This window comes from Bombus pascuorum, chromosome 7 (genome assembly GCF_905332965.1).
Source record: "Bombus pascuorum chromosome 7, iyBomPasc1.1, whole genome shotgun sequence".
NCBI classification, from domain to species: Eukaryota; Metazoa; Arthropoda; class Insecta; order Hymenoptera; family Apidae; genus Bombus; species Bombus pascuorum.
Window position 1 is genome coordinate 532,754 of NC_083494.1, and position 115,234 is coordinate 647,987.

The 115,234-nt window shown below is 30.7% G+C and overlaps 9 protein-coding genes and 2 long non-coding RNA genes across 18 annotated transcripts; 3 read left to right on the forward strand and 8 right to left on the reverse strand.

Moving 5' to 3' along the window:
- Positions 1-13,024: 13,024 nt before the first annotated feature.
- Positions 13,025-14,322, reverse strand: LOC132909058 (uncharacterized). The gene is made up of 2 exons (XR_009658489.1): positions 13,953-14,322; positions 13,025-13,241 (listed from the first exon to the last, which is right to left on the reverse strand). It is a non-coding gene; the product is annotated as an uncharacterized LOC132909058 (long non-coding RNA).
- A 10,338-nt stretch (positions 14,323-24,660) lies between these two features.
- LOC132909033 (mitochondrial import inner membrane translocase subunit Tim29) lies at positions 24,661-26,235 on the forward strand. The gene is made up of 3 exons (XM_060963628.1): positions 24,661-24,817; positions 25,591-25,692; positions 25,825-26,235. Exons 1-3 carry the CDS (start codon positions 24,778-24,780, stop codon positions 26,214-26,216), a joined length of 534 nt encoding a protein of 177 aa, XP_060819611.1. The 5' UTR covers positions 24,661-24,777; the 3' UTR covers positions 26,217-26,235.
- A 517-nt stretch (positions 26,236-26,752) lies between these two features.
- On the reverse strand, positions 26,753-30,805 carry LOC132908986 (1,4-alpha-glucan-branching enzyme). The gene is made up of 10 exons (XM_060963520.1): positions 30,480-30,805; positions 30,170-30,339; positions 29,044-29,285; positions 28,718-28,927; positions 28,311-28,618; positions 28,023-28,223; positions 27,564-27,916; positions 27,299-27,483; positions 26,944-27,232; positions 26,753-26,880 (listed from the first exon to the last, which is right to left on the reverse strand). Exons 1-10 carry the CDS (start codon positions 30,590-30,592, stop codon positions 26,873-26,875), a joined length of 2,079 nt encoding a protein of 692 aa, XP_060819503.1. The 5' UTR covers positions 30,593-30,805; the 3' UTR covers positions 26,753-26,872.
- A 1,256-nt stretch (positions 30,806-32,061) lies between these two features.
- Positions 32,062-35,698, reverse strand: LOC132909006 (ceramide synthase 6). 2 transcript variants are annotated; one of them, XM_060963577.1, is made up of 8 exons: positions 35,422-35,698; positions 35,151-35,340; positions 34,733-34,850; positions 33,412-33,524; positions 32,919-33,249; positions 32,701-32,819; positions 32,470-32,614; positions 32,062-32,383 (listed from the first exon to the last, which is right to left on the reverse strand). In XM_060963577.1, the coding sequence occupies exons 2-8, from the start codon at positions 35,327-35,329 to the stop codon at positions 32,261-32,263; spliced, it is 1,128 nt and encodes a 375-aa protein (XP_060819560.1). In that variant the 5' UTR covers positions 35,330-35,340; positions 35,422-35,698; the 3' UTR covers positions 32,062-32,260. The 2 variants fall into 2 exon arrangements, with proteins under 2 accessions (XP_060819560.1, XP_060819559.1); XM_060963576.1 differs by having other exon boundaries at positions 35,151-35,354.
- An 860-nt stretch (positions 35,699-36,558) lies between these two features.
- LOC132908997 (beta-1,4-glucuronyltransferase 1-like) lies at positions 36,559-48,938 on the reverse strand. Its single transcript, XM_060963548.1, has 5 exons — positions 48,817-48,938; positions 38,996-39,704; positions 37,842-38,230; positions 37,272-37,473; positions 36,559-37,017 (listed from the first exon to the last, which is right to left on the reverse strand). The coding sequence occupies exons 2-5, from the start codon at positions 39,539-39,541 to the stop codon at positions 36,805-36,807; spliced, it is 1,350 nt and encodes a 449-aa protein (XP_060819531.1). The 5' UTR covers positions 39,542-39,704; positions 48,817-48,938; the 3' UTR covers positions 36,559-36,804.
- Positions 44,062-52,256, forward strand: LOC132908996 (uncharacterized). The gene is made up of 5 exons (XM_060963547.1): positions 44,062-44,389; positions 46,897-47,136; positions 48,798-49,130; positions 49,655-49,885; positions 50,935-52,256. Exons 1-5 carry the CDS (start codon positions 44,077-44,079, stop codon positions 51,189-51,191), a joined length of 1,374 nt encoding a protein of 457 aa, XP_060819530.1. The 5' UTR covers positions 44,062-44,076; the 3' UTR covers positions 51,192-52,256.
- A 148-nt stretch (positions 52,257-52,404) lies between these two features.
- LOC132908994 (protein tumorous imaginal discs, mitochondrial) lies at positions 52,405-57,258 on the reverse strand. Of its 2 annotated transcripts, XM_060963544.1 has the most exons (6): positions 57,031-57,258; positions 55,423-55,895; positions 54,138-54,401; positions 53,593-54,037; positions 53,043-53,150; positions 52,814-52,921 (listed from the first exon to the last, which is right to left on the reverse strand). In XM_060963544.1, the coding sequence occupies exons 1-5, from the start codon at positions 57,224-57,226 to the stop codon at positions 53,050-53,052; spliced, it is 1,479 nt and encodes a 492-aa protein (XP_060819527.1). In that variant the 5' UTR covers positions 57,227-57,258; the 3' UTR covers positions 52,814-52,921; positions 53,043-53,049. The 2 variants fall into 2 exon arrangements, with proteins under 2 accessions (XP_060819526.1, XP_060819527.1); XM_060963543.1 differs by lacking the exon at positions 53,043-53,150 and having other exon boundaries at positions 52,405-52,921.
- A 6,336-nt stretch (positions 57,259-63,594) lies between these two features.
- Positions 63,595-72,359, reverse strand: LOC132908973 (uncharacterized). Its single transcript, XM_060963474.1, has 5 exons — positions 71,921-72,359; positions 71,439-71,506; positions 70,332-71,339; positions 69,749-70,078; positions 63,595-68,641 (listed from the first exon to the last, which is right to left on the reverse strand). Exons 1-5 carry the CDS (start codon positions 72,330-72,332, stop codon positions 66,188-66,190), a joined length of 4,272 nt encoding a protein of 1,423 aa, XP_060819457.1. The 5' UTR covers positions 72,333-72,359; the 3' UTR covers positions 63,595-66,187.
- A 2,099-nt stretch (positions 72,360-74,458) lies between these two features.
- LOC132909155 (transcription initiation factor TFIID subunit 3) lies at positions 74,459-90,038 on the reverse strand. 5 transcript variants are annotated; one of them, XM_060963763.1, is made up of 11 exons: positions 89,906-90,038; positions 89,048-89,219; positions 88,667-88,909; positions 86,552-87,726; positions 85,840-86,412; positions 84,313-84,492; positions 84,107-84,207; positions 83,551-83,896; positions 80,010-80,104; positions 77,099-77,199; positions 74,459-76,474 (listed from the first exon to the last, which is right to left on the reverse strand). In XM_060963763.1, the coding sequence occupies exons 2-11, from the start codon at positions 89,211-89,213 to the stop codon at positions 76,410-76,412; spliced, it is 3,045 nt and encodes a 1,014-aa protein (XP_060819746.1). In that variant the 5' UTR covers positions 89,214-89,219; positions 89,906-90,038; the 3' UTR covers positions 74,459-76,409. The 5 variants fall into 5 exon arrangements, with proteins under 5 accessions (XP_060819746.1, XP_060819745.1, XP_060819747.1 ...); XM_060963762.1 differs by lacking the exon at positions 89,906-90,038 and adding an exon at positions 89,407-89,859; XM_060963764.1 differs by lacking the exon at positions 89,906-90,038 and adding an exon at positions 89,407-89,857 and having other exon boundaries at positions 83,551-83,881.
- Positions 90,039-91,418: 1,380 nt separating this feature from the next.
- Positions 91,419-105,844, reverse strand: LOC132909395 (uncharacterized). Its single transcript, XR_009658535.1, has 2 exons — positions 105,734-105,844; positions 91,419-91,640 (listed from the first exon to the last, which is right to left on the reverse strand). It is a non-coding gene; the product is annotated as an uncharacterized LOC132909395 (long non-coding RNA).
- On the forward strand, positions 91,806-114,485 carry LOC132909394 (polyglutamine-repeat protein pqn-41-like). Of its 2 annotated transcripts, none has more exons than XM_060964194.1 (5): positions 91,806-92,330; positions 92,406-92,534; positions 96,140-96,324; positions 109,403-109,605; positions 111,676-114,485. In XM_060964194.1, the coding sequence occupies exons 3-5, from the start codon at positions 96,303-96,305 to the stop codon at positions 113,617-113,619; spliced, it is 2,169 nt and encodes a 722-aa protein (XP_060820177.1). In that variant the 5' UTR covers positions 91,806-92,330; positions 92,406-92,534; positions 96,140-96,302; the 3' UTR covers positions 113,620-114,485. The 2 variants fall into 2 exon arrangements, with proteins under 2 accessions (XP_060820177.1, XP_060820178.1); XM_060964195.1 differs by having other exon boundaries at positions 91,806-92,314.
- The last annotated feature ends 749 nt before the right edge of the window (positions 114,486-115,234 follow it).

Consider the following 115,234-nt stretch of genomic DNA (forward strand, 5'->3'; position numbering starts at 1 on the left):
CAAAGTTTGTAATTTCTTCCCTGCTGAAAATATGACTGTATGCTTCGCTGATCGCGTTTAGAGCTCCTTGTTTACGATAGATTTCAATTCTGACTATACTATGATATAATTGACAATGCAAGTCTATTGTTCCATCGCGTTTCACCGGTCAAAGACAAAGATCTAATTGCAACGCGCAGCTTTCGGAAGATTTATCTCTTCCATGTCAAGAGTGGCACTTGCCAGGCATCGACGATGTCTTGAGATTGTTTGTCCGCGTTGTCGATATCTCCGATTATTATCGATTTGAAAGAAAACTGAAGGGTATCGACACGATAACGATATTTCACGACAGCCGTCACGTATGTTATATTACCGAATAAAATTGCACCCATGCTCCTGTTAAAAGAGGTTCGTGTTAATTTTTACATGCTCAGTGCGATTCCGATTTGCACGTCAAAGGACTAAAAACGATCTTGTGTAATAACTGAAAAGTTTAATCGAACGTTGTCATTTGATATAATACGAGCCTCTCGGAAGCCAACTCTACTTAGCATTCGACAGTCTCGAGAAAGAAATCCTACTTTCATAAATTTATTTCTTACAAGGAGATAGCAGCACAAATAATTGTAAATTGAAAGCAATGTTTCTAATTGTCATCCCTCTATGCATTTTAATTTAGGGAGTTGATCGGTATGGCTTCTGAGCGACTCAACGTATGCGAACTCAAAGTCATTTTAGAAGATTAGACATTTTGTAATTCATATTGCGTCAACGAGAAATCGATAGAAACTTGTAAAGCGTTCGATATAGTTTCCGTTCAACGATCTAACATCGATGATAGTATTCGGACGAAATTTATTTGAGATCGATCAACGCGTTTAACAGCAACGAAAGACAACAGTTTTCTCAAACAATTTTCAACCTTTTACCGAATCCAACAATAAATCTTACTACTTTGTTAATTTTCCTCTCGAGCCAGTTGAATCGTTATTAACGCGATTATTCACAAAATTCTCTTTCGTAAATTATTCTAACAAATAAACGCAAACGATATTTCCACTCGATAATTTCAGTATCGATGTTTATAATTATATACGCGAGATAGCTGATATTGTCATTAAATGATGTTGTAGGAGAAATTGATGCAGCTTTCGCGTCGTAAATATCAATTCTTTTATATACCATAAACTAACACAAAATAATACCAAAATGTTTAGATACGTTTAACGTTCATTTATCCCAGACGACATTATTGAAAATAAAATTGCTCTCATTTTAGTAAGCTAGAGGAATCTTTAACGTTTCAAGAAGATTTGACGAAAACTTAAACGAACGCTCATGCACACCAATAAGAGCTTTTTCGTATCTTCTTCCAATCTGAGATATTCTTTAACAGTAGAAACATGCAAATACACGAGTCTATATCGATGTTGAAAATGCAGCAAGATTGGCACTTTATTATTTATATATGGTTTTTCTAAACGGTTAATTAAAAGCATTGGTGCATTTCAAACGAAATGGCAACGAAATTGAAAAATTCATACTACGAAGAACCTCTTTTAATCGTGAGTCGTGTTTATTAAGCGATCTTAATGAGCAAATCAAATAAACTGTAATAACCAGTTAGAAGTCCGAAAACTAATTAGATATTAGGTGGCTTCGTTCTTAGAACGACCACAGTCACGTGTGTAGATTAGCAATAGTGAATCGTAGAATTAGACTCTTGTATCGCAAGTAACCTTCCCTTTGAGTTTAAAACGAATTCGTCGATTCCATTCATACATATTTCAAACGAATTCGGATATGTTCACAAAAAATTCGATTTGTGGACGAGAAGGATTGAAAAAGATCGGTGTATAAACTTCAAATACTATTTTGGATGCATTTAAACGTATAATATCGTCGATACTAGTAAACGTATTTTCGAAAATTTAACGCGTCGATTTCGTTGTTGAATATGTCGGTTGCCGTATTGTCGCCACTTACACAAATGAGGGAACGTAATTCCAGTAATTCGATGAAAGCTATACGAGAAAATAAGCAAAGATGCGAAGAAAATGTCAGTAGACAGAATGATAATATTAGCGCAGTTGATGACTAGTGCGTTAATCAGTTTTAAACAGATATTCATTTAGAAGACTGTCATAACAGAAGCCCATTATTCGCATCTCCAGTAGTGGATAATAGTTTAACGTTTCGCTGTCTGGTCACGTGTCTTAGAATCGCATGGGGTTTGTCAAATCCTATACGGAAAACGCCTATAATCTACATTGTTAATGCTGATTCTCTAAATTAAAAATCAGTTCTCACGAGAATTTGGTGCACAACTCTGGCAGCCCGCACACGATAGAGAAACATTTTTGCGCAACAACTCGCTGGAAGGAAACTGGGATTCGGCTACAAACAGCTAGAGTACACTGCATATATAAACTCATTGTCAGCTACAGGAAAGTACAAAATTCGCACGATTGAAGTAGGAACATTTAAAGCTGTGTCCGGTTGAAGTTTAAGACGATTACCTTTTTGATAAATTGTCGCACTATATTCCACTTACCAAATAACCAACAGTTCCCAATAGCTGGCTATTGAGTTTCACCCTATCACATCCTATTTAATTTCATCGGAAAGTAACACCTTCTGTCAATCTTGTACCGTACGGTGCTTACACGCTTCTGTGAAAACAATCAAACGGCTTCTGATTTTTACGACTGAGTATAAATTGGATTCTTCCGAGGCCAAAATCACGAAGACGTCGTACAACGGTCCTTGCGTTAACAGCGCTCAAGTCATTTGTAGCGCAGGTTTCATTTTGAATATCAATTTCAGTAGTCCAACAACGATTCTTTTCGAATAAACAGTGGATGGTATATCTCTGCTAAAATTTCTCGAGGTCACTTTTTCGTTTGTAATAATAGCATCGGCATTTTCTAAATTTAAGCTGTGCGTGCTCACAAACTGTCTCACATTTTCCGATAATATTTGCTACTTTGACAAATATTTCCTCTCCTTGCATAGTGATACGATAATTTTTCTATCTTCTGGACGTACGTTGCTGGCTTCATTCGTTTAAATTTAGCGATTCTTGTTACAAATTTAATATGTTATGTTGCATAGTCTTATCATCAAGTGTAGTTCAATTAATTTAAAGTCGCAAACTGATACAACTGATACAGCATCGAAGGTTTCATGCTCATCGTTCCAAGTATCGTTCGTGCTTTGTGTAATTGTGAGGACAAGTATAAAAACTGTTAGTTATTTGGTATCAGTGATATAGTACGATATACTGTCAACAACATAATCGTCTTACACTTTTGTCCGCTACTGTAATTACTAGACGTGGATTTTTATGCTATTTCATATACGACGAGAACTAAAGAAAACGAAACTTACATAGTAATTTGTTTCGCCTGCTAAACATTACGACGAGTACTTCTTATATATTCGTATATTCAATCATATCTCATACATTTTTGTATATTATATGCAATCTGTGGCTCTCTGCGCCTTTAAATTTGCCATAGATGCATAAAAATACCCGCTCTAGCAATTACACATATCTAATACGTACACATACGTATACTTATCGTAGTTGTACTAGAAGAATTTCTGTACTTCTGCGCTTCTTTGCATCTCAGACTAATCAGATATTTCATTTGAAGGGAATTTATAAAATCAAAATAATATTTCGATAGAAAAATGACGCGACTCAAACGTACAATATCTGTACCGAGCACAAACATGTGAAAGCTGCATTTCCGTCTTCCTTTTCGAATTTAAAAGTCCTTTTTTTCGACACACGCACACATATACGTATTAACACAGTGAATGCACATTGATAAACGATACGGTAGAACTCCATTTATCCAAACTGACGTCATGGCAATGCCCAATTCGTGGAATATGTTCCTGGACTCTTTTATCAGACTCCAGACAACGTGACGTACAGATTATACGAATAAAGGTTTTTGCCTTGGCAGTTATGAATTCCAGCTTAGTAAAATCTAGTTACGTGAAAAGTCGTAAGCATTCCCTTACGCAAACAAATATTTTCCACTCTGCGTTACCGTATATCGATCGGAGGAAGTACATGTAATTCATAGTCGCAATCGTGCGTTGCAAATCATAAATTTTTCAAAATTTCAATGTTCGTATCTACACAGGCTCTTTCAAGGATACGTGGCCAAACTTTAAGAGAAAGTTATATGAACGTGGATCCGAAAAACGCTTTCGATTATTTCAAACGAAAACATCTGCGCGATTTGTAGTACGTACGAAATTCGTTCGATCTGATCATTCTCGAAGTACAAGTTTATCGAACTTTTCTACAATGTTTTATTAACATCCGATTCACGTAACATTTTTAATTCTCATTTGAAACAATGAATTAACTACAGTTTTGGTCTCGTTATCGGTTTTCGGATACAATTTATTTGTAGACTGCGGATTTTCCTCAACAGAATTGAAGGAATTGGACTTGTGCAGGGATTTGTTTCACCCGCTGAATATTACAACGAGTATTATACTTTAGATACATTCTATACATCTTTGCGCTTTTAAGTTTTACCGATTTGACAAATCAGAGAAACCACGCGGAACCATAAATACATCGTTTCATAGTAGAAGAAGTACAGCTACCTATCCTAACGGCATTCTGCCACTAACGGCTGATAGAATTCTCGCAAGTTTCAAATAGACTCGATCGACTGCTCTATAGCGAATATCTACAGTGACAGTTTGACGAAATGAAATTTTCGTCACCAAACGATATGGAAATCTTTGCGTAAAGATCAGACAACGGTAGTGTTAGGAGCTACATCCAAATGTCCACGTTCCTCTACATTGGAACAGTGTGAATTCGGCTTAAATCTCATTGACATTGTACACCAAGTGAACGGATAACTACCACCGTTACGCTAGTTTTGAAAAATACTACGACAAATTCGATATCGATTTATCCCTAAAAAATGTCGCCAAATTTTATCTGCTGCCTAATAGAGCAAATTTAACATCATATCAATGCTACATATTTGTTTCAATTGTGTGTAATATTTTTGTTTCGGATATTCAGATATCATGTACGTTGTTTTTGACTATTCTGAAGTAGAAAGAGGCATCTATCTGATTCATAAACGAAGTTGGATCTTCCTTCGTTTCCGCGATAATAATTTACACGTGCAGAAAGATAAAGATACATAACTAAGGTTTATGGACTAATTCTAAGAAAACTATCTTGGTCTAAAACGCGTCTCGCTGTGATTTTCTTTAAACTCATCCTCGGGGAAATTTCTCGTATTAATCCTCGCGTTGACGGAGTTTGCAACAAGTCAACGCAATCTTTCGTTACCCTTATTTTCTTGCAGCTTTAAAAAAAAAAAGCTTTTGTTAAACGATTATGGTGAAGCGATCGCTTTCATATCGCGAAAACCTTGCAAACGTAAATCTATTTAATCGAAAATACGAAAGTAATTTGTCCAATATTGACGTCAGGATCGCCGATTATTGTAATCAAAAATTTCGTTCATTAGTGATTGAAGTATTCCATAAATAATTATATTTGTGTACTACTTTTTTATAGTATTTAATTTTTTTAAACAACTGCAAACTTGCGCACAAGAAAAACAAATAACTCGTCCCATCTCTCGTATGAATTTTAGTAGATCGAAAAAATCTAATCAAATTGTATACGAAAACGTTGTTAACATTGAAGAAATAATAACACTCGTGTTTGAAAAATATATATTTTTTAACAAGTATTCTCTATTGAAAATCAACGCATTGTTTATACTTTATTCACGCTTTATTGATACTACATAAAACATAAGTACGACCAAGCTTACGCAAAGTATACAAAAAACGAAGATATTTGATCAAGAAATTCATTTGCGAGAAAAGATTGCGTATTTCTATTTGATATGCAAAAGAAAATCGAAGCTATCGTTGTTCCGAATAACAAATTTAAATATTCACATTCGAAGACTTTGTTGAAAATTAGCCGGAAATAGTACGTAACGCGTAATAAGGGAAAAGACGAGGATATGGAAAACGACGCTTAGAATGATCACAGAAATTTGAGCAATTCGAACGACTCTAAAATGAAACACTTCATTCCGAGACATCCACGAGCCAAAACGGTTAACTTCATTTTTTGAAATTTTTGAAGCTTTTGAAATTTTAGTGCCAAAGTAGTCGATCGATGCTTACCCTGCATAATTTTACCAATTGTCTCTACTTTTTGTTTCGCGGTGTTAACCGACTTGGCAAATGAGCAAAGTGAATTTTAAATTAAAACTAATCGATATACTATCCAAGTCTTAGGTCCGCTGTTCACGAAGCGTAAAGGTGCCCTCGGATATTCAATAATATTGTCAATATTTGAAGCTTTTCGACGAAAATGCAGTTTGTCGATAAATATTGACAATATTGTATTGACAGTATATATTGATCCTTTTAGTTGAGAATCTTGAAATATTGACAATATAGATTGATAATCCGAGGGCACACCAGCCCAGTCTACGAAGCTCAATAAGATACATTTTGTCTTATCGTTGAAGCGTCGAGCGACGAGCAAGACGCTTCCACTCTATACCGCTATATTCGTTTATAACTGCAACGTATATCTTGCTACTGACAATGTCAACGCCAGTCGTCGTGACGAAAACGCGTGGCGACAAAAGCGGTTCGCTGCCGTTTCGTGGACATATGCACTCTACAATGGCCACTGCACGGAAGTGTATTGTTATCGTCATTGCGCCTAAGGCCGAATTTGCACTGCTACTGCAAAGTGAAACTGTATAAATTCGGCATGAGACCCATGCGCGCACTAACGACAACTTGTCGTCCACGAAAAGGACATCCGCCTGTATGGACATGTTCACACTTGACGACGCGACTGCAGCACGACTTTTTTCTTATTAGAAGAAAGAGAGATCGAGCTTCGATCGATGCGAGCGAGGGCGACAAACCTGTCCGGCGACAAATTGTCACTAGCGCGCGTATAACCGAAAGTTTAGTTTACGTTGGTTCAGTCGCTGAATCGATTACATTCCAGCGATTTGACTGGGAATCGCCGAATGTCTACATTATCCCAGTCTTTTCAAACCGTTCAGAGTGGCAGACTATAACGATCGATGCTTGAGTCAGCGCTAGATATTGAGTCGCTTAACTCTGGAATGTTGCGTTCTCGATGGTGGTGGTGATCACCGGATTGAAAAAGTATACCTTCGATGCAGTCATTCGACTGGGTTACTTGCTCGAATGACACCATCGAACTGGACCGAGAACACCGTTTACGTTATTTCAATTGCAATCCGGTGCTGCAGTTTGCATCGCAATGGACTGCTCTTTGACCCAGCTTAACGCCCCCTGCAGACGAGCTACCCCGCTAATTTCCCGCCACGTTTACGCGTTCAACTTTTAGCCCGGTGCAGTCGAGCGATTTGCGTTAATTCGCCGCCGCGTTTTGCGTTAATTTACCGCCGTGTTTTGCACTCTCGTGTAAACTGCTTCGTATAAATCTATGCTATCCTGCATCGCGGCGGTTGTCGGTGACACTGCCCCGAACCGCTCGTCCGCACCAGGCCTAATACGCGCCTATGAACAGCGTACGAGAGTACGCTTCGCGCACAGTGGACCTGACTCGCGACCGAAACCATACTTCTCCCTCTCCCATGTATCATCCACTGTTTTAGCAGCAGTAAAATGGAAAAAGAAAGAAAGTCGTGTCAGATTGGATCGGTGGACGTATTTTAGAATTAGGGAATGGCAAGGTCTGTTGTTTGTAACGGCGATACACGGAGGGGAAGGAAACCATCAGGAAATAATTCATCGACAGCACTGATCTAAAATACAATGATATACGAGCAGATCATATACAGTGGCTTACGGAGTATTCGAACGCTGCTAGAAACTTTTTATGCGTGTGTTACACAAAACGTTTTGAAGTTTCTTTAGCGCTGCAACGAGACGCGATTATCGTGACTATCAGACTGCGGATTTTTATGCAAATTCATATTTTTGAAAAGACAATGTAACAGGTATGATAGACAGCGCTATACTTTGGATATTTTATATATTTTTTTTATACTTTTTGGGTGTACTTGCATTTTCTAATTTTCTATAAACGCATAGAATCCGTAGTCTGGAGATCATATCGATAAAATTTGAAACGTACCCGAAAATGTACATGAAAGTTACGAGACATTTATTGGAAACATAACGTGATTCCAAAGATCAGCAAAATACTCGAACAGTCAATTATTCGCGATATTAATGTATCGTAATATTTAGTGAGACCAAATTCAGCGATAATTCTACGTTTAAGACTGCTATTCATGCTGTGTACTAATTTTTCACTGAGCGTATGCTTGCAATAAATGTCTTCCATCTATGTATGCATTTTCGGATTGATTACAAATTTTATTATCGTAATGACGACAGAACGATATTTAAAATAGTTTCGCATAATGCACATGATATGTTCATAAAAATTTTCCGTAACTGTTGGAATAATTCCGTGAACCATTGTGAATAAAGGAGAAACGGATAACTTTTAGTTACAACAAATTTTGTATCCGTGTATATAGTACAAATATGTTCAATGAATACAGTATAAACAAGAAACCATTGACACAGTACAAAAGCCGGCGTTCACTGTTGAAACAAAATCGATTTAACGTATTAACACTTTTCGTAAGTGTATATTAACACAATGAACAGCATCGCTTATTATATATTTTTATTATGCACGTGTCGCGTGAGAGCTTCGATAATTTTCGTTGTTATATTGCAATATCATCTTCCCTGTTTGTTGCTAAAATGGGAATGAGCAATATTGATATACGTATGAACAATCATGTTGAAATAATATTTGTCGCCTCGTAAAAGTAACTGTTAATATTCATATCTGTTACTCTAGTAGTTAAAAAAGAATCGCGCATTCGTAACGTGGTAAGGATATTATAGCCTGTTAAGCAGTTGAATTTCACAGCAAATTGAAGATTAATCTCCGTCGTTAAATTCGTGAAAATATAGAAAGTCGAGCGTATACTAAGTTTGAAATATTTGTTTGACATTGACAATGAGAATGACGTCGAAAAAGATTGGATAATTATACAGAAAAGGGCACGCCTCACCAATTTCCATCACCTTCGAATATGTTATAGAGAACGACATTCTGAGTAACTTTTATTATATTCCTTGTTATTATTACGTATCATAGTTTGTTATATTATATTCGTAAGAAATAACATATTGGTAAAATACCGACGAAATAAAAATTCAGCAACGTACCCGGCATAATGACGCTTTTTGTTCGTTCTGGAGTCGGTGCTCGCATTTTTATATAGTCCAATCTAAACTCGATCCGTTGACGAGACAGAAGACCAGCATTTCCAATATTGTGTAAATAAAAAAGAAAGATTTGAGTTTTCCAATTATACGTCAAAGTATATTAGGTACCGTATGTGTTCTTTCCTTCCATATTTTATACGAAATTGTCCAAATTGTCTAGATCGGACTACGTAGCGTAAAAATGTGACCACCTATATGTCAAAATGAAGCGTGGTGGAAACTAAATTTGATCGAAGTGTTTTAATTAGGGCCGAGCGGTGGTAACACGTACAAGAAAAAATTGCTCAGAATGTTGATCTTGGCAATATATTTCAAGATCGTTGAAACCAACGAGATACGTGTCCTTTTTCGTATACTTACCAAAAGTTAGGAAAAACAGAGTGTATTCGTGCTTCGATTACTGTCAGTTACAAACCAATCGATTTTCCAAATCACACTGTTAATTTTACACGCGATGTAACGTCGTAGATTTTTTTTTTTATCCTCTGACACAATTAGAAAAGTTAGCGTTCAAGCTGATTAGATTAGAAAATGTCCATCGTAGACCTAATAAGGTGAGAGAAGACACAAAGGAACTTGTCAAATGTTTAAGTAATATTAAAGTCAGTGAATTTGAAATCATTCTACTTTCGACACGTATGTAAAATTTCCTTTCAAGACGAATAACGATTTGATTTTATCATCGATCGTTCGCATCAAGATTGAATGCTTGATCTTGCAAAATATGACGTGACACACGCGTAAAGGTTCTTGCGCCATCCTGACGAAACAAAAGAAGGACATGCGGTGTAATAATTCCAGTTGCAACTTCCACCATACAATGTACAATTATGGTAGAACAAAATTTTGGTTTTAAGATAAAGCATAAGTAATATTACTGTTTCACTGGAAGAAAAGTTCAAATTTCACTAGATACATGCTGTCGAAGCAACCGATGTCGACCGGAACAATGTTGGAACAACACGATGAGAAGGTAACAAAGAAATTTTACCAACGCGTACCCTTTTAACTCTTCCGTACGTTAATTTCGATAGGCAAGTGAAATACAGTTCTGAAATGGATCAGAGGGCACATACATATATTTTTACAACATTTTAATACATACTATTCCCTTCGGTGTGCAACTACACGTGAAAAACGATTTTTAATCGAGACGCGAAACTAAGAATCTTGAAATTCCATTGATCAATAAAATGAATAGCGACAAGTGAGATACCTTTCTATTCATATTTTATCGTGGGCAACAAGAAGAAGATAAAGCTGTAGTGTGAGAAATAAGGGAAGAAAGAGAGAAAGAGAGAAAGAGAGAAAGAGAGAGAGAGAGAAAGGGAGAAAATGTGAAAACTGTGTTAGCGTGAGAGTTGGGAGACGCGTGAATGCCATAGATGTTACCATTTACGCATACTTATCAAATAGTTATGTAATTTTTTTAAAGCAAGACTTTGATGCTCCAGCGAATATGGGGGGAGGGAAGCAAATATTAACATTTAATCGATAACAAAAAAAAGAAAAAAAAAAAGAAAAGAGAAAAAAAAGCCAATTGATTCTAACTCTATTCTATCTCTATATTCTTCTACCAATTATATTTTTCTAATTATATTTGTACGTTGAATTGTAAACTGCAATCGACCAAGCGCTCTTTCGTGCTTGTGAAAGACTAGAAAGAGACAAAGAAATAAAAAGACGAGGAAGGGCTTGCCGACAAGAAGACAGGCGAGGATGAGTGTATGGATTTTAAGATAAACGTGTATGCTTGAGACAAAAAAAAAAAAAAGAAGAATTACGTAACGCTGTAGGGAAAAACACGACAGAAAGCGACTCGTGTTATTTTTTTAACGTTGAAATTACGTTGCTCGTTTCTCCATGTGTATCTAGTCTATTTTTCTTATCGATCCTAATTTGTCGAGCGTTCGACGCGAACGCGTGTATCATTAAGAAGAAAGACGAAAAAGGAAAAAAAAATGTAAAAAATAAAAAAAAAAAAGGAGATTGTGAAAAGTAAGCGAGTGGTAAAAATTAAAGATATCACGTTCGAATAAAATTAACTGTAACGTACGCGTATGATTAGAGCATAGGGTATTTAATGCCGAGTTATTAATTGATATCTCCGTACACGGCACGTATTAAATATCTTGTACTATGTTTGCACAAACTTCGATTAAAATCGAATTTATTCGGCTCGTATTAAAGTTTTTGAGCGTTGAGCTTTGTTTACGATGTCCGACGCGATTCACTTTATCCGATTTGTTTCTACATATCGTAACCAATCTTATTATAGTACTATGGTTCTCAGTGAATACATCGACGTCTTTTACGGTTTGGTGAAATCCTGTATGATTCTTTTTCCATCCGTAAGAGTGATACACGAAATTTAATTCAAAAGTAACTACTAAACTAAAACGCTAACGCTAACTTTTTAACAAATTCATAATGACAGTCTATGAAAAGATATTTACACGAGTCAATGATACTTTTGAACGAATAAAGTGAGATTTAAAGATGGTTGAAGACGCGAGTCACAACTATCTTGTTTCGTGCTTTTCAGTTAGAAGAATAAACTGTAAAACGCCTTTACGGAGCATTGATAATAAAACATCGTAAGAAGGTAAATGTAAAAAATCTTGCACACTTGACCTAGGCCTACTAACACGATTCGTAAAACCCGTGAGCGTGCGTAATATCCTTACGATAAACTTTTTACGTTTATACCCATACACCGACAAAAGACCGTCTTATTTGTTGATATTAAATTTCGAGGTTTTTATTTTATCGACCCTAAAAACATATACATATTTAGAAACTTATCGAACAATATGTAGCAATAATAACATAAAACGAATAATAATATTGAAAAAAAACTGAAAGGAATAATCAAACGTAATTATTTTGATGCCATTTGTTTTGTAAAAAGATTTTCTATTTTTCTATATGGATTCACTGTTCTCGCAAAAACGTTGTGCTTCGTAATCTGAAAAAAAAATTACTGTTGATCGTTATCGAGAAGCTTATTGTTTTCTACTCGAAAAAGATGTTAAAAAGTAACTCTGAGAACCATCCTCTACGGGGTACCATTTTTTAATGGCACGTTAAAGCGAAAAGAAGAAGAAAAATGGAGAAACAGGTTCTACGTCCATCCTCAAAATCTCAATCTCGCAGCTTTAGGCGAACCGCAGAATTGTTTTGAATAGTTTTCGAGAACTGCGATGCACTTGTTACGATTGACGTTGCACGAAGAAAGCCATTGCAAGTGAAAGTTTGCCGATTAACGAACAGAAAGATGCACAGCCGATGCTGGGCGCACCGAAACCAATTCATTATCAATCGAAAATATTATACAACCGTATTAATTGGGACGAAGATATCCCGCGACATGGTAATCAACAGCACAGACAATTCTTTTTGTATCGTGTATATCTGACGTTGTTAAGTCTTAGTGTAAAATATCGGCCAAAAGATGCACACACATCGCTACACGATCGCCATCGAGCGAATAAACCTATTTTGTATACACAGGAACAAGTAACCTAATCACGAGCACACACGTACACACCAGGTACACGATACTTACACATACGTTATAAACATTTCTCGTGATCTCGTCGTTTCTTTGAGACTACCTAGTTTGTTAATCGATTATGAGCATTCCATGTATCGATCGAGTAACGGGAAATAATCAAAAACAAGTGAAACTTACAGTAGCGGACAGAAGAAAGTTGAAATATATTGCCGTATGCACGTATTAGGAACCTTTGTGTTAGATATTTTCCATTACGTTTGCTGACAGTCGCGTCTCATATATTTATTCGTTTCTTTCGTCGAGTACAGTTCTGCTTCGTAAAATTATGATATTTTTCGTACCACTTGTATTTAAACTTGCTTTTGTCCGCTGTCGTACGCGGGAGCAGGTTACACTGAGAAATCATATATACAACATTAATACATACATGAAACTATATAAAGTATTTACACGATACTTATATACTTATATACATATGAAGAACACGCGCGTACACGCATACGTTTTCGTGCGTGCACACATATGCATGTGTGTGCGCGTGCAGGTGTGCGTAGGTGTTTTTATATATATATTACATTGTGCGCATACACACGCGTGCGCGTTCACATATATACACGTATACACGTACATGTAATACATATATGAAAATATATGTAACGTATATTCAATAGTATCAAAAACAAATACAAGAGTAGAGTATAAGTTGATCGTGACTACTTCAAGGAATCAAATTTGAATTATGACTATAAACGGGAATAGGGGATTGAGACGGGCAAAGGGGATGAAGATAGAACACAAAGAGAAAGGCGAAAACCGAGGCCCACTGTCCACGAAGCGTCGCTTCGTAGAAGCCTAACCGTAATTTATTAGACGCGACGATACGTCTACGCCTTGTCTAGTCTACGAAGCGTACAACAAACAGGCTTGCGGGAGAGATTACCCCTACTCCCATTGCCACTCTCGATACAATCGTAAAGGTAAGGTCGCGTATTGACCGAAAAATCACGTAAGCAGTGACAGGTGGCAATGGCAGGTACGATTAAAAAAACCGTCTGGTAGCTCTGTCGACAAGATACATTTTGCGTACATATGAAAGCGTACTTACTGTTAAAGCGCCTGTATACGTTGAAACATGGTGCGGTGCACGCATCCAGCGTTACCAGATCGAGAGAATTAAGGGAAAAGTTGCCTCTGTTAAGTGAACTTGTGACGTTACGAGTCATTCTGTATACAACGTTCCAGACGAAACTCATGTCACGTGGCACAAACGACGTACTGTAGAGTGGCAGTGGGAAGTAACGTGACGTCGTGTATTCCCTCGATCGAGGGAATCGTCTGGCATCGACGCTTAGGTTTCACGATATTATGTTACGATGTATGTAGTTCGGTATCCCGTCTTATTTGGCGAGCAAGGCCTGATTGGGACGCAGGTTCCAACGCGTAGAGGATGGCACCGATACCGAACGTAGTTTACAGTAGAGTCTCCAATAGACGTTGAAAAGCAGAGCTGTCCGTACGCAAATAATCTCTATAGTCGCTCGGTTCGTACGTTTCTAATGCTTTTAATAACGTGGAATCGGAATCTGTTTCTCTCAAAACTGATGAAACAATGATTAATCGAACTTGTACATCTGTAACCTTCGATCACTTTATTTCTGTTGCGTTTCTTACAATAATACTTTATTGGTTGACCGCTTAAAACTGACTGTCTAACGAGTTTACTAGCGCGTAAGTGTACTGTTTATTGCTGGATGGCGTTATTGTCTCTGTCTCAACGTTTTTTGTAATTGACATACCTCCTATTATCGATAATAATACAGGACGTTGAAAAACGATCAGGCATTTTGACTCGCGTGTTTCAACGTTACCATCGTACCATAAATTGTGGAAAATCGGTAACGCGATGACAAACTGAAACTGGTGCAAATTTACCTAGATGTCCTAGATGTCGCCAGTGTCGGTGCATGCATCGCAACATGTTTCAACGTGTATAGAGGCCTTTAGCCTATGCAGCGACGCTTTGTGGACTGGAGGCCTAAGAAATCAGAGGAGGGAAAGAAATAGATAGTGTAAGGTTGCGGAAACGCAAAGAGATCAGCAAGTTACGAGTAATATAATAATAACGACGATATTGTAAACGATTAAGAGAGAGTCAAAGAGGTATGGACGGATGCGCGATTTCAGCCGTTAAAACGAATCGACTTTTACAAACTTCTCAGAACAAACGAATAAGATTTGGGTAAATATGGGTAAGTGAAAAATACAAAACTTTTCTTCTACGTCGTAGACGAGTGAAAATTTCCCAGTGATCTATGCACTTTACATTCGCGCATCCACGAAACGTTTACCCCTTTGAACGCAAATTCACGTTTGTTTGGTTTTTATTGTCAGAAGTTTCTATTTTTTCATACTATGGTAAGGAACGATAATATTTACTATTAAATATGTATGTACGTGTGAATGTGTGAGTAATATGCAGGAGCTGCACAAGAATGAGAAATGGCGAGAAAGAGTCCGAAAGGGGCAAGGATAAGAAAAGAAGGGAGATGGGAAGAGTGAATTAAGACGAAGAGGAGGAGGAACAGTATTGGAGTTAACGATGAAGTTTAACGACTATTGAATGAATTGTTTGCTATCTTGTCCGCATGTTAAATGCTGTTGGTAATATCGATAGATATTAATTAATATTATCAATTGGTAGATTGCGGATTTTTTATGCATTTGAAGATACAAAAGTACACAGAATTCATATAAAATACAAATATTCAAAATATAGTACTCGTTATGATATTCAGTAGGCGAAATAGATCTTTGCTTAGATTCCATTTCTTTTGTTTGTGTCTATAAAAATATGAATTTGCATAAAAATTCGCAGTCTGTTAATTAATAACACTAGATGGAACGAGGAGAAAACTCGGAGAAAGGGAGAACAGAATATGCACCAAATTGACATTAAATTGCAAGTCTATAGAATGGGTTGCATATGTACGAAGGACAAACGAAATGTAAGAGGAAAGAATAGGAATGAACGAAAGAGTGAAAGAGAGAGAGAGAGAGAGAGAGAGAGAGAAGGAAAGGATGCAAGTGTGAAAAGAAAGAGGGAGAGAAAGAGAGAGAGAGAGAGAGAGAGCGAACGAAAGGGAAACAATTTTTTTCTTGTTATAAACTAAGTGTGCCTAGTCAATAGAATATATCCAGTCAATTTTAATATTATATATATTATATATATTATATATTATTACGATTATATTATTTAAACTTGATACCGTAATATAATGTGAAACCTATCGGACATGAAAAAATAATGATACGACAATGATTGTGCTGTGTTGTACTACGAAATGTTGGCCTGTGACTATATTTGTAGCTATTATACGTATGTACACGCATAAAAAAATAGATATCACGCGTACGTGCATATATATACATATATAATATGTATATGTTTATATACATGTACGTAAGTTGTGCAACCTTTTTGTGCCGTCGCGAAATATTCCAATGAAAGACTGTCAAAAATCATGAAAACGCTAAACGTTTGTTTGAACTACAATTGACTTTGATATTGGGAAATTGATAAAATCAAAAGTTAAAATTACTATTCAGTAATTTTTTAATTAAGAAACATATTTTCTTATTTCAGATTCCAGCTTACAAGTTATATTCTGTTTAACGATAATAAAATAACATGGCATAACTGTAAAAGTAAACGTTACAATTGAAATCTACTGGTTCGAATGAAACAGATCAACGATTTGGCGATTTAATGATTTTCTGATTCCTGACCGGCAACTTCAGCTGCAACTATTTATATTTCACTGTGAATTCGCTTGTGAATAGAAATTTGGATACGAACGAGGGAGCCAATTGTAAAGACTTCTTTTCGTTTCTACTGATATTTTTAAGGGTAATCGTTTAAAATCGGATGAAAAGTGGATTTTTACACTTTTTGTTTCGATTATGACAAATTCTAGTCTGTAATTTTGCCAATTTGTTTATTTCGATAAGACTCGCATATTCTTTATAATAATCTTACTATCGGTAATAGTTTCTTTATGAGGAATAAAAAGGTTAAAAATAGATCACGTTGATAGGTTCATTTTTTATACTTACCATGATTCCAACGTTCTTATTCCATGTAAACGAGAAATGTACATTAACTTTCAATTCGTGGAATTGTTTTCGTTTCTTGTGGCAGAATCGTTAATAAAAATTGAAAAATAGCAAAATGTAAAAGCAAAACGTAAATGAAATGTTTCAACTTTCATTTTTGTTTTAAAGGGAAACTGGATATTTATGTAGAAAAGGGGATCTCAACTCCAATAACTTTGATCCTGAGATATACATATATTATGAAAGGGAAGATCCTGAATGACATGTATTTACTTCGTCCGAAGCGTGGGACGATCGTGGTTTAAAAGTTGTTTTCTAGTGTTTTTAATTCCACCATAAAATTTCACACGCATTTACATATATTTTGAGTATACTAGATTTTTAAGAAAATGTGAAAACGTTCTTTGGACCCAGATTAAAATGAATACCCGTTTAATCTCCGCAGGAATCATACTGCAGCTTTGCGGACGACAGCAAGACGACACAATATCGAATAGAAGAGGCAATAAAAATTCGAAACGGTGCGTCACAAGAGAACGAATGGAAACGTGAATTTCGGGGAATAACCCTTGAAGACGAATCGTTTCATCCGACGTGTTCTCTTGAAAAATCTATTCGGTAATGCTTTCGTCCTACTTGCGAGAATAGCGACGGAACGAAAAACGCTACTGCGAATATTAAATAACAATATGAAAAAGGAATGTTGATAAAGGAAGTGATGGAAAGAGAAAAGATAGCGAGCAAATAGAGAGCAAAGGAGAAGGAGAAAGAGAGAAAGAGAGAGAGAGAGAGAGAGAAGTTTTAAAAAAATAAAAACGGGAAGAAAAAAAGAGTACACGCTGAGCGAAAATTATTTTTTCTAATAAAAAGTCGTCTCACTCTCCCTCTACCCTGTTGCACGTGAAATTGATATTGTTAACAATTGGCTTTTAAAGAATGTTACAGAAAGAAGAAAGATGGCAGATCAACAGAATGAAATGGGGATAAAAGCAGAAAGAACGAATGAAAGAATGATGAATATGTATGCGTATGTGTGCAAGCATGTATAAGAATAGAAGAATGAAAGAATGCGAACGAAAGAAAGAAAGACTAATTGGGTCATATCAAGGTTGGTTATGGAGTAAGGAGGCTATTTATTTAAAATGTAACTAAATGGTCTGTTTTAATGTGTCACGGGCTACACGTACTGTACTATAATATCTAACAATAAAGTATTTTGTTTGCTTCAAAAACACCAACGTGTTCTTTTTCATTGAATCATTTCAAGCTTAGAATATCGTATCGTTTCATGCCTTGTTCCAGCGCCTCTTAAACATTTTCCATTCGCGAAAACATTATGCGGACTCAGTTATAATGTTATATATTAAAAGGTACATTAAATAAATATACAAACAAAACATTAATTGGTAATGAATCGAGGAATTTTAATTTTAAACAATTTTTTATTATATTTATAATTTCGTTACTTATTACCATTTATTAGGAGAAACTCAAAACGTATTGACAAGGTAAATGTGCTTGTTTATTTTTCCATAGAGAATTAAATCTTGACTAAATATTTAGTTATATATAATATATAATAAGCGAAAGAATTATTGATAAAAAGTAAAGAAGGTGAGAGCATTTTAAAGATTTGATGCTCGTTAGTATCTTTTTTTTTTAACAACACTGCATTTATTTTGTTACATCTTTATTTTTTTAAACATAATTTTATATTTTTTTTACACGATTTCTCTATTACAGGTATTGTGACTATTGCAAGATATTGATTGTAAGTATGGTTCTAATAGTAAGATACGTAACTCGTACGATGTATTAGGAGTACATACATTTTCAATTTAAGGGATTAAAACATAAAAAAGTCTAAGCAAATACATTGCGAGTATCAGGAAGACAAAATTATCCATAAAATTAATTTTTTAATTAGATACTGAAACGAAAAATTAAAAAATATTAGATATTAAAAGAAGAAAGAGACGAGAATAGAAGAGAAGGGATTAAATTAAAACGTAAGTATAGAATGAATTAATACAATGAATATGTTATAATATTATGTACATTTTTAATGGGGTATTATAACATATACGTATCTATACGTGTGCGTATTTGTGTTTTTGTTCTTTCATTTACGAATAATTTAACTCCATGTATAATTTATCAATTTTTCATATAAAATTTTCCCAACATGCGGAATATTGATGATTGAAGACTATTGCAGATTCATAAAATTGAAGATTGCTGCGGATTGAGCGACCAAAATTCTCTTCACATCTTCTTGGGAATGATATTTGTTAATCGATATATAAAATTCATCTAATTAAGTACATTTTCACAACCATAAAATAAGATTTAATAGATAAACAAACTTCGTATCATTATACACAAAATATTAACGTGTATAACAGTAGCTTTGTACTAAAGTAATAGGGAAATAATATGTAAGTATAGAAAGGATAAAATATAATGGTAATGGGCGCAAGCAAAAAGTTCGTATAGTGGAACATTTGGATAATAGATTTTGGAACTGTATCTTGAAAGAAATGATAATAATATTGTACGCGAAGTATACAATGACAAGTTAATCTCAATTAAATCGTACGTCAAGAAGTTAAGCTCGTATGAAAAGAGCGCTCGAGTTTGATTTTGATTTATGATTCGCTCTGAGAGATAATTGATAAAGCACCGATTTAATCTACTGTTATACACGTTCGGTTAGCTAGGCTTAAAACTTTTAATTAATGTATGATAATGCCTTAGGATCGGCATATTGAACCACTAAATTGTGAAAGATTTTGCGCGATTGTTTAATCAACCCTTTCATACCTCTGCAATTCAATGAACTCGTCATCTTCTCGCTTATACCACTACTAGTTTTATAATATCGATTATTATATAAATTAAATTTTTATTCAAAAAAATTTGGTTAACGCGCAGATTATTTTCCTATTTCCAATTTTTATTCCAGATTCCTGCGAACTTAATTATATGTAGATACGGACTTAGACTGCGTTACCTTCTACGTCGATATTGTTCAAAATATTTCATACTTCTTATATCACGTGCGAAATTCTTCATTTTCGACCTGTGCAAAAATAATCTTGTATTATAATTTTCCGTGTTTTTACTGGTATTCCGCTATTGTTTACTTTACTCGTGTTTCTCATATAATATGCGAAATTTTGTAAAATATACGAAACTACGATAAAAGTAAAACTGCAATAAAAGTATTTCAAACTCTACAATGTTTCCACAAAATTATCGTTTAAAGTTTATCCACGAACAACTTTCTGTAGAAATATCTTTCAGTAGGAAAATGATTTCTCCTTTCTTTACGATTCAATTGTTATTGCTAGTTTATAAACTTGATAACAACTACTCGTAACTTTCTTTCTTTAAAAAAGAAAAATGGAAACTTTCTAAAGAGATGATTTTTATTAATTTATACTTATACATACAGCGAATAAAATGCCGCTGTACGTGTTTACTTTTATATAAAATTACGCGTCTGTGTATGTTATATATCCAGCAAAACATATTCCCTACTAAAAGTTTCTATTAAAAATTTAAACAATCGATAACTCCTTTGTTGCTAGCCAGAATCTATATCTGCGATCATATACAGGGTGTTTCATTTTTAACGACTCACACAAATATCTCGAAATCTACACATTATTCGAAAAAGTGTTTCAAATAAAACTTACTTTTGTAATGTCACGAATCTTATCTTTGTGGACGTGCCTTTGAGATTTCAAGGTGAACTTCGTTTTCTTTTTTTAAATAGAGCTATATATCGTTCGATGCAATTTGATAATTCTCTGCGAAAAAGGATTAACGTACTTGGGTCAAAAAATGATTAGTTAGAAAAAGATATATTAGCTTTGATTTCGTAAAACTCGATATGAGAGAGGAAAGTATAAAAGACGAGTAATCAGACACATTCAAGCTACTTAATTTCCTCGTGCAAACGAAACAAGATGATTTTGAACAATTTGTGTAAACCAGTATGAATCAGTGTAGAAGATAATTTGAAATAAATGATTATCATCGAATAGCTTGAATGGATCTGATTACTTGCGTTTCGTACTACTTTCCCCTTTATATCTCGAAAAAGAAGACGAATCGACCCATGAAATATATAAGATCTTTTACTCAAAATGTCTCTCAAATCTCTTCCAAACATGTTGACTAGGTTTACCGGTTGAGATCTGGAACAGCCTGTACATGGTACATCTGAACTCGAAAAATATTGGTTCAGCTAACTAAATTGCATGCTTACATATAACATGTAAAATAAAGAGTTTGAAATTAATAAAAAATACATAACAAATAAATAAATATTTATATTCTTATTCTTATATTTCTTATATGTATTTCCGATAGATATAATTGTCCAATTAATTACATACCATCCACCGATGAAATACATATAAAATAATTTTTTAAATTCTCTCGTTTGATATTACAATTTCCTTCCTCCCACCATCTTACGCTTCTTTCCTTTTTCAATCCTCTCATGGATATCTTATATCCTCGACCAGCGCTCATCCTCCTCTCTCATAGCTTTTATAATCTCTGGTTTCTCTCCCACCACATCGCTCTCTGTTACCCCCTATCTATTTTTTTCTATCTTGTCTCTCCCCTTTCCTTCGCCTCTCCTTTCCGTTCTTTATGTCTACAACGCTCCGTTCCTTTTTACGTATAACCTGTCTTCGTCGCTCCTCATTTCCCCTATTTCACCATAAAATACACCCTCGAAGAGCCGACATTGCAGAGTTGAACGTCGACATAGGGGAGTCCCGGCTTCCCTACTGTTCCTCGTCTCTCGTCGTCTCTCCTCGTTGCCCCTTCCGCTCGCCCTTTCTCCCTCTCTCCTGGCTGGCCTCTTCTCTCCTACTCTGATATTAATTTCTCTCTCGCTTCGGCAATGTCTCTGGCCACGATTCCACCCCTCGCAAAGCGACGCGATCGATGGAGCGTCGCCCGCGGTGAGTAACCCGTCGACGGGTTCTCCTGCTTGCCGAGTAACACGCGCATGTATTCAGTCCAGGCAGACGTATACGTATACTATAATACAAGCAAAGGTATCAGGCTTCAAAGGGCGAGAAACGAGCGAAAGTAAAAAGAAAAAGAAGAAGGCGTTACCAATGGAATCACTTACCAATTTTATCACTCAAATTGTGGAATATCGTAGTCGCGCGTTCGACAATGTACAATTAGTCGCAGTAATATTTGGGCACAATACCGTCGCTGTACTTATTGTTTTGCGTAAGAGAAAATAATTTATATCGTGTTGTTTATTCTACGAGAATATGAACCGTTTATCGTAGCTTGAAAATATCCTACATATGAAAATGTCTTCCTAAGGATGCCTTCGGACAATCAATAATATCGCCAATATATCAAAGTTCTCAGTGAAAATAAGGTTTGTCGATAAATATTAACAATCCATATTGATCCTTTTAATTGAGAATCTTGAAATATTGACAATATACTTGGTGGTCTGGCGCTCTAAGGAGGGCACTCCAAGATCCACTGTCCACGAAGCTTCGTTCCATAAAAGCCTAAGCATGGTCTATTAGACACGACGATATGTCTACGCCGATGTTCAGTCTACGAAACGTACACTAAGGTACGTTTTACCTCGTTATTAGACCAGGGATTTTTTATGCAATTGTGAGAAATTTGAAGATACAAAAATGCATGAGATGCACATAATACGTAAAAATATATAAGATATTCAAAGTACAGTACTTCTTGTAGTACTTAATGGATAAAACAGATCTCTATCTGGATCCTGTGTTTTATCGTATTCGTGAAAATGTGAATTTGCATCAGAAATCCGCGGTCTATTCGTTATTCGTTATTAAAACGTCGAGCGACGAGTAAAACCTTTTTCACCCTGTATCGCTGCATTCGTTTATAGCTACAACATACGCCTCGCTACTGACAATGTTAGCGACAGCCGTCGTGATGAAAACGCGTAGCGACGAACACCGTTTGCTGCTGTTTCATGGACAGGTGCACATTACTTCACGATAAACACTGCATGGAAGCGTACTTAGTACTTGCTCTTAGCATCAACGCGTCTAATACGTCTATGAAGCGACTCTTCGTGAACAGTGGACCTAAAAATAACGTTTAAGTCGATTAAGGAATCTTTAAACATCGTGTTATTTATTCTGCGAGAATATGTACCATCTATCGTAGCTCGAAAATACACAATTAGTTTCTTTTCTAAACGATAATAATTAATTATACAATAAATTCTTTAAAAAAAGAAAAATTGTTACCTTTGTTTCTTAAATTCGATGCAGTCTATTCCTTTATGCCTTCTAATAATATCTGCTGCATTTAATTGCAAGTTGTCTTTTATCGACTAGATTCATTCCTTTCCGTGATATGTTAAATCTCTTGATGTGTTAAAAAATATTGGTGTTAGTTTCTTCTGGCGTCGATTATACAAAAGAATTGCAGAAAATAAATCTGTTTCACTCTCTGTTTCATTCTGTGGTCAGAATATTAACGTGACGTAAAAGTGAGATAAGTTTTTCGTTAAAAATCTACTGTACCGCTAAATGTCACTGTTACGAAGAAATTGTTTACGTATTTTCAAGATACAACAAATGGTCCATATCCTCGTAAAATAAGCTATACGATATTTAAATCATCTTTTCTTATACAATGCAACAAATACAGAGATAACACCTTACATATGTATATCGCAAGAAAATGATTCTCAAAATTTTGACGAGAAGAATTTATCTAACATTACTTGTCTCGTGTTTCATATTTGGCAGTTGTCTCATGTTCGTTTTAAAAAAACTTTTATCACGTTATATGTATATGTAATCGTTAGAGTTGAACCTTGTAACAGCTACATCAATCGTCGTAATTAACTAATGCACGTAATTAGCGTTAGGTTTAATTATATTTCTGAATTTAATGACATTAGGTGGTAATGACAAAATCCGCAATCGCTTAATTGCCAGGCCAATAATACATTGAAATTTAGAAATATAAATGATTTGATAAATTTAAAACAATATCATCGATTATAAGGTAATGACAAAGATCAATAAAGTTTCCTTAGTTATTTCAAACCAATAGTTTCAATTTTATCCATCACTACCTCTATATTTACATAATGTTTAAAATTTACTTCATTTTATTTGAATGCACGAGAATGTTACTATTATTTTGAATGTAAATAATCGTATATAATGAATTCTTTTTATAAACACGGAATTCTCAAAAAATTGAAAGATAAAGATTATAGTTGCCTACATTTGTCAATTTCTATTTTAACCATATGGATAACCCCAATTTTAATACATCCATAGAACATAAACATCGTACCTGGTTATATGAATGATTCTATATTCGTTTCAACATTGATATCACAAGTTTAATAAATACGAATCATAATTATTTCATTCACTTAGGTATAAATTTCCTTTTTGGCGTAATCTTTGTACTCATTATTAATTCCGATTGGTTCAAACAAAATTTAATTTGTCACTTGATTTTGAAATAAACAAAATTTAATAATTTAATAAAGTCGTTCCAAAATGTTAAATACAACTTTTTAAATCTTCTTCTTCGTAATAAATTTTAATTATCAATTCTTTTTAATTTATAAAAGGAGTTACATTTCCTACTACAAAATCTAGAGAGATAATAAAGAGATAACTTCAGGCTTAAAGTGACGTAAGTAACTAGAATAACTAGAATAGCATGTTACAAGCGCGCTACAAGTTTAGGATGAACAATTTATATTACCTGATATTACTGATGTTTTGAGGAAGAAAAGTTTCGAAATGTCAACAATGACGAGAGTAGCGTTTCTCCAACGATGGGGTGAGTAGCTCTCTTATGCTACAATTACTCACATTAATATTCGGATATTATCTCTTTATTTGTTACTTCGTATAAGAGAGGATGATCTTGTTGTTTATTTTACAAGAATATATACCATTTATTGTAGCTTGAAAATACGTAAACAATTTCTTCCTAAAAATAATATTTCATAGTACAATAGGTCTTTAACGAAAAATTGTCTTACTTTCACATCATACTAACATTCTAACATTTGTTTACATTCTGTAATCTGGCAATTCTTGGGAACAATTTGAATGCAAAATAGATTTATTTTGTATAATTGTTTTGTATAATGAACGCCAGGAAAAATTAATATCGATATTTTTTAATACATCGGAAGACTTAACATGTTATGAAAAGGAAAGAATAATAGGTGATAAAAGATAACTTGTAACTTATAGATAAATGAATAAAAGCTATGCAGAAGTTGCACAATTATTAGTATTAATTGCAACAGATATTAGGAGACACAAAGAACAAGACTGCGTTGAGTTTAAGGAACAAAGAAGACAACCTCTTTTTTGTCAAAAGTCTATTGTATAATTAAATGTTATTGTTTAGAAAGAAATTGTGAATATATTTTCAAGGTATAGTAATTGGTACATATTTTCATAGAATAAACAACATGATTTTTAAAAGAAACAAATACTGAAATCAGTGCTGTGTCTGAATATTACCGCGAGTAATTGTTTATGAGAAAGAAATTTTAGGAAAACAAGATTGCTTTAATTAAAATAAACTTTCATTTGCAGGAAAGTATTGGAAGAATCTTTATATAGATTATAAAGAATCAGCATTAGGTGCTGCTAAAGATTGTAAAGAACATCCTGTTAGAACATCTATTTATTTTTCTCGTGCGTACATTTATGTTTCATTAACGAACGATAATAATTTTAACAATATTGGTTAAGCACAAAAAATTATTAGTGTATATATTAAAAATTGTTCTTATTATTTTTGACATACTAAAAACTTTATTTAATTAGTTTTAGGATCGTGTGTATATCTGCACAGGCATAATCCAGATGAGTGTTCCTTCAAAGAACATTTATTACAAAATACCATGAAAATAATGCAAGTGGGAGAAGCTATACGTAATCCAATCTCTGAACAATATGTACAATGGTTAGGTCAATGTTACAATGAAGGAATTGTGCGGCGGATGAATTTAGGTATAGTTAGTTTAATCTGGTTAGATGACTATGACAAAATGTGTTCCTTGTACAAAGCTGCTTGTCCTTACTTAAAAACACGATATCTAACCTTTTATCAAAGAGTGGTAGATATTGGATTTTTAGATAAATGGTGGATCTTAGAGAATAAAATGGAAGATTACGATGTAAATGAAGCACAATTTAGTGATGTAAAATATAAATAAACATAAAAATGAAAAAAAAGTTATTTATTTTACAAAAAATAAAAATACGAATTTACAATAACAAATATAATCCAACAGCACAACGATATACCATCTCACTATTATTTGTTTCTGCATTTAATAACATAAATTTAAGTAATTTATTTTTATCTTACTCTCTTGAAACCAGAAAATAATTTTATATATTAATGATTAAAACACAAATTGAAAAACACAATCCTTTATTAAAAATATTTATAAATACTAAAATTTGGTATCAAAATATAAAACATCTTTTATCACATTGTACATAATTATTAATGCGAAGTTTAATTTGTTTAATTTGCATCTTTTGAGTACATTATTTTCAAGTATAAATATGCTTACTTCAATGTGTATGTATATGCATACGTGTCAAATATATATGTAAACCTTTATTTAATAAAATTACTCCTTTAAAAAATTGCATGAGTATTTTGGTTTGTACTTTTCTTTTTTTAACCGTTTTGTATTAATTGCACCTCCTGAACTCTTTGCAAAGCTTTAAATATATGTTATTTTGTTTTCTTTTACTTAACACTATATATTGATCTAAACTTTGGTAGGAAAAATAGTAACTTTTATTTATATATAACACTAAAGTCAATTCTTCCTCTGGCTATGCCTCTGTAAAGCTCTTAAGTTTCTGAAATTAAGAAATTGATATATGTAAATTATCATTACTATAACCAATATTATAATGACTTACCTCGAACATAAATAATAGCTGTACGACAAGGAATGTAAATCATCATATTATTTGAATAATTAGAAAATGGCTCTGGTTTGGTAAAATGTTGTACATTAGTATCAACACGATTTTCCCCACCAAAATCTTTATCATCACTACATAATAGAACCTTATAAGTTCCTGCATTTTTTACTCCAATAGTATAATCAGGAAATGATTTGATTGGATGAAAATTAAACACAAATATAAGTTCTGCTCGATCAAAAACAATTACTTTGTCCTCTTCGTGTTTCCAACTTACATATGCCTATAAAAAGCACAGGAGTTTTATCACTAGAGTTAATATACATAAATATTTTTATTTAAACCTTACAGGGCCTGCATGCAACCATCCATATTTTTCTTCAAGAGTATTTATAGTACGATCCCAATTATTCATAAATTTGTATTTTAGTAACTCATCATCTACTAAATTCCACTGTCTCCTAGCATAATGGTAACTATCTGCATTGCCAGCTCGTGGAAAATCCAACCATTCCGGATGTCCAAACTCATTACCTAGCAGTTTATATATTTAGAAATATATAACTCTAAATTATTAAAAGTTACAATTACAAAAATATGTTTTTAAAACTAACCCATAAAATTTAAGTAACCTTCACCTCCCAATCCGTGTGTAATTAATGTGATAAGATTATGAAGAGCAATTCCACGACTTATGATTGGGTTAGGTGGACTCGTTATACTCATATGCGTGTACATTTCTTTGTCCATAAGCCAAAATGCAATTGTTTTATCACCTACAAGAGCTTGATCATGAGATTCTGAATAAGCCACTGTTTTTTCCATCCATCTTCGATTACTTAATGCCCAACAAATATCTCCAATACTCCAATCTTCATCTTTCACCTCTTTTAAAAGTTTAATCCATTTATCAGGAATAGCCATAGCTAATCTATAATCAAATCCTATGCCGCCTTCAGTAATTGGCCTTTAATATTTAGAGAAAAAAAAAGAAAACATTAGTAATTAATTTATGAAAAATTTATGCTGAAAGAAAAACTTATTTAACATTGCAATCTTAAAACATTTTATACCTGCAAACCCCAGGCATTCCACTAACATCTTCAGCTATTGTAACAATTTCTGGATACAAACAATGCAGCATATGATTTGCAAGCATTAAATATACTACACCTTCAACATCAACATTAAGACCATAATATTCGTCATAGTGGCCACTAAAACCTTGCCCAAATCCTCTTGAATGATATAACATTGATGTAACTCCATCGAATCTACAAAATTTAATATTATGAGTACTTACAATGTAAATACTATATGATAAAATGACATTTTAGTGAATTTAAAGTGTAAGCAAATACCTAAATCCATCAAAATTATATTCCTCAATGTACCAACGTAAGTTGGAAAGTAAAAATCGCAACACTTCGTATTCTCCATAATTAAAAAGTCGACTGTCCCAAAGCGGATGTTGACCACGATTACCAGTATGGAAGAAACAAGCGTCGGTACCATCGAACATATTTAATCCATCTAATGTATTCTTTGATGCATGTGACTGCACCATGTCCAATAAAACATATAAACCATGTTGATGTGCTGTATCTATTAACTGCTTTAATTCTTCTGGTGTACCATAACGAGATGAAGCAGCATAAAATGAAGTCACCTTATTAAATTTAATTAAATATATTGTTATGAAATTTAACATTCACATATATTAGTTTTATAAACAAACCTTTTAAGATTATCCACGATAGGTACACACCTGATATCCAAAACTTGCATAATAGGCATGCTCCATAATAGCCATCAATTGAATAGTATTATAGCCTTGTCTTACAATGCGAGGAATTATTTTTTCAGCAAATTCTAAATATGTGCCAACTTTCAATTCTTGAGTGGCAATACCAACATGACATTCATATATTCTGAGACTTACTGGCTTTTTTGGTTTGGAATATTTAAATTTATAAACCTGAATAAAAATATGTCACTTTGAGGTCTTAATATATACTATGAAATTAATTGAAAATAATGTAAACTTCTAGTTGTATAAAGTAATTATATACATATTTATGTACATATATATACATTTTCAGATGATGGATGCCATATACGTTGTTTATATGTAACACTTTCTGCTCGATTTTGTGTAACATATGTAGCCCAAGGGCTTAATCGTTCCAATAATTCATTGTTATGATCTTTTACAATTATTTTGACTTCTGAAAGATGTTTTATAGGGCAACTACCATCAGCATTAGGAGGTAAATGTAATTCCCATTTACCATAATCCAATTTTTTGTATGAATTAGCTGTCTTATTCCAACCATCTGCAAACAAAAATATAAAAATATTATAATGTTTAAAATACTTTTGTTTCATATATATTTTATGCTATATATTATTACATAAGAATTATGTATTATATTGTGAATTGCTAAAGAAGATAAACTTAAAAAGATAAGATAAAATTCACACATTATTTAATACCCAACAAAAATATTAGAACCTATAATAGATATAAGCCATATTTGAAAATCTGTAAACAGAAAATTTTCAAGCATATCCTATATCTTAAGATTTTAAGACCAATAAATAAGTTTTATTTTATATGATATATATATATATATATCATTAAAAAAACATAAGTATTTTTAAGCTCTAAATGAACCATAACATTCAATTTTGAAATATATATATAATACATATAGTACAAAACTTTCTCTGATTTTTATAAAAATTAATCTGTTATCAAACATTTGCTATCCAATCTCATTTTTTAATTAGAATTATATTAGTATTATAAATAAATAAAAAATGCATTAATTCACTGGATTATACACAAACAAATATATCACGTTATATCTTTTAAAATAAATACAATGATACAATTGAATACAGTGATATTTAATAATTAACACATTAAATGTTCAATTACTTTGACATGACTTTTTATCTAAGCTTCATGGGCCACAGTATTATAATTGCATCATATATGATTATTATGCATCGATTGATTATATTCTAAAGCATTTCATGATCAAATTTTCTTCTATACAAAATAACTACAATCAGTGGACTGTTGGCGGCCTATGCAATATTCAATATGTTAATTATATTCTATATTAATTAATTGAATAAGCTGTTTTTATTACATTTGCTTTTTTATAATTTTGTATTAGTTTCACATAATTTATAGTTTTAATCTACTTACTGAAATCTCCCATTAAAAATAATTCTTGTGCACCTGGTGCCCATTCTTTAGCAATAACACTATTGTCTTCTTTTATATGAATTCCAAAAGTTTTATAACCTTCTGAAAATTTATCCAAAGTGCCATCGCCGGTTTCCACTTTTTCTACATAGTCTTTAAATAAAGCATATCTGGTAAAAAAAATTATTGTACATATAAACACTTTTTGATGTCATTTAGATATTACTTTATCCTGAATTAGCTTAATTGTATCTAAATCTATACATATCCAAAGCAGACATTTACATATGTTTAAAAATGTACATAATACCTTTTGCGAATCTCATTTTCATAAGGTTTTAGGTATGGATCTCTTTCCAATAAAGCATTTATTTCTGGAACTTCGACTTCAGAAGGATCCATACTTGACCATTTTCCTCCCATATTTATCTTTTTTAAATAAATTTATTAGAAAATAAATAGCGATCAACTTGAAGTATAACGAGACCTTATACTTCACTCAAATTCAAATAACACTTCAAGGTGACCCTCAGTATAATTCTATCGATCGAATCTCTACCGGCCAAAAAAAAATACAATTTTATAAAGTATGTATTTGCAATGAAACGACTTTTAAGAGTGGAAGCTTTACGATTTAATGATGTCTATCAGATATGGCGAATAATTTACTATAATTGGCGCTAATTTCAAATTTTTATCATTTGTTATACAGTACATAATGTATGATATTAGAAATGATCCAAATCATTTCTTCCTACTTTAAATTTTCTAAGCATTTAATATATTATAATTCGACCGCAAATTTGTATGCAAATTCATATTTTTGAGAATATAATTAAAAAAGTGGGATCGCAGTGGAAAATTGTCTCATTTGCCAAGTGTCATAGAAAGTGATATACCATCACCCCGCAAAGTAAATTAATGTTCCCGCCAAAAATTTAGATCTGAAATTGTTAACTTACTTTCCGAAGGGACTGTATGTAAGTACTATATACTTTGGATATTCTATATCTATATTTTTTTCATATTGTATGCAGTCTATGTAATTATAATATTTATGAAGAATAACAACAAACAATAATACATAATTTATATATATGATAATTTTCATCATTATTGTAATCATTATTATTGTATACTATTAACATTTACATCTATATTTGTAAATTAGATTATACAAATCACAATACTAATAAAGTAATTAAAACATGTAGAAACAAGACAGGTTATACATTAAAGATGATTATTACAATCAATATTTATTTACAAATTTCTCCTCTTACTTGTCATATATGTAAATAAATTAGTGCATATTATATATTTTCTAAATTTTTATTCATAGTGCTTTGATAACTTTTATAGTCTAAATATCAATGTACATTTCAAAGAGTAAAATGAACAATACATTTATTTTTATATAAGAAACACTAATATTACAATAATTAAATTAATTAAATATCCTCAAAGAACTATAATAAAGGAGGTTAATTAAAGAAAAAGTGGATTAAACTTATTTGATACATTATTATTAATTTCCTTAATTCAAAAATTTAGGACATCATTTGTAAAACATATAAGAATAAATAAACATTATTAAACATAATGAAGTACTAAATTTTAAGAAGATTTAGAAATTACAAACATTGAACGTTTTTAAACTTTGGTCCATCATTTGTTTGACTAAATAATCAAAATTCACTTAAAAGGGAAGAAAAACACGATTTCTTAAATTATTAAATAAAATATATATAAATAAATGGTATGAGTAATAATAAAAAGAATAATTCGTAGTTCTTAATATTCACTCTTTCACACATAAAAACATTAAAATAATGAGTGATTGTTTCGTGGAACAATTAAATGACTTCTTTGTAGTGCTAAATTATTTAAAAAAATAATAATTAAAAAAGGCGAATGTTTTAAAGGTCAATAACCTTTTTAATAACTTTATCGAAGTTAAGGTTTTTAATTATCATACTACGATAAATGCAAGGGTTTATTAAATTCGCTGAAATTAATTGGCGCCCGGCTAAATATTTGAATTCTTGCCTTATTACTGTTGCAATAACCTTTTTTCTAGAAAGTTATTTGTTAGTGAACCTTCTGTCTGGAATTTTGCTTGGTAACATAATTTGTAGAATTATTTAGTGGTGTACTATCAATGGAGTTATCTGAAATATCTTCACTGCTGCTACTACGAATATCACCTTCCATCTGAAAAATTTCAAGTATAAATTAAAATTCTGAAACATTTTACAATTACATTTAATTTATATGGTATCAAAAAGTGCAAAACTTACTTGGCCGGCATAGAAAGCGTTGTATGCGATTTTAAGAATTAAATATGTCCAGATCATGTGAAGGAATAACAATAAAATTAGCAAAGAATTGAAAATATAATATGCTGGGAACATAGGTACTATTTTAGGTGCCTTTATCGATGTGCTGTAATTTAATTAACGATTTAATGTAACATGAACAAATTTTAATTGTACGGAAATATATTAGAAATTAAAATTATCAGAACATACCTATAAATTATCCAAAATGGATAAACACCAATACGTGTGATAATCCATAGGACTGTAAAAATGACAAATATACAATCACATAATTTCTGGTAGTTAGCATACTTAGCCATTTTTGCAGCCTAAAAAAAAAAAATATATATATATATATATTTTCCACGTACATATCAAATTTGTCATATCAATATTACATACCAGCAGTTTGAACAAGGCATACTTACTTCTAGAAAAATATCTGCACAATCATGCACTAATAAGACCAATGAACCAATTCTGGTTAAGTTTCCAACCCATGAAAAGCACATTAATACAATAGTAGCTATATGGTGAATGAACATTTGCCAAAAATCTTTTCTTTTTACATCAAAAAATTGAGAAAAACTTAGAGACCAGTAAAAGGCCATTGATATCATATAGTACCACCATATATCATTTGAAACTGGATGATATGGATAATTATAATAACAGTGATTTATGTCCCACAACCATGGCTTGTTCCATAAAATAATTAGTCCATATAGAAATGAGTATATGTAATATAAACATCGCCAGCTGTAACAGAAGAATAGATTATACTAAATATTTAAAGATAAATATATATAGACATAGTATGAATTTCAATGCAAAATTAACTTTATCATATTATTAACTTTTATATAAACGAAAAATTAAGAAGTATATTTCGTTTTTTATATTTCACTCTAAAAATCTAACCTGTTTTCACAAAATTTTGTAAGTGTTGATGGCTTATCCTGAGTACGTCTTAATCGCAACCATCTTTCTACTTGTCGTTCAGACCAATCTAATTGTTTAGCCAGTGCCAGGATCTTAAAATATATCCACATATTACAAAAAACCCCATAACATTTAATTTCTCAGTTGCTTTGATTTAGATTACATGAATCTGTTTGAAGAAATTAATATTGAACACACAATTTAGAACTGGACAAATTTTTTATGCTCTCAATATAATTGTTGTTTAATATCATGGTGTATTGTAGTATTGAATATCAACATTGATTTACTATAATTACTATTTACCATAACTTTTTATTAAATGTTTCTAAACTATTTTTCTCTTTATATATTAACTGAATAAAATGGATAATGACAAAATATTCATTAATTAAATTTTACTATTCAAATAGTTATGAATATTTCTATAATAAAATATGCAAATAAAATAGATTGAAATAACATATTTACAATTAAATTTTTACTTGGATAAGAACCAGCACAAAAGATATTTGACACAGTAATAAAAGCAACATTATTACATAATGCATACTACATGACAAGAATAGAAATAGAAAGATCACACTTTGAATTAGGGGTAATGAAAAGAGCAATACGTTGCTGGGACATGGTAGCACAGATGAACATAGATTTCAGAGAAAATGCTGTGAGAAACTGAAGATAATGGAGAAAGAGGTACCAGAAGAAAAGGGGAAGCGAATCACCCAACTATGGCGTAAACTATAGCAATTTGGACATGGAAATAACAACACATTATAGGAAACAGAGGAAAGCAACATATAACAAACAATAATAGAAAATACATCCAAAATACTATAGGAAGATGACAATGTATACAGAAATCAGACGAATCATGTTGAGAAGAATAATAAATAATAACAATGGAAACAAAAAAAGCAAATATGGGAATTAGCAAACTTCATAAAGAAAAGCACGAAGTTAGAAGGTTTCTGCTTAGATGAATAGAACGACCAAAGAAGAACAATCAAAACAAGAACAAAATATCAAAGACTGACACATAGAAGTTTTGTAGTAATCTGTACATTAAATTAAGATATAAATATATTTAAACAGATAGTGAATTAAGATTTAGCTTTAAGGAATAAACCGTGATTGAAACAAAATGTATCAAGCATGCACATATATAGAAAGATTATAATAGGCATTATTATGGATTATAATAGCCTCAATACAATAAACAAATACAATACAATTCATTTTTATTTATTGAAATTTTATTAATGACATCAAGAAAGCAGTTAATTTAATGCATGCTTACCTGTTTATGTTTAATTTTTCTGCTACGATAGGCTTTTTCTAATATTTCATTTGGTGTAGCTTTTTTTGTTCTTGTATTTTTTATACCAAGGGACTTACCAATGGGCGCAAAACAGTACCTACAAAAAGATTAGTAAAGCATGTAATTTCAATTAATTGAGTTGATGTAAGAGTTTAGAATGTCCTTGCATAGTATCATGTGATCTTTTCCTATGTAATACACATTATTATAACATGTCAAAGATTATGCGTGTACTATAATTTAGCTTACATTGAAAGTTTAATGAAATACTTAAAAAATGAAATTCCAATAATAAAGAATTTCAAAAGATATAAAATATAAATATTTACTTAAATACGCTATAACCTTAGTTCAATTACAAATTTGATATATTATTACAAAAGAATAGAGTGATTACCTTTCTAGGGCATATCTAATTATTAAAAGAACAAATGCCATAGGCAGAGGATAAATTAAATGTTGATAGTCTGCATATTTATTATCCGAATTTGGTTTGATATCTTCCCACGTTATATTAGGCGGTAACCAAACATCAGTTGACCAAAAAGCCGACGATACATTCCTTAATATATCCATTATTAGAATTCCTGCAATTGTTGATCTATATTTTAATTCCAGTAAATATTCACTAAATGTTATAAAACCGAAATAATTAAAGGAATACATACTTAATCTGCTTTAATAAAGGAAACTTCAACTACCTTCCTGTGCTTGTACGCCACCGCTCGAAGATTGAGCCTGTAGCTTCAATCTCCAATACACGCGTAACTTAGTTTTCCTTTTGACTCTTATTTCTGTTCTTGTTTTCAAATAAACAGATAAATTATCATTATCTTTTTTCCACAAAATTCTTACTCAAAATCGATTATTCGAATTCATATCTATTTTCATTGCACAGTTATCATTTACGAATACTAAATGTACATTAGACGTGTGTGTAATCATTCTGATAACAAACATTTTATGGATAACCTCGTTTTTAATACCAGTAGAAAAGTAGTAATAATGAATATAAGATTTTAATTTTTCTTAAGAAATATCAAAGTTTGTCATAAAAAATAAAAAAATTACTAAGATTATAATATATATTTTTATGAATTATTTATGCATTACTTTGTTATGGTTTTATATATATACATATGTACATATCACGATTGACATACGAAGTATTATTTACGAAATTTTATAATCTATCTGTATCGAATTATGTATTTTAATATTTAAAGCAGACATTAAAAATTAATCTGTATTTATTGTCAGTTTCGGATTATCACAGTGCCGTATTGAGGAAAACTAATACCTTAAACTTAAACTTACAATTACCTAAGATCTTATATTAAATATACATTACTATAAATTAATTGTCGTTTCAATAAAATTATGCATAAATTATTTGTAATTGTAAAAAATTGAAAAATATTGTTTAAACTAGCATGGTTACATAATTTTGTAGATAAGTATAATATTTAAAGTAAATAATTACATTTAAGAAAAAATTTCGTTCGATAACTTATAATTTTAAAACGTACGAAACATACGTAGGTAAATACATCTTTTTATCATTAATATTTGCAGATGTAGTATAGAAAAAATATTTTAAGGTTTTTATACAAAACCTTAACTTTTATATTTGTCTTATCAAACAAATGCAGTAACGCTTTAGTTGGGAGAATATACTTATATTCTTTACACGTATCTTTATATTTTTTATGTATAATAACAAAGTTTCTCAATGTTCAGTTGACCTAAAAAATGAAAGTAATAATAAACTATAGTGATATATTCATTATTCAGGGAATTACTACTACGATACTTTTTATGTTTTGTATTTTAAATAGGCACATATTTTCAGTTAATTTCTACTGGTTTATAAATATAAAAACATTCTTTTATAATGGATGGTAGTATAGATACAAGGCATTACTTATATAGATAACAATATTAGAAAGCAAACAGCACATATCTAGTTACTTCGTGTATCTTTAAAAGTTTATTTTATTCTTACAGTAAAAGCGATTACTCTGAATACTGATTTCCTTTATCGAAAAATATTATTGTGCGCATTTGCGATTAACAGGATATTGTTTCAATAAACGTCTAATTATACGTTGATAGATACGAGCGTTCTTTCTTTCGTGAGGCTTTAAAAATTCTCGCTTTGCTTTGTCAACCTTTATTGTTTTTCGTTTAATACCTGGTGTATGGACTAAAAAGGCACCATCAAGTATAATTAGTCGATAATGTAAAAGACACATCTCGAACATCTATAAGAAAATATTGAAAATTAATATAACACGTTTCTTACATAATTTATTATTATCTACAAAATTTATTATTCATATGACATTCTGTTTTAAAAATCTACCATTATGAAACTACTCATAATAACAATAATAGTAATAATAATAATAATAATAATAATAATAATACATATGTGCATAAAATTTTATAGAACAAATATAATTCTATTAGTATTTTATTTCTAAATAAATGTAAATCTGTCGAATACGCGCAATACCTGACTCATTTTATCTTGTCTGCCTTCCCAAGACATTTCTTCAGCATAAAAGGGATCATTTTGCGTTCCTATGTATACAGGCTCCCATCTATGATGTGGATATTCCCTTTTCGTAATAATAAGAGGTTTCACTTTACCTGGATCAGGTCTAATTAACCATCTACTAAGTCCAGGGAACTTTTGACAATGTGAACAAAGAAATCTATAAACCAGGAATTCTCTGTAAAATCTTTTGTATCTTCTCATTTATGGTTATATAGTGGCTAAAAGAAATATTTGTACACACTTTTATATTCTAACGAAACGTTCTTTTCTTAAGTTCTACGTTTCATTTACGTAATATCAAATTTTGATGACAATCATATGAAAATATGTATCATTAAGTGATACAAAATTTATTATAATTGGACCTAGTTAACAAACACAGTAGTGTACAAATACTTTTTTCTTTTTTTTTCTTGTTGCCAGTGTATATAATGTAATACATGTTAATATATATAAAATTCAAACAACCTTCCAATATAAATTTTGTAAAATCATTTTCGCACAGTTGTAATTATTTTTACAAACCTGTGAAAATAAACGGCTAGACCAGCCTTCGTTGCTGAGAGCAATTCCTTTTTTGTCAATGGTGGCACTTCGTTTGATTCTATCTCAAATACTGGTACCACGAAGACCATTCTGCCTTTTGGTGTTTTTTCCCGAACAATTTCCATAAAGCCGGATGCTAATCTTTGGCTAGGTAATAATTCGATATCGGTTACTAGAACACGAGTCGTGTTTGCTTGAATTCTGGCTACATTTCTGGCTACGTTAATAGGATAAATCATGCTTCTTCGTTTCCTTTCTGTTCCTCCATCTCCTTTTTGAAGATCGGTTGCCGCACAGTCACCACGAATTCGAGTAATCTGTCCTAAAGCTGGTGGGCGACTCGCCGGAAATACCAAATGAACAGAAACCTGTGAAAGTGCATACGTTAAAACTGTATTTAATACTTCCATGTACTTACGTGTGTATTCATCTCTATATTTAACGCATATAATCTTATATAGATACGATGCGATATATTTTAGTAATTAAAAAAACTACTTAAATGTACTTATGTTTACTCACGTGTTTTATAGAAATTATTTAGAAACAATGTAATTTACTTTACTCAATTTATACAATTTTTAAGGTAGAGGAAATTTAAAATCTTGCATTTCACTTTAAAGAGCATAATTTTTATAAAACATGATTAGCAGTATTTCTGACCGTGACAGTAGAAAATTATAGCATGCTGTTAATTTAATTACGTAGAGTAGGGGACAGAAATAAGTGGACAGGCAGTGTGATAGGTATCAATGAATTTTCCTTAAAGACAGTTTGTTTACACAAAAGTGTAAATGTTAATTTTAAATCAACTAAACTAACTAAATAATCTATATACCATAAGGATATATAACAAGTAAAATCTAAGTACTAAAATCTAAGTAATACTAGCACTGGTTCGACGATACCTACTTCTTTTATCTATCCACGTATCTTTGTCCCAGATTGGATTTTTTTAGAAACGGTTGCTTTCGTATCGCAAGCAAAGTAGTTGGCGATGACTAAATTAAAATTGAACGAAAATTTGAGATAGTCGCGATGGAGAATAGATTTGGACATGCGGTATGCATATAATGCCTGAAATTCAATCATACTACTAGCGACCTGTTTTGAGAGCGAGTGCATAGGGAAACCTTGTACATTTCAGGTTCGCATCGACAGGCCCGATCGAGGAGAGCAACGGCGATACCAGCGTCGAGGCCAGGCGTGAAAACGGCCAGGCTTAATGGACCCTCCCATCTCCGAGCTAATTCCACGATTCCATAGACTTGATCTGCAGTGGCGTGCGTGCAGAGGGTCACCTGAGGCAGCTTGTTCCTCTCCTCGGTTCCGCGCAATACAAACGGTAGAATTCTGTAGGGGCTCTTCTCACCGATTTCGGGGCTCCAGGTGACTTTGGATGCCGGATACGAGAGCATATTCGGCAGGCCATGGTACCATCTGCAGAAACTTTTGTTCCTAGGTTGCAGACCTGCCATGTACATGCCAGCTACGAAAGCAAGTGCTCCAGTCTGTACATCTTGCTGAAAACTTGAATAAGTCTTTGGTATTAAGATATCGCTAGTACCGATCACCAATATCGGTAAATCGAATCCACGATCGATCAAGAGACGACCAATCAGGAGAAAGAAGAACATTAAACTCAACCAGATTAGGAACTTTCGACCAGAGCAACGCATTGTTGTTAAAGAGACGATTTTCCATGTTCTAAACGCGGTAAATTCATTGAACTGAGATGTACTTGGGCACTGCTGTTGCCGTTCAGGCAAGACGAGGCCGTCAATTTTGGATCAATACAGCGCAGGCGTGCCTACCTTCGATACAATTCGCCAGAATTTAAACCTACGAAAACAAAAACTTCAGCTTAAATTCACAAAAAAACTCGGCTCAAATTTTTAGTAATCGCTATAAAATAAATGGCAACTAAAACGACGACTGGACTGTACCATTTCATTTTTTATGGCTATTGCATTAAATGTATTTGTATGGGTATAGGTATTGTAATAAAATTATTATATTAATTTATATACATACATGTGATGTTGTACAATAGAAAAAAACGTTTGTGTACCTGCATGTATACATACGTATATTATGAGATGTACCTGCCTAATGTATATTGTACTTCGTAATATCGTAGAATATAGCTAGCAGGATTATATGTAAGCTATTTAAAGTTATTATTAGTGATTTAATGCCATCAACAGATCGTTATTGTCTTGTTTGTTATGGAGAATTTCAAGGTTGCTTTCATCCAGCGTTTGTACTATGGTATTATAGCGATGAGACATTTTTTTGCGGTTCATTAACAATGATCAACTTTCCAGTAAAACTCTATGTAGACGACGATGCCGTTGTCTAAAGACCTATCGCACAGATACAGATTTAACAATTTAGCGTGAATTAAATATCTGATATTTCATTGTGCATACAGACCGAAATCTTATCTAGGTGGAAATTCCTTTCAAGGTATGGTATAGATGGTTGACTAGGTGATAATCGTTGACGTTTACCTTTGGGATTATCCTATTAGGAATGTTGTTTATTTTACGTTGCCACTAGCGATCCAATGAGAAAATAAAATACAGTTCTTAAACAAGCCTCGTACTTAAACAAAAATATTCACTCGCTGCATGCGGTTGATCGCCAATAAGACGTGGGAAACCGATTTTAATGTACGGGGTGTATCTTAATACGTGGGACACACTTTTAAAGTGAGCAGGAATCACGAAAACAATGGAAAAAGTTTGTATCAACGCGTGTCCTATTTGATCTTGTATCAAAGTTAGTAGCCACTTTAGTGTTTTAGTAATCCACAACTGTTTGCCTTCATATTTCACATATTTCATTTTTCACACAGGTACTTTTGTGGTCTTGAATGACTGTGGTCATTGAAATCGCCTTGAGAGTGGCTACGATGGTAGCTGTTCAAAAATACGTAGTTGCATTTAAACAAATGACGGCGAACTTCAAATATTCTAAGCGCATCCACCGGATAAAACGTTTTGACAGCCATACTATGGCCCCCTTGGAACCAAATAATTTTTGTTTCAAACATTGCTCTTTATCTGCAAAATTAAAACAAGTGACTCACCCTGTAGAGCTATTAAAGCGATAGTTCTGTCGCTAGTGACTCGTGGCCTAAATCTGTCTAAATGTCTCCGCTAAATTTTACCGTTTCAAATACCGCTCCAAATTTTATCAATATAATCACGATGGTTGTGTTTTATGGGAGTGCTAATGAAATATTAAAATGTTTTGTATAATGTACACATCAAAATTTTGTACAGGCGTTATGAATCAGTGTATCTACTGTAAATTATTCATATATCGTTAGGTCAACATCCGACAATGACCTACCGTGATGTATCTTACCGGAGAAAACAAGGAATGCGATGAAATTTGGCTAATATCTTCGTGATTTATTCCAAGGTTGCGTTCTAATTTTAGTGTATCGATAGGGAATTTACGTTACTACATCCTTCACCGTAGCATGCAATGCGCCAAATCTACGAAATGCAATTCGGAGCCAGTAGTCTGTAAATTGTTCGAAGGAGTATACGGATCGTCTCGTCTTGATTCCTAAACATCGTAATTTTGAAGTTCAACTTTATATTCCTTCCATTCTCTTTCATTTGTGATGTACCATCCGCGTTTATTATGTGTGGTCGTGCCTACATATTGATGCGTGGACTTTTATTCAATGGTCGTACGTGTATATAGTAAGTACATGAGTAGATTTAAAGAAGACATAATCACCGGTTTGATAAATATGTACACATATATTATATGACCTTTAAGTGCGGCTTTATCAGCTTTGTTTTTCTGTTATCACACAGCTCCTTTTTTTAAACGTTTACTTTGAGATTACATTTACATCACAAACGCGAAGGAAAAGGAGCATGCATTCGATATCTAGGAAAATAGAAACATAAGTATTATTTATAATTTTTAAGCATGCAGCATCGTAGATATACTACGACTGACCTATAGTACATTCGAGTGGTTTGAACTTAGTATTCTTTAAACAGAGGTTGAACAAATAATTCTATACATTTCTTAACTATATTTGAAGTATAATATAATAAGTATAATTATATGAGAGTTAAAAAGTGAAAGAACATATAAATAATATAACTCTTATTTTTGTAAATTCGTTTGACACGATTATTCAACGAAATATGTATGTGAAAAAATAATATCAACGATTACAGATAGAAAATATGCTAAAATAAATCATTTGTAACGGATAGTTAAATATCGAAAATTAATTTAATAAATCTTTAAACTTTTCATTATATTATACTTACTATTAATACGTTATATAAGTTTTTATTACGATCATACAGGGTGACATAGAAATTAGATTTTGTTATTTCGCTCTTCCGAACGGTGAAAAAAGATTATAGTATAAATATCAATAAACTTGGCCAAGTTGCCGAATAGTTACCTTCTTACTGATTTTGATGCCCTCGAAATATGTTGTCAAAATTATACATATATAGGGTGGTTGGTTCTAGTTTCCGTATTATGCACAAAAGTATGTCATAGCGACGCATAAGGAATGGAAAGAGTAACAAATATTCCAACCACTGAATTGAGGATGAAAGAGGGAGGGTAGTGGTAGTACAGGGTAGTAAAGAAGTGGGCTATCGAAGTAGTGGGGAGGTTTACCATTTTTTCATTCGACAACGGAAGATTCGCAACCTGCAAATTCTAAAAATTAAGAAACTTTGGGGATATGTGGAGAAAATACAGAAATGTATTAAGCAAATTTTTTCTTCTGTTCAAATTCGCTTTAAGGGGGTGAAATTGACCTCTGAAAATCCAGTGATTTTTCTCCTATCTCTTCCTCTCTTAGTTCGCTAGAAATTTAGCAGTATTTTAATAATTGTTATAGCAATATCTATAGCAATCTTTTAATAAGTGATATCTCTAACCTACATAAAATACATTTTCCCTTTTTCTCTTCCAACCAGTAACGATTTCCCTGTCTACAGGCCTCTGGCTGCCTCCTTTTCCTTCATTCTCTAGATATTTCGCTTAACCCACTATTCTTACGTACATATTATACCTACTATAGTACCTACTATTATATTTGGCATTCCAAATTCTATTATATTGCATCTTGACCTTGTAACTCTTTGTTCCTTTCCGTCAGAACCTTAATTATATCAATCTCCTGCTGTCTTGGATTTTCTACACCTAGCTGGCTGCGATCACTTCTCTAAAGGCATTCTTCTCTTGCTCTGCTACTTTCTGTTCTTCTAATTTTCCTTTCTTTTTCTTTTACGTATCCTTCACCTAATAATCCACCTACACCTCTTTTTATACTCTCTTCATATCTCAAAGCTCTTGCCTCTGCTCGAAGCCCAGCCTTCTCCTTCTCTCTGAGCTTTGCCTGGTATTATATACTTAGGTGTGCATCTAGACCTAGCACCGCCTCAAGTAACTTTATCTAGCATAATTAAATAATTAAATTTTCATAAGTAATCGACTAGAGGAGATAAATAGAATATATAGATAAAATATATAAAGAAAATAAATAGAATCAAAATGGTTACTATTCATATTTTGAACTAACGCAGAAATTTGTTTTCATTATTTCAGATGTTGTTGCAATTGTAAGTCATAAATGAATTAGAAAATTTTCTAATATTACATGCATTAATAAGATGTTAAGGACAAATTATAATAATATTATATGAAATAAAAACATAAAATAAGCTATAACTCTTACGTAAATTTTACAAAGACAATACGTATAATGATGGCCACGAAATGGAACGAACATTCCTATCATTATCTCTTTTAAATACAACTAGAAATAAATAAAAAATAAAACTTGAAAATATCAAAAGTATCAAAAGATGCTCGAATTTAAATCCATTAAATATAAAATGCCACTATCAAACAGTTTCTTCTTGTACAAATATATCTTACGAACCAGTTTCAACCCAAAACTTCTTTGTTCCTCCGTAAACATTCTTTATAAATTAAATTTATCCATACTGAAAGGTCATGGATAAATAGTTATGAAATGGAAACGATTGCATCACCAGTGCAGTAGTTATATGTGTAAAGAAAGAAGTTACACATGCCTGCGTTACCTTGATACATTGATGTAAAACCAACAAAGGACTAGGTTAAAGAAAGAAATCGCTATTGATGATAGCATTGTACTTCATAAGCAAAGGAACCTTGACCTTTGTCAATGGACGTGCCCCTTTTCCCAGCACCGCCAATCCTTGGGGGTGTTGCGACGCCCGTTAGTGATGTTATAGACGTTGCGAAGTTGACACCTGTTTCGCTGTCCGCTGTTACATGCGCTCGTAAACAACATGCCGGGAAGAAAATGCACAGGGCGATCAAGATCCACAAAATACGACATTCTGCCCATAGGAACGTAATACATCCGAAATCGAAGGACGAGATCGGACGTCGCGTTACCGAGTTTCACATAACGATGACCGAACAGCAGAGGCACAACCAGAATGAAGACGACAACGATGTAGTTTTTGCAATAGGTATGACTAATTTTCGACAAGTGTTTTAACATCGTATGATAACGTATTAAAGATATTTGCATTTATGTATCATTGATTAAATTTGAACAAAGTTTGTCAAGATTATTTGATCACATGAGCATATCGTGTACAGGGATTGAACAAAATAATGGGAGCACCTCTTATACGTTATATACATATTATGCATGCATATATACATATATTTTATTTTCTCCGACTCCTGTATATTCGAGTAAACGTTATTGGAAAATATATTATTTTCAAAATGAATTCTTTAGAATGTCTAGACGTAGAGACGTGTATCTTATATAAATTATATAACAGTTTAGCTCTTCACGGTCCTGTGATCTTCACATTTTTTTTTATGTTTCCTTCTTAGCTTCAGTTTTAAATACACCTCGTACAATAACTTACACAAGTCGATATATTAACTTAATTTGACAAAGATATGTCAATGTAAGTATGTTGAAACGCAAAAAGATATTTAAATTACGAACCAGTTAGAACATATGTGTGTATATGAAACGAGAAATAGTGATCATTCTACGTGTAAATCTAGTGCTAATCACATAGTTTTATATTATGTTGTGAAATATTTATTTGCTCTTTTGATATGTGTACGTTTAGGTTTACTACTACTATCTCTACACTTAGTTACTCGTTAATTGATTATTTAATAATAGATGGAAGCTAATTATACTTATATTTAATAGAGTCATTTATTAGAGACAAACCGAATTTAAACGACGATAGATAATAATAATAATAATTCCTAAGGTATAATCATTCTTTATAATAGTTCAAAATTGTACACTTTTTTACATAAGACATATAAAAATGTTTATATGAACATATAAAACACACGAAGCATAAATTTGCAACAATACTAAATAAAATAATAAAAGGAAGAGAAAGTAAAATTAAAATAAAACAATCCATTTTGGCGATAGTTTTAGAATATTTCTAAGCTGCCCTAATTATTTTATGACAAAATCTTTATCTTTATTTCTATGCCTTCAAGCTCGTTTATATATATATACACGTATACTATACAATACTTTTAAATAATACTATAGAATTTGCAGAATTGTACAGGAGTATAAGTTTGATGACTATATCACCGGTTGGATGTATATGCTATTTCTGGTTTCATTAATAATAACGCGTTAAGAAGAACTAAATCAATACGTAAGGAAAAACCGAATGTAGGACAGTGGAACGCACTATAGAGTTTAAAATTGGAAGTTAAGCCTAAGAAAATTTAGATGAGTTTCAAGATGCGTATATACTGTACTGTACTATATAATTGTAATTCAAATTAAAGAAATATATTGACAATATGCACAGTAAATTCAACGAAGTAATAGCATTTCATGCATTACAGGAACATATCTATGTACATATACAGGATCGAATCGAATAACATGTATGTATAGGCTATAGCCAAGCGAGCATATGACAATTCCTTATAAAAAATAAGGAGAAAATATCGAATAACATTTTTTCGTTCGAAGCTTAATTTCTGAGAAAATCGAGTTTGAAAATTTGTCTAGGACGCTTGATCGTGACTAATTACCAATTGGGTAAGAGTGAACAATCAAAAAGAGATTATTATACGTGCAAAAATAAGTAAAAATACTTTCCATTTAAGGTTTCATTCCCAAGAAAATGAAGTTTGATTGTCGCTGCTTGGCACAACATTGATAGTGGCACAACCCGAAAAATATATATTTTAGAGAAGAGTTTTTTTCAAATTTACAAAGAAATCTTCGCGAGTCGTTTCAACGATATTATAAGGCTGACTTAATACAACATATGCGACTATTCGCGAAAACAGTATAACTTTCCACTTGTTGCAAAACGACTGAAGATGAGACAGTGTTGTAAAATTAAGGCCAGGTTGATAACAGCATAAGTAATAATTTTTCTCTATGACGCAAAACCGATAGAGTTGTAAATATTTACCGTTTTACACGATAAAAATAGAAACACAGTGTAGTCTGAAATTTGTTGAATTATGCCACTATCAATGCCAAGCAACGATATGCTTAATTAAGAACAGGCCTGGTACACGCGCATGATATATTTTCAAATTTATTTTTCTCGAAAACAAAGAATCTTGTGAAAAATTTGTTCCACTTATTTTCGACTTATTTTCATGTATAGGATAATTTCCTGTCGATTGTTTCCTCATACTCGGTGATCAGCCAAGTTCAAGTATAAGCTAGTCAAATCTTCTTCTTATTTTTTCATAAGAAATCATCTCACGCCCACCTGTACATGTTATTGTGCCAGACCTTGTATTCTTAAAGATTTACGAGGCTCGTCGTTATTAGAGACAACGTTATATTTAACTATAATGATCTTGAGCAAAGAAAATATATTTCCTTTTTATCGTCATTTTTTGTCATCTACGTAATACATTATAAAGCAAGAAAATCATTTTTAAAGGTTGCATTAAATTATTATAGTATTATTGCAGTAATAATTTGTTCTATTATTCTTAGATACACCTACGACAGTTTCGGAAGACATCTCTCCGCGATACAAAACGACCGCAAATTCCGAAAAACCGACGAAATCAATTGCTATTCAAACAACAGTTGGACTACCATTGCGACTCAGGGTTTTACCATCCGTTAAAGATATCGTCGAAGAAGAAGATGTAGCTTCGTCAAATGTAAAAGGATTTTCGAAAATATGGAGACATATTAGATTTCTAGGAAGATTATCACTCTCGTTGTTTGGTAAAAATACATTGATATCTCTTCTTTCGCTCATAATTTACGATTGCTATTAAAAAATAGTGTATTGAAGATACTTTTCATAAAATATACATATAGTGGCTCATGAAAGTATTCGAACACTTACCATACAATATTTTTATGAATACCGTTTTTGTCCCCACAAAACTAAACTTATAATACTAAAATTTCAAATCAATCCGAAAATGGATATAGAAGTCACAAGACATTTACCGCCAAACGTACATTTAGTGCGAAATTAGTATATAGCACGACTAGTAGTCTTAAATATTCAGTTACGGTAGAACTCTACTTATCCGAACTCCAATTACTGGAAAGAAACTTTAGTTAAGTTAGTAATTTAGTCGATTAACTGAACTCTTACTGGTTGAAATCACTTATTTGAAGAGCTCCTATTATGTGAACAAAGAATAATAGGTACTGGGGAAAAGTGTTGAACTTCTTTAATAGAAGTCCAATTATAGAGGAGTTATCAAACAAGAACAGAGTTGCAGAAACTAAAGGTCGAAGTTTTACTCGTATAAGTGCTAAGGATGGTCTCGCTACATAACGTGTTCTATGAATATAACGCATAATTGACTGTTGAAAACTTTGTTGATCTTTGGGAAACGTACGCTTCCAATAAATATCTTGTAACCTCTGTTACATTTTCAGATCCGATTTTCAGACTCGAGGTAGGAGTAATAATCGAGGTCGAGTCTCGTTACAGTGCTAATGAGATTTTCAAATATTTCACATAGTATTCAGGGTGTAACAGAACGTGTGAGACTCACAATGAGAGAAGTTCATATAAACGCATGCTCTGTCTTCGTTTATGAGATATAAGGAATTTTGCATACAGTGAAAATTCTATTGATGATGTTAACATATTAAGGTTCGGAATGGAACAAGCTTTTCGGCAAATTCAGGAATCATTCAGAACTTAATAAGATCCATGACAAGACGTTTACAGGATTGCCTCGAAATGCAACGTGGTCATTTTCTGTGAAGGTAATTAATAGGGGTGTGCGCATACCCAAAGTTGCTGGTACCCGAGGCTTGGATCTGGTCTGCTCTTTTTAATTTTACAATCGGATTTTCTGCCCTTAGATTTAGAATGATTTCCACATTTAACTATAAGAAATAATACGAAATATTGGGAGTACGCAGATGTTACAAACTTTGGGGATCACGACACAATCTCGAGTAGAATTCTCGACCCCATTCGAACTCGAAATATCGAGTACCCGCGCACCTCTAATAATTAGATAACACAAAATAAAAACAAAAAATTCGTTATATCGCATAAACTAATACATATATATATATATGGATTTTTTCCATTGTTCTTAGTTGTACAATGAGCTCTCGAAGCGAAGCTTTTCAAATCGAAGCTTTTAGGAGTGTTTGAATATTTTCATAATTTAAGGAGTGATTCTTGACGCCGAAATAAGAATAAGAAAGTAATTTGTCTTTATTGATAATTAAAAATAGACCAAAATATCCTTGCACGCGAGTAAACCTCCTCGTACGAACGAAAGGAGGTCAGCCTAAGGGGCGTAGAGTGATTTATTGAAAAAAATGATTCTCATATCGGCAAACAATTTTAATATGTAATTCGCTTTTACTATTTTTAGTTAACAAACGTGGTTTACGTATTATAGGATTAACGTGGTTACTTACCATTTGGGCAATTGCTGGTGCAGTGGCTTTTTGTGTCATTGAGGGACCACGGGAACGTGAGCAAGTTGTAAAATTGAAGGATATGCAGAAAGATTTAGCAGTTGGCTTAGCGACGGAATTGAGACAGTTGCGTACAGAAAAAGAAGAGGACGTAGAACCGCTTTGGAGTAACAAAGTGCACCAATATGTAGAAAAACACGAAAAGTTGCTATTGATGGCAGTTAGTTCTGGATATGGCGAAAGTGGAAATAGTGGACAACTTTGGACGTTCCCGGGTTGTATCTTATTTGCGCTTTCACTTCTCACCACTCTTGGTAATTGAAATATCGTTTCTGTAGCAAATAAATGCTTCTTAATTATTGCGATAAATATAAAAAAGAAAAAATACAAACGGTATCAGTTTCAAGCGCAGGATTTTAATATGCACATTGTATTGTTTCTTTAAATAATTAGTGTAAAATGTAACATTAGCAAACTTAGGAGAGATAACGAATAGACTGCGTATTTTTATAGAAATTTATATTTTTGAGAATATAATTGATAAAATTAAATCTCGGTACAAAATTGTTCTACCTAACAAGTATTATGGAAAGCATTATACATTGAATAGCTTACGTGTCTTTCATGCTATGTATATTTTGTGTAATTTTACACTTTCTAATTTCCTATAAGTTCGCAAAAATACGCAGTCTGATAACGAATCTTTCGAAAAATATAATCGGGCGCTTACTTTTATTTATTCTATACTGTTTTTAGATGCTTAAGCAACATAGTTACGTATAAGCACATATATTTTTTTTATTTTTGCCAATTTGTAATATGCTTCTATTTCTGTTAGGTTTTGGTGCCCCGGTTCCACGAACGACAGCTGGTCGAACAGTAACTGTTATTTTTGCAGCAATTGGTATACCTGCACATTTTCTTTTAGTTATGAATCTTGGTCTTCTGTTAGCAGTACGATTACAAAGATATGCTATATCGAGGATACTTGAAGGATATGAGCAAACAGAGCTAAGTTATACACCGCCAGTACCAAAATGGGTTAAGGTAGTGCCCTTCGTTTGTGTAGGTAATTATAAAATCATAATGCCCATGTATATACGCTTATAATATTCGTATAATTTTTCTATGAGATTGGTTAATATAACGTTATCACGATTAGTGATCTGAAAAAGTAAAAACCTGGAGTAAATTTATATGTCTGTTAACTTTACACGACTAATTACAAACAGAACAGTTTTAGGGGATCCCATTGAAACCATTGACACAGATTTTGTCGATTATTATTCACTGACACCAAATTTGATCGACTCCAGATTTCATAGACCACAGCTTTTGCTGACGACAGCTTCGATTGACTGGCAGTATTAGCACAGGGAAGTAAGAGAGAACTTTTACTTAGATAGACTTTATGCTACAGATGATTGATAGCCTGCCACCTTACGGTGTACGAATTAAGGAACCAATCCAAACCCAATATCGAACACAAACTGTTTAGCAATTAAATAAGTTTTGGTTTATAAATTTCAATTTATTTGCGATAAGTTTGAACGTAATTTCAACACAAATCGATATCAAGTTCGTGGTTTGTGTTAAATTTGAGTTAGCATTTTTAACCCGACCGCGATCGGCCACCGATTTTATCCGCAACAATAAACTTACGTGCATAAGTGAAAATTCGCTTTTATTTGCATGTATTGATACTGACAGTCATACCGCCAAACATAATAATTCAGTTGAAGCTGTTGTTGATATAGTCTGGTGTCGGACAACTGTGGTGTTGGGCAAGTCTGATGCTGGTAAAATTTAGTATCAGTAAATATGTCATCGGTGATTTCAATGGGATTTGTTTTAGGGGTCTTTGAAGTCATAAAATCTGATTCAAGTATTATTTTTTACTAGGATAAAAATATGCCCTTACCAGGCATGTTTCATATTAAAAAAGCAAAACTTTGCCAATTGATTTAGAATATGGCTTTAAGTAAATAATGTAATGTACAGGGTGAAATAAAATTAAGGACAATAAAAATTACCACTCGGAATAACTCGTTATTGTCGCAGAGATAGTACTATATTCGAATATTAATGTGAGTAACTATACATTATTTTCAATTACAGCCACTTACTATCTGCTGGGAGTCTTATGTTTTGGAGTAGCTAGATCCAGGCCAATTGCAGCAAGTGTTCTATTTCCTTTAGATTTTACTGCTGCTGGTGGTCTTTCAACAATAGTTGGCTATGTGCGAGTATTATACGGTCTTTACTTGGAAGGTGCAGTCACTATTGCTGCTATTGCGGTTGCGGTTTTGGGTGTATCAACTACTCAGAACTTGACCAATATTGGTCTCAAATATGGTTTATTAATCGAAGCTTAGTATTTTCAATAAACGTTTTATATTTCGAATATATAACTATCTTAAAGATAATTTGTCATAAAGCTGTTTCGTTGTAATGCATATTTCACTGAATTGCATTAAATTATACATATCAGTAAAATGTAGTTTCAAGATCGATAATTTTCAGAATAAAATTTTATAAGAAATTATAAATATATAAAACACAATAGAATTCTATGTTCCACATTTACACCATATGTTTTAATTACAAAGTATATATTATAAATAACAAAATTCTACAGCTATAACAGCATAATTTATTAACGTTCGTTAGGTAATACGAAATACGACATCGGCATAAAACGAATAAAATAATTGAATATATACATACATATATACAATACCACATACGTCATAAACTCCAGAATCGATAAAATTATTTCATGAATATTTTATATAATATTTATATAAATACTTTTAAATTATGTAAATATTTAATATCTCTGGTTAGGAATATCCAATAAATTAACATTCTTCGTAGGCAGCAGGTGTAATAAAACACATTCTGCGTCAATTAGTAAAAATCTTTAATTACTACGAATATTTACTACACTCTATTTTCACATGCATAAAGATATCATTGTACATACAGTAAATATTAATATATGACAAGGATAATGAAAATTTTGATATGAAAACATATAATTAGAAACATATAGTTAGAAACCATTTTATCAAAAATGATTAACATAAACATCTATCTATCTCTTTCAATCAATAAATTTTCTTCCATTCTGTTGTACTTAGATTCAAAAAATTCAATATTGATATTTACAAAATCATATTTATCGTGTAACTTTCTAATATGACTATACTATACTTGCCATATTAAAAAATCATGTATATGTATATATATATATCTGTATTACTTGAACCTTAAACAATTGATTACTGAAGAAATTATTTGAAGTAAAGTACTGATTTAAAATTATAATATGGACATTATCTATAATCTATCATTATATATTGTTTATATTTTACACATACTTCTGCATTTGTAATCATTGTAGTTAAACTAAATTAATAAATTAAATTTATACTTTATAGTTTTGTTTCATTTGCGCTAAATTAATGTATACCAAACGTAGTGAAATGAAATTCAAGATATTAAAATTAATAATAAAATGTTAAACATATAAATTTGTTTTGGATAGTATGGTATGAAATGAAGGATATAGTGATAAAATATAAGTAGAAATATGACAGTTTGCATAGTTTATTACACAAGTAATATAACTATAATTATCTATTAATTCTGATACTTCGGTAACTATTAATCTTTGTATAAATACATTTGCAAAAGTACATTCACAAGCTATGTTAATCAAATAAACAATATTCCCAATATATAATTACGTTTGAAAAAGTGGATTACAGTCAATTTGTTTGAAATTTAAGTAATATTTATAATATCGATGCATCAGAATCTTTTACATGATAATAACATTTATATTTCTTATTTAACTGCTTCTAGTGATGCTGCAAATAATTTTTTAGTCATTGAATTTAAGATACTTTTCGTTTTCTCATTGCGTCAACATCTTCATTTATCGAACTACTGCTTTTCATTCCAGTATTATTTTGAGATTTATCTTCTCGACCTTCGCATTCAGAAGACCCAGAGTTTATATGAGAAATATCCTTATCACCTAATGCTATTCGTATGGATTCTACCAAATCCAAAGGACCAGTATAACTTTGTTTAGTTCCTGTAAGTAAAACAAATATAATAGAGTAGAATTTCTCAGAATAATCTACATTAAAAGATCACACATTATTATGAACTTATTATAAAATAATATTTGCGTTTCATCCTAAAGATTCACTCACCCAAGTTTTACCCAAATATTGCTTTCTTGATTTTGCTAAGAAGACCATCATTTTCATTATTTGGTTCACTTTGTGTATTCTGTCTCGCTTGAGTTTTTATCTTTGGACCTGCCAAAAAAGTATATATATTCTCAAGATAAAAGAACTTGTAAAGTAAAGAAAGTACGGAGATATATAAAACTTGTTTGATTATTACGTTATTTGTTATACAGTCTGTTAACATTCTTTTAGTCTTCAAAAACATATTTAATTAATATGAAACGCTAATGAAACGCATATATAAATTTTTACATCATTTATTTAATTAGCAAGGCCAGGTACACATGGAAACTCAAGCGACACACAAATCTAATCTTATACTTGATTTTACGAGAAACAAAAATTATTGAAAAAATTCTATTCGGAATATTCATAACTTCAAAATTGTTACTAAGTTTAATTTATTATATAAAGAAGAAAAAAGAAGACAAAACACAAATATGTTATTAACTTTTCTCTACTTCTGTAATATACTGTTCCCAATATTATGATTCGTCATGTTTATCCTTACCATCTGTTTTATATGTTATGCTATATATAGTTCCAGGTGTATCATCTTCAAGTTCAGCATAAGCTTGGAGTAATGCCAATTGTTTATTAGTTAATTTTGTAGGTACAACAATTTTAATTTGTACATAATGGTCTCCATGTCCTGTGCCATTTACTTTTTTCATTCCTTTATTATTAAGTCGAATTTTAGTATGGGACGAAGTGCCAGGCCGAATTTGTATAGTATGATCTTCATAAATGCCTTCTATTCTTATGGTACCACCCAGTACTGCTTGTGATAACGAAATTTGCGCATCCGTATGTACGTCTGGACCATCTCTTCGAAAGTATTTCGATTTTTCCACACGGAATGTTATAAATATTTCTTTACTACCAACAGTCATCCGAATAGTTTGACCATCTTCAACACCAGCTGGTACTGGGACTGTTATTTTCCTGCGTTGCACCTATTAAAATATTTTATTGTCAAACAATTGTAACATACAGAAATATTTATTAAAAACAAAAATTTACTTAATTTTAATTAACACAAAAATGTATTTGTACCGTTTGTCCTTTTGCTTGACATTCCGAGCATGGATATTTAATGAACATTCTGCTACCATGACAATAACGACAAGTAGATCTCATTACAAAAGGGCCAGTACTAATTGTTTCCATTCCAGTTCCATTGCAATATTGGCACCTAACTGCTTTCGTTCCTGGTTCACATCGTGACCCTGAACATTTTGGACACTGATCTACTACATTTAACTCAATATCTTTATTCACTCCTCTGGCAGCTTGAGAAAATGTTAAATTCATAACAACCTAAAAATCAGAGAAACAACACTTGTAAATAGTTAATATATCAAAATGTATAACATAATAGTATCCCACAAAGAAACAACTTTATCAGGATATTTGAATCAAAAAGGTGATATGTGCAATGAATCTGATTCATTTGTTTTGAGATATTCATTGCTTATTTTACTTCAGCAACATTAGAAATTAAGCTTATAATTCTGAGACACTCTGTATATATATGTACATATATACAGTAGAATCCACCTTATCTAAACATCCATAATCCGAATACTCTAATATCCGAAAGTAATATTTTCCAGTAACGGATGCCTCTTTTTGTTTCAAATATGTACATATTTTATTAGCCACTAGTTCAAATATAATGTATTTTTTTTTTTATTCGGTCGAGTGAATTGTGATTACAAGAATTTAGTATGCAGCTAATAACGTTCTAACTATCGAAATAAAATACGACGTAATTAAATAACTCGAAAGTGCTAATAACTCGTAAGTGCAACAGAATTAGTAAAAATATATAATGTTGGAAAAGCCACGGACCCAGACATTAAAAATCAAAAACATGATATTAAAAATTATTCAAAGCACATTGATTCCTCTGGTGCTGGCAACAATAGAAAAATCTTAAATATACTAATGTAATGAAATGATTCCATCGCAATAAACACGATAATAACAACGATTTTCCACAAATGATCACAGCAAACAAAAGTGGTGATGAAGAGATGCTTTCTCATGCTGAAGCATTTGTAATGTTTGGAAAGGGGCTTTAACGATTTGACATATAGGAAGAATGTAACTCTATGCAGTTATTTATGTTGAAAAAATTATGTGATTTTAGCAGCCAGAAAGATATGGAATCTACAAATAGTTGAAGAAACTATCAATTAATCTCAGTTTGTATTTGAATAAATGAAATTTCGTATTAGGAAAGTGATTGTTCTATCACCCAAAAATTCCATTATCTAAACAGTTTTGTGACCCTATTAGTTGAAATAAGGAGGCTCTACTCTACATATAAAAGTACCTCTTGAGCAGCTCCAAAACCAAACTTTGATTCTTGATAATCTTCAAAATCATTAAAGATATTACTTTGAAATCCAGCTTCTCCAAATATCTTTCTAAATAATTCTTCCGGGTTGATGGATGATCTGAATTGCCAACCTTCGGTAAAATCTCCAGTATGGCCACCACCACCACCACGACCCTGTCCCATCCCCATTTGTTCTGATGTGGCTCCCCACGTGTCATACTCTTTTCTTTTCTGATCATCACTTAATACTTCGTATGCTTCTGAAACTTCTTGAAACTTTCTACTTGCATCAGGATCTCCTTTATTTGTATCAGGATGATACTTTTTAGCAAGCTGATAGTAAGCCTTTTTAATATCCTTTGCAGCAGCATTCTTAGATACACCCAATATTTCATAATAATTACGTTTTAATAGATTGCATGTTGTATGTATTCCTCTTTGAACTTTGGATAAATTTTCTATCATATCTGCAATTATATTTAATAAATAATATTTTATGTTAGAAAGAATTTTTCTAAATATAATAATAATAATAGTAAAAAAGATACATATACAAACATATTGGTAATGCATGTATATCTACTTTTCGTTGTGATTATTTCTCTAAATAAGATATTAATGAACTACTTAAAAATTATAAAATATATTTTTAATAAATTTGTATAATTAATAAAATAAATCATATAATAAGCAACTGATACAGTTGTCTTAGAATTCTATCAGTCTTAGAATCAAAGGTAGAAAGCTTAAAGAATATAAAGGATTAAAAGTAGAATATGATTTATAATAAATATGGGATATACAAAAGTTGGGCAAAAGGTTTAAGAACATGTAATGTACTCAAATTAATTAAAAAGACTTTAATAAAGATTGGTTCAAGATCCGTTAGTGTTGGAGTTATGAGATGCTTAACATATAGAAGTACAATATATAATAAATTAGGTGCTGTATTAAATGAGTTGATACAATGAATCGTGAAATGTTAGATGTCAAACTGCGCATGCTACTATGACAAAACATGCCATACTGTATGTTGAAATAAATGGAAGATATATTGAATATATGCTGTTGAGTTAATGTCTTATTGACAAAAACATTTTATAATTCCAAAATTAATGGTTTTTGGATCAATGATTATTAGGATATTTTTGTTTGTTTTGATGAGTACTACATATTTTTAAAGATTTACTCCAGCTTTTCTATACACCCTGTATAAGATAATTTATTTACTTTAAAATTTTGTTAACATAGTTAATAACTTTGACACGTTAGCATAAAATTAACAGATATTTATATTAATATGTTAGAACAAAATTTAAAGAACAAAAGTCTATCTGAGATACTACTATAAACAATTGTTAGGAGTAAAAACGAAAGGCATGTGTTGTGAAGTTTCAGGTTATATTTTACTTCGAAAGTTTACTCATTAGAATAGCAAGTAAGAAGACAAGGCATTCATGATATTATATATAATTAAAAATAGAACATTTTTTCAAAATACCAAGATATATCTAATATGTCAACAAATTCAAAATAAAATATGTATTATAAATTTAGTGTGATGTAATCTGCGTGATATTCGTGATCAAACGTATACATTACATTTTCCTGATTTTTTCGAGTTCCAACTGCCGACACTCAATGCTACTGTTGTAATAGATCGATGACACGTGCTACATCTTTGCACAATACCACATGGCAATTTATTTAATTTATTATTGCTGATTAAATTAATAGTTTTTGGTCGGAAAACGATTGCAAGTCCTTTGCCGGTCGCCATATTGCATAAAAGACGCATGGCTGTATTATCACGTGACACATTGGGACTATAGCATGTTTTCTGGAAGTTATATTAATACCAGATTTAAGAAATTTAACAATTTGAGAGACCTGATAAATTATTTTTGGTTCCTTATTATTTGTTATTAAAATATTATATGTTAATGAAATATTTGTTGTAAATTAATCCTTATTTATATCTTTTATTTTAAATTAAGTTTGCATGGACAATGCTTCCATCCTCTGCTTTCAGCAATAGTACATATACACGAAAGTATTCGAACTATAATTTATAAATAAAATGGACACAAATTCTACGGTATAGTAGACATTTTTGAAATTGCTGTATTTATTATGGATAGACAACAAGTAAGGATAATTTTATTGAAATCAACATCAAAAAAATCTAACACAAATTCGAGTTGGAAAAATGTTACTAGATCTAATGACAAATCATACGTTACAAAAGTATCCAAACTATACGCTTAATATCAAATAATAGCAGCATTAATTGTAATATTAAAAGGTTCGATACAAAGTTGAGGCTCCAGTATAGTATCCAGGATGCAAAATATTGAGCTAGAATAACATTTTTAAAGCTGGGATCACACGAATGTTGGTACGATGTCTGTTACTACTCACAACCAGTCGAACACCGTTTCGTGCACCAACGCATGTATCAATACCGCATACGAACGTTGCAACTACATGAATGTCATTTCGTACAGACCTATGAAGCACAGTCGTGTATATGTATCATTCATAAGTCTGATAACCTCTACTGGAGGTATGGGAGGCTTAATAACAGGACGATGTTGATCAATTTGCTGATAGTAAGCGCTTTGATCCACTTGTTAGGATTTATAATGCAGCGCAATCTTGTGCCTGCAACGTACAATACTACTGTATTATGTCAATAAATTCATGTATGTATATATATATATATATGCTTAGTCGGTAAGCGGGCTGTAGCATGGTTGTCTGGTAAAACTCTTTGCAATTGTGTATATAAATAAAACATTTTTAAAGATCTAAAACACATATCATATTTTTTGAGATCTAATTGCTTATACGTAACATTTTTACATAGAATGCATTTACCAATTAACATTAAATTAAAGTTTACTGTGAAAATTAATTCAGACAAGTGTTCGTTCGCTTTCCGCTCGCATTTCTCCCGTTTACGTACGTTCCCACGTGTTTCCTCCCATATGCGCGCGTTTCTTCACCACTTCACCAGTTTCCGCTCGGTCAAATTGAAAATTGTCTTGCAATCATTTAGATTAGTGAACGAGATTTTATTCGAATCTTTTCGTCAACTACGATCCTTAATATCTTGGATGAACTGAAGTACGCGACATTTAAACCAACCTGAAACCTATAGCTACCAATCGATATTCTTTATTTTTCATTGAATTGCATGCGTTCGAGGCGTACTTTGATTAACTGGTATAGGTGAATCTGTTAAATACTTTCATCAGTCTTTATAGCGCCAAATGAATTTACTTTTAATTAATATTATTCAAAAATGATTATCGTATTCTTGTATTTCATTTTTTATACTGTAAGACAAGTGAAATTAATATTTCTTTTGTGTGTTGCAGGTTTACTTTTGTTGCAATATCAGGAAACTACGACAGAAAGCACAGAACTTTTATCACGTCAATAAAAGTAGCTGTAGTTAGTTCTAAATAGTTGTAATTAGCTATAATTCATTACATCCCGTGTTTTGTAATTATGTTTAAGATTTACAATTGTATTTATATTATAACAAGTGCTATAAATTATTAATTCCTGAAATATGGTATGGAATGCAACTATTAATTTATAGGTATAAAGACACGTTTGCACAATAATTATATTGTAAAAATAAGTATAAATTATACATGATTAAAACCAGAATTAAGCTGTATTTCTTAATATGTTCTACGTAATACAGATAGTTAGGTACGTTATTCACTATTGAATTAACAGTAATTGTAAAGATTATTGTATAATTTATTTTAATTCAATGAATGAATAGGTTTTCTAAAGCGAATGTCTTATCATTGATCCTTAATTTCGTCCACCTCGCCTCATTTTATTCTCTTATCATTTTCACAAGTTAAAATAAGGGAAACGTCAAAAAATTAAAAAAATTTCACAAATGTAAATAAAAAAAACCAATGTATGTAAACACTAAAAAATTCAGAGAATTTAAGGACATTTCTTGAAATTTTGGCAAGTATAGCAATATGATGTCTTTTTTTGGAATTTTGGTGATACCTGGAATATGAGGTCATTTTCAAGCCGAAATTATGTCACCTTTTATGCTGTTATGTTCTCCTGATACAAACTCGCAAAGTCGATCGAAAAATATGGACGGGTTAAGAATTTCACAATGAAATTCTGCCATCTCCTATGATATCATGTTTTCCTAACATAAAATTGTAAAAACTAAGAAAAAAAAAAAAAAAAGGTTAACTTCTTTTCGTTAGTTTATTAATTGAAAGACTTAGAAATTATTATTATATTATTATTATACAGGTGTCAGGATATTTATGAGACGAAAATCAAGAATTAAAAAACTGCGTTTTCGGCTTTGTTTTTTAGTTATTAACAATTAAAAATCGTCCAAAATGGCCCTGCACACGAGCAAACCTCCTTACACGAACAAGAAGAGGTCGATCTAAGCAGCGGGGCTTCTGTCTGAAACATTTTTTCGTATCATTCATATTTTTCGAGATATTTGAGCGTTTCCAGCTGAACAAGACATACCGTATTTTTCAAATAATAAGTCGCAGTATGGTTGACCAAAAGTAATTTATTTTTCTTCTTTAAAAACTCGATGTGAAATGAATTCTACATATGTGATAAGTATAATATGTAAAACTACATACTACTATATTCATAATTTTGTACAGTTTTTACACGATTAACATAATATAATTATATTGTGTATAATAGCGTGTTTAGTTAACTATTGTGTATATCCCCTGTACCGATTTCTTTACAAGTGTGTATGTCTAACTCTTATATCGTTCTTTAACCATACATGTATTTATGTCACGTAAAAGTCATTAGATATTTACACATATACAGATTAATTCAATTCCGTATATTCTCAGACCTTTCGATCAATCCTTTCAGCTGCCATTATGTGCATCTTTGTAATTTGTATAATAAGAGATATATGTATGTATGTGTGTTCGTTTCGCGAGAACGAGCCATCGTATCTTAGTATATTGTTTAACAACTAAAGAATTCCCTAGTAAATAATGTAGTAGAAATTATGCATCCAAAAAACTAAAACACGTTTATGAAAAGAAATGACTACAGATTTTAATAACCAATTGGTTTTCCGTAATAACTTACGGTTAAAAGGGAATTAATAATGTCTTTGTAACAGATAGGTAAATCAGACAAATGAAAAAGTACATTTTGGAAATTATAGGTAAATGAAATTGATTAAAAATAATGATACCATCCTAGATAATTATGTTTATACAATGTATATCGTACACGTATGTATTAAGAGGGCAATGAAATAGAACCTACATATTTACCTACATATACATATACTATACGCTGTATAATTACGCGTACATTATGAAATCTTTTGTTCCAGATAAATAGCGAATATTAGAGTATTAACTTATTCAATATTGTATTCAGAAGAGAAGTAATAACGTTAAGGAAGAAATATTTTAAAGAAGAATGAGTAGAAACTTATAAATATTGAATTATAATTGAAATAACATTCGATTAAACTTTTTGATTATACTTGATAATACCATAAGAGTGCCGTTAGTCTATCAAAATGTATACGTATATGTATGTATGTATATTGTCAATATTTCAAGGTTCTCGACTAAAAGGATATATATATGTATATTGCCAATACAATATTGTCAATATTTATTGACAAACCACATTTTCCTTGAGAACCTTCTAATGTTGACGATATTATTGATTGTTTGACGGCACCCTAACAATCTCACAATCGGTACATTACATCTTAGATAAAATAAGAGATTGAATAATGTAGGCTATTGCATTCAATAATACCTCAGTGTATTCGATTTCTATTATTTTCTTCTTAAAAGAAATAACTAACAGCCTATCGCATCTCAATTCAGTGTTTTATCGAACTAATTTTTAATAATATTTAAATATTAAAATAAACTATATTTCTCTCTGTTAAGTATCAACATTTATTTTACTTCGTACTTTTTCAACATTATATCTGTATTATTGTAATGTAATACAAATTTATCGATAAATATACTATGGATAACTTGATCTTACAAGCAACTCCTTTCGTATAAAACAAACTTGGATATCGTGTTTCTCTCTTACGTGTATTTACATCGATGATGATTGCTGTACATATATCGACATAAAGAGAATCATTTATACGTATGTATTTCCGGTTACCTTCCACTCGTTCTCAAAATAAATTTAATTAAGAAACAAAATTAAGTGCAATTAAATGGGATCAGAGCTGTGTATCCTATATTTATCCTCTACCTAATGAAAATAATCGTAAATAACGTCTATAGATTGATTAACCATAGTGATTTATGACGAATAGACTAAAGGCACCTCAAAGTCCACAATATTTTATGTTTAGCACCTGTGTCGTTTCATTTTATACGAAGCTTCTTCATTTGGATACAATCGTAAAAGTCTTCTCGCTTTTCCAAAACCAAATATATACATGTATATCGTTATTGTAAGTACATGCATCAATTCGATGCTATACGTATACACCTTGTTATATATTTTACGAAACATAAAAATCTTTTCTCGAAACAAAATAAGACTTGATTATTGACGAGTGTTTATAAAATATAAGCTGATAGGTATAAATTTGAAAGTGCTTTCTGTGAAAATAATTATTTATATATATATGTATATCATATAGTGGCATACACATGATCATACATTATCTAAAACTATATATGAAAGTATTTAAATTTAACTGTTACTGATAATAATAATGTTACTATAAGAACCTGTATTTTAAATATAATTCAATAATGAAATGTAACATACCTCTTAAACAAACATCGTATCTTCATCCTTTTGTAGTTACTCTGCACCAAAGTTTTAAATTAGTCTAGACAATGTGCACTTTCTATAGTTGTAAATATTTCGTTCTTATAAATGCAAAAATGTAATCGTCGATACAATAAAGTACTTAGTTTCAGTGCAACAAAATCACTATGATACATATAAGTGAGAAGACTTTTGCAATTATTTGCAAATATCTAATAATTTATGACAGAGTGAAGTAAATATTTTGTTGTTATTTCAATTTGGTCCAATTTGAAAGACGACTATAGATTAAGTACGCCTTTAACAAGTTTTCCTTTAGTACGTGTAATAACATAAAGCATAGCAAAACGAACAATAATTTGTTTTCAGTTTCTTTTCGGTCCAATTATTATGTTGATAATATACAGAGTGGTACAGAACATGCAGAACCCACTTCAAGAACCGATTATACATCTAAAAACAATGAAAAACATTCATATATATGTATGCTCCGTCTGTCTTTCTTTATAAGATAGAACGAATTTTGTAACCAGAGCAAACTCTATTAAAAATATTGAAATACTAAAGTTTAGAACTAAGTTTTTCAACAAATTAGAGGAAGCATCAGGAACCATTCAGATTGCATCCAAATCCATGACAAGACGTCTACTGGTTTGGCTTGAAATGCTATGTGGTGATTCTCAGCATCTTCTATAAAGGTAATTAGATAACACAAAATAAAAATAAAAAGTACGTTCTATCTGATAAACAAAGACAGATAGTTCATATGTCCGCACGGGTTTCTTTTTCTTTTAGGTGTACAATCAGCTTCCAAAGTGGTTCCCACATGTTCTGTAATACCCTGTATATAATATAGATTCTCAAAATTCTTCCATAAGTAAAATTTATGGAAATTTAATCAGTGTGGGATCAATAGAATATGTTGTCATTCTTTTTATAATAATTACTATAAATTACTTTTTATATGCCTGTCAGTGGTATGGATACTTAGATACACTTACATAAATTAAAACACGAGAAGAAATGAGAAGAAATATAATGTTAATTACAAGTTTTATTCTATATATCTGTAAATAAAATAATTTCATTTACGACTAATTAGAAAAGAACAAAATATTATAAAGTCGATGGAATTATTTACTCCTTCTGACTTGTGTCTTTTTTGTTTGTTACGTCTTTCTTATCTAAAATATTATTCTAATAAAATTATTTAAAGGTCATCGGTAAATAGGGTTTGAAAAACATCGTTGATGTATTTTTAAAGCATTAATAAAATACTGTTTGTAAAACGTAATATAAAAAACATGACTAAATGCTGCTGTAATTCAACACTAGAGAACTATCAGATGTTTTGTAACATTAAGATTTATTGTTATATATTATAATTGTGACTCGACATAGGTGCGTTGCAAAACAATTGAAATCGTTCAATATTAAACTTAAATAAGAATAGAACAAAGAAATCACCACGTGACACAAGCATGTAAAAAATATTTTTAATGTTAGAGTCTGAGGATCTTAAAATCTGAAATTTTTTGAAAACAAACTAGTACATTAATATTGTGTATGAATTTAGCATATCATATAAATAAATATATATATAACTTAATGTGATATTCTTAATAATAACCGATGTGTAAATGTTACTAATATTATTATTCATACTGCAATACATGTAAGATGATATCAAATAACTTAAAATTAAAGAAAATATTCGCAATATGGAGCTTTGAAATAATAACGTAATCAGTACTGTAGACACTGATATGTGAAAAATAAAAGAACGAGAAAGAATATAAAGAAATATTACAAAATAATATGTTTGTTATCATAAACGGCAGACTCTTTATAGCGTAAAGTATTTTAAAGATAACATATACACAAACTACTCTAGATATTTTATAAAATATGATGTATTTGAAATTTTAAGTTTTTACTCGATAGATTTTGTTTCATAAGTATTACAACCAAAAACCAGACAATGCATTTAAAATTATTTGAAGAAACACTAGTAAAATATATTGCATAATATTGTTCTTTTTTATGTTTTACTGGAAAATAAAGTTTGCAAATGAAAGCAGCGATCGAAAATTCTGCAGTATTCAACGATTAAATAGAATACTTCTTTGAAACTTAGAGAAAATTTAAAATTAAATAAAACAAAAAGATGCGCAAACATGATCATTGAATGATGCAGATGTTATACTTGTATCAATAATGATTGTAAAATTTGTTAAATTAGAATGCTATTTTGTAGAAAATTTATTATTTTAATGAAAGGATTTTTTTATCCGAGAAGAATATACAAATCATACGAACGTTCTTTTGTTTTCTACTGCTTTATCAATACTAAGTGTAAACTGAAATTTTCCAAAAGTTAATATCTATATAAATAATTTTTAATTTTAGACATAAATAAAGTTGAATAGGCCAATTATAATTTTTGTAGAACAGAATATATTAACTTATACGAATATTGATTTTTTACAACAGTTTCTACTGTTAAATAATGTTCTGTATGCACAAATCTACACGATCATTTACCGGCACTTTACCCAGAAAGGTAAGTTCTTGTTTTTATACATTTAACCGAGTGCGGAAAGTATATTATGATTTGTTGTTGCAACAGTTCGCTGTATCAATTGTTAATCATTAATTAAAGTAAATATTATTTGTATGTATATGACACAGTAAGACTACTTATACATACATATCGAGCGTGTTATACAAGCTCATCTTCGTCGAGTTTGTCGCATAAATAAAAATTCTTTAAATATAAAAAATTAGCACTTAATATAGTTTCGCTGGCAATACATTACGATAATTAGACTTATCGTGACAGAGACATAAAAATACGCGTGTAATTTTGTTAATGTACAGCTTTTGGTAGAACGTTATATTTTTTTCATTTAATAACCACTACATAAGATATAGTTTCTCTTTTTACCATTAAAATGAATTTTAAGTAATTTACACGTTAGAACAATCCTTTCCTTAGACCGGTTATCAAGTTTCACTCTTTAGTATATTTGTTTAAACAAGGAAAGTAAAATTTTAAAGTAAATCAATATCTTCAACTTGTAGAGAATGTTCAATGTAACTATAAATAATTTACATTTCTATCTTCTTTTCCAACTATTCATATATACATATACACACGCACGTACGCGCCCGCACATACACATATACACGTATGCACGCATATAAGCGCATGCAACTGTACATGCAGTATGTGCATATAAACATGCACAAAATCATACGCATACACACACCCATACACATAAACATGCGCGTAGCCCTCACACGCACATACGTACATACATTTATATGTACATATGTTCACAGTTCAGATAAGATTTGTTGCACAAATCTTCGGTTTTAATGTATTAATCTATGTACAATGTACGGCACTAACGTGCCGATCGAATTTCTGATCACAAATTTGTACAAATTTCTTTTGTACATATATCGTATTGGTCAACTATTCTATATATATTTATTTAATCTTCTTTTCACTCTCAACAGTATATGAGACGCTCAAGGATTTTATAGTAAAATAACTTTTGCCATTCAATTTTAGAAAGTGCTTTTAGACGATAATACTACTTTTACAGTTTCAATTTTCTTGCTAGGGCTAAGGCGTGTAGAATTGCATGGAAATGATGACGTAGCAAATTTTCAATTAGTAATAGTTCTAACTGGTCTTTGCGTAAAATGCAGCAATTATTTCTACTTTGATGACGTCTGATATATTTTTATGATACTTCTTATTTTGGTAAGCGTCTCATATTTCTGTAAATTCGGACATACAATATAAATGTACTATACCCAAATCAGTTAGAATCCACACACATAATATTATCGGCATATGAGCTCGACCGTGCGGACTGTTATGTCTAGTAAGCAGATTGTACTATAGCTTAAGATAATTTTCACCTTTTCACGTCGATACGACGGTATTTGTCGTTGTTGTCTGAGCCACTGTTGTCACTGTTATCAGACTTAATGTTGTGCCGAGAGTACTCTCCTCTGTTGTTGTTGTTGTCGGTGTTGTCACAACGTCTTTTTCTATACATGTCTTTTTTGGCTCCTTATGTTCTTCGGACGAACTCGACTTTCTTTTGTGATTTGAACTCGATGAATGAGAACGACTCGATGCTGCGTCATCCTTCGATGAACGACTGCTGGATGACCTTTTCTGTCCATCCCTTCCATGACTGTGGTGCCCGTCCCTCCTTTTTTCCAATTTCCTATCGCCATCTTTACTATCCGTTCGGTCGGTACTTTTACTAGAAATGTTACAATCTTTGGGCAGTGAGATAATTTTCAATGAATCTTCTTTGCTAGTAGTTTCTGCTGTTTTGTTCTCCGATTTGTTACACGAAGGACTTCGATGATGATGTCTCTTATGATCTCTGTCACGCCTATCTCGATCTCTTCTGTCTTTATGCCGCTGATTTCTAGAACCTTTATCATCTCTATGCTTTCTTCTAGATTCTGGGTATGCTGCATGCGCCTCGGGTGCTAATTTAGATGAATTTTCATCGCTGCTAACGTTCCTATTATTGTGCCTTTCGGTTTCTGTTAACGGAGATGTAGAGATTATTGAGGAAGAATTTGTTATTTTCGTCGTTGGTAATGGATTTTCTTCACACGTGTTACCACTAGTTAATATACAAACTTTTTCATTTTTTGATCTTTCCTTTGCTTCATCTTCAGCCGTTTCGATTAGCGCTTTTATTGCATTTTCAGTTGCACATTCCATTTTCGATGTGAATGCCAATGTAGTTTCTATCTCCAACAATTGACAGTATAGTTCTATTTTTGTCTTATCATCCTTATACTTCTGTTCAGCGATTTCAAAACTTTCCTTATGAATTTTTTCCAGAATTTCCTTGGAAGCTTCTGCAACACCTGTTCGTAAAGATTGACAGACTTCCTCTACGTCAGTCTTTGATTTATATATTGCAATTTCTAAAGCTTTATCAACAACTTCTGTTGCGTAAGTTGTCGCTATTAACTGTCGTTGTGTTAACACAGTTGGCTCGAGAATAACGGTGTTACAATCAGAATTTTCATGTTCCAAAGAAACCTCTGGCGGGCACAATCGTCTCTTACCTTCTTTCGACGAAGATCCTGAAATATTGAATTTATTCGCCGATTTAGGTTCTGTGATATTTGAAATGCTTTCCTTGCTCGATGTAGTATTAGTGCTGGATCGACTGTGATGACTTCGATTATGATCTAATTTATGACTACTACAATCATATTTTTTCTTCTCCCCACAATGACTACTGCTGCTGCTGCTGCTACTACTGCTACTGCCACTACTGTGTGAATGATGACTGGATTTTTCATTAGATCGACGACGATCTTCGTGTCTCCTTTCAGATCTTTTATCATCTCTCTTTCCATTGTTTTGTTTTTGTTCTATTGTACTAGTTTTTGCAGGCTTATTGTTAAAAAGATCGGCACAATTATCATTATTTTCTATAGAATCTTTCCTCTTACTTGAAATGGAAGAATGTCTTGTATGGTCTCTGCTCTTACGATCTTCTTTACGTTTTCCATGATGGTCTGATTTCTTCAAATTCCCTTGATATTCAGCAGCTCTTTCTTTTGCCTTTTTTTCTTCCAGCGAATCAACAGAATGTTTTTGTTCTACACGTTGACGATTTGTATTTTCTTTTTGTTCATCTCCTATATTTACAGTTTCCAGTGGCTTCTTCTCCTTTATTCGGTGCTCATTTCCTACACGTCCATGCCTAACACTTGAATTGTGTTGTGATTCTTGATAATACTGTTTTAATCTAACATGCCATGCTATACTTGAAACTGCGGAAACCGTTCTAAACTGATGAATTATATTACGCGGTAAAAAGTAAATATCATTATCATACAAATTTATTCTAGCATAACGAATACCCTGTCTACGTAATTGATTTAATTTGGCGTCTTCAACCCATTGTACACATTGTGATATCGGTGGTTCATGAAGATCTAATTGTAATTTTTCGACTAGTTCAGGAAAATCACCAGCATAGAAAGCTACAACATCTTTCGTAATTCTGTTATATTCCGAAGGTTGTCCACCATGAACAGCTTTCAATATACCAACTGCTGCTGTTGTCATCCTATCTAATCCATGACCAACATGATCAGCATGTGCCTTGGTACGGTCTTCAAACATATATTCACGAGCTTCACTAAGGCGTGGCAAATACTGTAGATTTCGTAACTCATTAATGCCCGTTCTGCGCCGTTTATAAGGACTTTTATTTATATCGGCTGTTGGAACTAATTGTTCACCTGGTCTGATCCATAAAATTGGACCATCATTTGATTCTTCAGGAGTATCCATCTTTACAATAGATAATGGACCCCAAGGCATAGTCTAAAGTAAAAAGGTAAAGACTTAATAAGTTATTTATATAGACATAAATTCATCTTTCGTGGAAATATGCATTTCTTGTCTTTTCTTTTCTAACAAAATATTCTTTCTTGGCTGTTCTATGATTGAGTAATATCTATAAATGCTTCATTGAGAATTATTGTAAATAATTCCTACTGCATTTAATCTATAAGTTATTATATATTATAATCTTTTGGATTTCTAGTTTTTTTTAAATGAAAATTTTGTCTCTTGGCATAATTGTATATTTATATGATTTATTCTTTCTCTAATATAAACTTAAATAAATAATTATTTTAATTATTTGTCCCTACAAATAAATTATATTGATACTCCATTATATTGATACATCAAAATTTTTAGGATATTTTTAAATTTATATTATAATGTACAATATGGAAAGAAACAAACTAATATTTCAGAATCAAATACCCCATACTATATATCTATAGCCTACGTTTAATAAAAATATGTATTATTAAATCGATAAAAATTTGTGAGCATGTACTAATGTATATTGGAGATATTAGACACATTTAAAATTTTATATTTTTTAGAGTTAAAAAAAAAAATACTTCATCAAAATTGCTCATTTAACCAATGATAGAACATTAAATGTTCTTGAAAAAAGTTATAGTTCAAAAATACTTGTACTATCTTACATATATCTAGTAAAGAATCAAAAGTTGCTTTTTTCACCAGTTTATAAATTCACAGATAATGACCAATACTTTTAAAGAAAGATCAAAATAATCAATAAATGTTTTCATCTTTGTATCATTTAGTTATTAAAACTATCTATAATACAGATCACAGGTTCATACAGATCACAGATTAGCAATATAATCATATATCGGAAATATATCAATATATTCGTAATTGTTGTACAAATCGTTGTAAAATAATTATAATATCAATGTTATACATCATAACTTTATATAGTATAACATAAGAATATATTTAGTAATTTTATATTTGAAACCATGTTTTCCAAAAACTACCTATATGTAAACAATAAAAAAAAATATATTCTATTTCTTTAATAAATCTAATTATTTATTTCGTTTAAAATATAGAACCAATACTTACCAATTTTAAAAATGTATTCTCTTCTAATTTCTGTAGAAGATCTGGGAAATATCCGCCAACTTCTTCATGAACAGTTCCTACAAGACTTATTTGGTGGAGAGGTCCATATCTAACAGTACCATTACTATAAGCTTTACACACTTGTTCTTTGTACTGTACCATAGTTGTAGTTTCTATATCGCTGCTTCTCCCTAATACACCATTTTTAACAGTCAATGTAGGATAATTATCTGCCATGTAATCCAAGAGATCAGGAAGATATGCTGCAGCATTGTGCACTATTCCCATAACATGATACGCATTACCATTTTCATCCTCTCCAAAAACTACCTATAATATTGAATTTTTTTATTTATATTTTGTTACATTATATAACGTACAACTTATATTAGTTTATATTCTCTGCATCATTCCAAATCAATTTTAATAGACCATATTAATCAATCATACGTTATTTTAAAATAATTATTAAACATTGAAGTAATATTAAAATACAATTATTTTAGACAATTATATTGATTTATATTAGCAATTTTCAACTATTATTAATATAACTTTTTAACTCGTATTTATATTTACGTACTTTAAAATATTCTTGAGCTAATTCCTCTAGTTGTTCTTGAGATAATGTATCAATTTCATCTTGATACATATGCACAACAGTTGCACCACCATTAGGATAAGTCTCTATGTGAATGAATTTCTTGTACTTTAGGCCCTCCAATAACTCACTTTTAACTGGTGTATTGTGAAGCATTTTGTAATTTTTTGTTTGCAAATTTAACCTGAGATTTTCATTTGTAGATTTTGAAAATGGATGAGACATTGGCTTACTGCTTAATGAAACTATACTACGATCTCGTTTACATTGTACACCAATATTTGCTCGTTTTATTTTACTACGTTTATAACATCGTGAGCAATAACGTCGTTCGCTATGTTCTTTACTTCGTTTCTCTCTTGAAGATGAGTATGATTTAGAATGGGAACTCGAAGAAGTAGTGCCAATACAATTTACTGATTTATCATGAGACAATGCAGCATCTGTTCGACCAACTATTGTTGTAGCTATGCTATCACCAGTCCAATCTGATTTAATTATGCCTAATTGCTCTTGAGAATCTGTCAATTCTGTTTTTACTTCAATAAGCTCTAATTTTACATCTCTGTGAATTGTATCCATCTCATTATCTGTTTTTTCTTCTTCGATCGATTTTATTTGCATAACAGGAACTTCTTCAACTTTCTCCAATTGTCCACAAAATGAGTAAGAAAGATTTTTACAAACTTTAGCAGTTAAATTACTTCTGTTCTCCGAGTCATACTTTGCTGTATCCATTACAACAGTCGAGGTCATAATTGGCGATGTCATACTACTAGGAAGTGTTGTATTTGGACTGTTTGGGCTATCAGAAACTCTTGGAGGATAGTCTGGACTTCTTGGGCTACTAATCACTTCTCCATTACTTTGAGGGCTTTCCCCTAACTGAGGTGTATTACCATGTTCAAAATTTACACATCCTTCTAGTTTTGTTGACAATGTGTGTAGTCCACCAGATACTGTTGTATCCTTACTACATGCTAAGTCAACCTAACAAATAATTATAGATTCTGATTAATAACAACTCAAAAAGCTTTTGTTATTTATCACTTCCGTATAAATTTCATAAATATAAACAAATATACATACATGAATAGCATGCTGAACTGGTTCAATTAAAGTTTTTACTAATTCATTGTTGCAATGATCTGAATTTCCTATAATACACACATACACATAACATTTATTTCATAATATAAACTTAATCTTTTAACTTGATTAATAATTTAATATATACATGTTTATCTTTTATGTAGAAAAATAAATGTTTTGTTTTCATAAAATATAACAAGAATATATTTTAAGTCATACAACGAAAATGTATTTTTAGTATCTAATACTTATTAATAAATATTATTAAATCAATTACAGTTATATATAAATATTTACTCTTTTTTTTATATTGTCGTAATAACCTATTAAAATAACTATAAACAATAGTTCCACTGACATAAATATCAACACAATTTTTACATCACACGACCCTTTTTAGTATATCAATTTTTTAAATAAAATCAATATATCAGTTCATGTATTCATATAACATCTAACATAGTTAAATATGATATTACCGTCTGGTTGTTCAGAAATACAGGTAACAGTATCCAGATCATTCCTTTGATTGGACATGCTGTGTGATTCCAAGGAAGGCGTACGTAATTCAGTATTAATGGGAATTTTAAAACTAATACGTTCCTCCACATCACCAGAAGAGCTCATGAAATTCACGTTTCTTCGTAATTCGTTCCCTTCCGTGTTTGTATTAAACGATGACGCTGTAGAGAAAATCGTGGGCGTCCTAATTGAATGTAGAGCTAAATCGTCCGAAAATTCGTTTGTCTCTTTGATAACACTATTCCACGTTGTTCTCGACACTTTTACACTGTTTGTTTCTGCTTGTAATGGGTCAAATACTTGCTGAATCGTATTATTTACATCACATCGTTCGTTTGACACGATACCTGCACCACTTTCAGATGCCATCTTGATTCTGTGAGCGACGTCCTGAACATAACGATACTACGCAACATTTGATTGGATACTTCTTAGCCGCCTTTTGAATAGACCTTATTCTATTCGTCTGAAATCGGATAAAGAGTAGGGGTAAGACCAGTAGATATAGAGGTACTATGAACATTTTTATTCATTGGAATCTTCGATCCCCAATCTTATTTTCTCTGCGATTTTTTGATTATAAAGAACTATATATTGCTCATAATTCTCACTTGCATTGTATAATAATCAGCATTTGAATATAAAATACTGCCTGCATTTTGAAATAATTCACATTTGTTATGAATATATGGTCTTACCGGCAAGTTAAAAATCATTTTTACATTTGAATAATTTGAATTTTAGCAAGTTATAATTTTGTAGTTTTTAATCTAAACCGATAATTATTTTCTCTGAAGATTGGTATAAATTTTGAAATAAGACGTAGGAATATCGATAATATATTGTATTATATGATATAGGAACTTAAATAAAAAAAAAAGAAGAAAAACTATAATAAAATATAATTACACAACGAATTGTACAATATTTTCTTTTGAAACAAAAAATATTGGGAAGGAATAACTTTGAATAAGAAATATTCTCTTTTAAACTTTTTTGTTGCAAAAGATTATAGATATTATATACATTTATATTTCAGTAAAATAAACGTTCATCAAAATAATTAATTAATTACTATGAAACATTTCAATCGATATAACTCTTCTAAATGTGAATAAAGAAAAAGATGTGTACATACCTTGCCATTTCTACTTCAGACTAAAATTTAAAATTAAACTAGTTGCCGCTAGTAATAAGTACATCTGGTAAGTATATATTTAAGTAAGTCACCATTTTCCTGTTAATCGACAGCTATCCTTAGAATTACATGTTCGATGGCGATGCTGATATGTTTTATATATCCTCTCTGGTTTTATAAGTTAGTGAATATTGATTTAATATAATCATAAATAGCAATATAGTTGCTAAAAATATAATTAATTATCAATATCTAATGATGTTCTCTTTATCTTTGTATATGATCGTATGCTTCATCTAATTAAGGATACAGCAATTACGAATTGTTTTTAATTAAATTAACATTTATATAAGTTACTCTATTTAGATTTAGTTATTTTAACAAGAAAACATTCAATCCGTAAAAAACATAATTTTAAATGTAAACATAATTTTATTTTATAATGTAGTATAGTGTATAAAAGATAACAAACAACTTAATAGTAAAACATACATGTATAAAAAGATATAGAACATTTGTAAGATTGCAAAAATTATATATGTATGTATAACACAGAGGATTTTAAGACAAGTAAACTAATTATGAACTAAACCAAATTAGTTTGATAATTTTTCAACTTTGTATCTACTGTTCGTACCTACTTGTTTACATTAACAAGATTAATATATAAGACTATCAAATTTAAATCTTGGTTAATATTCATTCTATAGACTTTTAAGTATATAACATACTTTATTCAATTTTTGATAAGCATTGCTTCTATAATACAGTAAAAATTATTTGCATGAATTATATAATTATCATGTACAAAAATTTATATACATTGATCTTTTGCAAGATGAATTTTAATTTTTTGTAACATTAAAAAATGTTTTAATACAGTATAATTTTATGTTTTTCTTAATTACAGTTCATTTACTTGGAAATCTGTTCATAGTATTACAAATACATTATTATTATTATTATATCATTACTAGTTTCTTAATTAAATATTAATATAAAACTATAAAGTACAATATATTAATTATGTAATTATTTTTTGTAATTGATTCTAATCTTGACTTCATAAGTTCATTTCTATCATATTTATAATGTTCAATCTAACAAAAAAAAAAAAAAAAAAAAAATATATATATATTTGAATTATGAATAACAAAGTTCAATATATTATTTTTTGTTTTTTTTTTTCATATGATATTAAAATTAACCCTAACAACTTCTAAAGTTTTCTGTTACTCACCTATAAAAACTTCTGAATTTATCATTTAATATTTGAACAAAACGAGAATTAGATAGCAATGAGATAGAATTTAACTTAGTCATATACATTTGGAACAATAAATAATGAATGTAATACTTAAATCGTAATATTTCATTTGACTAAGTTTTTGTTCTTATCACATTGAGACCCAACCATGCAATTATATTTTGTAATACCATCTTTACGTATAATAATTAAATTCTAATGCAAAGAATCGTTATAGGTGATAGAAATTAAATTGTATGATACATATTTATTTATCAATATTTTTATTGTCAACAGAACAGATAGATCTACTCGTTTTAATGATTTTTATCAGTCTATAAAATGAGTAAATCTATCCATGTAGGTATCAATGTGGTAAGCAATGCTGTTTATTTCTATAAAAAATATATTTTATATTGTACACCATGCATCTAAGTTTCACAATTATTTGGAAACCATAAACACATAAAATTTCTTATTTACAAAACAAAGGACAAGTTGTAGAAATAGTCAGAGTTGTAAGGGTTAATATTATAAGTGCAAAACAATCAGCAAATTCTTTTACAATTACAGTTACTGTGGTTCATAGTTATGGGATGATTTGAATTCAGTAAATATGTATAGGTGAAAAAATGTACAAAATATATTATGCAGATCTTCCTGCTTCAAGAAAAGAAAATAGAATCTTCGCGACTGATTTTTAAATGTTACATTATCAGTTTTAACACGTTGATTGCTATACATAAAATATGTTATCTATATTTGTATTTTTACTGTTTTCATATTAATTTTTCATACTATTAAAGTTTATAATTTTAGTCCTTGAGAAGAAACATATTCTTTTTTATAAATTTTCAGGAAATTTGTAAACATGATATAAATATAGAAATAATTCTTGTAAACATCTATATAGAAAATTAGGCATCTCATTGATATAATATGATTTAATTAACTCATTCTGTACATAAAAATTTTGTATATTATACATAAAAATATACGAAATTCAAAAAGTACAAACGTCATTTATCTAATTATCTAAATAACAGATGGTTTGCTATGAAAACCATAATCAATATCAAACTATATAAGATCAAAGATATCTTTAAGAATATTTTTACTAACAATTAGTTTCTATATTAATAATTTAATGTATGAAAAAAAAGAAAATATAAAATGAAGTCCGTCTGTAACATATTATTAAGTTCAGTTATTTTTCTTAAATAATTAATTGAATTAATATAGATATAAATGAAATATAATAAATATTTGTAATAATATCTAAATTTTGTATCTTTTTCTAAAATAAAAAGATCAAAAGGATTCTGAACAAACTTGGATATAGTGATCACAAGAAAATATCTCTAACATAGTTTCAAATGTATTGAAAATACCACTTATTAATTATTTTCGAATTCAACAAATAAAGTGAAGCTTAGTCCAGAAATAAACTGAGTGAAAATTTATTTTACTAGAAGTTTAAACTTGTTCGAAAATTGAATTATTGTTCTATAATTTGTATCATTTTGAAATTGTATCAAATTAATTATAGCTGTACATATATTACATTGTATATTCTACTAGTATAATATAAATATTGTATATTTCTTTCATCACAAAAAGAATATAATTATTGCAAAAAATTAATATTATATGATCTTATCACTTTTTCAATTAGCTATCAACGTGTTAAAATTAAACCATAAATTTATATTAATGATCACAAAAGATAACATTTTCTAATTCAACTGGATTGCACTATCTTTCATTTTTTTGCTCTGTTTCTTTACAGTCTTAACCTTCACTATAGTTTTCCCAGACTTTCCCTTGATTGGTAGAGATTTTTCTTTTAATGATTTCATTTGTAACTTCACTTCTGCTTTTGATAATTTCTTGCTTTTTATACTCTTTAAACCAAGCTTGCTGTCTTTTTTAACTTTGGTAGTAGTTTGAATCCCTATACCGGATCTTATACAAGACCCGGGTAGCTTGTACTAGGCAGCAACTTTCACCTTTTTCTTCCTCTTTTTCTTCTTTTTATCGTGATGAAGTTCTTGTTTTTTGGCTATACAGGTGCGACAGTACCAATCCTCGTTGTCAGCTGGTGGTACTTGCATACCAACACACACCCTATATAATTGAGAATATGTAAATTAAGCACACACACAGAAAACAAAAATCAACTAAATCTAGAGGCAAAAAAGAATTTTTAAGCTTCAATTATATCATTTCATCATCATCTATATTGTAAAGGTAATTGTACTTTGTTATGTTTTCTAAAAAGCAAAGGATAAAGAAAGAAAACAACAAAGCATTAACAAGATAAAACGTGAGGAAAAAAGTGGAATTTATTCGAGAAACAAAGGGTAAAAAAAGTAATTAAAAAAAAGAAGTTAAAATAACATAATGTAAATATAGTGATATTAAAAACTCATACTTAAGTTGTAGTTAAGAAAATAATTTAATAATTAAAATTTTTTATTTCTAGTAGATATGTAATTTTTCTATTTTTAATATGTTCTCTAAAAAAGTGATCTGTTATGGCTTTTTTGTATTTCAATTTACATAACATTTTTATAATATAAAAAGAAGTGCTAAAGGATACATAATATTAGAATTGTTTATATTTTTATGTGTTTTAGTCAATTTGTAAAAAGAAAGGTAAAGATATGTTCATTTATATTACAAAACAGCTTTTCTTAAAGATTTATGGCATAGCTCCAAATAATTATTGTTTTATCAACATTTACTTACCAATGATACCATGCATCACAATCATCACAACCAACCATAGGTGATCCATCATCTTGGTTACCACATGCAGGACAGAACCAAACTTTATGACCACCTTGATCCTGAAAAACTCATATGACGATAAAAATACAACATACTTCTCTTTTATGATGTTTGGATATACCAACCCATCTTTTGTATTTTGTTAACGTGTTAACAATATGTTACTAAAAAGATATGTAATGTACATTAAACTCTTAACATATTTAAGGATTGTATCGTATTGTTTATACTGTAATTAGAAAATTGAGGAATTGATAAAAAATATGTGACTAAAGGTACTCAGTAGATGATAAAATTGTTATAATTCAAAATTAATGAAAACTTTTTATATAATTTATATATATATATATATATATATATATATATATAAAATAAAAAATATAATATAACAATTGTATATAATACCTATTATAATCTGAATAACAATATTGATGTTATGTATGTATACATATATACGCATTTATATATAATTTTATAATGTTATATATGTAAATACATAACATCTTTAGTAAGCTGAGATATAAATAAAAAGAGATCAAAAGTTGAATGAAACTGAAATATTTGTGAATTAAAGCAGATACATAATTATGATTATTAACATTTATAAACTGATGAAATATCTGTTACGAAAATTAATTAAAATTTTTCATAACAAAACCAATACCTTGAAAATAAAACAGAATTTATATAATTACTATACCACATACATATATTTATATCTATCATTAAATGCAATTTATGATTCAAAAGAATAATGTATGCTGATGAGTTATGAATAATGTATGCATGTAATGTACATGAATGTAAGTAGGGAAGGAATAACACATTTACACAAAAGTTAAGGTGCTGGTCTGCGGTAATTAAACAAATTTTCACTGGGCCCACAAATATATTTTATAATAAATGCTCATTTGCAATTTATATTTCAATTATCCAGGAACCAAGTTCTCATTAATTTAGAAAAAAATTATTTAACATTTCAGGTGCATATATTTTATTAGAATTAGATATTTATCATATTTAATACTGAAAGTTTAATTATATTCAAAATGCTTATTGTCAGATATATTTGCATGTCTACCCTTATTTGAATCTAATCTATTTAATAATAATTTTTTGTTTCTATATTAAAAAGTAGTACCTATAATAGACAATAAATAAGAAGTCAAACATGAACAATGCACATACAAAGTGAATCATCAAATTTTAGGACCAAAAATGTCTCTATTGTCTTTAATGATAGGAGAAAATATTTAAGTAAGGGAATATTTGTTACAGAAGGCTAAATATTATGATAGAAATTTTTTTTTAAAAGCTATGCTTTTTAAGATATGATATATTTTTGTTTCTACAACATTAAAGTTGATAGAAAGAAAAATTAATTCATATATAATTTGTGGCTTTCTGGATAGCCTGAAGAGTAATTTTTATAAAAGATAATCTATAATGTAGAAACATAATGTACATTTCTTTCAAGATACTTTTCATATCTTAAAAATTTGACTTGTTAAAATAGATGAATAAATATTAAACATAGAACACTAGAAAAGTTTATGAGTTAAATATGATTTTCAATGATATTTCAATTATTATTAGCTATCAGTTATTAATATGAAAAATTTCTTAATATCTACACACACTGTTTCTACTTTAGACTGTATTTCTTAAGAATTATTCTCTAATAAATGACCCAAACATCAACATTATGATTTTTTATAATAATATCTGCTTTTTCATAACAAACTCTCCTATCTAAAACATTTTCTTTCTAACACTAAAAATATAGAAGAAATTTTAGATTTTTATGTTAGATAACTCATCCTGTATAAGACAATGCAATGTATAAACATCAAGATATATGTTGTATGTTTATTATATGTTATTATATTATATGTTATTAATATATTGGTTGCATTAAACTCTTTTTACATAAATTAATCTAAATAAAAGATAATGAAGACTCATTTAAAATATTCTAAACTGATAATTTTAATAAGTAAAGTTTCTGTGTATATTGGTTTCTATATAAATAGAAATCTTGTATGTTTTATTGTTTTACATAATTCAATTTGTAATAGTTATATATTTCTATCTTTCTTCATATAGTTTTACATAAAGTTATCTAAATGTACAAATATTCTTATATATTAATATCAGCTGTAATATTTATTTGTTTATAAATATTAAAAAGCTTTCTTTTATAGAGCCACATATAAATATATAAATAAATAGATAGATATAGAGAGAGAATGAGAAAAGGAGAAAAACAATATCTTATTATATAAGTTTGATTAGCATATATAATCTGTAATGTAAGAGAAAAATCATTCTATTTTCAATATCAAATAATTTTACATAAAATAATTTTTAATAAACTTTTATTTATCCAGTTAATAAAGTTTTATTTATCAAGTTTTTAAATTTAATTCAAATGCTTTTTTCACACTCAATTGTAATTATATTTAACATGAAAATTATAAATTAAATGTGTATATAAATAAAATTATGAATTATATATATATATTAATATGTTTAAATCACATATATTATTGTTATAAAATATATACGAAGTTTTTTATATTATAAATATATATTCTTTTTATGTTCATTTATCTATGTATATAGTTACATAAGTTGTAATTGTTATTAAAGGCAGTTTCAAGAAATTTTATAATAGGAATTTCAGAACAGTAAATGTTTTCATATTAAAAGTTGAAAACTTTTCTAACATCATAACCATGATAGATTCAGGCATAAGCTAAAGACAACGCACAAACCCATATTTCGATAAAATTGACACAGATAGAAAATAGATGATACTTTATAAGGAGTATCTAATGACTTTTGTTTAGAATGGGAATGTACTCACCACAGTAGTGGTTGGTGTTGGGGGCAGCGCAATCCTGCCATTTTCTTTGTCTTCCTTAGCATCATCCTTTTTAAGAGCTGCATCTGCTTTCGTCTCTGTGCCGTTAAAACCGTTCGTTATATTCCTAACTGTTCTGCATGCTATGCTTAATAACGACATGCAAGTTGCATGCAATCAACCAATCCTTTGCTATTTCGTAAACTATTTTATATTTCCCCTTTTCTGTATTATAATAGTTATTCATTCAGTTTTAAGAAACTATAAAGTATTTTGTTCATTAGTGTACTTTTCCTCTTCTAAAATTAAATTTCTTGTGATAGAAACTTTTTATTATCAATTTAAAGATTGTTTGTTATCTTTAAATAAATTCTTCAATTAAATTTGCTCATAAAAAGGTATTTATATACTTTTTATAATTTTAGCAAAATAAATTAAAATCATGAGTATATAATCTATTTTTTAAAAATTATAGAGTTATATATAGTTAAGTTATACATTATTATTTCTCTAATGAAAGAGAAGGAATAAATAAGAATAAAAAATAACAGTAAATATATTAAATACTGGACTTTTTGTAACTTTAAATTACATTTTACTTTTGTGCAAATAATAAATTGTTTCATAATTTGCTGGCCCCTGTATTTCTCTAAAAATAGGAGATTAATATAGTATTGTCAATTATTTACTCATTTTATTCATATTTATTGCATCAAGTATATTGTCTCCATATCATTTATTTTATCAACTTTTATGCAAGGAAGTATAATACTACTTTTACATCTTTAGATGTTTTAACATTGCATGTCATATAGAAACTGTAACTGAATTATATTATAATATTTCTGTTAATTTATTGTATTTTAAATGTTCTAATGTAGGATAACACATATTATAGTATAATGCATACATAGATATGAACTACCAAAAAATTAAATTAAAAGTACTTTTTTTCTCTTTTGCCTATAATCATTTCAAAAAAACTATTTAAAAAAATTATTTAAATAAATTTAACCAATTGTATCTAATATCAATTCTTCCAAATGCAATATAAAATATCTATTTTATATTGAAAGAACAAAAGAATTACCGAATTAAAAATGTTTAGTTATATATAATATATAATATATATATATATATATATATATATATATATATATATATATATATCAATATGTGTGTGTGTGTATATATATTGATTTAATACTTTATAATAACCTATTCTTTTAAATTGAATATATTTTTAATGCAATGTATATAAATATATAAAAATATTTTTTAAAATTCATAAGCGTCTGTATTAACTTTCTTCAGTATTCAATATCTTATTATTATTCCTGTACATTATGTATATAAATAAGATATTAAAATTTAAAAAGTAAAGCATAATGTATTTTATTATTACTTGGTCATATATAGAATGCTCCTAAACACTCACCTTAAAAAAACCTAGTTAAAAAACATAGAATACTATGTTTAATGTTTTCTTTTTCTTATAAAAAATGCTGAGCAAAAAGATTACTGGAAATATATATTTGTAAATATATTAAATCTTCCTTCTTAAAAGATTAAGAAGGAAGGTTGAGAAACTTTATATATTATACTTCTTGAATGTCACGCATAAGGTCTAAAATTATTACATTTGATAACATGTAATAAAATATAAAATTAATAAAACATAATAAATCAACCTGAATGTTCAAACCTAATCTATAGATTATTGCATTTGAAACAAAATTGAATATTGCATTTAGAACAATCTAATGATTTTTTAAAAATTTAATTTTACCATGTTTTTGGATAGAAACTTTTGAATCCATCTTTATGAAGTTGTACAAGAATATTCCTTTCTCCATTAAGATCAATTTATTTAAGCTACATGAAATATACCAGATGTGCATTTGCATTGCAGAAGAAAATACTAAAAGAAAAATAATAATAAAAAGAAAAGAAAGTTTAAAAATCCATTTCAATAGCAGTGTAAGATCAGAAAGGTCTTAGAACTTAGTTTCCTTTAAATTAGTCATTTATAAAATTTGTGGCTATTTAATAATACTTATTATTAAAATATTTTATCATTGAAAAAATGAGAATGGATATTATCAAAATATCTAATGGAATTAAGTTCTGAGACTTCTTTCAATACAAAAGATTCCACCTAATTGAATGTGATAGAAGTGCTAAAATTTGAAATAATCAAGTATATTGGTAATCACAACATGAAATACGTAACAATTCTAATGTAGGCTATAAAGTTGTTCTACATACACACTTTAGAGACAAATGAATCTATACAACAAAGCAGGCCAAATGAAAATTATACCGTCACCGCAAGTCATGAATGCATAGAAAGTAAAAAATGAAATATTGGGAAGCTGGGTTGTTGGATGGAGTGAAAATGGTATCAATGAATTGAATTAATCTTTGCATAAAAAATAATCAGCTATATACGTAAAAAATGATCGAGACATTTTATATCTACATGAAATGTTTGATTGAAATTTAAATAAATTATCTGATATATTCATATTTGAAGTATGTATAAAAAAGCAAGAATGTTTAAATATTATAGCAATATTAATCTAAACAAAACTATGAATGATTATAATTAATAAATAATCAATATAATGAAGGAGGGCTGTCATCTCAGCTTACTATACGAGATTTATTATAAAATAAAATCTTTTTCTCTTCTGTACCATTGTTTATCATTAATCCAAATCGATTTCTTGTGTATGTACATATACTATTTTATAGTATGCTACATCCTTATGTTACACATATATTTTATATTTTAATATATGCCATAACAAATATCTTAACCCCTTGCGGACTACCGCAGTATATATGCGTTCTGCGTAAACCATCAATTTGGCCGAGTAACTCATGTATGCGTTTGACGAAAACAGATACAGCCGAAAGACTCATATATATATTCCACGTAAACGCGTTCGGCGAATACAATTGATAGAAGTAAAAGCTCATGTGTCTTATTTTACTTATCCTGTGGAGAATTTGTGTATGTCCATATGTCTAAAATTTGACATTTATGAACGAAAAGCGCGTCTAAGCAGAAATGAGCACTGGCAATTTTAAATGACTATCGCGGTAACAGCTCGGCCCCACGGCACGGTTGACTTCGAACCGTGCCGTCTGCAAAGGGTTAATTTGTATGTATATAAGAAGCAATAAATTTAATAAAAAATATAACTATTTTTATTAACACATTTAATAAATTTATATCAACAAAAAAAAAGGAAAACACGATTTATATCTCTACTATTTCAACTATAAACGATATGTTAAAATCGATCATAAAAATTTAAGAAAATAATGATTAAAAATGGTTATAATATTATTTCTTTTGAATGTGTAAGTTGTGACAGCCCTATTATGATTTAATTGTAATTTTATAAAAGGTATTTGATTCTTAACATATTTGAAATATTCTGAAATATTTGAAAACGTAATTAAATGTTATACTTAAAAATATAACATTTTTATATATTTGAAGTATATGATTATCATATAAAAACGTACTTACAAAATAATATGGTGGTGGTTGTTGTTGCGTCAGAGGAGGTGGGAGCTTAGGAGCAGGATCAAATTGAGATGGAGGAGTCTCTCTTTGAGGTAAGGCTTTGAAGAGAGATTTCTTTGCTCGAGGAACTGTTGCAAGTGGCACACTAGTAAGATTGGCAGAGAAAGTATCTGTAGGAAGAGCAGGGCTTCCATCTAACGTTCCCTCCTCTGTTTTCTTACTTGCCGACTTTTGCTTTGGCGGTCGCGTTACTAATGCTGATATTTTCGCCAACTCGGGACTTGGTTCTCGTTTCGTCTCATCCTCAGGCTTCTTCAGCAATGTCTTTATAGTTCTATAACACATTTCCCTAATAATAATGTATGCGTTATTAAATACAATGCGTGTATTCAACATTAACGCATAATATGATTCTTCATACAACAAGAAAATAAACACAAAGAAACAACCTTATAATAGTACAATAAGAAAGCAAAACACATGAATTAAAATCATCACAAAAAAAAGTAGTAACTTATTAAAGCTAAAAGAAGAAGATTAAAATTATCTGTGAACTTACATTTTCTTCATTGGAGCAGCATCAGGAGTTGGGGGTCTTGGAGAAGCTGTACCTAATTTTAGTGTTATTTTTGGTACAGCTTCTGAACTTTTATCTTCTTTCTATAATAAAAAGAAATTAAAATATTAGTCTTAATTTCAAATTATCTCACAAAAAATAATAGAAAAAAAGGCAGTAGAAATATTTATAAAAAGTGACTTTTCTACCTCTTTCTCTTTTCGCTTATCTTTTTTTTCTTTCTTTTCTTTGATTTTATCCAGCTTTTCCTTTTTATCCATTTTATCCCTTTTTTCTTTTATTTTCTCCCCTTTCTCTTTGTGCTTTTCTTTCTTATCTTTCTTCTTTTTTAATTTATCTTTTTTTTCTTTCTTATGTTCCTTTGATTTCTGAAAATAAAATTTATATGTAATAATTATTTAATAATAAAACTGATATATATATATATATATATATCTTTTTATAAATTATTTCGAGAAAATATTATTTTAAGTTTTAATATTTCACATTATCAGTTTACTTCCAATAAAACATTAGATCTTATTTCTTTCCGAATTTTTATTTTTAATAGAAATTATTATACAATAAAGTGTATAATTGGTGAAATTCCATCAATTGAAATGAATTTATAGCTGATCATATCATATTTGAGTAATTTTTAAAATGTTCATTCGACCTCAAATGACCGAGTATCGTTTATTTTAACTTATGTATTTGTATTTTTAATCCAAAGTTCGACTATTCAATAATTAGAAGTTATTTTGAAAAATCTTTCTTTTCAATGTTAATCACACATATCAGATTGTTCTTTATTGTATTCGGAGAATTTGATTCTAAATATAATTTAGTTTTACCGCTATAAGAACTTATTTTTTCATTAGAAAATTTCAAATAAATCTTGCAATTCTCTTTCTTTATCTTTAGTCTAGAGAAATTATTATATTCTTTGACATTTTTTTACAACATACATATTTTATGTATACAGTTAATTTGGAAATTAACATCTCAATAAAGTACTAAAGTAAGTACTAAAAATTTACAAAATAAACATAATGTGTTAGAAAATAACTTGTACTTTGTTCTTTTCCTTTTTTGTTTGAATCAATGATTTTAATATAACTCATAATTATACATTCAGATATGTGATTCACATAACTAAAAATGGCTTAATATACTGAAAACTGTTTGATAAATTTGAATTATTCTTGTTTTAGCTCTTTGTAACCTGTGTATCTAGGCATATCTTTTATTTCTTTACTTGTTTTCTCGTACAATGTGAAGACTGAACTTTAAAAAAACACATTTTTAGAAAATTTGGAGTTTGTATAATGTAGTGCTGTATAATCACCTATAATGTCTTTGTGTCCTTTTAGAGCAGACATCTGAACTTGTTAAACTTACGATGTTCCTTCAAACGGGGACAGCTGAGTGCAAAGGGTCAAATATGTGTTAGATTTGATTTATTCTACTAGGAGTTAAACCAGTTGGAAAATATCTTGTTAACATCTTTTTTTTATGTAAATTTTTGAGTTAATGCATTAAAAAATCCCCGCAATTTATCAAGTTTGAAACCAAAATGATTAAAAAATCAATCACCTAGTTCTCCAAATGTTATTTATATGAATATTTACATATAACAAATGTATAAATAGTAAACGCATTGACTTTTATATGTTAACATTGCGATAATTGTTAAAACTGAAAAAATTTAAATAACTAGTAAAATAAAAAATTACCTTATCATTTTTATCCTGTTTCTCAATTTTGGGACTTTTTGAAGATAATAACGGCACAATAGGTACTGGTTTAGGGTACATATTTGGTGCTGCAAGTGCAGATGATAAAGGCGGTGCAACGGTACTCGTAGGAACTGGTGGAGGTATCTCTTTGTCCTGTTTAACCGCCTTTGGTTTATCTCCTTTTTCTCTTTCCGTTTTTTCGTGTTTTGTCATTGGAAGCGTTGCTTCAGTAGAGGAAGGTGTTGAAGGAAGCTTTTCCCGATCGAGAGATTTGGTTTTTTGTAAAGTGGAGAAATCTTCAGATTTTGGTGGTAAATTTAAAAAGCGAGGTGGTAATGGTAAATTTGACATTGCCGGATGAGCGCCACTACTACCTCTTCCTATAGGTAATGGAAATCTAGGAAACATTGGATGAGGTATTAAACCAGGCGCTGAAGGAAATGTTGAGAAAAAAGGAAATGGAAGGGTCGGTGGAAAACTTGGTTCTTTGGAAATCTGAGGTTCAGGTGCCTGTGGTGTTTTCGGTCGATCTAGTATATCCTGTTCTGGCGCATCGTTGATAATCTTTGTCTGAAAAACGGTAATCGCATATCGGCGATGTCTTTCAGCGTCTTCTTCAAGCAATTAATAGTGCTCGCATACACGTACACGCACGCGTGCACTTGTGTTAATATCATATAATGCTATTTCTAAATAAAAGTCAACCTACCTTTTTTGGACTAACGCAATGCTTTGGGCTTCTTGATTTCAATTCCTTTTTTTTATTAATCTTTTCTTTTCTCTTCCTTTTATGATCTGTAGGTGTTGTGGGCATGTTCAATTCCGGAGTTCTTGGTGTACTGGGAGTTCCTGGTGGTGACATATCATCAAACATGTAAACGTCTGATCCTGGACTTTGTAAACCAATTAGTTCTCCTCCATCTGGTTGAAGGTGGACGTCTGGCGTATGTGGAGTCTTTTTTTCTTCTCGTTTCACATCAGTATCATTACGCAATGCTTGTTTATCTATATTTTCATCAATAACTAAACCAGGTGAACTTTCTCTTGAATCAAGTTCTTTGTATTTATGTTGTTCTGATATGTCTTTTTCTTTATCCTCTCGTGGTTTTGAAATCTTTTTAAAAATGTTCAATTTTTGCTTATCTGGCTCTGATGGAAGTTTATCAATAGTGTCCTCTTTTTTTTCATTAGATGGTGGGGATCTACCAGTAACGTCGACTAATTTTTCTGGTTTTGTCTTTGGTTGTATACTTTTTTGTAATTTTGGACTAATAGCTGTTTTAGGTGATACTAATTTAGGAGTAGATGGTCTGTTTGATGAACTTGGCATAGTACTTTGTAATTTCCCACCTACTGACTTTAAAGGTTTTAATTTAGCTAATTCTTTCATACCAGCCAACTTTTTAATTTTATTATCGTCTATCTTATCTGGTTTAAATAATTCCTTAGCGCGATTCTTTTTCTTATTTTCTTTATCAAGTTTACAATCTTCTAATCCTTTCTTTATAATCTTTTTCGGTTTTTTATCATACTTTAATTCAGGAGGTACCATAGGGTAAGAACTAGGCTGTGACGAGTCTGAACAAGTTTGATGTGGGGTTCTTGCTTCAGGTAGTTTTCCTTCTCGAGCAGGTGATAAAAAACCTGAAGTAGTCATCATGACGCTATGTATTTCACGTAATGGTCTACCTTCTTCCAGTACTTTTATACGCTTTGTTATAGGGCTTTCAAATGAGACAGGATCTCCTGGTCGCTTAAATACTACTTGTGGTGACATCCTATGAGGAGATACATTTATAGAACTGTTACTTGATGTCCCATTATTCAATGTTAAGTCAGATGTTCCATTTAATAAATTTTCTGCTTTTTCTGCTATATATTCGTCTGTAAAATAATGTAAACAATATGTAAAATAATAAAATACCATTATAATTGTATAATTTTCTGTTTATTAAAATTATTTGAGATCATTAGTTAAATTGATATTTATTTTTCTACAAGAAATTGAGATACTTAATATTCAATATTTTTATTAGCAATAGTTTGTATGTTAGGTGTAAGCATATCTTAATATACATATAAATTTGACAAAATCTCTTTTTACGTGAACAATTGCTTCATACATCATTGATCACAATAATTGTTTATAGATATACTAACTTTTCTAATAAAGCAGTGTAAACTAAAATAATATTCTATCCTTATATTTCCATTACATTATGATCATCTCCAATAAAAATAAAATTTTATGTAATAAAAAAAAGTCTGTCTTATTATATATATAAGAATCTAAATATTTCTTATATTGCTTAAGTTATTCATCATTGTAGCAGTAAAATAAGATATATTTTATCAAGATAGATCGTACAAAGAATTACAATCTACATTTATGCAATATTTGACAGTTTTGATGAAATTCTTTCCAAATTTTCATATTTAAAAAAACAAAACATTTGAAACATTGGGTTGTAAATAGTATAATAAATAACAGTAATAGTAATAAATAATATAAATAATTTTGATCAAATAAAGAAAAATATTGAGTTTAACCAAACTTACTTATGTTACAACCCAATATATAAGCAAAATAAATTTCTTTATGTTCATTTCAATGCTTTAGCTTTACTTAAAAGCTTTCTTTGGTACAATCAATATATGTAGTTGAAATAACTTGTTGTGTTTTTAAAAGGTTATCCTACATTTCAGAAATACTTTATTAGGAGCTTTATCTGGGGTTAAACAATAACATTGATATGAATATAAAATATTTTGATATTCAGCTTTAAAACATTATATGTGTATTTATATGCAAGTAATAATTTACCTTCAGTATCAGGAAACATGGCTGGTAAATGTTCATGTACATGTACGGGCCTTGTTACAACTTCCCGGCTTCCAGGTTTCAAAAAATTCAAATGATTTTCACGTTGAATTGGAAATTTTGGTACTGTTACTGGACATGGGACAGAATCTACATTTTTTATATATTCTGTTAACTCTTGTATATCGATATTCATATGCTGAAATGCTAAACCCAAATCATCAAGATTTGCTTCTGTTCTTCCCACTGAAAAAACATTTAATATTATACTTAAAATGAAACTACGATAGTTTAATTTTAATATACTACGTAATTATTTATAAAGCCTATTTTATATTGTTTAAAACTTCAATTAAATCTTTGTAATATTTTAAAAATGCTTACAGATTTCTGCATATTGATGAGTAAGTCTTGAAATTTGTAAAATATATTCTTGCATAAGATCAACCATAAATTCTAATGGTGTAGAATTGATCGAATGCCATCCAATCGTTTGACAAATTTGAGCAACCACCATTTTTAAGACACTCCTACTATATTCTATTGACATTTTCAACTGAAAAAAATAATACAAAATTATTAATTATAATGGAAAGTAGCAAAAATCGATAACTGAAAGAACATTGCTAGAATTTTATAGTTTAATACAGATATGTGTCATCTTTTAATAAAATAGTGAGATTCAATAAATTATTTTCATTAGATGTAAAAATGGTATAATATGAAATTTTGCTTTCACTCACCAATGTAAAAGAAATTATATAAGTTCTAATTCTTTCGTTTATTAATATAAAATATCTACATATATTTCTATTCTAATACACAGCTTCATTTAACACTTCGATGTTAAGTCATGCATTTCATTTTGATAATGATATACATTTCATTTATAATATACGTAACACAATGAATGTAGAACGAAATACGTTATTATTGCTTTCACATCTTTTAAATGTATTTTTGCTTCTTTATAACCATTGATGCATATTATACACCATATACGATAATGGCGGATAATTTCTTTAGTCATAGAAGTAAAAAAGATAGCGTCGTCTTAGATGTGTTTGACTCATTTTTGTTAAAGTATAAAATCTAACCAGACGCGAGTATTAAAAATGTTCTATCATTATTATTACATTACTTGTTACATACATTTACATTGATTTTATTATACGAATATAATTTTATGTAACCACAAATTAATTCCATAACAAATTTGACAAAAAAAGATATGATTTTTACCAAAAGCTATTTTCTTTATTACAAAAGAAATATCAAGATGTTATATTCCATATTTATTCACTTTTATTCAAATCACAAGATAATATCATCAATCATAATACATATATATGTATTTCGATATTTATTAAATCCACAGACTAATAAATAGAGAGATGGCTCTGTTGTAAGTGTAACTAGGTACAGAGATACGTACCTTACATACTCTAATACCACGGCGAATATATATATCTAGTACAATTTCACTCAGAATGGGAATTTCAGTCTTTTTTATAAAGTAATATATGTAAATGTAAACAAAATTTTTACTCGGTAATATAGCATAATATATTTATCTATATTTTTTGCACAATGAAAAAATAAAATTGAATCGTTAGTCCCGTCGTTCCATTAAACAATACATTTGTAGTAATAATTATTTATTCTTAGTAAGTATTCTTAAGTATTCTTTGTTTTAAAGTTGCACAACTTTTTAGAATTTCTACATCAAATCTATAACATTAAATGTTTTATTAAATATTTTATAGATGTATTAGGTATCTATTAGATGTTTTATTACGTATTTAAGATTTTATTGCTTTAATTTCAGCTATATGTATAAAATTAATAATGTGCAAACAATTTTTTACCATATAATAAATTCATAGTGTGTGTTAATAAATCATTGGTTAGTTTCAAAATAAAATTAATTAATTACTTTTATATTAAAGGATAACTATAATTATATTAAAACTACATATATATCGCAATATGAAAGAATTACTTGATAAATAATAATTTGTACATCATTCAATAAATAGAAACGAATAATTGCTGCAATAATAATCTCAATCCAGAAAGAAAATTTTAAGGTAATACATATATGTATGTAAGAAATATATGTTACTTATGTAAGTAATATCAGATACCTAGTATTAATATTATATATGTATGATTAGTGAAATAATGTTTTGCAAATATTTTGGATCGATGAAGCGACTTTTGTCTGCGTGATATCACTGCGATCATATGTCTGCCTTCGTTGTTGTTTACTAGAGTAAATAAAGATATATGAATGCAGCGATATTGCGTAAATAAAAGTTGCTCATATATCGATAGTATAAAAGAAACCGTCCGAAAATTGAGTCGCGAACAATCAACATGGAAGACAAGAAGTTCACATTCTGCGCATGCGTGATATGCTATGAATGTTTTAAACAAAGACAGGATTCTCTACCCATCTCTATCTATCTCGCAAGAACAAGAACTTTGTTGTCTCACATGTTGATTTGTCACAAATCAATTTTCGGACAGTTTTCCCTAGCTAGTGTTACAACCCATTTATATGATCATAGTCAAGATTATGGACATAGAGATATCGTATGAACCGATCATAAACTTCACGGACAGTTGCAAAGTGTGAAGCCACTTACGGAGAGCGGGAAACAAAGTCATATGGTACTTTGGGGCCGCATTGCTTATTGGTTCGAGCATAAACGTGCAAAATAATGTTCATGACAAAATTTTTTCATCAACATTATTATTTATTACATATACAACTGTTGGTCCTTAAATAAGATTCGTTTATTAAATACAGTTCGCATACTTATTGATGAGATTATAAATTTCAATATGGCGGATTAATATTGTGTTTACATGTGGCGATGCTGTATCGTTGCATATAATTCCTATTTCCGCCGCAACAGATTGTGGAAGACGTAAGAAACACTAATTTTTTTCCAGATTGATATGTCAGAACCTGAAACACAAAGCTGCATAAAGTCCCGTCTACTGTCACGTCTACCCTGTCCTTATTCAATGAAAGTATACCCATGTTGCGATAATGCCAGCATATATATTTATAAAAAGTAAAAACCCAAATATTGTCGGAAATCACAATAAAGGATTTATTTAGCGACAAATCAAAGTAAATCCGAAGAAAAATATGGGAATGGGAAGGAAATTGATGTCAGAAAGTCATTTGCCCTCAGAGAGAAATTTCGAACGAAACAGTTCGCAGGACACTAAGAAAAGAAGAATATAATGGTAGAGTTCCATAAAAGAAGCCGATTTTTAAGGTAAATGAACAGAAACGTATAGAATTTGCAAAAGTGTTTATAAATCGTGATCATAGTTTTTGGAAATGAATCTCCAATGAATTTCCGATGAAACTGAAATTAACTTATTTGAACGAAATAGAAAGAAACAAATTGTATGGAGACAGCCTAATACCGAAGTATCATAGATATATATATATATATATAGTAGAAATACATGCCTAATAATCAACCACGGAGAAGGATCTTTTATGTTACGGGGATGTATTATGTGGAGGAGGATCATTCGTTAACATATACGAATAAAGTATATACATCTATTATTGAATATATATGTTCGTATTCAGTTTCCCGCCAATTTTCATTACCAACATAGGTGTGCGCTCAGTTTTGTAAGTAACCGTAAACCATACGAAATTTTGTGTTCAAATAATTAACATCGTCGTTGTTTCATACGTTCAAAATAGTGATGAGAATTGAAAATCTCGCCGATAGTAGTATCATACGCTTTTTGAATGCTGAAAACGTTCGTCATCCTTTCCAACACTTTAAATAGAAGGTATTGAAGGATCGTGCCTACACTTGGCTTATAACAGGTAGGTACACCCTAGACTTGGCTCCGAATGAGTATCATATTTTTTTAAAAGATTTATTATTAGAGTTTTTAGTACGTTGACGTTTCACAGGGAACGATGATTTAATCCTACTGCGTTCTTTGAATCATTTTAGATCCAACAACCCCTATTTCGTAACATAATATTCTGTGGATAGATGAATATGAGTTTTTAAACAATGGTGTAGACCAGTGACTTTTGTGTGTCATATAAAAATTTCGGTATGACCTTGACATTTTATCGAAGGAAAAATTTTTTGGAAATTTTTTATATTGCAATTTGCAAGCACTGTAATGGGATATCGTAATAATAATAATAAAATTCGAAATCCGAAATGCACAAGTTGCAAGACACTTTTTGTAAACATACACTTAGTGAAACTTAGTATACAACACGAATAGCAGTCTTAAGCATAGAATTAGTACTAAAGATGGTCTCACTAAATATTGCTTATTAATATAGAGAACAATTGACTGTTAATTTACTTTGATGATTCTTGCGAAGTATATACTTCCAATAAATATCGCGTAACTTCAAATAAATTTCTAGATGCTTTTCAAATTTAACCAACATAGTCCTGTCTCGTTATAGTGCTAATGAGATTTCAAAATAGTTTGTACGATATACGCGTAAAGGGTCTAAATGTGTTTGAATACTTCTCTGATCTATTGTTATATTCTAAATCATTAGAAGAATCGATCAAATTATCTTTATAGGAAAATTTGAAGGTAAAGTTCTCACTGCTCGTTACAAAATTATTTAGATCGTATAACAGGACATTGAAAGCGAGTGCCGCCCTGTACACATGTATACGCCTAGTCTGCTTTTCTTCTGACCGATTACCTTTCCCACGGCGGCTTACAGGAACATAACCGCGTTTATATTACAGTCTGTCGTGCGCATTTAGTCACAGGCGAGCGTGCACATACACGGGCAAACTTTAACATACGGTTCACTATGAGAAATTCTCATTGCGAGGGCGATTGTCTGTTGCAATCATGAAACATCGCCACTGATCCAGTTTGAAAATCAAACCTGTAGAATCTCTATACACGATTAAATCGATTAAATAATTTTTATTAGAATGCGCGCACGCGTTTCTTTCCATTCGAATCAACGAGTTTCGTTTAATTTGTGCAGATCTATTTATGTAATTAAACATATTCACATATCTGCCAACTTAGCAATTCTGATAGCGAGTACATGCCTTTTCAATGTTTTACACACGTACCCCTCTAATATGATATATTGTGGGAACAAAAATTATACAAGTTCATTATTAGATTAGCTTTATAATGTACTTGAATTTGTGATATTGTACTTGATTATAATATTACCCTTGACTTTGATAACATTCACTGTTAGTCTTCGAATATTCGTAGAACCAATGATTACATCAATTACCTATATATTTTTTAATGTTATTTAATAATATGCATAACATAACATAAAATTACAATTAAAAATAATTGTCATGATCTGTTTTAATTTTATAAATATATTTTTCTATTTACTATATGGATATAGATATATGGATATGATCGACAGGAGCAGATTTACTGCTTTTGATAATTGTAATTCAGTGTCGTAAGATTATGATGTTTCTTTTTACCTCTTACCTTTTGAACTTTGATTTGTTCACCATTATTTAATTCTATCGATTTATAAATACATACATACATTGTATCGTAAGTAGACCGTGGATATTCATACATTTATGAAACATTGAAATGTGCAAAAATGTATAAAAGATCTATAATGTGCAAGAATATATGAAATATACAAAGTAAGGTACTTTTTATAGCAGTTAGGGGATGAAGAGAATTTTTATTTAGGTCCCACTTCTTTAATGACATAAACGAAAATTTAAATTTGCATAATATCCTCTAAGAAATGTTATTTGACTGTTATTTTATCTTCTTATGTAATTATTTGTAATAATAGCAACTGATAATATCAAAGTAATATTAATTATTTTATTAGCAATATTTATTTATTGGGACATTTATATATTTTTAAATTCTTAAATGTGTCAGTCAGAATAATAGTAGCAGTGTATCTCCAATTTTATTAAAATCAAAATCATACCACATACATGTTCAAGACAATTAAAAAGTATCGGTATAACAATTAAGTATCTCCATATATACTATTTTTACCGTATTAAAAAAGATGATGTACTTTTACATTAAATATATGCAACATTAGTGGGAGTTACACAACCATTATTTTGGATCACTCAAATAATACTTACGATTATATTTACGTGGATATATATTACTGTAATAAGTGGCCTTATTAAAATCAAATTAAATACGTACGTACATCTAAATAGGGATATATAAAATAATCTAATATATCTTATATGTCTAGTCGCTTTTGCGGTCAGTCTTGGTTGTTTATTCTTGTTTATTCACGTTTATTCAAGTTTACTTATATTTTTAAACAGTGTCCCAAGTTTAGTAGATTTTAATACCCGGTGATTTGCTCTCGAATTTCTTACATTCACCGTATTGCGCTCACCTAAGCGTACGGAACGTCGTGCTTTCCTTTCGATCAACTTCTTTGCTATGTACAATGTATCTTATATTACTAATTTGTGTTTACATCAATTTTAGAATCAATTTTCAAAAAGCATCCCTTTAGAGAATCACGATATGATTAATTGTAGCTGTAAAAATAATAATTCTACATTTGCAATCAATTGAGCTATTTACCCACATAGCTGTTGTTTGAGACAGTCAAACAGATTAATTTTGAATTATATTTTATCATGATTTGATTTGTTAACTTTTTTTGTATTAAGAGTCTATTTGTTACTCGTAGTAAATAATTCAGATAAGAATTTATTTTGTTTGTTGGATGAAATGAGCAAATCATTATCAATCGGTACAACTAATTATCAGTGCGCAATGTCTTTCTGCATACTAATCTCTGGATATAATATTTTTAAATAAATCCATCTTGAAAGTGCTTAAAATTATATACGCAGATGTAATTTCTATTTGTTTCTAATTATTATGGTAAATTCTTAAAAGCGTCTTATATAATCCATCATTGTCCTGTCGTATCGTACAAATGATATTAAACTTATTTGATATGATTATGAATAGTAGAAATTATATGAAATTGTAGAGATATAAGGAGATGAATGGAAAAATAGAAAAGGAAAAACATGCTACAAAAGGATACAAATTAAATTGAAGATTATAACGTCGATTAAACAGCTATTAATGATCTTGGCTATTATAAGACTCATATATGTATATACGCAAAGTAAGAAAGTAAAATACTTTTTATAATTTATAATACCCAGTAGCGGAATAAATTTCCATTTCTTTAGTGTCAATAAAAGTAAACATCCGTAGCCTATTTATACTGTGGTATATCGCACTGTTAAAATTCCTTTGAATTCTGATATGTATTCAATAATCTTATCTGAGTTTCTTTTTCACACTGTAACTTTCAAATGCTATGAATATGAAGTAGCTGCATCTGCAAGTCAGTATGCAGAATTCATTGTTAGCAGTAAAATAAGTAAGAATGTCTATAAAATCGACGTGCATTAATGTCTTTGTTTCCTGAAGTTCGTGTACCAGCGATGTGCACCTAGAAACAGTTCGTCGCAGAAAAGTGGTAACAACCCCACCTGGTTTTCTCGGGTGCGGCCTTTCCCCTTCGTCTATAAAGCCACTAGGAATCTACTTCTGCCGAACATTCACTCGGCGCTTCGTCACTCATTTGTTCACCATGTGGCTGCTTATCCTCGCAGGTGAGTATGCTACGTCATGCATTTCATGGGACAAGGACGAGTATTTTGGTGCTCATTCTAACTTGTGATTATTAGTACGTTTTTGTGCAGACTATTTAAAAGATCGGTCGAAAGAAAAGAAAGAAAAGTAGGGGAGAACAGTGCGTGCTACGAGATTGATATATTTAATCATGTGTGATTTTATGAATATTAAATTTGTTGGGTATATATAAGTGCGTTTGGCGTTTCAACGCGTGGTAAATGCTTTTATTTCAAACACGTTCAACAAATTTGTTACAAATTTATTTGAAAATTACTTTCTCAATTTTATTTTCATTGCATAAATTCTAAATTAAATCTTGCGATAAGATACCGATATAAAATATACAAATAATTCTACACAAAAATGTAACAAAGCAGGTTTATTTACGAGGATTTTGTGACAGTGTCTCACTTTTCTCGCTCTTTAGATTACATAGTTCTCATTAAGTATAAAATTTGATATCATTAATGAAACATAGACGATTGTGATTTAAGTATATATTTCTCTTTAACAATGCTCTTTTTACTCGTATAATTTATATCTTGAGCAAAAGTCGCATCAAGTTATATCAGTTCGGACTGTTCTTTAAAATTAGGAGCAGGCAGCAACACTTTCCTTGATTCTCCGGATAAACTGCGCACGTACGGTAGTGCATTCGTATTAGAAACTTGCTTCCCGAACAACTCGGTTACTTTCGCGTTCCAACTTATACAAATGTGTAGAATGTTGTCCACACAGTGAGACGAAAAATTTTATTTCCTGCATACTAGTCTTTGGATATAACATTTCTAAATAAATCAAACTAGAAAACTAATAATCTCTATTTGTTTTTAACGGCTGTCGTAAATTTCTAAGAAAGTCTTATAAAATCTATCATTGTATCATACGAATGATATTAAATTTATTTGATATGATCACGAATGGTTTATCGTAGAAATAATGAATGGAAAAGTAGAAAAGGAAAAACATGCTACAAAAGCATACAATTAAATTGAAGATCATAATGTCGTTTAAACAACTGTTAATAGTCTTGGCTATTATTAGACTAATATATAACCATTATTATAATTAATTTAACTAACTAATCAGAGATTTGTCGAAGGTCTAATTTTGTGTCTTAATCTTCTTTTTCTACAAAAATGTTTTATTTCGTTATTATAATTGTGAATATTGTAAATTATATATATTCGTAACAATTGTATCATTTTGGTATGAAAATTTTATCGTGTATGAATATACGTATTTGTATACTTTCTCTACGTGTGCATGCGCGCGTTTACCGTGACATACCTACATAGTAATTATATTCGACACAGACCTGAACGAAATTTATTTGAAATATTTTTTTTTAAAATAAATTATTTCTTTTAGAATAAATACAAATTTTAAGCAATGCTACTCAATCATTTGACAATTAATGTATTGTAATCAATGTTGTGTCTTTTTTGTTACGTGTCTTAATTAGAAGAATTAAAAATTAATCGAACGTTTATGACAGTAATAAATTAGGAAATTGTCTGGTTTTAAGAAATGTGATGATGTTATTTCTTAACGGGAAATTAAAAAATTGTTTTCAAAATAACATTCGAAATGATTTTTGAATAATAAGTCAAAATCATTAAATTAAATGGAAAGCAATTAACTTAACACTAGACTGCTTAGACTTATGAATATAATAATTAAAAAAAAAAAAAAAATGGGAACTAAGATCTTAACCACTAAATACCCTAAAGAGTACTATACTTTGTGTTTCACGTACTTTTACATATTATGGGCTTTCTAGACATTTTTGTATTTTTAAATCTCTCATAAATGCATATAACTCCGCGGATTAATAATTACTATTCAACTGTGGTGAAACTTTTACCATGCATATTTACCAAGCTTTTGTTGTTCGAGACTTCCGGGTGTAAGCTGGATCTACTAGGTATTATATTACATCGGGGTTAAACGATACGATGTCGTTTGACTCTTATAATCTTTAAATGCAAATTACTGCTACACCATGTGCTGTGTAAAATGGTAATTTAAATAAGAAGCGAGTGGCTCCGAGGAAGCCACAGTTTGGCGCAAGTACCTTTTCTGTACACGGACGCGTAGAGGTCATACGAAGATAAAATATATTCTTTTTAAATGATATTATATATTTTTTAATGCGTTTTAATTTAATTTTAATCTATGCAGCTCGTTGTCCTCCCTCGAAAAAGTACTTAGTCTATTCATACCGAAAGACTATTAGTTTAGCAAATATTTTAGCTTTGATTCGTCACATTTAACGCTTGAATATTGCATCGTGTTTTTCTTTCTCTTTCATACGTTAAATTTAACAAATTAAAGTTAAATTATATATCTTTTTTTAGAGAGTAGCGAGCTTTATCGATCGCTGCATTTAAAGAAACGTATATCACCTTCATATAATTTCTACGTGTCCGTCTATGAAAAAGCTATTTAACCAGATTGTCACTTCGAAACCATTCACTTCTTATCTGAACTATTTTTTTATACGACGCATAGTGTACCAGTAATTTGCGTTTACGAGATTAAGACCGGTCAACCTGTACATATGTGTAATTTTCAGTGGACGTGGACACAGTCCACGTTCGAGCCTCGATTAGTGACGATTTGCCATTTAATTTATCTTTATTTCACGTAGCTCTTTCATTACTTATTATTAAATAAAAGGAAAGTACTGGGTAACGATTATTTTGATTGAAACCAAATAACAAATAATTTATCCTATGAAGCGACGTTATGATTAAGCGGCCGGTTATTACGCGGTGCAAAATCCGACAGTCTACCAGTGATAATTGTGTTATACGTTTTAAAATAACGGTGTCAATTTTCATTCAAGAGGGCTGATCACGAAATATTTCACACCTGTATCGTTATACTTTTATATTCTATTTCAGATAAATAAATGTAATTTTTGTACGGAACACTTCATAATATATTGAAACTGTTTCCAAAAATAGATTATTTGTTACGTAACTGTAAAAAATAAGATATTGCTTTGAATTTTCTGAAAATGTTCAGATCAGATTCGAAGTTAGCGAAATAATGTACGCCATGGGAATAATTTAAGTAAGATGACATTATTGTTATGCGTGTGAATCTAATTAACGAGTTACGGCTCGTGTGAAAAGCTTTAAAACGTGCATACACTTAATCCAAATTTTTAATTAATCCCTTATTCTTGTTAGTTAATATATAGAAATTTTTATTGATAAACTAATGGAAAACAGTTATTTTACTACTTATTACTGAATAATTAATGCAAAAGTAGAAATAATTTTTTGCTTTCCATGATATATTTTTTAATAAAAGCGCTTAGTTAGAGAAGAGGTCATAGAAGTATAAAAAAAACATATTTATTATACATACATAAATTAGTGTGACATTATTTTGCGCAATTCTATTGAAAATTTCATTGGTCTTTTACTTTCACATTGAGATTCGAAGTTAAGTCTTATGAAAACATATAATAAATATCTTTTAAATCGCATTCACTCGTAAATGTCCACCACCTTGCGTCTGAAGCAATCAATCATAATGACACTTTCTATTTCAATCATTTCGTGAGAAAACTAGTTGAAAATCTAATAAGGAATATAGCGAATTATAAATAATATAATGCAACATATTAAATTATCCTATTTTATTCTGCGATCTATTGCATTTCTTATTACTAATTACCTACTCTAAATTATTCTAATATAAATATTCAATATCAATGTACTATATGTTTTTAACAAACAAATTTTAAATATAGTAATAATGTAATTAAAATTGGACACAACATTTTACATTCTATATTTTACATTTTATATTCTATATCTGGATAAAAGTCATAATTTTGTAGAACTTATCACCATTGATTCATACATCTTAGAATTAAGGCCAAATAAGTGTTCATTTTTGTGCTTGAATTCCTTATGAAAAGAATAACCAACTGCGATACGACGTACGAAGTGAAGTAATTATAGAATGGAAGGATAAAAATATCTAATGTTAAATTATTTAAAAGCATCGAGTGTCAAAGGTTTTTTAATTTAAAAACTGATAACAGTCATTTTATGATTATTGTATTTAACAAGAAATATAGATTTCTCTATAAAGACGAATACGTGTTTATTCGTTATGAAATGATAGAACAAAAAATTACAAATTATTGTTAAAAATTAGTTATAACATACATATTATATACATTGTATTATTATAATATTAGAGTAAATTATAAACATTTCAAAAGCCATGAAAAGAAAGATATGTTTTTGTTGAGTGAAATTTAATTAAATAACATTATATGATCATTGGTATTTGCTTATTATTCACAAAGAAGAAACTGCAATTAATATATATATATAATTATAATAAAATATAGGATATTTGAAAACTATTTTTCGCTGAAAACAATCCGTAAAACATAATTTTGTCGTTTCTTTTGGAGACGAAAGAACAAAAATATAAAAGTCTTATTAGAAGAAATTATGGAAAGATCGTAATATTATATCTCGCGGTTTGCAATTTTATTTCGAGGTTTCTAAATGATGAACGAGTATAGAGTCAATTAGTCATCATAATGAGACATAAGGATGTACGAACTATCTTGGATCGACAGGTTTCATTGACTTTCTAAGTCATCATTTGATTGCATTGACTTCCGGTAAAGGAAGTCATGCTTCTTGGTTATTTTTATATCTATGTAAATTTAGTTTCCAGCTTAAGGAGAATTTTTAAGGACGATGAATATCTGTTCATAATTAATCGAATACTATTATTATTATTTATTATTTATTTTATTTAAGGTCGGATCAACCATTTTTTATGGTCACTAGCTATCGCGATTAACAAAATGCATAGCAAGAATATACAAAGAAAACGAAGTGTAAGATATAATAAGGCAAGTTGCAAACATTATTAAATAATAGCATTTATACATTTTCAACATATGTGCATATGTATCATATGCAATACAATTACAATACGATACAGTATGGTTAACAGTAATATGATATAGTATATATTAGAATTAAATCGATAGATTGACAACATCATAATTGGTGAGATAAATTAATATGTTTGAGACAATAAATTTTGCAATACTCTTTACGATACAGACATATCTGAATTTCATTTGAAAGAGCGAATTTAATTTTCTGTTGGGAAACGTTATTACAATTAAGACGATAATCTACAGATGGAATAAAGTTATAGCGGTTGCACATTTTTGGCTCGTTTTTAGTCATAAGACGACAACATGCCAGTTTATCGTGTCCAATTCTAAATTTGGTGAGACTAACTTGTCCTTTTCTATTAAAAAGAAGTGCTCGTATTATACGAAACAAGAACATATTGCAGGGAACAAAAAGTAAATAATCTTTTTATAAGTCTACTTGTCTCTGTTCTTGACTGTATAGTACAAAAAGTATAAACTTTTGAAAGTGACCACAGTGGTTGCAAATGCCTCTTTTACGGAAAAAGCCGAGAGTTTCTTTCGTTTATCCAACGGTGCAAAACTCTTAGAAGCAACTCTTTGTTCGAGCAAGGTCATGTCCCAGAAATATTTGAAATGTCTGTGATTTTGTTGAAGCTATTGCTTGCAGGGAGGACAGTATAGTGTCTTCTTGAATGATTTGTTTAAAGACGCGTAGATGCGGACAGTTCAATTTGTAAGAATGTTTTCTCAAAATATACAGGGTGTTTAAAAAATGACTGCAATACTTTAGAAACTTATAGAGTATTCGCCAAGGGGAATAAGAAATGTCCAATCAACACAAGTCTTGTAATTAATTCCTTCGACGTAAGGTCGATTTTTATCATTTGTCAACAGTTGTTGTCGCGAGTATGTTTCTTCATTGTACTTAAAGAAAGAAATCTTCATCAATTTTTATTGGGCAGATTCCTGTCAGTCATATATATGCTTGAAATTTCTTTACATCGGGCATATCTTGATACAGCGAAACTGTTCGGATAATAGAATTTTCGGATAACAGAGCAATCGTTTGCCTGATGTAAAATTTCAGATTGAGATTAGGTTTAGGTAGCTTTAAAGTAGAATTAAAGGTATTTGTAACTATTTGCGACATCCTATCGTAATATTTTGCTTATTTAAATGGTCCTTTCCAATAGATCGAATTTATAATTAAACTTACGCTGCTTGTACTTAAATATTACATATCGAACGCAAACAGTCAGCGTCTTCGTTGAAATTTGCAGGGCTGTGGAAACACAAGGCGTTAATTAAATAAGATTTGTTAACCGGAGGTTGTTACTTAACTGTCTTTCAGTTGAAGACACTCGGCTCATTACTCAACGCGAACAAATTGCTCGCATCCGCGTAATTTCTTGCGTAATAACAAAGGAAAACAAGAGTCAATGCTCAGGTTTCCTTTTTCTTTCTTAGTTGCTTCAAACAAAGATTTTCCAGGGAGAAAAACGTTAAGATCGATCTCAGCTGTAGACAAACTATGGAAACAATTTAGCAATCTTTTCCCAGCCTGGATGCCTAGGTTCACAGTCCTCTATCTCTGACAATGTTCACAACTTTGTGTGAAATAATTAGCGAATGAGACAGAAGCAAGATTAGACTTTGTAGTTTAACTTTTTATTATCCATCCTTATATCAAAATGAAATAATGAATTTTATTTTTCTAAACGCCATTTTATTTTCTGTAAATTCATTACTGTCCACGCCCTTCTGCTTTACATGACTTCCTATTGTCCATTACATCTTACACTTGGACTTAACTTAACTTAAAACTTTCCTATTCTTCATAAAAACGAGTAAAATTGTCTTTAAGCGTTTCTAAAATAAAATGCGTCTGTAGAGATAGTATTTTAATTAATAATTCTTTGTTTTGTTTTAAAAGCATTTTATTTTAGAAGAACACGACTCAATAGGAATCTCAAAGTTGATTTTATTATTAAGCGATAATGAAAGTGCATTCTAACGTTACCATTCCATATGTTTTATCGATCTTTTGATTTTGTATATTATCGTAGATGCTTCCTACGTACGAATTATATTTACCAACAGGAATGAAATGTAATTTTCAAGGCACGTGCCAGTTAATGATACTCACTTTTGTTCTATACATGTATCGGACAATTATATATATATATATATATGTACGATTAAGTGCAATAGTATACTTTCCAGTTTTAAATTCGTATCGTACATCGTCCTTGTGATTCGATACGCAGAGAAAGTTGATTGTAAAAACTGATATTTCTAGAAGTGAAAAGACGTGTATTACCCATTCGTTTGCGCTTTTTCGACTAAGAATTAATACGTGTGATTTAAAGAGGGAAATTATTTATTATTAAGTGAAAAGTTTAGATAAGGCAAAAATAATAAAAATTACACTCTTATAATTAGCATAGTTGAACAGTTTCTAAACCTTTGCGTTTTATGCGCACGAACTATGCAAAATAAAATTCTTAAGTCCATTATGGGACTTAATAGCAGGTATCCTACTCTCCTCCTTGGTAATCGATAATTTTACCAAGTCAATTATAGTAAATATAGCAGATACGGTAAAATAGGAATATAGCAGTTCCAAATCACAAAAATTGTTCGATTAGAATACAGGACTTCGCATTAATCGCGTTTCCTACAGAATCGAACATCCTTTTCCTTTGAATGTCGGTTGAAGTATGTTCCCATATATCTTATTTCTTACTCGTGTTATTTACTTATCATTTTTATCTAACAATTCTCTTATTTTTAATTATTTTTAATTTTTATGTTCAGCATAGTTAAACAGTTTCTAAATCTTTGCGTTTTATGCACACTACCGATGGCGGTCATTTTAGGATATTGAGAAATTTCTTGAAACTTTTGGAACTACAATTCCTGAGTATAGATGGTTTTAAATACGAATAGTCCGTCATAACTCACCTCTTTTTTTTTGCTTATAATTTGGCCAACCCATCGATAACACCTCATTTCGTTTCTACAATTTCATTTCTCTGCTTTTGTCTTTTAATCGCATGTTTGTAACAACAACATATATACAGCATGTTTCGTATAACACGGCCAACCGACTAGGAGACGCTTCTACATGAAAAAATAAGTGGAAAATGTAAAATAAAATTTTGTTGTTCGAAGTATTGTTTTCGAGAAGACTGATTTTGAAAATTCATCAAGTAAATTTGAATATGGCCAATTCCAGATGACCAAACAAGAGTCAATGACCGACAGAAGGTTGTTCTACGTGTGAAAACGAGTGGAACATGTGCAGTAGAATTTTTATAAGATGCTTTGTACATGAGAAAGATAAATTTGAAAATTCACCGCACTAAATCAATTTTTAACTACGCACGTTTAAACTCGATTTTCTCGAAAACGAAGCCATGGACAAAAATATTCTGCTCTACATTTTCGATGTATTTTGTCACGCAGAATCTCTATCTAGTTGATCACCTCATGTGGGCCACCCTGTATACCGTACAGCTGCAATTACTCCATGCTGTAATCGAAATAATTGTTTCTAATTTTTCATAGTATATATTTACAAAAATAAAGACCGGTTTATAGGCGTATCATAAGATTATTATCATTACATACTTCCACGCAGAAAAAGGATCTAAGAGAAACTTCCTGTAAATTCACTTTCACGGTAACGATTGTTTGACACTGGTCGTCCAAAGCAAGGTCATTGTTTTTCATGTAATGACTATTCAAACGTAACAACTATTTTATTTACTCTGAAATAATTCGAAACATGTTTGACTATGCCTTCAATTATGATATTATATATTTATTTTTCTTATTAATATATTATCTATTTTTGTAAATTTCTTCGTTATGTGTATCATTTGTATTTGTAAAATATTTTGTCTATAATTAGATTCTTTTACTAAGAAGCATTTTACTAATACATTTGACTAATTTAACAATAGAAAGTTTTAATTAGCAAAGTTATTATACGCGAATGGGAAAGTAAAGAATCTATAAGAAATACTAAATTTATAAAATTAAATTAATTCCTTTACAAACAGCCATAAATTCTATTACTTCATATTCAGTAGTTGGTAAATCATTCAAAGCTTTCACGCAAAAATATTAGCCATTTTACGACCCAAAAATGGATGAGGAAATTGATGTTGGATAGCGAATTCAGCAAAACAAATGTGTAACTAAAATGTATTGAGTAGGAAGCATATGAGTCGTTCGTTTGTGAAATTGGTTAGCTCAGCAAAACAAACAGAAGAGAAAATTGAGAACTTATATAAGATAAGCATCAGTCAAGTGCATTGGCACTAAAATTTAAAAAAGTGGACTCAACCTCTTTGTGCACGACCTATATAATGTTTAAGTGACAGTAACGTTCGAGTTACCTTTCAAAGGAAGTAAAAGATCGTAAGATATATATATATACTTACGTGGAAACGACTGGATTTGTAGATTGCGTTGCGTTGGAAAGCTTGGATGACTGAAGACTGAATGTTAAGAATGTGAATGCTTGAAGAATTAATAGAGCATACCTAGTACAGGAATGGTGAAGAAAATTTTGACTTGATATTTACAATCTGAACCTTAGACAGACAAAAAGCGCCTGTACAGTTTGTACCGCGTGTTTTAAAAATATTACAGACTAAATAGGGTTCAACAGGAAGTTTTATTAAATAGATTTAAATCACGACAACTTGGTTCGAAAGCTTGGAACATGACGAGATAATTACAATCCTCGTAAAATCTTATTCTTTTTTCAAAAATTATACACTTTATGACATCTGCTTATTATTATTGATGGAATTTTATCTGGAACAGGCAGGTATAAGATAATCGATGTAAGGATGTTGTAAATTGTTGTTCTAATATATTTATATATATATTTTCTTTTTAGAAATTCAATTCAAGGTAGTACTTTCTACTTCGCGTGAAAAAAGATGTAAGATTAATGCTCGTACGAATTTTATTAGAAAATTACTTCATTTATTAAAAATAGTAAAATTCAATCTTCTTTCGTTTGATTGGAGAAAATTTTCAAGAACAATGAATTTCAATTATCATTCCTTGGATATATTTTCCAATGTATTATTAGGATTACTTTAATCATAATATTATAGCAGCAGATGTACATACGTCGGAAGTAATTTATTATTCGAAGGTAAAAGCAACGAGATCCGGATTGTGAAAGTTCGAAGGATCTCAAGATCGCTGATTGCAAGATATTTTCGATCGTATTTTTTTACTAATAGTCCATCAGTGCTTCAATTATTCAAAATAATTTGATATTTGTCTTTCTACATATGTATTATGTTTATTCTATATTTTATTATATTATACTATACATATACAATGTATTATATTGAATATTCGTTTCGTAGGCACTGAATAATTGAACGATTACTGTACTACGTACAATTAAGACGAATGTTTGTTGATTGTTACATTTTGTTACGAATTCAATTAGCAGAAATGTACATTTTCTTGTGTCATAAATTACAACGTTGATATAGAATTTATTTAATTTACAGAATAAATAACGTACAAGTTCCAAATTATTAGTAACCTTAAGTTCCTTTTCATCATAAATAATTGAAATATTTTTACACTATTAAATTGTTCCGGACTTTCTGTTGAAATATTTCAAGGCTATATTATAATAACGCACATTATATTGATTTATAAATTTATCATTGTATGTACGATACAATGAGAATATCTTTAATATTATATTTTTAGATCGAATCGATGATGTGCACAGAATATAAAGTACAAAAAAATAATGCATAGAGTCGAAACAAAACACTGCGATGCTCAGCTCGTTAATATTTTAATTAGCCTAGAGTTTTTGATTAAATTAGCAATGATGAAAGGTTTTATTAAAGACGTCGAAAGTGAATCTCGTGGGAAAAGTTTCTCAAGACCGCGTAACTTTCTCTGCGTTAGACTGCTTTCCCAACTCCTTTCCGCCTTCAGACTATACATTCTCAGTCAAGCGGAACGACATAAAAGTCACCTGCGAATTCGTCTTCCGCAATTCTATTGAATCGCATTACAAGTAGGTCAAATAATTTTTACCTACTTTGTATATAACTTTACAAAATATTATGTTTAACAGCTTATCGTTATTACCCAATAATTCTTTGGTATCTTATTCCCAATGTGTTCTTCTTGCGTTATTATCATATTGAACTTTTTGGGATGTAAATAGACAGCCTTAAAGTACAAATGTATGTTATTGTTTAATGTATATCGTAAAAGTCTTGTGATCATCTTTGACAATGTAGTCATCGTTGTGGGCAAAAGTTGAGAAACTTCTTAAAAGTAGGATTGTAGCTATTTTTGAAGAAAGAAAGACATGAAAAATTAGAAAGTTCTAAGGGTTTAAAGAAAAATGTATTTTTCTCGGCAGATAAATTGGGTTTATATCGTTTGGAAGAATATTATAAACAAATAATCTTCTTAATTAAATTAATGTATTTTTATTTACCGAGTTATATTAAATCTCTGTTACGTGCCACAAGAAAATTATAATTATACATTATAGCTTAAGAACAGAAAAATTTAAGGTACTGAATTCAAATGCTATATCGAGCTTCTACGATCGAACATTTACGAATACACAATATATTTTAGAAAGTAAAGGTGGAATTACGCTGGCAGAAAACCAAGTCATTTCCACTAATTTACATATTACAATTTTTTAGCAATAAACGTTTTTGTCCCACTGTTTGTTCTTCGTTATTTAATTTGAGAAACGCGAATAATTTGAAGCAATATTTGTCGAACCGAGGCGTAAATGAGGTCACGGAAAGGCGCACATAGTAAACGAACTTTCAATATCGATTTCTTCTAAAACGCAGTTTTCTGAGAGAAAAGAATATTATCGTATACCGGTGTCCTACCTTTTCAGTCAAAGCCACATTATTTCGGGCTATAATACTAGTTCAATGATTCCACTTATTCACAGAACTGTGTGAAAATCTTAGATCGTGTTATTAGAATTATATAATACTGCGTATTTTATTTTTCCCGATGCTTGTGCGCGGTTCTATCTCGTTCACGGATTTGTACATTCTATGATAAATACAGCTCTGACCTAGATGTTAGAACCTAATGCACCACAAGTCTACATGTATATAAGAAAAGTATAGAGAAAAAGAACGAAAGTTACAAGAGAAGTCAGCTTTTTAATTTGTAGAGAATAAAGTGGTACAAAATATAAAATGAGTTTGATAATTTCTTTAAAATATCTTATCGAGATATTAAAATAAGACCGTACAAGACATCGACTATTCCAAATTGATCTCAATATCCGTTTTAAGAATTATAATCTTTTTACTTAAAATATTACATGTACAAGCGAATAACTCACATTCTTCGGAGTTTATTTAATGAAAAATACAGCAAGTTATTCGGTCGAAACGTTCGCCCTTCTTTTCTAAAACGTTATGCCGTTCATCGAGCAAGTAATAAATTCCATCATGGAAAAATACTGTGTTCCTAGACAAGATCCAATCTTCGAGTCATTTTTGTGCCTCACTCGCTAATTAGAAGTGGGTATCGGATAAGGCGTGTTACAAGTGTTGCATCGATCGGAACAGGTAGTAATCCACCGTAGTAATGTCTAGAGTAAGTTACCTGCTGCAAGACGTCCCACACAGGACTTATTATGATGTCTTTTGTCATAGAAGCAGTGCGTGGTCTAACGTTGTCACGCAGCAATTTCACAGAACGTTCTCATTTGTCAGTGTTCTGACGATTGGATCTTGTCCAAAGTCACACCATTTGTCCGTGATGGAATTCATCGCTTGCCTAAATCGCCTTAAACTTAAAAATTGTAGACTTAACATCATAGAAAGCAACGACATACAGTACTTTGATCGATCAGCTTAATTTTTTAAAATAAATCTAGCAAGTTATTGAAAAAGTAACGATTAGATCGTGTACGAGATAGAAGCACGTAGCATTATGTTGATTAATTAAATAATAAAGTAACAAAGCAGTTTCTTTTGGTCCAAGAATTTTGCACAGTGCTGTACCTGCTAAAACAAGATTCTTATTTCGTTATTTAGAAACTGCAATTCATTGCTTTTTGATAGGTCTTTTAACGGTTTCCGGGGCCGAGGAGGCGATTTCAAACACAGCTGAAAAAGCGAAAACCTCCTCTGACAATGCAGGCGACATTGTCATGTTGGAAATCGATGTCAAGGAGCCTGTGAAGAGATCGCCGATTACAGCCACTGCCGAATATGGTGCTCCAGCCAATCAGTACATTCTTCAATCAGCCGATGATACGCAAGAGGTAACGATTGATCATTTCATAATTCATGCTTTAAGTAGCGTTTCACGAAGTATTACCGTCAGTTCGAATATTTCCAATGTTTCATGCCTACTTATTTAATTATGCCAGTTAAGGACATTGATCAAGTGTTACGCGAAAGATTATCCTTGATATTTTGCAAAATCTTTTTACGGACAAGTGTAAAAATATATTAAGAAGAAGTAGAAAGGAAATGGAAGCATATTAACGCTATAGCGTGCGAATGTTGAAATATAGTAAACCCATTCAAGAATTTCACCTCGCGAACAATCACATTAAATAATACCGACGTGTCTGTCTTTGTTATCCTAAAAGAATAAATGTTCCTGGAAACGGGCAACATCATTGCTCTCGGTCAACCGTGACTATTGGCCGCCAATCACCGACGAACGTGGTGAGCGGCTACACAGTGTATAGGCACGGACAGTACACATTTTTCTTTTCCATTAGAACGGTGGGTCCGCCTTCACGAACTAGATATATTGTGTTGCAACCAACAATTGCAATCGATCTAATTCCATTAATGTCGTCACTAGCGACTGTCCTTTTCGTCTTTTGTTAAATCAGCGGCGTATCCTAGACGCGTAGAATCATCCAGTTCTTAGAAAGATCATTACCACGTTAGATATGGTAACTTTAAAATATTTCTTTATAACCATATGTTTGCACGAACTCGTAAATACGTGTAGCCATTAATCGAGGACTATTGCCAAGGTTTTCTACATTATTTTACGTTTCTAAGTTAATTAAATGAAATCGATTCGTTAATGTATCGCGTATACTTCGATTCATTACATAGTTAAATAAATTAGACGTAAAGTATATACTTCGTAATCGCTAATTCTATAATAACGTGTAACAAAATTCAAATTCAAATTTATTTTTATCCTTGGTGCTTCATCCTCTCGATAGGGGCAATATCATTAAGCAAGTAGGGAAATTTTCAGATATTTGATATGAAACAATAAGCGAAAAACTCTAAAACTTGAAAAGTATAATCACGGATGCACCAGAATGATTCATAGTACATTTTCTTAATGGAAAGATAAAAGAGAAGTACGAGGAAGTGGAAACGAAGAAAATGAATCATCGATGTATAACGTTTTAGTTCAGGAGGGAATTTTAAATCTCCTCAACACCTACACTCGCTCACGATCGTTTCGTCGTGCTAAACGCGATCATGCTCTGTTGCATAACTTTTACCTTCTAATCGGTCCGACCAGACAAAACCGGTAATACCACACCCAACGATCGAGAGTATATCCGTCTATAAGTCTTGCAGCCGGTAGACACGCTCTATGTACGTTGCATGGCCTTGTATGCCATTCCCGCGATAAGTTACGTTGAATGAATCTTCACGCTTCTATAGGTTATCGACTCATCTACGATCATCATCTGTTTCATTCATAGAAATATCTTTAGCGATACGTCAGTGTCGATTTTCAATTTAAAATGATTCATCGATTACTAGAAATCATCTGTTTATCAAATCTTTTTTGCAACTTTTATCCTAACTTTTTTAACAGATTGTAAATAGATTGTAAATATTATAAAATTATAAAATTATTCTGTTGCTTGACAAACTCGTTATTTTCAGATTTTTTAATTGTTTAAATTAGGTATCAGATTGAGAAGTGTCTTCTAAACTGATAGAAAACTCTTCGATATTAGTAGTGGTCGGTGATGTTTAAATAGCAAATATAATAGCTTTTACGTATCTTTACTTTGACAGATACTTAATAGTAGACTGATACTTAATATTTTCAAGTTATTCATATGATGCTATCTCTTTTGTTGTTCTTATTGTAATTAATTAATTTTATTTTTGTATCAAAAATTTAATGACTCGGTAAATACCCATGATCGTTTGATTCGTTTAACCCGGAATATAATTATTGAATTATTAGATAATTATAATTATAAAGTAGCATTTTAATATAGAAGATATAGGTATTTTGTTTTTATAAAGCATTTTAAACTTCGATAAAGTGCAATTGAGCTATCGAATGTTCTATTAACGACGATTACATGGGAAAATGTGTGAATTTTTAGCTACCACCGGAGTATTTATCCGTACTACAACAATACGCGCAGGAAGGGCCGCAACACCAAGCGCCACCGCCTCCACGGAGAGTGCAGCCAGCATACGCGAAACAACAGCAAGCTTTGCAGCAAGCTTATTACAACTACCGAAAGCCAACAGTAGTGCCGCCTCGTCCTCGTCCTCAACTTCACCCTCAGGCTCTAGCTCAAGCCGAAATAACTGCGGACATCCAAGCTCAAGTCGATGCTCAAACTCGCACAGACGCCATTCGCACGGCCCGTTTAGGATCGAAAGCTTCCGACGTTCCGGTATATCAAACGTCCTATGCCCAACCAAAATTGGGAACGTTCGAGCAAGAATTACTGCAACTGGTCTCGGCTAATCAAGCCCAAGAATTTAAACTTCTTCCAACACAACCTAAAGGAAGCACATCCGCATATTCCCAGCAATTGGTAAGTTATCCGGCTCAATACGCGAAACCAACCGTGGCAGCACCTCAATTGCCCGAACAGTACCATATTGAAACTTCTCCACCGCGATATCATCAACCACGGCCACAACCACAACCACAGCCACAACCGGCACCTGCTTATCAATCGGTCGAAGAGCCTGCTCACTATCAAGCAGCTCAGCCTGCTGAAGCTTACAATCAGTCGCCACAATACGATTATATCGACGACGATTCATATCGGAAAGCCCTTGAACAGGCCCAAGCTCAAGCTCAAGCTCAGGCGGAGGCACAAGCGTTGTCTTTCCAGAAAATCGCGCAGGCTGCGTACAAAAAGCATCATCAAGATGCGTTGGCGCATATGAGGCTCACGAACGAACGTTACAGGCAACAGTCTGCTCTAGAACAGATTCAACAAGGTGCCCAAGTGAGCGATGCTGGACGTAGTCACTTGCAAGAACAGTTGCATCCAAAAGGTGCAGAGGCTGCTTACAGGGCGAAGTTGAAAGCCCAGATAGCCGCAGAGGCAGCCGAGGCAAGGAAATTGCAGCAAGCGCAAGAATTTAAGGCACACGCTGACGCTATTCGCAAACTCGAAGCTCAGCAGCAAGCTCATCTGAAGGTGCAGGAAGAGGTTCATAATTACGCTCTGAATTTCGAGAAGAATCAAGCGCGCGCTCAGGCTATAGCGCAAGCCCAAGCCGAAGCTCTTTACAAGTCCCAGCTTCAAGCTCGGAATCAGGTTAAAGGCGAAATTTTGGCGATCTCCAAAGGCCAAGTGGAAGCAAAGAAAGTCGATCCAGACTCATCCGTCTATCATTATACTCTTTCAACCACTACCGCCCTTCCTTTCCTTCACAACAGTTATTTTACCAATGATCAATTGCAAAAATACCAAACATCCGGTTCTTCTTACGTTCCTAGATCAGTCCCAAAATCTGATGACGCGAGTCCCGTTATCGAAGCTGCGTCAGCCCACGTGCAACCTGTTATTACGCAACCACGGCAAACTCATAAGTTGAAGCTCCCTTCGTCTTCCCAGTCGGTTTACGTATCCGAATCGGGTTTGCTAAAAAAGTCACCAATTAAGTCGGTAACCATCGAAGAAGTAACCGCCCAGCCGGATCAAATCGGTGTTCATCCGTCATCCGCAGCCAAGGCACGTGCTTTGACGGAAGAAGACTTGTCAGCATTGATTAACGCAGGATACACCGTTACTCCTGTGACGCAGCCTGCCAAAACTATTCACCAAATTTACGCAACCGACAATACATCTGCGGGTAATAATCCGTATTATACGAAGAAACAAAAAGCTCCTCTTACAAGGTCTGAATACGTCACCTACGAAGAGGTGATTCAACGTCCACGCAAGCTCGTTAGAAAAAATAGACCGATTCTGAAGAATAGCGAGAAGGAAGGTGATTTAGGCGAAAAAGTTACTTACTTGGTACCTCTCGAACCGGCTTTCGGCACGAGACAACCTCCGCTCAAACACGAAGAATAATTTCGTTGAAATTACGTGGCTTTTCCTTATCGTTGTGTTGTAAGTCCAGGATAATGTGGCATGTAGTTTAAATACTGTTCTTACAGTTTATCTTTCGTCTTTGATTTTATAACGTAGTAAAAGTTATAAACTTGAGTCGTAATTGGATAGTATTGAAATTATTTATCGAATTTACTTTTATCAAGAAACAATAGTTTTTTTTTTGTAGGACGTATTAATATGTAAGCTTTTAAGTTATGTATGCATTTGCTAAAACACAACTAGGTGTTGATACTTAAAGCAACGTTAATGTCACCTACTGACGAAAGCGAGGAAACTTTTTCGCCAACCCAATGAAATATTTTAATTGATAAACAGTTCGAAATAAGAATTGTAAAATTAAATTTAAAACGTAGCGATAATTTCATTTCTAGATGCAGCGTGAACAGTTCTTCGTGTTTCCCAATCTATATTCTGTTTCCGGTGTCTTTTCCAATCTTATGCATATGCAATACCTCGAGCATGACTAAAACGAATGAAATGTATCTTGAATCTTTCCTGACATATTCGCAGTTTAAAATTCGTTAACAATCAAGTTGAATTCTTGAAATGTAAATTTTATACGTAGCGTTGATCAAGACGAATGGTCAAATTGTATCAAAGCTCTCGAAAAGTAAATACACACACACACACACATATATATATCGTTAATACATTTTTATGGCGCAAACGAGTACATCCTAGAATACCCTTGTACGCGATGTCATTTGCAGGCGGTATGTGCGACGGTGCTGAGTCGAATCATTTTAATTTATACTTATTATATTTGTATATATTAGATTTTTACTGAATAAAATAATTCAGAAATTTTGCTCTGCCATGTATGACATATCTTCTATCCTTCGATTACCCTGTTGTTATTACATCAAATGTTCCTATTCTTCCTATAATAATAATTTTTAAGCAGAAAATTGATAAGTACTGAAATTAATTATTCATTAAAAGAAATCTATTTTTTATTTCCTTACTATTGATTTAAAGATAAAATCGTTGTAAAATTAGTTTTCAAGCTGTAGATATTGATATCTTCGTTATTTGTAGAAATGAACGTTTGTAGGAAACGCTTTGAAGGCAGTGCACCTTCTCTTCTTCTTTGTAATATTTACTTCCTCTCCATTCGTTACAACATACAAAATTTTCTATAATTTTTAATTTCTTTCCTCCACTTGTAATCAGCTGTTGATTTTCATTTCTCTATTTTACGTCTCCTTGCTCCTATCTTCTTTTCCCTGACTAAAAAATCAGGGTAATTTCATTTAACAAATAAACCCCGGGAGACGAGGGTACTTTAAATACAGCGTATGTAACATCAGGAGTTGAATTGGTTCGATCCGAAGCCTTGAGTATCCATGTAAACGTCATCTAGAAGATATCGTCGTTGCTAGAAGATTTATTACGGATCACGTAGGATTAGATTGCTGGAATTTTTTTATGAATATATTACGTACATTATACGAACGATTGTCGTGATTATCATGGATAAAATTGGGACCAATCCGTAAATGTATGTAGAAGTTACGAGACATTTGCTGCGAATATACGCTTAATGAAAAATTAGTATACAGCATGGATAGTA

Coding starts and splice junctions, on each gene's coding strand:
- LOC132909394 (XM_060964194.1), top strand. CDS start 96,303: ATGTGGCTGCTTATCCTCGCAG. Junction 96,325..109,402: donor GTGGCTGCTTATCCTCGCAG/GTGAGTATGCTA, acceptor GCTTTTTGATAG/GTCTTTTAACGGTTTCCGGG. Junction 109,606..111,675: donor CAGCCGATGATACGCAAGAG/GTAACGATTGAT, acceptor GTGAATTTTTAG/CTACCACCGGAGTATTTATC.
- LOC132908997 (XM_060963548.1), bottom strand. CDS start 39,541: ATGCGTTGCTCTGGTCGAAAGTTCCTAATCTGGTTGAGTTTAATGTTC. Junction 38,231..38,995: donor GCGAACCTGAAATGTACAAG/GTTTCCCTATGC, acceptor GCACTTTCACAG/GTTTCTGTTCATTTGGTATT. Junction 37,018..37,271: donor GACAAGATAAAATGAGTCAG/GTATTGCGCGTA, acceptor ATTTTCTTATAG/ATGTTCGAGATGTGTCTTTT.
- LOC132908996 (XM_060963547.1), top strand. CDS start 44,077: ATGGACGTGCCCCTTTTCCCAGCACCGCCAATCCTTGGGGGTGTTGCG. Junction 47,137..48,797: donor ATTATCACTCTCGTTGTTTG/GTAAAAATACAT, acceptor TACGTATTATAG/GATTAACGTGGTTACTTACC. Junction 49,131..49,654: donor TTCACTTCTCACCACTCTTG/GTAATTGAAATA, acceptor TATTTCTGTTAG/GTTTTGGTGCCCCGGTTCCA.
- LOC132908986 (XM_060963520.1), bottom strand. CDS start 30,592: ATGGGAGGAAAATGGTCAAGTATGGATCCTTCTGAAGTCGAAGTTCCA. Junction 28,619..28,717: donor ATGCAAGTTTTGGATATCAG/GTGTGTACCTAT, acceptor AAATTTAATAAG/GTGACTTCATTTTATGCTGC. Junction 28,224..28,310: donor TATAATTTTGATGGATTTAG/GTATTTGCTTAC, acceptor TAAATTTTGTAG/ATTCGATGGAGTTACATCAA.
- LOC132909006 (XM_060963577.1), bottom strand. CDS start 35,329: ATGGATATATTAAGGAATGTATCGTCGGCTTTTTGGTCAACTGATGTT. Junction 33,250..33,411: donor ACAAAATTTTGTGAAAACAG/GTTAGATTTTTA, acceptor CTTCTGTTACAG/CTGGCGATGTTTATATTACA. Junction 32,820..32,918: donor GTGCAGATATTTTTCTAGAA/GTAAGTATGCCT, acceptor TTTTTTTTTTAG/GCTGCAAAAATGGCTAAGTA.
- LOC132909155 (XM_060963763.1), bottom strand. CDS start 89,213: ATGTCAATAGAATATAGTAGGAGTGTCTTAAAAATGGTGGTTGCTCAA. Junction 86,413..86,551: donor ATTGCGTTAGTCCAAAAAAG/GTAGGTTGACTT, acceptor ACCGTTTTTCAG/ACAAAGATTATCAACGATGC. Junction 84,493..85,839: donor AACAGGATAAAAATGATAAG/GTAATTTTTTAT, acceptor TTTTATTTTCAG/AAATCAAAGGAACATAAGAA.
- LOC132908973 (XM_060963474.1), bottom strand. CDS start 72,332: ATGGCATCTGAAAGTGGTGCAGGTATCGTGTCAAACGAACGATGTGAT. Junction 71,340..71,438: donor CAGTTCAGCATGCTATTCAT/GTATGTATATTT, acceptor ATTATTTGTTAG/GTTGACTTAGCATGTAGTAA. Junction 70,079..70,331: donor TAGCTCAAGAATATTTTAAA/GTACGTAAATAT, acceptor TCAATATTATAG/GTAGTTTTTGGAGAGGATGA.
- LOC132909033 (XM_060963628.1), top strand. CDS start 24,778: ATGTCAACAATGACGAGAGTAGCGTTTCTCCAACGATGGG. Junction 24,818..25,590: donor AGCGTTTCTCCAACGATGGG/GTGAGTAGCTCT, acceptor TTTCATTTGCAG/GAAAGTATTGGAAGAATCTT. Junction 25,693..25,824: donor AACATCTATTTATTTTTCTC/GTGCGTACATTT, acceptor TTATTTAATTAG/TTTTAGGATCGTGTGTATAT.
- LOC132908994 (XM_060963543.1), bottom strand. CDS start 57,226: ATGCGTCTTTTATGCAATATGGCGACCGGCAAAGGACTTGCAATCGTT. Junction 54,038..54,137: donor GTCAAGCAAAAGGACAAACG/GTACAAATACAT, acceptor ATATTTTAATAG/GTGCAACGCAGGAAAATAAC. Junction 52,922..53,592: donor CATAACATATAAAACAGATG/GTAAGGATAAAC, acceptor TTTTACTTACAG/GAACTAAACAAAGTTATACT.